Source organism: Chelonia mydas, chromosome 1, assembly GCF_015237465.2.
Source record: "Chelonia mydas isolate rCheMyd1 chromosome 1, rCheMyd1.pri.v2, whole genome shotgun sequence".
NCBI lineage: Eukaryota > Metazoa > Chordata > Testudines > Cheloniidae > Chelonia > Chelonia mydas.
In genome coordinates this window covers 320774417-320878276 of record NC_057849.1, presented here as the reverse complement: position 1 = coordinate 320878276, position 103860 = coordinate 320774417, and the positions used below count along the sequence as shown (strand labels likewise).

Sequence of the window (103860 nt, the reverse complement as noted above, 5' to 3'; positions counted from 1 at the left end):
TTGACAGAGTGGTAGCAGCTGGATAGGGTTAAAATAAATTGTAGAGCAGAGATTCCTACACATTTCTTTTTTTTCTAGGCAGTATATGTGCCACTTAGCAAACAGAACACCTGGCAGCAGCAGTTATGAAAACCAACCAAACTCAAGTGGCTGCTGCCATTTGAGGATCAATGAGCTGAATGTAGGATTAATTTGCCATGACCTCTGACATCCTCTCCTCCTCCCCTGTGACTGACATTGAAGTTTCCCACCCGCTTTCCTCCAGTCCACAACACTGTTGATAAAGTCACCTTTCTCGCTGCCTTGAATGCTTTCACTGGCTTGCCCTCTTCCACAACATGAAGTTCAATGATCTTGCCCTTATTTTCAAGCCAGTACTGCATAACTCTGCCGCCTTCCTAGTGTTCCCTCTTAATTTTTCCCACCTATGTGTGGAAGAAATTTTGTTATGTGCACCAATATGGAGGTGATGTGTGGTGGGGCCAAAGGTTTTGGAGTGTGGAGGGGGCTCAGGGCTGGGGGTGCAGGTTCTGGGGTGGGGCAAGGGGTGAGGGGTTTGGGGTACAGGAGGATACTCAGGGGCTACAGCGGGGAGAGAGGACTCCCCCCAGCTCTCTCCCCACAGCAGCACCTGGGCTGGGAGGGAGAGGCACCCCTCCCCCAGCCCAAGCGGATCCAAGCCAGAGGAGGACTGCGCATGGGACCGGCCCAGGCCGCACTGCAGTTGGGACCGGGGTTGGGGCACCCGCGGCTGCAGCAGGTTGGGGGCCGGCTAAGTGAGGACCAGGGAGGGGCGTCCTGGCCACGGCAGGTCCCTGGGCGGGTTCCCTGAGCGCCTGCGTGGCACTAAATAGGCTGCTGCGCGGCCGTGCAGCTTACAGGGAACCTAGCTTCCTACTTATCTGTCCTTGTTGTGCCTCCCCCACCCACCCACTCTGCTCCTCCAACAATGCCAGTCTCCAAATACCATTTGCCTACTTTTCCAGTGAACTTTTCTGCACCTTCTGCCACATCACCCCCAAGCATGGAATGGCTTTCCTGATCTGGTCTGGACTGTAACCTCAAACCCCTTCTGAAGATCTACTTCTACTGTGATGCATTCAGTAACTATAACAGTATAGTTGTAGGGTAAATTGGGATCATTTTTACTTGATATATCATCATTTTAAAGTAGTATGTCCTTCAAACTTTGTATTATCAGGATGGGGCCCAATCACTGCCTGGCTTGTTTGCAGTTCTTCTTTCCCCTGTCCTGCTCCTCTATTTTCTTTTAGCATGCCAGCTCTTTGCGGCAGGGTCTGTATCTGTTTTTGTGTTTGGAAAATGCACATTGTAGTGCAGGCATTATCAGAAACAAGAGTTACTAATAGTTAAATGACTGAATGACGAAAAATCCTTTGCCTGAAACCAGAGTTGCAGAAAATTTGCAAACTAGCTATTTAATTAGTGAAGACGGGGGAGCAGAAATCCTTCAGTGTCCAGTTTTTTAAAAAGTCATGACATTTCTCTGTATAAGGCTCTGCTGATGTATTTTCAAGCTTTCAGTAGTATGATTAATGCTGATTTGTTCACACAGGATCTTTAATCCTCAGCATTTTTCCCCCTCTTAGCTCTTCAGTCGTATCTGACAACATGTCAGAGCTTGAATAATGGCTTAATTTAGTTTAGGTGAAAGAATCAAACTGTATCAGTAATGAAATATTGGAATGTTAGCATACTGTGGAGCGTTAATAGAAAATGGGACCAGGGTAAATGAAATTATGCTAAATTACAGTTTGCTGGGGAAAAGGACAAAAGGCAAAGATTAAACAGTGGCAAAGATTAAATACTAGTCACTGGTGCAGCAGTAACTGGAGGGAGCATGTTTACAAGGGGGAAGAGGGGTGAATCCAGGAACACAGAACTCTACTCAGGTATAGAAATGCACTCAGATAGTCTATTATTACCGGTCATAGCCTCCATTGTGGGTATAAGTAGACTTCAGTCTACACTACAAACTGGAATCAGGATTGTAACTTGGTTAGGGGACAACTGTGATGTAATCAAGTTGCATCTGTAGCACAGACAGGGCCTTAATCTCTGTCTAAAGTAGGCAGGGAACCAAGTTAAGGTTTATTTATTTATAGTCAGTTTAAACATGATTGCAGATAAATTATTTCTAACATTATTTGGCATGGTCAGGGCTGGTCAGTGATCATCTTTTAGCATTTTACTCATGCAAGTAAGAGATTTTAAAATCTGTTCATTATAGGTATCTTTAACTCTCTCTCTCTGACAGTAATGAATGGATTCAAATTAGGCTAGGAACCACCTTGCTTTCCAGGGACTTCTGCTAACAAGTGATTTTCTATTTAGCAGAAGTGTCCTATCAGCATTTTGCATGTAGAATTTAACAATTTACTGTAGAAAGTGAATCCCACAAAAATATTTTCAGTCTAGTGCCTTGTGAGCTGTCCAGGGACAGTCAAACTAAGATAGACAATGAAACCATCTCTCCACTATACAGTTCACTAATCCAGATATATCAGAGCTCCAAACTTACTTTACATAGTCACAGGAATGACATTGCAGGAGCACAGGAAACTGAGTGAAATTTCAGCACAGACCATGCAGAATTTAAGTTTCATCTGGAAAGTTTCACATTGTTCTGGTTGTACGTCTGTCTACGGACAAACAGATACAACTGTCAGCCTGAAACAATCACTCAGATGTGTCCTGCCCTATTCATCTCTGTGTTGACTCTGAAGCCTATTGTTAAGTCAATATTAATGCTGATCATCAAGTGTATGCGAGTTCAATTATCCCCATCCCAGTGGGTGCTGTGGGGTCTGTTTTACTAGTGGGCCAGCACCTAAACCTCCAGTTGAGGCCTCCTGGCTGTTTCTTCCCCTCTTGAGGTCCCAAGTGAAACAATAAGACAGCTCACAGTCAGTAAACAAGGTTATAAAAAGGCCTAAAGGAAAAGAAAAAGCTGTAGGCAGCTCCCTCCAACATATAGGCCCCTCTTACTTCAGAGGACCAGGCGTTCACTGGGTCTCTAGTGCAAGTCTCAGTCTTTTCCCCCTTTTTAGCCCAGGGGATCCACACCCTCCTTCTATGATGGCAGAGACTTCTCTGGATGTCAGCCCCCTCTTTGTGCTGGAGAAGCTCAAACAGCCTGTTCCCTTTCCAGGGTTTCCCCCTTCTGAGTGGAGTTCTCTCCTTTAATGACCTCCAGTCTTTGCATGATTTGCAGGTGTGGAGGCGCAGAGCCTCTCCAACCCAAAGCAGCTCCCTGACCTCTTCCATGCTAGTGCAGGGTTTATAGAGCCCATTACATGGTATCCTCCTAAGTACTGTCCATACTACACCCGTATGTGACACCAAAGGGGGATGTGCAGATTCGCATTAGATTATGTCAGACTCCATAATACGATTATCCCTCTATTTTGTGTGCTTTGATCAGCAGTGAAATAGTTAGTGATGCTATAATTTAAATGATCATTATTAGACCTCAGAGTCAATACCTTGTGGAAATAAATAGGAACCATACATCCCTGGTATGAGCTGTCTGCAGACCCAAGCAGATATTGTTACATTGGTATACAATATTTCAGGCAGAAGTTTACCTTTGGAACCACAAAGGGTAGAGACAATTATTCTATTTATGTAAAGAAAACTTATATTTTTGAGCACAAGATGGCAGCCACTAAGAAAAAGTGCCATTCCAAATTAACCTCTGTATACTCCATAGGACAGGGCCCACAACTGCTCAAGGTTTCCTGTACTCCCCAAATTCCAAAACTCGCCTGCCCTGCACCATCCTACAGCACCTGTTCTAGCCCCATTTCAATGCTGCAGTGGCCTTCCTTGTGGTAGGACAGCTAGATGAGTCTCTGGAGCTCATCAATTCTGCTGCAGGGAATGTAAGGACTATGGGGTGTACTTATTATTTTAGGACCTCAGTATTACCTAAATGTACATTTTGGTGAACTTGAGAACTAGGGGCCCAGATTCTCAACGGTACTTAAAGGGTGCTCTGCTCAGTATTGCAAAACCTTTCCTCAAGGCAGCCTGCTGCCAAGGCTCTCTATACAATGCATGGGAAGAATTAGGTGCTGGAGGAAGGGATCCATGGAAGTCAGCAAGTTGGGTCGGGAGAGGCCTAAGCTAGCCAGGCATGAAATGCTGAAAGGGGAAGTGGGGAGGAGAGGGGCTTTGGCTCCTAAGTGGCTGACTTGCTGTGCCTGGCTAATGGGCCATCTCCCTTGGCTTGGGATCCTCAGCCACAAACCCTCTCCTAGAGTTAAGTGACTGACCTGGCTTAGGTGCTTAGGTAGCCCAACCCTAGCAGTTGAAAACACCTCACTCTCCTGCTCATGCTCCATTCCTCCCTCAAGCTCACCCCACATTTCTCTGTGCCCTTGTTATCTTTTGTGCAGAGGCTGTGCTGTCTCCACCCCAATATCAGTGGTCTGCATCCAGTTCTTCTGCTGTAGGGTCTGACCGGTCTCAAGAGTGCTCAGAGCATGCCTACAGGATCAGGCCCCGCTGGCAAGATTGGCATCCCCCTGCCTAATTTGAGAATCCTGCTTTGGAGCCCCTGGGACTTTGGCTTGAGCTAGGGCTCTGATCTGCTCATTAGCTGAGAGATGGCAAATAGGAACTAGGCAGCTTTGTGAATGCCAACCTGCAGAAACATAGGCAATTCAGAGGACCTATAGGGTTAGCTGGCCGCATAGTGGTGGTTTTGAAAATGTCAGTGGTGCCTCAATGGTGGCTTTAAGTGCCTAAAGAGACAGATAAATGCCTTTGGGAATTTGGGTCTACATTCTCATCAACTAAGGTACCTCCTCAGTCAGACTTCCTGCTGAACAGCATCCCAAACACTTGCATGAACTCAGTGAGAAGGAGGAGATCATCTTACATGGAAATGAACAAGAAATCCCTGACATGTCATTTTAAGTCATCTTCAATGAACAAAGGAGTGTTGTTTTTTTAATTGAACAGTGTGCTCTCTCGTGTAGTTCCTCTAAAAGTAATGTGTAGATGGCTGTTTAAACCATAACTCAAAAAGTTGTTTAAAAGTGATGTTATGTCAGTTGTAAAAAGAAACTGAATACACTATATAATGAAGATGAAACATCAAGGCCTAGTTCATACAATAGCCAGGGAAAGGCCAAGCCCAGTACAAGATTTTATTTCTAAAAGACTAGATACCAGATACTAATGGTATTGTTAAAATATATGCAGTTAATAATTTAGATATTTCAGTTGTTTATATTTTACCAACATATAGTATCATGTTTGGTTGTCCACTGAGCCTTCTGCTCTATACATCATTCAGTATTACTTTCAATATCCCTGGCTATCTATTTATGTTGTGTATGTAGGATCCAAACCAGCAGGAATCAGATTTCATTACTGCTAGCCCACGGATATTCAGCAGGGCTCCAGAGCTCTAGAACCTGAGCCATCATCAGAACTCACTTTGACTGTCTACCTCCTAGGGACAGTGTCTGAAAGCCAGCCTCTGTCTTTAGATGTAAATGTATATATTCATGCCAGACTGTGGATTTGTTAATCTTCTGGACACACTACAAAACTGTCCTTTCTTCACTGGCTTTTTAGAACAGAACAGGAGGAGGGTGGAAATGGGGGGTTGGTTGGTGAATTTCGATATAATGGCTTTCCACCACACTACATCAACATATATTCCCTAATATGTGTCTTGCGTACAAAGTGCGTAACCCTGTTTGGGGCATCTAGATTGTACCATAATACAATAATTAATAATAATGAGGTAGAAGATGTGATCATCTGCAGCCAATATGAGCCTTTGTTTGCCTCACCTGCACTTTGCCCCCAAACCATCTCCCATCAGCAATTAAAATTCCCAAGTTTATAAACAGCTTCACACAGCTGGCATTTTCTCTTTGAAATAAAGCAGAAACATTTGTCTCTTTCCTTGCCTCAAATGAACCCCTTCACCCCCCAAAATTAAAAATACACCAGCCTGAGGCTCAGCATAGGCAACATATAGTAGGACTCATGGTAAGTCAGAGGTACTTTCCAGTGAAAGCTAGGTTATTTGTCATTTTCTCTTCCATGAAACTCCTCCAAAGCAAACATAAATTTCACTAGCAGGCTGGGGACTGCTAGACAATCATCAGATTTCTGACGGAAACTTTGTTTTAACATCCTGGTAATATGGAAGGCGTTCATTATTTTGTGATGGATCAGACCTATAACATCCACCAATGTTACCCAGGAAAAGGTTTTAAAGGAAAAATAAAACACTACGTCAGCATATTGAAAAAACAGTACATGGCCCTGACTCTCAGCATTTTGCTTGTACCTGCCAATTTTCTGAGTTGCAGTCTCATAGTTTATGAAATCAGCAGAGCCCCTCAGATGAACCGCAGCCTTGAACTGTATTTACTCTGCAGCTATGGTAGCCGAAAGTGCTGGAGCATGTTATGTCCTGCAAGGTCCTGAGTCTCTCCACATACATGCTCAGCAGCCGGAGCTACTATTGACTTCAGGACGCTTAGTACGTTGCAGGATTGTACCTCATAAAGGCAAAGTCTGAACTATTTCATCTGTTTTTCTCAGGAACAGTACTGAGGTGAAGTAATTAGAACAGATTGTATTCGGGTTAGCTGTTATTGGGCTGTAAATTTCTCTCCATGTAAGTTTAAAGAAATGTCTGATTTTCAATTGTGCCAGATTTAAAAGTGAGCCAAGAGGTGTATCAGACAATGCTCACATTGAAGATTATGAAATTTTTTCCACTACCTTCACAGGAAGCAGGATAAGACTTTACATGGGGTTGCCAACCCTCCAGGACTGTTCCGGAGTCTCTAGGAATAAAGATTATGTCGTGATGAAACCTCCATGAATATGTCCAACCAAAACTGGCAACCTTAGCTTTATGTGTAGTGCTGCATCATGCCCATTGCCATGTAGTAACATCATAACCTGCAAAGCCAAACTCCTTCAGTCACTTAGCAAGCAGCCTTTGTAACAGTGTGACAAGAGCTACAATCCTTCACAGGGATTCAGGGTGGTACTGCAGAGTCATCCTGTTTTCAGTTGCTAGAACTCTGATTAGGGACTCAGAAACGGGTGGGTTATGTTAAACCCCCACCGGATATGAGAGGATTCGTAGGCCCTCTCTAGAGGGGTGGAAAATAGGGCCCAGCAGGGAGAGGAGACTAGCAACACAGCAAACTCAGGAGGCGATTCAGGCCAAGGTTATGTTTTGTTGTTATCGACATTCATAATAAAGGTAAAGACGATGCGTTTTGGATGCTAACGTAGGCCCTGATCCAGCAAACATTTACTCATATGCTTAAACTTAACCATGGGAGGAGTCCTGTTAACTTCAGGGGGGCTACTAACATGATTAAAGTTAAGCATACATGTAAATTATTGCAGAATGGGGACCTAGCATGTGTATGCTCTTTTGGAAAGTGGGATGGCTAGGCCAAACTTGAGCAGTGCAGAGCTGCATGAATATGGGGCAGTGTAACAGATCGAGCACTCACTGCCATGGTGCCTCCTGCTGGTCTTCTGGGAATTAGCTCTTTCCAGCCTCAGAGCACCCTTTGCTGGCCAGTTTCTCACCTGCCTTAGGCCCCCATGTCCCTCCTGGACCTGGTGCCCCTTTCCTCAGGGTTCTTCCCCCAGCAGTACCCCACACTCTGGGTCTCCCCTCCCAAGAGAACCCCAAACCCTCTACACCCACCTTGCCTCAGTGGCTAGTGCCAGTCATCATCTAGCCTCCTCTCACTGGGGCAAACTGCAGTCGGTAATGGCCACTCATCATCGGCAAGGGGATTGGACCAGTCACCTCTGCCTAACCCCGGCCTGCACCTCCCAGCCCCAGTACCTGCATAGGCCTTTATCAAGGCCTCAGCCTGGGGAGTTGCCAGGCTGGAGCTCCCCCACTCTTCTTGCCTTTCCCCAACCCTACTCTGCTTCAAGTACCCTATTCCCAGGCAGCTAAGTCTTTCTCTCTCCAAGGCTGGAGAGAGACTGTGACCCAGCTTAGGCCTTCTTATACTCCCAGTCCGGTGCTGATTGGCTCCCCGGGGCTGCCCTTTCCCAGGACTGTTTTTTACCCCTTCCACACCAGAGCGGGGTGACTGCCCCACTACAGGCAGGCAAGGGTTACAAATGGAGCTAGGTATCCAGGATTGGGATGAGTTGCGCTACTCCAGGATAGGAGCAGAGTGCTAGGCTGGGGGTGTGTGAGTGGACAGGAAGGTTTCAGGGGCAATGGGTGAGGGACTGTGGATGAGCTGTTGGGGGTTTATGGGGTGAGCGTGAGAGGTTGGTTTGGGGGTTAGGATATGTCAGGGCTGCTGGTATGTGTGTGTAGGCTACCAGGATAAGTAGGGGCTGGTGGAAGGTTGTTGGGGTATATGTGGGGTGGAAGAGGCATTTAGGGGTCATTGTGTGGGGTGCAGAAAGGAACATTCTGGGATCTGTGTGGGATGGGGTAATTATGGGGCAGGGCTGCTTTAAAGTGAAGGTCCCTATTTCCATAGTGCATAGGGCTCCAAAATTCTTTAATCTTGGTCTGTGTTATCAACTTCTCATGCTTTCCAAGGCTTCATTTTCATACCACCACACACCACTTTCTCTCACATGATTGATGGCTCTGCCTCCATACTCTCCTTTCTGTCTTCCTGTATTGTGAGGGCACTTATGAGGCATACAGATTCCTGTGTCAATCTCTCCCAGGGTGTTGATATCATCACCTTCAGGGAGGACTCTGCCATCGTGATATTATGTTCAATCATGAGGGAAACTTCTGGTAAGAAGTCTGACTACTGTGTTATACCTTTTGTATTATTACACTCCTTGTGATTCTCAAGTTCTGTTCATACTTCTGGAAAAAACCCTGACTCACGTTAACTTTTCAGATTAAAAAGATGCCCTCTATAGCCAGCACAGTTTATTTTGAATGGATGCTGACTCAGGGCTTGATTATTTAACATAACAAATGAGTTTTCACATTTAAGAATGGGAAATTTGACATTAACAGTAACTCTTGTGGCAAGATTTCTGAAATAGTCCGAGTTTGATCAATTAATCCAATGACAGCGAGACAGTCATGGGAATGTAGGGTTGGCAGGGATCTTGAGAGGTAATCTGGTGCAGCTGCCTGTGCACCTCCCTAAGAGATGCTTGTCTAAACTGTCCTGAAAACCCTCCAGTGACAGGGATTCTACAGCCTCCCTTGGAAGCCTATTCCAGTTCTAAACTATGAAGATAGTTAAGCAAGTTCCCCCACCCCAACATCAAACCTAAATCTCCCTTGCTTGTAGCCAATAACTTCTTGTATTACCTTCAGTGGACATGGAGAACAATTGATCTGTCCTCTTTATAACAAACCAGAGGGCTAGTGTTACTCTGAAAAATGGATTTTGGGACATTACTATAATAGTCTGCCTACTCCGCCCTAGTCTATTCTTCCCGAGGTATAAGTTTCCAGGGTTGTTAAAGAAACATTAAAGGACACAGCTATAACCTTCCAATAAAGTAACTGGAACAGGCAGTATTATTTTCCAAAACAAAGTATCTTATGACTGTAACTAATAATCCTTACTAATCCTAAAATCCTAAACAAAACACAACATTCCTGTCAAAAATCCCCATTGCAAGCTAAAGAGCATTCAAACTACTATGGCATATATTTTAAATGATTCTAAGCGAAATGATTTGTTACAAATGGCCAGTTTGCAATAAATCACTGACAGCAGATCTTAAATTTTCATTTAAGTTTTACATAAGTAAGATACAATTAAAACACACATGCACACTTCAAGCATATATAGAATACTTAAGCTAAACTATACTGTGACGGGTTGGACCACAGAAACCCCCTGGGGGCTGCCAACTGATGTGCCAAGACTACTTCTGCCCCTGGTTTCCCTGCTAGTTTGGGACTCCAGAGCCCCACCTGGCTGTGCCAGACACGCTTGCTCACCACAAACACAGACCCAGGTCTGAACCACATCCCACAAACTGCAAGCTTAATTGAAAGCAGCTTAAGAAGTGTTCCTGTCTTTAACACTCAGATGCCTAACTCCCAATGGGGTCCAAACCCCAAATAAATCCGTTTTACCCTGTATAAAGCTTATACAGGGTAAATTCATAAATTGTTCACCCTCTATAACACTGATAGAGAGATGTACACAGCTGTTCCCCCCTCCCCCCCCCCCGTATTAATACATACTCCTGGTTAATTAATAAGTAAAAAGTGATTTTATTAAATACAGAAAATAGGATTTAAGTGGTTCCAAGGAGTAACAGACAGAACAAAGTAAATTACCAAACTAAATAAAATAAAACACGCAGGTCTATGCCTAATACAGTAAGAAAACTGAATACAAATAAAACCTCACCCTCAGAGGTGTTCCAGTAAGCTTCCTTTTACAAACTAGTCTCCTTCTAGTCTGGGTCCAGCAATCACTCACACCCCCTGTGGTTACTGTCCTTTGTTCCAGTTTCTTTCAGGTATCCTTTGGGGTGGAGAGGCTGTCTCTTGAACCAGCTGAAGACAAAATGGAGGGGTCTCCCACATGCTTAAATATACTTTCTCTTGTGGGTGGAGACCCCCTCCTCTCTCCTATGCAAAGTCCAGCTCCAAGATGGAGTTTTGGAGTCACACGGGCAAATCACATGTCCATGCATGACTCAGTTTTTACAGGCAGCAGCCATCGCCCACATGCTATCTTGATTGTCTCCAGGAAGACTTCTTCTGTGGACTGGAGCCTTGCAAGATCCATTGTTTGTTAAAAGAAAAAGGAGGACTTGTGGCACCTTAGAGACTAACAAATTTATTTGAGCATAAGCTTTGGTGAGCTACAGCTCACTTTATCGGATGCATCTGATGAAGTGAGCTGTAGCTCACAAAAGCTTATGCTCAAATAAATTTGTTAGTTGCTAAGGTGCCACAAGTCCTCCTTTTCTTTTTGCGGATACAGACTAACACGGCTGCTACTCTGAAACCATTGTTTGTTAAGTTTTTCTTGATTGGACACTTAATTTGCACATTCCTTTCTCAAGAAGCTGACCAAATGCTTTACTAAGGCTACTTAAAAATCAAGCAAGTACACAGCCAATATTCATAACTTCAAATACAAAAATGATACATGCATACAAATAGGATGAATAGATTCAGTAGATCATAACCTTTACAGACATCTGTTACATGGCATATGTAGCATAAAACATATTCCAGTTATGTCATATATATATATATATATATATATATATATATATATATATATATATATTCATAAGTATATTTCCATAAAGCTTTATGAGGTGCACCTTTATATTAAAAACTGGCAGGCTTACCAACGAATTTATAAAGTATCTCTTTAAAATCACTGTTGCTGTTTAGCTCCTGGTCAGTCACCTTTGCTCTGCTCCAGTTTTTTTCTCTCTCTCTGCAGCAGCTTTTCTGATTTCTTTCCAGCAGCTTTTCTTTGGCTTTCAGTTCCTCCGTCTGTTCCCGATTGACTCTTACAGGTGTGCTGGGCTGAGGCTGATTGTGCCTCGAACACCCTCCTGCATCCCAAACCCCCGCCCCAGCCTGGAGGCCCCTCCTGCACTCCAAACCCCTCATCCCTGGCCCCACCCCAGAACCCACACCCCCAGGTGGACCCCTCACCCCCCAACACACACCCCAGAGCCCTCCCCAGCCCGGAACCCTCTCCCGCACCCTGAATCCCTCTTTTCTGGTTCCACCCGGAGCCCACACCACCAGCCCAGAGCTCATACCTCCCCCTGCACTCCAACCCACTGCCCCGGCCTGGTGAAAGTGAGTGAGGGTGGGTGAGAGCGAGCAATGGGGGAGGGATGGAGTGAGCGGAGGATCAGGCCTTGGAGAAGGGGTGGGGCAGGGGCAGGGCCTCATGTAAGGGGAGGGACAAGGGTGTTCGGTTTTGTGAGATTAGAAAGCTGGCAACCCTCGTATGATTGCCAGTGAGTGTCAGGTGACCTAAGACAAACTTGAATAGTAGTAGATTAAAGTACAGTAGAACCCCTATTTTATGAATTAACTGGGAATTAAGGAGTTCATAACACTGAACATTTCAAAATTACAGTAGATATGGTGCATAAGTGAATTTATTAATCATTCGATGATAGTGTACAGAACTAATGGTAACTCATATTTCCTGTGTGCCTGATTTTCCTTTGTTTGAGAGGACTTTGTCACCAAATCTGTGTCTTTTCAAACCTGGACAGATCCTTGAATGCTGGCTGAAGGACTGAAGTCACTTTTGGAAGCAGAAAGATGACTTCAGCAGCAGAAAAATCATGCATATAACTGGTGGTTCACAAGACTGATGTTCATAAAATTGGGGATCTACTGTACTTCACACTAATGGCATCCGCACTAACTTCTAAGTACTACTCAGCAAATGTTAGCTGAAGCCCAGGTTTACCACAAACAATTATATCCAAGTCTTAGAAAATCTGTTGAGTAGTTCATTGTGGTTTTCCAGTAGCTTGTTTGTATATAATCATCACTTTTCTGAAAGATAAAATGGGAAAATATGATGTGGTCTCTTGTTCACTAATAGTTGTTCACAACAACATCAAGATACTTAAAAAGATCTAGGATCCCAGTTCTCAATTTATAGACTTTCAACTATCTATCTAAAGTACTTACATGAGCCCCATTACCATAGTACCTAAGCAACCCCGAACTTTGATAACTAGTATAAACTATTGACTTTCAAAATTAAATGGCATTAGCATAGTCATTTAACATAACCATGGATTTGACTTTTATGTTAGAGTACTTTATCATGTACTTTTATTGATTTTGGAACAGATCCATTTTTTCGAAAACATTTTTCATAATGAGGTATTAGTCACTTTGGTAAATATCAGTTCATGGACACTAGAATGCAAAAGACTGAAAGGGAGGCTTGGGAAAGGCATCTGTCTGCACTGGGATATTCTGGAATATATTTTATATATTTGACTAGAAAATTAATGGGGGGAATGTGTAAATGTTTTTGCTTTTGACAGTATTTTAAATATTTATTTTGCTTTTGTCTCTACACTGAGGAGATGCTGTTTGCAGAGAACAAAGGACAACACTCCCTTTGCTTCTGCTACCAAGGAACAGAGAGAAGCTGCCCCTAAGGGCAAGAGAACACCAGCCTGTGGACTGGAATCCTGGGGTGAAGTCCTGGACCCACTGAAGTCAATGGCAAAACTCTCATTGATTTCTACAGTGTCAAGATTTCCCTACTGGAGTCTCTGTGGGATTCATCTGATCAGCTGATGGTGGTTTTTTTTATTTTAGTGTGTTCTGTGTCACTGAAAGGCCTACAATGGGGACTTGTGATGTGGGGCAGTGTTGGGGGATCAGAGTCCTCGGGGCCAAGTTCCTGGTCTGAAAGAAAGAGGGGGAATGGGACAAGAATAAAACTAAAAAAGAAGACACATGGAAGAGGCTGATTTAACTTAGAAAAATTAACAGGGGCTAAGGATAGTTGCCACTTTAACCTGGCACTATGTCATTGTATAGGGTAATTACTGACCTTACCAAATACACTAGAAACTATTTACCAGGAGGCTCATGAAATCTGGATTATTGCTTGCTACCTGAACTCGGGGCAGGGGCAGCACACAGAGCCTCCCTGGCCGCCCATGCGCCTAGGGGCCACAGGAACCTGGCGGCCATTTCCAGGAGTCGTGCAGAGCCTGGGCAGGCAGGGAGCCTGCCTTAGCCTCAGGCCTCTGCTGCGCTACCGACCAGACTTTTAATGGGCCGGTCGGCAGTGCCGTTTGGAGCCACCAGGGTCCCCTTTTGACCAGGCGTTCCAGTCAAAAAACAGACGCCTGGCAACCCTAAATCATACAAGCTCAGGCTTTTCAATTTATGACGGCCCTTCTGAAGCATAAACTCTTACTCCTCTCAGGGCCGGCTCCAGGTTTTTTGCCACCCCAAGCAAAAAATTGCCGCCCCAAGCTCCGAGAGCGCAACTGCCCAAGCAAAAAAAAAAAAAAAAAGTGTGGCCAGAATGCCACCCCTGGAACTGTGCCGCTACAAGCACGTGCTTGCTTTGCTGGTGCCTAGAGCCGGTCCTGACTCCTCTCATCCATAATTACACGTATTTTTGTTGAGTGAACTAGTGGGAGTTAAGAAAAGTCCAGTAAAACTCACTGGGCTTTATTCCAGTCTCAATTACACTAATGCAGTAGTGCCAACTCTTGCAGTTTTATAGTGACTTGAGTGATTTTGGGGTGGAGTTTTTTTGCCTGTCCCATGAAAACATTATGAAAGGTGTCAATTCATGAATTTTCCCATATTCAAAATGGCCACCATCTCCTATTACTGTCAATGGGGCTGAAGCCAGCAAGATGGTCACCATTTCCCTACAGTTTAACTACATGTGGAAATGAGGTTGCCCTTAATAAAGTTGGCTGCCACTTCCCATTGTTTTCAATTAGATTGAAGCCATGCCCACAGGCAAAATGGCTTCCTCTGCATGGTTCAGGGAGCTGGAGGAGCAGCAGAGACACTCAAAAGTTGATGGGGAGTGAGGGAGAGTAGGGGGCAGATTTAGGAGTTCCAGAGGGATGGGGGGCAAGAGGGAGACAGAGGAGGATGAAGAGGATAGGAGATGGAAGGGATAGGGTAGCAGCTCCCACAGCCTAAGTGTAGTGGTGTGGAAGGGGAGTGACCTCTGAGCATCCAGGGGAACGCTAACAAATTGCTCCTGAGTCACAGGATTTTGGCAGCTGCAGGAGGAGCTATTGCGATTATGCCAGAAGCTCCTCTGATCATGTGATCAACTTCACACAGGAGGTGGTTAAATCACAATCTGCTGTCGCAAAGATCAATACAGAACCGTACCATTATCACAGCACTAGTATTAATTTTTTTGTTTATACATTTGATGATAAAAATTGTCTTCTGTTAAATGTGAGCAATTAATTAAGCTGCAGTACATTATGTCAATGTGTAACCTCTAATGTTGCATTATAATTGTTTGAGTATAACTATGTTCTTGTAACAAGCCCAACTTGGGATGGGACCTTCAGTATTAAAAGCATGAGTCTTGACTGCTTGAACTCAGGAGTAACTCCTTTAGAATGCAGCTGTTGTAGACTTTTATCCTCTTCTGTGGGCTTGTCACTATAGGGGCACAAACATGCATTCTCTTATTAGAGTAGACTATATTTTTATTTTACATAACAGACTGCCAATCACTGGCATTATTTATGTCATTATAAACAGGGCTCCAATGTAGAATACAATCAAGTGTTTTTATTACCAAATAGGACGGTGTAATAACATTTCACCAAATTGTAATTCCATGTAAATTTTAGTGATTCTGCCTCTGTTACGTTACTCCTCAGCTCAAGCAGTCAAGACTCATGCTTTTAATATTGAAGGTCTCAGCCCAAGTGGGACTTGTTACAAGAACACAGTTATAATTAAACTTTCTTAAAGCCTGAGAACCTGGTGTCATGTGAACACACCAGCATGCCAGCTTTCTTTTATTTTTTTAAGTAGGTTTCTAGCCCTGATGGTTTCCAAGAAAAGCTTGAGAACATGGACCCTAAAGGTTTCAAAGCCCAAAGACACATTTGAAAAAAACACTGCAAATGTACTATTTTAAAATCTCAAGGATTTTTAAGCCATTCTCATGATATTTTGGAGCCTGACACAATTTTGGGGTTGGCAGTATTGTATCATTGGATAAACATTGGAATGGATAAACATTTGACTACTGTTGTTTACCACTTGTATTATGGTAGGGCTCAGAAACCCTGATTGGCAGTAAGTCCCCACTATGCTAGGCGCTATACAGACAAACAGATACAGTCCATGTTTTGGTATATAACAGCATGACCCCTTCTTCTGAAAGTGACTGATTTTTCTCAGTGTGTATCCTCTGAAACCACTTGCTACACATTTTATGTAGTTTGACCTGAGTTTTTAAATTCTCTTATGTTACAGGTTCTAATCAAGATTAAAGGGGAAATGCTTGAGATTTATGTTGGTGTTTGCACAGTGGCATCATATGCACCATTGCAAACAGTCTTTTCTATTTACTTAATTTGATCTAGTTGCAGGCACAAAATCAGAAAGCAAAAAGGTAGAAATAGTTGGAAGGTTTTAATGTTAAAGAACACTATCAGCACATTTAGGACTTGAAAATATACCGTCCTTTAATAGAAAGCAGATCACATGCCTAGTCTCTGAAGAATGCCTTTTTTAATATATTCAACATAGATTTTTTTAAAAATAGTTTGTGTCCTCAGTGACCCACATGTACCTAACTGTTTGTATCTCTATCGCTGTTGCTGCCTCAAAGTCAGAGAGAGAGTTTAGATAAGACAAAGCTAGGGTACTTATTATCTGTGTTCAACAAAGATACCATGGAATTTTTACAGGAGTAGGAGTTGCATAGAATATCAGGGTTGGAAGGGACCTCAGGAGGTCATCTAGTCCAACCCCCTGCTCAAAGCAGGACCAATCCCCAATTTTTGCCCCAGATCTCTAAATGCCCCCCTCAAGGATTGAACTCACAACCCTGGGTTTAGCAGGCCAATGCTCAAACCACTGAGCATTCAGTCACAGTGTTCTGGACAAATGCCCAAGATATTTACCTTCTGCCAACCTAATTTTCCTCCTCCAATGTCAAATGGATGACTTTTTCTTCACTTGTGCTAAACTGTTGTGTAATGTTTCAGAGGGACTGTAATTCACTTGGGGACAAAGTATTCTGTACGTACATGGGACTTAGTATTAATTATCATCTTCTTGTTTAATATATTTTTGCACTTCTCTAGTACCGCCCCTCAGATCTCAAGGCACTTTACCAACATCAATACACTAAACCTGTAAAATCAGTGAATGAGGTAGGTAAGTTAGTCTCATTTAACAGCTGAGAAACTAAGGCACAGAGAATTTAAGGTCAAAAGTTTACAAAATTGTCCTTTGATTTTGAGAACCCAACTTGAGACCCTGTGAGCCCGATTTTCATTATTCCTAAATAGTCTCGACACAACATCCTATGTTTCTCAACAGGATGACAGTGCAGGGTCAACATTTAGAGATAATTTCCACCAAAGACCTTGTGTTGTATACCATGCCTGAAGTCTTAATGCCATTGAAGTCAATGAAAATACTCCCACTGATTTCACGCCATGTCCTCGATCCAGATATTTACAGCATTTAACTTTGCTTACTCCTAACTCCATTCCAGATGGACAGCTGGAAGAATAACTCAGAGAGAGACAGCTGTATTTGGAATAGTATTTGTTCTCCACAACTTGGAGATATCTGAAAATGTCTAAGAGGCCTGCTTTGAACTACATCTCTCTGTGATGGTTAAATTATGCAGTCAGCAAAAATTTAACTAGATGACATGATGCAAATATCTGTCTAATAGGTCTATGACCAATCTGTATACTGTAGTTTATATCCATCAGGTACCAAATACTGACCATCAGTATCTGAATGATCCTGGATATGGCTAGATATGGATTCCTGTGAAACTGACAGGAATTCTGTAAAATTTGCAATGAAGTAGAGAGATGGAAGCCAGACTGCACTGTGTTACATACTGCAGCATGACAAGACACCTGCTTAGATAGCCTTAATAGAATGCTCAACTTTTATTTAAAACCTAGAAGATCCCAAGTAGCTGGAGGTCAATAATAGAACATTGTAACTAGGTAAGAAGCCAACACTCTCCACTTTCTTGCAGTTTCTCAGCACAACTGTCTCCAGACTAATCCAAACTCAGAATAATTAAATAGACAGCTGCAGCCTTGCACAAGTTGCAAGTGTGTCACCTTTTGGTATCCCCAGGCACTTCTTATCAACAGGTACACAGTAGCTCACATGGACTTCCGTGTTGTCCATGTGCATGCATTTAAACTAGTTAACCCGTTAGTTTCTGGATTAAGTCTGTAACACTGTGCAGAGAACATGTGATAGGGACTATCTAAAGTCAAAGGCAAAATAAAGGAGGAAGACATCAACACAGTGTTGGGGAGGTGCGAGAAAGCCAGACCATATTTAAAATGACCTCATACTATTTTAAGTATCAGTACTTGTATAGAGTTTCTGAATCAAATTTGTTCAAAGTCAAATCCAAATTCAGAACAGTTGCTGGATTTGTTCCTAGTGCCTAGTAGTGCTAGCATTTCCCATGACCTCTACAAAATCCTGCAGCTAGGGATCTGTGCTCAGAGAGTACCTTAATGTATCCTCAGGGAAAATCCACCCTCTTGAACCTGTGATGGCAGATACAGCAATAGGTTGAAGTACTGCTGAATATTGCTTTTGTTTAGTATCTGAGAAGAATAGTTACTGGGAAAGCTTCTTAGAGGAAATGTAAAAAGCATAAACCCTTCAGCTGGCAGAATATTTCCTAATGCATCATACCCAATGGATAAAAGGCACACTCGGGGCAACAGAAATTACCCTGATAAGGGGATACAATATCTGTTTCAATGGTTTGTGGTTCAGTGTGAGAAACCTTTAGGGAGAGATTATAACTGCAGAAGCCTGTGATTGTCCCTAGCTAGTAAGATCTATATATGAAACTGTATTTGTCCACCTGCCAAACTGCCAGTACTGAAACAGTTTAGATGTAGACCCAGGGATTCAACAGAGTTCTAATTGCCATAATAGTCAACAGATGCACAATGCGGTAGCATGGATTGACCTTTAAGTGGTATTTCTTCCTGGCAGAGGTTATCTTCTTGCAGATGAATTATCACATTCACATTCTGTAACATCTAAAGTTATCATATATGTATTTAACACTCAAATCCTCTTCCATGCCACCCAGTAACTGCCAAAAGGTACATTTTATGTGATGGGTATGCCAATATTTGTGTGCATATTTGTGTTTTGTATTCTTGTCCTTGAGCATGTTGCTGAGACATTGTGTGTCTATGATTAAAGGGACCGTTAGCCACATCTGCTGAAAACAGAATTAACTGTCTTCACAATTATGTACTAGTGTAACTTTATTTCTAGTGTAACCCTTCTGCCCGTCAGAGTTGGCAGCAACAAGGGCCGGGTTCAATATCTAGGGGATCCATTCCAATAACACAATGCAAACCGGCTCGAGCCCCCACCCAGTGACCTGGGACAAATATATTCCACCCCCGCTGGGCGCCTCCAAGAGGCAATACTTCCCCTCTCGCAAGCACATAGTCTGAGTGTAGCAAAAAGCCTTTTAATAACAGAGAGAAACAATGTGGCATTATGTTGGGGAAACACCACCAACAGGATTCATAACACAACCCATGAGCAAAAAAAAACCCACCCCAAGCAAATTGGGGCATGCCCTTTCCCTTTGGTTCTTGAGTCCAGCAACCCCAAATCACCCAAAGTCCCAAAAGTCCAATGACCCAAAAGTCTCAGTTCCTGGTCAGGGCAGCCCCAGAGTTCAAAAGTTTATCTACAGAGCTTTACCTCCCAACCTGGGTGGAGATGGGGGAGGAGGTAAGAGGCACCTTACATGATCTGAAGCTGACCACCCCACAGCTCCATAGGCCTTCGCTCCGCTCTGCTCCACCAGCCGCCCCACGAACTGCTTCGCTCAGCTCCGCTCTGTGGCCACACGCAGCTCCCACCGTCCCACAAACTGCTCCACCAGCCGATCCACGAACTGCTCCGCGTCCCACCAGCAGCTCCCGCCGTCCTATGAACTGCTCCACCAGCCTGTCCACAAGGCACTCCAGCCATCCCGCAAACTGCTCCACAATATATCTTCAGGCTCCCCCGCTACTTAACACAACGCTCAGTGATTTCAGCTCTTAGTCAGTTCAGCTCTTTGGTGAATTCAGCTTGTAGTAGGGGAGCCTCAGTGCTGGTGCACTATTAGCTCAAAGTGAGCTCAGCAGCCTGTAACTAGACTTCTAATGAAATCAAAATTAGCTCTGATATTGCACAGTGGAGAGAGGAGGAAGTGCAACTAGCATGTAAGGCCCTCACCAAGGGGCCCATGCCACGAAGTATTAATACTTGTTCCCAACCTCTCTCCCTTCACAGAGTTTTGGAACCCATGACCCTTGCCTAGCGAGTGCTACTTAGTTGATGGCGAGTCCCTCCATCATAACAAAAGGCCAAGTACAGTTCCAAGCACAGTTCCCATAATCAGGGTAATAACAATTTATTCTTCCTGCCGCAATAACAGAGACACTGGGGATCCCACAGCAGCCAAAGTGACCATTTGGGCAGCTATGGCCTCATTCTAGGTGGGGTGGGTGTGCCTATGCAAATGAGATTGGCCCCTGAAGTTCTTTTCCACAACTTGCCACACCTCACCACCAGATGTCAGGGTGAAGCTCATCCTGACACTGCTTACATCAGTTTTGATTTACTGTAAGTAGGATTAGGGGATGATCATTAAAAATTAAGTCCCTACTCCCTCCGAACAGCATTCTGTGAGAGGCTGCCACAGATCTCTCCTTGTAAAAGCAGCTTCTGAATCAAGCCCATACTTTACACAATGAGCTAGCTAAGGATAATAGCTATATACTGTAACAACTCGGTATATTTTGTGGCTTTTAAGCAGTGTAAGGTTTGACATTGTTCCTTATATATTTAGGTAAGTACAAATGCAGCTGTGTCATGGGGGCTCGGTCTGTCCAGCAGGGGTCAACCCCATTGGCCCAGTGCGGGGTTGATACACCCAGTCACACAGTCATCAAGATTCCCTGCAGAGTCAAGTTATCACAATCAGAAACTCTGGACCCCTGGGTAGAGCAGAGCAAACGATCAATCTATAGCCCCTCAGCCTCCTGGCGGGGGCAAGCAATAGCCATTTGGGGGGCTCTAACCCTCTGGGTAGGGCAGAGCAAACAAGCTGTCTATAGTCACTGGGCCTCCTGGCTGGGGCAAACAATAGCAGTCTGGGGGCTCTGACCCCCTTGGGTGGGGCGGAGTAAACCACCAGTCTATAGCAAGAGTCCCTGACAGCCAGGCCTAGGGGCAAGTGCTGGGCTGGGGTAGGCTCACCCTACTCCACCAGGTTCCAACTCAGGGCCCTGTGAAGCCAGTAAACTTCCTATTAAGGGTTCAAGCATTAGCTCCTAACACATTCCCTAGTGATTCTCAACCAGGGTCCCCTGGGGGGCCGCAAGCAGGTTTCAGGGGGGCCGCCAAGCAGGGCCAGCATTAGACTCGCTGGGGCCCAGGGCAGAAAGCTGAAGCTCCACTGCATGGGGCTGAAGCCCAGGGCCCTGAGCCCTGCCACCCATAGCTGAAGCCAAAGCCTGAGCAATGTAGCTTCATGAGGGCCCCAGGCAATTTCCCGTCTTGCCCCCCCTAACGTCGGCCCTGACTTTTATATGCAGAAAGCCAGTTGTTGTGGCACAGGTGGGCCGTGGAGTTTTTATAGCATGTTGAGGGGGGCTCTGAAAAAAAGGTAGAGAACCCCTGCACTAGCTCACTTCCTACCATAAAGCCCATCTTGGGCATCTCGCTGGCAGTGGCTCAGTGTCCCTGTCAGGGCTGGTCTACATTAACGCTGTACATTGATCTAAGTTACACTAGGTCAGTTACGTAAGTTATGTAACTGAAGTCAACGTAACTTAGGTTGACTTAGAGCAGGGTCTACACTGCGCTATATCAATGGGAGATGCTCTCCCATTGACATAACTTCTGCCTCTTGGGGAAGCGGAGTGCACACATCAATGAGAGAGCACTTGCCCATCAACTTAGCGTTTCTTTACCAGACCTGCTAAATCGATATCCACAGTGATTGGTCAGCCCCCGCTGGCCCAATGTGGGGTTGATACACCCCATCATAGGCTGTCGTTTTGTGGGTGGTAGACTGAGGTCTTTAGGGCATAACTGTTCAACAGTCTGCACAACTCGGAATGAAAAGTTGGTTCCCCATTCCATTAGTATCTCCTTCGGTATCCCAACTTGTGCAAATATTTTCAGGAGTTCCATTGTTATGGCAGGTGCGGTAGTCAAATGCAGCAGAACGACTTCGGGATAGAGGATCACATAGTCTACCCCTACCAGTATGTGACGGAACCTGACCTGCTTTTCTCTAAGGGACCCACCAGGTCCATACTGATCCTCTCAAAAGGCATTCCCACCACTGGGAGGGAGATCGCGGAGCCTTGGATATTCCTTTAGGGCTGGCATGTTGACATTCTGGACATGGGGTACAAAAATCACTCGCTTCCTTGTGAATGCTGGGCCATAAGAATCTAAGTGCCACTAAGTCTTCTCTCATCCCAGGTATCCACCTCAGGGCACTGAGTGAGCTAGATAGAGCAGATCCCGTCAGATCCCCCATGGCACCAGCAGTTGTTGAAGTACCTCTTGGGTTTGCGGATCCATGGTTACCCAGTATAAATGGGCAAAGCAGGTCCCCTAAGGTACCCATTGGTTGGCGCCCCCCTCCTCCTCAGTGTTGGTCACTTATTCCAGTGACTGACTCAATCCTGGGTCTTCTCTCTGCTCTCTCGTGAAATCTCCATTGACTGTTAGCCACTCGTGCCTGGCTTTGGCTGGTGTCTCTATCTCTACAGAGTGTGATTCAGGGCCTTCTGAGTGGTCAGGAGCTTTTTCCTCTGGCCCTTCATCCTCCTTTTGACTTAGGAGCTGACTCAAACATGGTCTCAGATTTGTTTCCATTGGCAGTTGGTCTCCCCACTCATGCATGACCTCCCCAAACCATTGCCAGTCAAGTCCCAGGATCATGGAGTATACTAGTGTCTTGGCCAAACTGACTCAGCACGTTTCCTTGTGATAGCCTACCTCCAGCTTTACTGTGGCAACTGGGTATGGCTGTACATCGCCATGGATGCACTGGACATATATAGGTGCCTCTGTCCCATTTGGTGACTTCATAAGGGTGACGTGGACAAGTGTCTGGCTGCACCCCAAGTCAACCAGACTAGTCACTTGGATGCCATTTGTAACAATCTTGGGGTTCATTAAATAACAAACCAGTGAATAAGAAAGGAATAAAACTTTAATAAAACAAACTGGAGCGCTTCTGTAGTGAGTTGCTGCACACAGCCATGCAGTGTTCCCAACCCTCACCTCCAGGGTACATCTCCAAATTCCCACACAATACGGTCCCTTATGAGGGAGCATCACCAAATCACAATCTTTCATAAACATATCTGTATACTGTTGACCTGTAAAGTGATCAGAAGTTTTGGCAGGCTCCTCTTCCAAGCCTGTAGGCCTGCCACCCACACTTGGCTATAGTTACAATCCATAAAAGGGCAATATCATCTGAAGTACCCCTCTTGGCCACACTCATAATATCTGCCTCATGGAGTCTATGTTGCAGGGCCGCTGGGTGGGGTTTCCCCCTCCCAGGATCTCATGCTGGAGTTCCAGCAGCTTTCGGCACTGGGGCTACTATACATGGTATGGATCTAATCTGGGGTCCCCCTTCTTTGAATTTGTACTGTCTCCTGGGTGAGTCCTGCCTCTCGCTACTGGGACTCCCAGGTTTAGGTGTCTGTAGTTTGGGACCCTCTGTGGCTAAGTAATCTTCCATCAGAGATACCTCCTCCATGAGAGTCATTGGATGGTGTTGATGCACCCACTTCTTCCTCTCTGGGGAAATGATTTGCATAAACTGCTCTAATATAACAGCCTCCGCCACTTGTATTCCCGTCAGCTTCTCAGGGTCCAATTACGGCAAGCAGTAGTCCTGGAGTCGCTGAGCCACTGTTCAGGGTTGGACTCCATGGGTCTCTCTCTCATTGAAATCACTGATGGAATATCTAAGGATTAAAAGATGGCTGCCTTCACTTTGGCATAATCTAGTGTCCCAGTGGGGTCTAGGTTCCAGTAGGTGGTCTGTGCAGGCACGGTCAAGTATGGGGCCACAATGCTGCCATCTGCTGAACCAGGCGCTCTTGTTGGACTTGATGTTGTGCTGCTAACTCCCTGATCAGCTGCTGTTGCTGTTCTTGGTGCTGGCACATCTGTTGCTATTGTTGCATGGGCATTTGCTGCAGCAACTGGTCCTGTTGATGTTGTTGAGCTGCCCGCTGCTGCTGGCTTTCCAGCATCCATTTTAGTACCTTTTCGGTATCCTGCCAATCGTAAAACTTTATCGTCTGTACCTCCCCCTTTTGGCTCTCTTATCAGGATCTGACTGTTGCCCGCATTCTCCACATGTCACAGGGGCTCGGTCAGTCCAGCAGGGGTCGCCTCCATTGGCCCAGTGCAGCGTTGATAGATTCCCCGCTCGGCCTCCTAGCTGGAGCAAGCAATAGCTGTTGGGTGGGGGGGTCTAGCCCTCTGGGTGAGGCAGAGCAAACAAGCGGTCTATAGCCCCTGAGCCTCCTGGTTGGGGCAAACAATAGCAGTTTGGGGGGCTCTGACCCCCTTGGGTGGGATGGAGTAAACCACCAGTCAATAGTAAGAGGCACACTTCCTGGACACAGGTTCTCTATCTGTTATCCCTTCACAGAAATTAGACCTTGTGGCCCAGCTCCCCTAAGCCCCAGGACCAGTGCTGACCCTCTCCTCCTCCTCCAGTCTCCACACTAGTTTAAGCAACACCCTTTCCCAGAAATCCAACCTTCTGGGCACTCTAGGTTTACAGTTTACCTCTTCAGAGACATAGGACAGTGAAAACAAACAGATGCACAGGCTATGCAAGGGTTCCAAAATCCAGCCACCACTCTTTAGCTAGCACAAGAAAGACAGATCTAGACAAAACAATAAAAGCACCTGTGTACCTCTCCCTGCCTCAGTGTCCTCACCACCCTGGAGCGTTCTTTGGGCTTAGGTCATAATCCACTAAGGAGACCAGGATCTCCACATCACTGCACATGGCTGCTCCAAATCAGGAAGTGTGTCTCTCTTTCTGTGCACAGGGTTACCATATGTCCAGTTTTTCTGGGCACAGCTTCTTTTTTGAGCCTCTTTTCTCTGTCCAGGTGAAGTTTTCAAATAACAGCAAATGTCCCGGGTTTTTGCAGAGCAGACGTTGCAGCTCAGAAAGAGCCCTGATTGGTCCACTTCCTTATTGGTTCCTCCCACACATTTGCAGCTCATTGGTCAATTCCCCTGCAAGCCACAGGATCCTACCCACCCAGACCCTGGCTCTCAGCCTTGGGAAAGGTGTCCCGCAGGTAGGCACAGACTGACAGCTGTCACTGTGACAGGGAGCAACACTGCCCTGCACCACCAGTGAGTACTCCTGCTGCAGGTACCCTCTCCAGCACCCCCAAATGTCCCCCCTCCAGCTCTCCCTCCCCACTCCAGATCCCCCGTCCAGTAGAGTCCTCTTTTGGGGAACCTGAAATATGGTAACGCTACCTGGCAGCCAATTTCCTTCTTCTTTGGCTGGTCCAGAAGCTAAACAGGATTAACCTCCTGCTATGAAAGCATGCTCCTCTCTTCCGCTCTCTGAGTCCTGCGGCGCCCAAGCTTTCTGTGTATCTTTGAGTCTCCCGGGCTCTGTGGATTTTAAGACCCATTGTGAACACCAGATCTCTTTGTTCTGCTTCTGGGAAATTCCACTGCTCTAAACCCAATCCTGCAGACAAACTGGATCAACTGGTTTCCCTAGACCTCAGCCATCCGACTGTCTTAAATTGGTGCCACTTGAATGGGAGCCATCAAAGTTTAACAACCCCACATTGTTCCTGGTCTGAGAGATATTGATATAATCTGGGGAGCATGAGATTGACTCCACATGCCATGAGGCATTCCGTGATACAGCTGTTTCATACAATCAACCATTCATAAATTGTACATAGACCAATTTCCCAAACTGTCACACTTACAATTACATTTATGTTAATTAGCCAAACCTATGATTTACTCAGATATAATCCTTACTGGCATAGTTATGCCACTAATCTCTAACTGCAGCATTTCAGAGTAGCAGCCGTGTTAGTCTGTATTCGCAAAAAGAAAAGGAGTACTTGTGGCACCTTAGAGACTAACCAATTTATTTGAGCATAAGCTTTCGTGAGCTACAGCTCACTTCATCGGATGCATTCAGTGGAAAATACAGTAAGGAAATTTATATACACACAGAACATGAAAAAATGGGTGTTTATCATGCACGCTGTAAGGAGAGTTATCACTTAAGATGAGCTATAACCAGCAGGAGAGTGGGGTGGGGGGAAGAAAACCTTTTGTAGTGATAATCATTTCCAGCAATTAACAAGAATGTCTGAGGAACAGTGGGGAGGGGAAATAAGGGGAAACAAGGGGAAATAGTTTTACTTTGTGTAATGACTCAACCACTCCCAGTCTCTATTCAAGCCTAAGTTAATTGTATCCAATTTGATAATTAATTCCAATTCAGAATGCATCCGATGAAGTGAGCTGTAGCTCACGAAAGCTTATGCTCAGATAAATTGGTTAGTCTCTAACTGCAGCATGTATCACAGTGTTGGTGACACTGGGCACTACTCTAGGTAACTCGGGAAGGTGGAAGACAACGAGTGTCGATGAAGCCCTCTTGCTCTAGCCCAGACAAACTGAAGCCCCTCTGCTCCTTGAACTTTCTGTGACCCTGCACAACTATGAGGAAGCTAGCACACAAACAGACAGGTTTGCACAGGGCTCGCCAGCGAAGGCCAGCTTCGGCCTGGGAAACGTATAAATAAGGCAGAAATGTTTAGCAAAAACCAGTAACAAATAGACCCAAATAAGGCAAGGCTCGGGCAATGCTACTGAGGAAAAACACAACCGGCTGCTTTAGCTGATTGGCTACGGTATTGTACGGGGCAACAGGTAATTGGTTGCATAAGCTTGTGTAGTGAAGTAGGCAAAGGTATAAAATGTATACTGGAATCTGCATGCGGGGCTGCAGGATTTGAGACAGCTCAGTCTCCCTGCACCCTATCTGAAGCTTCAAATAAATCTCTTTGCTTCTCCACCGTGTTGTGGTCATTGGCACGACGCATACCGGGCAACGAACCCAATTGTTGCTTGCCTCGGGCACTCTGTGCCGGCAACAACAGGACCAATTTATAATCAAGTGTTTGTCTTTAAGTTATTCTGACATTACTAACGTTAGCTTTAGGCGTCTTTTGATGTTGACAGTTGGCAGTCCAAATGAATCAATTTATTTAAATCAGGTATGTTGCTACTTTGTTGGATTGCAGCTGGTGTCTCCACTACACCAGTTAGTTACAGTAAACAGAGGAAGCATTTTTGACCTCACAAAACTCTTGATGAATCATGCAGGGCTTATTTCTTTTTCAGAAGTGAGGTAGGGTGAAATTTTGGCTCCCTCCTTGTCAGCTCGAGTTCCACAGGAAAGTGCAGGAGAGACTTCCTGAAGATCTTTTGAGCGCTGCAGGAGTGAGGCTCCCTTCCATCCCAGGACAGAGTCCCTGCCTGGTTTACAAGCACTGTAGCAGTTAAACCTCAGCTCCTGAGGTGTTTCTAAGCATCGCTCTACCACAGCATTTGCCATCCACTATTTTTAACTCACCAAATTCAAGCAGATGAGCAGATCTGTTGAGGATTGCCTCAGAGGAACACTTTTGTTAACAAATATTGCATTCTATAGTCCCTCCACAGTTCTGTATGGAGAGGGAAGCTATCTCAGAGCCAATTCATTCAGGAGAGCGCCCAAAGGCAGACGTGGGCAGAGGGTTTCTGCTGAGTATTGTTTTGAGTAGAGAGGTATGTGAGTGAGAGAGTGAAACCCCTCAAACAGATACAGAGAAGCATCAGAAAGCCAGACCCAGCCTGAAAAAGCACTGAGAAAAGCCTAGAGAGTGTTCTTTTGGGCTGAGTGCTGGGCAAAAGCGATTTGGAGCTGCAAGTGAAGAGACTGCCTCCCGTGTTTGGTTCCTGATCTGTTCAGAGGAACAGGACTTTGTACATTCTCTGTAAATAAACAGGATTACACCAAAGACACCTGATCCCATCATCAACTTCTCCTGCTATTGGGAACAACCCATTGGGCACTGAACTTTAGCTCATTGCTCAGGTCAAGAGAGGTAACGCTAACATATGACGATAATTACAAGCTGCAGTGTTATTTGCCTTTGTTCAACTTTGTTCAACTGTTTAGTAACATTGGGTCTGAGCTAAGAGCTTTCTTTATTTGCATAAAAACAGAGAGTCTGACCCAAAAGTTTCAGTAAATAACAGTAACTCTAAAAAAAATAGTGCTCCATCAGATTTCAATCTTTCTTTCCAGTAATGCCCCTAAGATCTGGTCCATTATTATACATAGAACTGGGGCTAGATCATTCTAAGTCCTGACAATCTCTCATCCATATTCTTTGGGTTCTGGCAGTAACAGAAAAAGAATTTTTTCCAACTATTAAATTATGTTCGTTCTTGTTAACCTCGTATAACGAATGGCTATCCCTGAACAGGTCATTTAGCATTGCTACCATTTTAGGCCATGTCTGTACTACTGTGCTGCTCTACCACTGTAGTGTAGACACTGCCATTACTGACGTAAGGGGGATTTCCACTGATGTAGGTAATCCACCTCTTTGAGAGGCAGTAGCTAGGTCAATTGAAGAATTTTTCTGACCTATTTGACCTATTTGTGTCCATAGTGGGGATTAGGTTGACCTAACTATATCGCACAAGACATGAAAATTTTCACAGTCCTGAGCAGTGTAATGAGGTCAACCTAATTTTTAGGTGTAGACCAGGCCTTAGAATCAAGATGAAATATAATATGTATAAGCCCTGCCAGGGGAAAAGCTACAGGTTTTGTACACAGAATGACTCCCTGAGCAAGTGGGGCTAGATGGAACAAGCTCTAAACATACTTCAGGAACATTCACTGGAGACAGTATATTGGGGGAACAATGTCAGATGGGGCTCAAAGAAAAGAAGCAGAGAGATGGGCAACTTCTATATACAGTGTAAGGCTATACCAGCTGAGGGAGACAGACTTTTGGTGAACCGGGCACTGCCCTTACATAACCAGGGGAGGGACTAGAGCCACTGGGTATGAGCGCTGCCCCTACAGCTACTGCTAGGCAAAGTTCTCCAGCTTCACTGCTCTGGACGCATGCACACTTGTGGAATACATGTCTGAAACCACACACAGAATAACTTTTCTTCACGTCCCCACTAGCAAAGGAACAGGGAATGTGTGAGTGACAATTTACTTTTTAGTGCTTTTCAGACACCGCAGGCTATGCTGAGATGGGAAGATATCAGCATAAACTGCTAAAAATAGAGGGTTTTTTCTATCTAGGTTTCAGTATTATTCTTTTTCCAGTATCCACACATAATCAGATAGCTTTAAGAGGGAGTGAAGATTTGTCTGCAGGTGGTGTATGAGAGAAAGATACTTAAATACTTATCTCCTTTAACTTAGTGTAATCCCATCTCCTTGTCATGGTTCCCTTCCATATGGTTTAGCCTTAGCTGGTTTTACACTATCTGGAGCACTCCTCTGCCCCGCCCTGCCCCCGGCTGAGAAATCCCTATCAGCAAAAATATTGCTGGATCTCGTTTCATGTCTTGATGGGATGCCCTTTCAAAATCCACAAATGTTTGCTGAACTTTTGATTCAGCATTTTACTGTCTTAGAGGCTAAAATTAGACTTCCTCTTCCTGGCATGCACAGAATCACAGTTTGATCCTTGGGATGTCATCCAAGCCTGAAGGGTAGCAGAGACTGAGGTGGCAGCAGCAGCAGTTTCTGATGAACTAGCTTCAGGAAGGGAAGGAACCATTTGTCGATTAGAGGGAGATGCTGAGTTCTTGTCCATGGGCCCTCTCAGAGGGTCGTTTCCCCAAAGTGCTAAATCACTGGCTATGAAATGTGAGTGTAATTATTATCCAAGTGCTGGGCACGTGTTCAGCCCAACCTACCTCAGTCCCTGCCTCAAGGTACTTAAAAATTATTACAAATAATTTAGAGTCACCCCAGATATACTACACTTTACAAACCAGTTATAACACCTTTCTTGTCCGCAAAGAGCTTGCAGTCTAAAAAAACGTCACAAGACAAGACACAGGGCAACAATTGACAGGTGGGGCAGGAAGGGGAGATTACTGGGAAGGAGAAGGAAGGATGGATTGCTAGCAGCTGGGGTTTCAGAATGAGGGGAAGGGCTTAGCAGATGGAAGTGGAGATTGTTCCAAGTACTAAGGTCAGCATGACAAAGTGTGTAGCAGAGAGTGTGAAAAAAAAACAATGGGACTGTAGCGAGGCGGTGTGGTGTCCCACCACCTCGCAGAGGGAAGAACCTCCCCAGACACCAAAGTGGGCAGAGCCAGTGGATCCTGCGCCCGCCCCCCAGAGGTCAAGGCGCAGGACAGGAAGTATAAAAGCCCGACCCCAGAGCTCACTTGGGCCGCAGCCGCCAGAGAGGCCAGGCGCCTCCGGTCTAGCTCCGGCTTGGGAGACCCCGGCAATCTGCAGCCGACCCGAGGACTGGCTGGACCGGCCAATGCCTAATGCCGACCGGTGCATGGAGGAACAGCCAAGTTTATGCGTTGCCAGCTACCCAGAGGAGCTGCCAAGCCTACGCGTCACCAGCTACCCAGAGGAGCTGCCAAGCCTACCCCTTGCCAGCTACCCGGAGGAACCCATGGTGCTGGAACTCTCCGAGGACACCACCCTGACCCAGGTACCCTACGAGGGGGAGTCCAGAAGTAGCCCGGGAGCAGCTGACCCTAGTCTGGCTGAGCACTGCCAGAGTCAATGTCAGTGTGTTGCGGCCAGGATCCTCACTGACACAGTAGTGGGTCTTCTGCCGCTGCTTGCTGCCCACCCTGACCCAGGGCCTGGGCTTATATTGGCAGCAACATTTTGGGATACCTTTTAAACCAGCCCCAGGACAAGTAGAAACAGGGCACCTTGGGTTCCATGAGCTCTGTCACAGCCCCACATCACCCCCTGCACTCTATGCTATGCACACTCACCACTGTACTATGTGAGCATGTTCCACGAGTGCATTAAGTGATATGACTAATGTCTGTCGTGTTTGTCTGCTCATCTTCACCACAGGGAGAAGCATGGGCAGTGGACTTGTATTGTTTGGGTTGTTTTTTTCAATCCCACCCCCATGCCTCCAGAGGGCCCATCCTCTCACTTTGTCATTGCCCCTCCCTTTTTCCTCCTTCCACTTCAGACCTGTTTTCTTCCTCTCCCCCATCCCTTCCCAGTGCTTTGCCTCCAACCCTTTACCAGGTGTGTCAGGAAGACTAAGAAGCTGCTTAGAGTCCCTCAAGCTGAGTCCAGGTGCATGTGTGGCATGGGGATGATATTATGCTGCACCTCCACCAGCACCCACCCACCACTGCCTCCCCTCAGCAGCAGCAGCTAGGAGCATCCACCAGACCTGCTGCATTGAGATACTTCACTGTGCTTTTTGCACATGTGCAGAGACCTGTCAACAGCACTGTCCCCCCTACCGCAGCTCAACATTTCATAGATAAGAAAGTTTTCAATTTTGTAGTATGTATGCAGTGCCCAGAAGCCCACTAAGCACTGGAAGAGGTCAGAGGTTGAGAGGAAGATAGATTGTAGTGGAGAGGGATGGATTAATTGCCAATATGTTGATTTTGGTGCTAAAACTTTGCAAGATTTTTTAACCAAACTAATCACAGCACACAAACTCCACAATGCTTTTTATACATAGATTCATGGTAGAAAGCATTTCCCCTTGGCCATATGGGATTTTGTGTCTCAGAGTGGAGCTGGCTAATCCTGACCATTGTGCCATCTGTTGGATTCATCCCATTGTCCCGTTATAGCTGCATAATACGTATTCCCTTTTTCATCCACAACAAATGGCAGAGCACCTGTACATTTATCATCTTAGATAGCATTGTCAAGTAGTTTTGGCCCAAAATGTAAGATTTGTTTCAGAAAATTTTAGCAGTTCTCAGTTCTTGTAATGTAGATACAGGCTTAAAATTATTATTATTTTGGGACTCCATGTGTGTCATGCTCAAATTTATTTGAGCATAAGCTTTCATGAGCTATAGCTGTAGCTACAGCTGTAGCTCACGAAAGCTTATTCTCAAATACCTTCAGTGAGCTCTAGCTAGGAAAAAAAAATCACTATTTGCTAACATCAAACATTTAGCACAATTATTTACTATTCTAAGTATTGTGAGTAATGGTGGTAACTCTTGGCAAATGATGAATGTTTAAAGGTGACCATGCTACGGATGGTATATGCTTTCTGGAGTCATTCTTTTCCACTTCAATATCTCAAATGTAGTTTGAGCAAGTCTAAGGGGAAAAACACAGAGAGCTGGCAGTTTTTCAAAGAGACATTATTAAGTGCATAAAATTAAACTATCCCACTGTGTAGGAAAGATAGGAAGTATGGCAAGGGACCATCCTGGCTTAACCAGGAGATCTTCAGTGATATGAAACTCAAAAAAGAGTCCTACCAAAAAGTGGAAACTAGGTCAAATTACAAAGGGCAAATATAAAACAACATAAGCATGTAGGGACAAAATTAGAAAGGCCCAGGCACAAAACAAGATTACACTAGCTAAAGACATAAAGGGTAACAAGAAAACATTCCACAAATATATTAGAAGTAAGAGGAAGACCAAGGACAGGGTAGGCCCATTACTTAATGAGTGGAGAAAGACAATAACAGAAAATGTGGAAATGGCAGAAGTGCTAAATGATTTTTTTGTTTCAGTTTTCACCAGAAAGGTTAGTAGCGATTGGAGTGAACGCCAGTGAAAATGAGGCAGAGTCTGAAGCTAAAATAGGGAAAAAACAAGGTAAAAATTGCTTAGCCAAGTTTGATGTCTTCAAATTGGCTGAGCCTGATGAAATACATCCTAAAATTGAATCACAGACTCATAGGAGCTGACTGAAGAGATATCTGAGCCATTAGCAATTATCTCTGAAAAGTCATGGAACATGGGAGACATTCTAGGGGAGTGGAAGAAGGCAAATATAGTGCCAATCTATAAAAAGGGGAATAAGGACAACCCAGAGAATTACAGACCAGTCATCTTAACTTTGGTATCTGGAAAGATAATGGAGCAGATAATCAAGCAATCAATTTGCAAAAACCTAAAGATAATAAAGTTATAAGTAGCAGTCAACATAGATCCCTCAAGAACAAATTGTGTCAAATCAACTAATAGCTTTCTTTGACAGGGTAACAAGCCTTGTGGATGAGGGGAAGCGATAGATATGGTATACCTTTACTTTAGTAAGGCTTTTGATACTCTTTCACATGACCGTCTCATAAACAAACTAGGGAAATACAACCTAGATGGAGCTACAATAAGGTGGGTGCACAGTTGATTGGAAAACCATTCCCAGAGAGTAGTTATCAGTGATTCACAGTCAAGCTGAAAGGGCATATCAAGTGGGGTCCTGCAGGGATTGGTCCTGGGTCCGGTTCTGTTTAATATCTTCATAAATTATTTAGATAATGCCATAGCGAGTACACTTAAGGAGTTTGTAGATGATACTAAGCTGGGAGAGGTTGCAAGAGCTTTGGAGGATAGGATTAAAATTCAAAATGATCTGGACAAACTGGAGAAATGGTTTGAAGTAAATAGAATGAAATTCAATAAGGACAAATGCGAAGTACTCCATTTAGGAAGGAACAATCAGTCGCATACATACAAAATGGGAAATGACTGCCTAAGAAGGAGTACTGCAGAAAGGGATCTGGGAGTCATAGTAGATCACAAGCTAAATATGAGTCACCAGTGTAAAACTGTTGCAAAAAAGTGCAACAGTTTTATCAGCAGAATGTTGTAAGCAAAACATGAAAAGTAATTCTTCCAGTCTGTTCTGCGCTGATAAGGCCTCAGCTGGAGTATTGTGTTCAGTTCTTGGTGCCAAATTTCAGAAGAGATGTGAATAAATTAGAAAAAGTCCAGAGAAGAACAACAAGAATGATTAATGGTCTAGAAAACATGTCCTATGAGGAAAGATTGAAAAAATTGGGTTTGTTTAGTCTGGAGAAGAGAGGACTGAGAGGGGACATAACAGTTTACAAATACATAAAAGGTTGTTACAAGGAGGAGAGCGAACAATTGTTCTTGCTAACCTCTTAGGATAGGACCGGAAGCAATGGGCCTAAATTGCAGTAAGGGAGGTTTAGGTTGGACATTTTCGTGAGGAAAATCTTCCTATCAAGGTGGTTAAGCATTGGAACAAATTGCCTAAGAAGGTTGTGGAATCTCTATTATTGGAGGTTTTTAGGAACAGGTTAGACAAACACCTGTCAGGGATGGTCTAGTTACTATGTAGTTCTGCCTTCAGTGCAGGGAACTGGACTAGATGACCTACTGAGGTCCCTTCCAGTCCTACACATCTATGATTTTGGGGTGGGGGAAGATTGGGGAGCATTGTGATTGTCTCCAGGTATAGAAAATGTTCTAAATTACAATTTTAGATACTGTTTTTGTTTAAAAAGAATAAGTGTAGCTGTGTATATGATGATACTCTCAAGTAAGTGGGTGTCTTAACTGGAAGGACTTCTCAATGTAGGGGACGTAGCCACGGTTCCTTTGCGCTCTGCTTATTCCCAGCTGATGGATCAATCCCTTTGCACCAAAGACAGCTGGTCATAAACTACAGCAGTCTTCAAGTTACTCTGATTTACTCTAGGGACCAGACTGATCTCTGACTGGCCCCAGAGTCTGAGGACTGTGAAGATGCCAAAAGTCATATTTGCTCCTCCCCTTCTCACAAGCTGTGCTGAGCATAACTCAGAATCTCAGAATCCTATTATCATTTGTTCTACAGTAGTGCCTAGAGAGCTCAACAAATATCAGGGCCCCATCATGGTAGACACTGAACGTGCACATAGTAAGAGACAGTTCTTACCGTGAACAGCTTATTATTATTCCCATTTTTTAGATGAGGAATTTAGTCACAGAGACATTAAGTGACTTGCACCGGGGTATGCAGAAAATCTTGCAGAGCCAGAAACTGTATCCAGATCTTCTGATTCCCAGTCCAGTGCCTTAAATGCAAGAGCAAACTACTGCAGCTTTAGATGAGCACAAGACCATAGCTTCATATTCAGCTTCTTCAGCTGCAAATTGTTTCTTCAGTAATACCAATTCTTGCCTTTTGTCCTGTATTACTTGACAAACATCTAGAAAAAATAAAATTCTTTGTAAGATACCTTGTGTTTTTTAAAAAAGAAAAGGAGTACTTGTGGCACCTTAGAGACTAAACAATTTATTTGAGCATGAGCTTTCGTGAGCTACAGCTCACTTCATCGGATGCATACTGTGGAAAATACAGAAGATGTTTTTATACACACAAATCATGAAAAAATGGGTGTTTATCACTACAAAAAGTTTTCTCTCCCCCCACCCCACTCTCCTGCTGGTAATAGCTTATGTAAAGTGATCACTCTCCTTACAATGTGTATGATAATCAAGGTGGGCCATTTCCAGCACAAATCAAGGTTTTCTCCGCCCCCGCAAAAACAAACCCACTCTCCTGTTGGTAATAGCTTATCTAAAGTGATCACTCTCCTTACAATGTGTATGATAATCAAGGTGGGCCATTTCCAGCACAAATCCAGGGTTTAACAAGAAAGTCTGAGGAAGGGGGGGGGGGGGGTGGTTAGGAAAACAAGGGGAAATAGGTTACCTTGCATAATGACTTAGCCACTCCCAGTCTCTATTCAAGCCTAAGTTAATTGTATCCAATTTGCAAATGAATTCCAATTCAGCAGTCTCTCGCTGGAGTCTGGATTTGAAGTTTTTCTGTTGTAATATTGCAACTTTCATGTCTGTAATCGCGTGACCAGAGAGATTGAAGTGTTCTCCGACTGGTTTATGAATGTTATAATTCTTGACATCTGATTTGTGTCCATTTATTCTTTTACGTAGAGACTGTCCAGTTTGACCAATGTACATGGCAGAGGGGCATTGCTGGCACATGATGGCATATATCACATTGGTAGATGTGCAGGTGAACGAGCCTCTGATAGTGTGGCTGATGTTATTAGGCCCTGTGATGGTGTCCCCTGAATAGATATGTGGGCACAGTTGGCAACGGGCTTTGTTGCAAGGATAGGTTCCTGGGTTAGTGGTTCTGTTGTGTGGTATGTGGTTCCTGGTGAGTATTCGCTTCAGGTTGTTTTTCCACAGTATGCATCCGATGAAGTGAGCTGTAGCTCACGAAAGCTTATGCTCAGATAAATTGGTTAGTCTCTAAGGTGCCACAAGTACTCCTTTTCTTTTTGCGAATACAGACTAACACGGCTGTTACTCTGAAACCTGTCATTATGCAAGGCACTGCATTTAGCCGTATGGAGTGGAAATCTATCAACTGCATGAAAAAACTTGTACAGATACAGACAGACATCATCTTCCTTTCCAAATGCAAACAGATGGACATCGTACCAAAAGGACTGAAGGTAAAAAATCCATTACCATCTACATACCACACAGACTATGCTGACAGCTTGTGCCACACGCTCTCAAAGAAACTGCGGAACCACCTGATCAACATCCTCTACAGCAAACAGGGAAAGATAAAGAATGAGCTCTCAAAATTGGATACTCTCATAAAAAACCAACCTTCCACGCAAACTTTCTCGTGGCTGGACTTTACTAAAACTAGACAAGCCATTTACAACACACACTTTGCTTCTCTACAAAAGAAAAAGGACACTAAACTTTCTAAACTACTACATGCCACAAGGGGCCACAGCAATGGTTCCCTCAACCCACCCAGCAATATTGTTAACCTATCCAACTATACTCTTAGCCCAGCAGAAGCAGCTGTCCCATCTCAGGGCCTCTCCTTCTGCCCCTCCACCCCCACGAACATGGTACAGTTCTGTGGTGACGTAGAATCCTATTTTCGACATCTCCGACTCAAGGAATATTTCCAACACACCTCTGAACAACATACTAATCCACAGAGACCTCCCTACCAACACTACAAAAAGAAGGATTCTAGGTGGACTCCTCCTGAAGGTCGAGACAGCAGACTGGACTTCTACATAGAGTGCTTCCGCCGACGTGCACGGGCTGAAATTGTGGAAAAGCAGCATCACTTGCCCCATAACCTCAGCCGTGCAGAACACAATGCCATCCACAGCCTCAGAAACAACTCTGACATCATAATCAAAAAGGCTGACAAAGGAGGTGCTGCTGTCATCATGAATAGGTCAGAATATGAACAAGAGGCTGCTCGGCAGCTCTCCAACACCACTTTCTACAAGCCATTACCCTCTGATCCCACTGAGAGTTAGCAAAAGAAACTACAGCATTTGCTCAAGAAACTCCCTGAAAAAGCACAAGATCAAATCTGCACAAACACACCCCTGGAACCCCGACCTGGGATATTCTATCTGCAACCCAAGATCCATAAACCTGGAAATCCTGGGTGCCCCATCATCTCAGGCATTGGCACCCTGACAGCAGGATTGTCTGCCTATGTAGACTCCCTCCTCACGCCCTACGCTACCAGCACTCCCAGCTACCTTCGAGACACCACTGACTTCCTGAGGAAACTACAATCCATCGGTGATCTTCCTGATAACACCATCCTGGCCACTATGGATGTAGAAGCCCTCTACACCAACATTCCACACAAAGATGGACTACAAGCCGTCAAGAACACTATCCCCGATAATGTCACGGCTAACCTGGTGGCTGAACTTTGTGACTTTGTCCTTACCCATAACTATTTTACATTTGGGGACAATGTATACCTTCAAATCAGCGGCACTGCTATGGGTACCCACATGGCCCCACAGTATGCCAACATTTTTATGGCTGACTTAGAACAACGCTTCCTCAGCTCTCGTCCCCTAACGCCCCTACTCTACTTGCGCTATATTGATGACATCTTCATCATCTGGATCCATGGAAAAGAAGCTCTTAAGGAATTCCACCATGATTTCAATAATTTCCATCCCACCATCAACCTCAGCCTGGTCCAGTCCACACAAGAGATCCACTTCCTGGACACTACAGTGCTAATAAACGATGGTCACATAAACACCACCCTATACTGGAAACCTACTGACCGCTATTCCTACCTACATGCCTCCAGCTTTCACCCTGACCACAACACATGATCCATTGTTTACAGCCAAGCTCTGCGATACAACCGCATTTGCTCCAACCCCTCAGACAGAGACAAACACCTACAAGGTCTCTATCAAGCATTCTTACAACTACAATACCCACCTTCAGAAGTGAAGAAACAGATTGATAGAGCCATAAGAGTTCCCAGAAGTTACCTACTACAGGACAGGCCTAACAAAGAAAATAACAGCACGCCACTAGCCGTCACCTTCAGCCCCCAACTAAAACCTCTCCAACGCATTTTCAAGGATCTACAACCTATCCTGAAGGATGACCCAACACTCTCACAAATCTTGGGAGACAGGCCAGTCCTTGTCTACAGACAGCCCCCCAACCGGAAGCGAATACTCACCAGCAACCACATACCACACAACAGAACCACTAACCCAGGAACCTATCCTTGCAACAAAGCCCGTTGCCAACTGTGCCCACATATCTATTCAGGGGACACCATCACAGGGCCTAATCACATCAGCCACACTATCAGAGGCTCGTTCACCTGCACATCTACCAATATGATATATGCCATCATGTGCCAGCAATGCCCCTCTGCCATGTACATTGGTCAAACTGGACAGTCTCTACGTAAAAGAATAAATGGACACAAATCAGATGTCAAGAATTATAACATTCATAAACCAGTCGGAGAACACTTCAATCTCTCTGGTCACGCGATTACAGACATGAAAGTTGCAATATTACAACAGAAAAACTTCAAATCCAGACTCCAGCGAGAGACTGCTGAATTGGAATTCATTTGCAAATTGGATACAATTAACTTAGGCTTGAATAGAGACTGGGAGTGGCTAAGTCATTATGCAAGGTAACCTATTTCCCCTTGTTTTCCTAACACACCTCCCCCCCCCCTTCCTCAGACTTTCTTGTTAAACCCTGGATTTGTGCTGGAAATGGCCCACCTTGATTATCATACACATTGTAAGGAGAGTGATCACTTTACATAAGCTATTACCAGCAGGAGAGTGGGGTGAGGGGAGAGAAAACCTTTTGTAGTGATAAACACCCATTTTTTCATGATTTGTGTGTATAAAAACATCTTCTGTATTTTCCACAGTATGCATCCGATGAAGTGAGCTGTAGCTCATGAAAGCTTATGCTCAAATAAATTGGTTAGTCTCTAAGGTGCCACAAGTACTCCTTTTCTTTTTGCGAATACAGACTAACACGGCTGTTACTCTGAAACTTGTGTTTTTAAGTGGCTCTCAGCCATAGGTGCCGACTCCATGGGTGCTCCGGGGCTTCAGCACCCACGGGTGGGGAGGGAGGGAGGGAATAGCGGGTGCTCAGCACCCAGGAGTCAGAGCTTGAGTGTGGAATGTGATGAGTTCTGTGCTGCTAACACCTTCTACCCTTGGGGCAGGGAGTTTGTTTATGAACAGAGGCAGGGTGATTAAGATAACAAAAGGCTTCTCATTAAATTAAATTAAATTAAGGATTGTTAGATGATCCTGAAAGCATTCCCAGGCACTCCAGTTAAGAGAGGAAACAAAGAGTAGGAATAAATGGCCCATTTTCAGAATGGAGAGAAGTAAATAGAGGTGTCCCCCGAGGGGCTTGTAGTGGTCTGGGATCAGTGCAGTTCAACATATTCATAAATGATCTGCAAAATGGGGTAAACGGTGAGGTGGCAAATTCTGCAGATGATACAAAATTATTCAAGATAGTTAAGTCCAGAACAGACTGCAAAGAGTTACAAAGGGATCTCACAAAACTGGGTGACTTGGCAACCAAATGGGAGATGAAATTCAATGTTAAATGCAAAGTAATGCACATGGCAAAATATAATCCCAATTATGCATACAAAATGATGGTGCCTAAATCAAGAAAGAGATCTTGGAGTCATTTGCAGTACTCTGGAAGCACTATGTTTCCACAGCACTGCAAATTCATAAGATTCCTTCTCTCTGTGCTTGTATCATCCTGAACTGTGGTATGCTCATTCTCCTGCTTCAGAAGACTTAAAACTTATCTCCAATCATCAATGGGACAGACACAACTGAATAATGTAGCTGTCCTTAACCTGCATCAAAACAATACCAGGGAACATAGATGTAAACAAGATTATTGACAGTTTCATCCAGAGAGCTACAGTCAGACATAATGTCTTTAAACTGCAAAAAGAAAAGGAGGACTTGTGGCACCTTAGAGACTAACCAATTTATTTGAGCATAAGATTTCGTGGGCTACAGCTCACTTCATCGGATGCATTCAGTGGAAAATACAGTGGGGAGATTTATACACACAGAGAACATGAAACAATGGGTGTTACCATACACACTGTAAGGAGAGGTTTCAGAGTAGCAGCCGTGTTACTCTGTATTCGCAAAAAGAAAAGGAGGACTTGTGGCACCTTAGAGACTAACAAATTTATTTGAGCATAAGCTTTCATCAGCTACAGCATCCGATGAAGTGAGCTGTAGCTCATGAAAGCTTATGCTCAGATAAATTGGTTAGTCTCTAAGGTGCCACAAGTACTCCTTTTCTTACCGTAAAATCAAGGTGGGCCATTTCCAGCAGTTGACAAGAACGTCTGAGGAACCGTGGGGGGAGAGGGGGAGGGGAAGGAATAAACATGGGGAAATAGTTTTACTTTGTGTAATGACCCATCCACTTCCAGTCTTTACTCAAGCCTAAGTTAATTGTACCCAGTTTGCAAATTTTTTCCATGGGTCCAGATGATGAAGATGTCGTCAATGTAGCGCAAGTAGAGTAGGGGCATTAGGGGACGAGAGCTGGGGAAGCGTTGTTCTAAGTCAGCCATAAAAATGTTGGCATACTATGGGGCCATGCGGTACCCATAGCAGTGCCGCTGATTTGAAGGTATACATTGTCCCCAAATGTAAAATAGTTATGGGTAAGGACAAAGTCACAAAGTTCAGCCACCAGGTTTGCCGTGACATTATCGGGGATGCTGTTCCTGACGGCTTGTAGTCCATCTTTGTGTGGAATGTTGGTGTAGAGGGCTTCTACATCCATAGTGGCCAGGATGGTGTTATCAGGAAGATCACCGATGGATTGTAGTTTCCTCAGGAAGTCAGTGGTGTCTCAAAGATAGCTGGGAGTGCTAGTAGTGTACATAGCCAGACAATCCTGCTGTCAGGGTGCCAGTGCCTGAAATGATGAGGTGTCCAGGATTTCCAGGTTTATGGATTTTGGGTAGCAGATAGAATACCCCTCGTTGGGGTTCCAGGGTTGTGTCTGTGCGGATTTGTTCTTGTGCTTTTTCAGGGAGTTTCTTGAGCAAATGCTGTAGTTCCTTTTGGTAACCCTCAGTGGAATCAGAGGGTAATGGCTTGTAGAAAGTGGTGTTGGAGAGCTGCCTAGCAGACTCTTGTTCATATTCTGACCTATTCATGATGATGACAGCACCTCCTTTGTCAGCCTTTTTGATTATGATGTCAGAGTTGTTCCATAAACCTGGAAATCCTGGACGCCCCATCATCTCAGGCATTGGCACCCTTACAGGAGGATTGTCTGGCTATGTAGACTGCCTCCTCAGGCCCTATGCTACCAGCACTCCCAGCTATCTTCGAGACACCACTGACTTCCTGAGGAAACTACAGTCCATCGGTGATCTTCCTGAAAACACCATCCTGGCCACTATGGATGTAGAATCCCTCTACACCAACATTCCACACAAAGATGGACTACAAACCGTCAGGAACAGTATCCCCGATAATGTCACGGCAAACCTGGTGGCTGAACTTTGTGACTTTGTCCACACCCACAACTGTTTCACGTTTGGGGACAATGTATACCTTCAAATCAGCGGCACTGCTATGGGTACCCGCATGGCCCCATAGTATGCCAACATTTTTATGGCTGACTTAGAACAACGCTTGCTCAGCTCTCGTCCCCTAATGCCCCTACTCTACTTGCGCTACATTGACGACATCTTCATCATCTGGACCCATGGAAAAGAAGCCCTTGAGGAATTCCACCATGATTTCAACAATTTCTATCCCACCATCAACCTCAGCCTGGACCAGTCCACATAAGTGATCCACTTCCTGGACACTATGGTGCTAATAAGCGATGGTCACATAAACACCATCCTATACTGGAAACCTACTGACCGCTATGCCTACCTACATGCCTCCAGCTTTCATCCAGACCACATGACACGATCCGTTGTCTACAGCCAAGCTCTACGATACAACCGCATTTGCTCCAACCCCTCAGACAGAGACAAACACCTACAAGGTCTCTATCAAGCATTCTTACAACTACAGTACCCACCTGCTGAAGTGAAGAAACAGATTGATAGAGCCAGAAGAGTACCCAGAAGTCACCTACTACAGGATAGGCCCAACAAAGAAAATAACAGAAGACCACTAGCCATCACCTTCAGCCCCCAATTAAAATCTCTCCAACGCATCATCAAAGATCTACAACCTATCCTGAAGGACGACCCATCACTCTCACAGATCTTGGGAGACAGGCCAGTCCTTGCTTACAGATAGCCCCCCAACCTGAAGCAAATACTCACCAGCAACCACACACCACACAACAGAATCACTAACCCAGGAACCTATCCTTGCAACAAAGCCCATTGACAACTATGGCCACATATCTGTTCAGGGGACACCATCGTAGGGCCTAATCACATCAGCCACACTATCAGACGCTTGTTCACCTGCACATCTACCAATGTGATATATGCCATCATGTGCCAGCAATGCCCCTCTGCCATGTACAGTGGCCAAACTGGACAATCTCTACGTAAAAGAATAAATGGACACAAATCAGACGTCAAGAATTATAACATTCAAAAATCAGTCGGAGAACACTTCAATCTCTTTGGTCACTCGATTACAGACCTAAAAGTGGCAATTCTTCAACAAAAAAACTTCAGAAACAGACTCCAACGAGAGACTGCTGAATTGGAATTAATTTGCAAACTAGATACAATTAACTTAGGCTTGAATAAAGACTGGGAGTGGATGGGTCATTACACAAAGTAAAACTATTTCCCCATGTTTATTCCTCCCCTCCTGCCCTCCCCCCCCCCCGGCGCGCTTCCTCAGAGGTTCTTGTCAACTGCTGGAAATGGCCCACCTTGATTATCACTACAAAAGGTTTTGGTTTTTTTTCCTCTCTCTCCTGCTGGTAATAGCTCACCTTACCTGATCACTCTCCTTACAGTGTGTATGGTAACACCCATTGTTTCATGTTCTCCATGTATATAAATCTCCCCACTGTATTTTCCACTGCATGCATGCGATGAAGTGAGCTGTAGCTCACGAAAGCTTATGCTCAAATAAATTGGTTAGTCTCTAAGGTGCCACAAGTACTCCTTTTCTTTTTGCGGATACAGACTAACACAGCTGCTACTCTGAAACCTGTCTTTAAACTGGTACGTTAGTGAAGATAGCCTGTAGGTGATTGCAGTGATCTTCATATACTGTATTTCATGATAATGTAATTATGTAGTTCATAACAATTGAATCATTATTAAAATAGTAAAGATACCAATTATAGTCACATTCAATAACTAGAATATGAAAGAAATGTATAAATATGCTGAAAATAGCCTCCCCCCAAAAGTGGCAGAGTGCCTCCCCTCCAAACACACATACTTCTTGGCAAAACCAAAAGTCAGGGCTTAAGCTCTCAGCACTCTCTTTATTGCTTTTATACGCAGGCATGGCAGCAGGTATGGAGGCACCGCCAATTAAGGATGCCCGACACTTTCCATTATAACGGGTTTCAGAGTAGCAGCCATGTTACTCTGTATTCGCAAAAAGAAAATGAGTACCTGTGGCACCTTAGAGACTAACCAATTTATTTGAGCATAAGCTTTCGTGAGCTACAGCTCACTTCATCGGATGCATGCAGTGGAAAATACACAAGGTGCCACAAGTACTCCTTTCCATTATAAGACATTGTTTACAGTCATTTGTAACTTCACCAAACTTTAACTATTTGGGATGATGTTTTCCATTCTGGGTGTCTGCCTCTGGCTGAGGTTTGTGAGGTTTTTTTATTTCAGCCAAAATAGTCCAGCAATTTCAAAAAAACAAGGTTTGGGGAAAATATTTTGTATTGCCCTCATTAAAGGTCAGGTGACCTTTCTTTGAGATGCTCTTATGCTCCCATGGTTTGGAGCTTGGACTTGAAATCTGGCAAGGGGGTAACCTTTATATCAGGGATGTGCCTTTTGCTATCCCTGTGAAAATCTGCCAAAATATGGCCAGGTTATAAGCCTTTGGAAAAAATTGCAATCGGCACATGCTCAGAAGAGAGTTGCTGGAACTTTGCAGGCTTCAGCTAAATTCCCCAATGATTCCGTCTGCACTGGGCATGTGCCAGCCCAGAGCTGAGCAGGACTTTCCCTACAATTGCAATTCAGGGCTGCTACTGGCAGTTCCAGACTAGGGTGGTGCATGCAAATTGAGAGCAAGGAGCCTGTCTCTCCTGTACTCTGTGTCCTCCTTGGTTGGCCCAGACAAGTGCAAAGAGGACAAAAGCCAGACCTGGGAGCAGTAGACTGGGTGAATGAGCTCCCTGGATTGGGGTGAAACTGGGGACTGGCAGTTTGGGGAATGAAAGAAGAAAACTGGGAGTGAGAGTTGTGGTGGGCACAGTGACTGGACTGGGAGCCAGGGGTGGAGACAGAGATGGAGACTGGCTGGGCAATGATACTGAGACCAGGAACCACTAGGACTGAGAGCTGGAGCAGGGGGACAACTGTGACTGGCTGGGAAAGAAGATTGACAAGAATCTGTGGGGCAGGGGGAAGGGGAGACAGCTCTGATGAGGAGCTGAAGTGCAGGAGAGGAACTGGGACTACCTGTGCAAGGAGACTGTGACTGGGATGAAAAATCTGAGGACTGGAGACTGGGACTGGCTCAATGAGGAGAACAGGACTGGGACAACGGGCATGGGGTGGAGAAGAGACAGGACTGGGAAAGGGACAGGTTCCAGGGGTGGGGCATAATAGGTCATATTTAGGGGTGGGAAATGGGCAGAAGAGTCTGTGCCTACTTGAACACACTGCTCTCCAGAGCCTTGAATGGAGCCCAAGATTTCTGATTCTCAACATTCCTATGCTCAGTGGGCTGTCAACAAATATCTGTGAAACCCACTGGCAAAATGTTCCATCCTCCTCTATTGCTGATCCTTCATAGAGGATAACAACTACTACTGCTATCAGTTGCTCCCTTTTCTCAAGTGGCAGAGGTTTGTGCAGAGTGTCTAAAGCTTCCAATCCTGTTGATGAACCACGTGGGTGTCAATCATAGAATATCAGGATTGGAAGGCACCTCAGGAGGTCATCTAGTCCAACCCCCTACTCAAAGCAGGACCAATCCCCAATTTTTGCTCCAGATCCCTAAATGGCCCCCTCAAGGATCGAACTCACAACCCTTGGATTGACAGGCCAATGTTCAAACCACTGAGCTATGATGTAGCATGATGGAATTTCTGTTTTTTCATTTTAAAAAAACCCTATGAAATTACACACAAAACTACATTAAAACAATGTTATTAAGTCAAGCACTCAAGAGTTAGGAAATAGCAGAATTAAGGTTGTCTGTGCAACCTTAATGTGGCCCTCTTGTGCACATGCAAATCTTTATTTGGCCCCTTTGATCATATGCATTATGATACAGTCTTTAATTACATGACCACCCGCTATTTAAATAATTATATTATCAATGGGTGCCCAGGGCAAAGACGAGTTAATTTCGCTAATCAACATTGGTCTCTACGGTATAACAAGCCATAGTTATTTCTTCAAAAATGACCACCATGTAGAAATTCTGCAGGAACCTTGGCTTATGAGTGGATCAATGCATTTTCTCCTATCAGCATTTCTGGCCCTCTTCCTAATTCTCTAAGATTGTACCTCCGTTTTGGACAAAATCTGAATAGCTGTTGACAGTTTGGTAGATGGTTTTCATATGCCTGGCTGCCACACATACTTCTGTTTCCTTGAAATTCCACCTCTTCCACATATTTATTGGAATTCACCCTGCAGGGCATGAAACCCTTACAAAACAGGTGGAATTTTATGGCTGAAGGATTGTTTGCCAGCTGCTCCTGCCAGTTATTTGGCTCCCTCCACTTTTTCTCCACATTGCTCTCTCACTTTTGGTGTGTCTTAGAGGCTTCACAAAAGAAATAAGGCCAACAACATAACTGGACTGATTATACACATGTGTGGTATTCATACCACAAAACTAAAACACGTCTAGTAGTTACGCTTTTGAGAAGTCAGAGGACTTAGATTGCTGCTGCTTGTGCAGGTACAACACACAATGATAATGTAATCCCAAATACTTGCGGCTTACTTATTAAACTATGCTTCCAATCCTGAGTGTTAGGCTGGAAGTAATGGTGAGCTGGAGCCAGTTCGCACTGGTTCGCTGGAACCAGTTGTTAAATTTACAAAAAGAAAAGGAGTACTTGTGGCACCTTAGAGACTAACCAATTTATTTGAGCATAAGCTTTCGTGAGCTACAGCTCACTTCATCGGATGCATACTGTGGAAAGGGTAGAAGATCTTTTTATAAACACAAAGCATGAAAAAATACCTCCCCCCACCCCACTCTCCTGCTGGTAATAGCTTCTCTAAAGTGATCACACTCCTTACAATGTGTATGATAATCAAGTTGGGCCATTTCCAGCACAAATCCAGGATTTCTCACCCCCCCTCCCCCCACACACACAAACCCACTCTCCTGCTGGTAATAGCTTATCTAAAGTGACCACTCTCCTTACAATGTGTATGATAATCAAGGTGGGACATTTCCAGCACAAATCCAGGTTTTCTCCCCCCCCCTCCCCCCCCCCACACAAACCCACTCTCCTGCTGGTAATAGCTTATCTAAAGTGACACTCTCCTTACAATGTGTATGATACTCAAGGTGGGCCATTTCCAGCACAAATCCAGGGTTTAACAAGAACGTCTGGGGGGGGGGGGGGGGAAGGTAGGAAAAAACAAGGGGATATAGGTTACCTTGCATAATGACTTAGCCACTCCCAGTCTCTATTCAAGCCTAAGTTAATTGTATCCAATTTGCAAATGAATTCCAATTCAACAGTTTCTCGCTGGAGTCTGGATTTGAAGTTTTTTTGTTGTAATATTGCAACTTTCATGTCTGTAATCGCGTGACCAGAGAGATTGAAGTGTTCTCCGACTGGTTTATGAATGTTATAATTCTTGACATCTGATTTGTGTCCATTTATTCTTTTACGTAGAGACTGTCCAGTTTGACCAATGTACATGGCAGAGGGGCATTGCTGGCACATGATGGCATATATCACATTGGTAGATGTGCAGGTGAACGAGCCTCTGATAGTGTGGCTGATGTGATTAGGCCCTGTGATGGTGTCCCCGAATAGATATGTGGGCACAGTTGGCAACGGGCTTTGTTGCAAGGATAGGTTCCTGGGTTAGTGGTTCTGTTGTGTGGTATGTGGTTGCTGGTGAGTATTTGCTTCAGGTTGGGGGGCTGTCTGTAGGCAAGGACTGGCCTGTCTCCCAAGATTTGTGAGAGTGTTGGGTCATCCTTCAGGATAGGTTGTTGATCCTTAATAATGCGTTGGAGGGGTTTTAGTTGGGGGCTGAAGGTGACGGCTAGTTGCGTTCTGTTATTTTCTTTGTTAGGCCTGTCCTGTAGTAGGTGACTTCTGGGAACTCTTCTGACTCTATCAATCTGTTTCTTCACTTCTGCAGGTGGGTATTGTAGTTGTAAGAATGCTTGATAGAGATCTTATAAGTGTTTGTCTCTGTCTGAGGGGTTGGAGCAAATGCGGTTGTATCGCAGAGCTTGGCTGTAAACAATGGATCGTGTGGTGTGGTCAGGGTGAAAGCTGGAGGCATGTAGGTAGGAATAGCGGTCAGTAGGTTTCCGGTATAGGGTGGTGTTTATGTGACCATCGTTTATTAGCACTGTAGTGTCCAGGAAGTGGATCTCTTGTGTGGACTGGCTGAGGTTGATGGAAATTGTTGCAATCATGGTGGAATTCCTCAAGGGCTTCTTTTCCATGGGTCCAGATGATGAAGATGTCATCAATATAGCGCAAGTAGAGTAGGGGTGTTAGGGGACGAGAGCTGAGGAAGCGTTGTTCTAAGTCAGCCATAAAAATGTTGGCATACTGTGGGGCCATGTGGGTACCCATAGCAGTGCCGCTGATCTGAAGGTATACATTGTCCCCAAATGTAAAATAGTTATGGGTAAGGACAAAGTCACAAAGTTCAGCCACCAGTTTAGCCGTGACATTATCGGGGATAGTGTTCTTGACGGCTTGTAGTCCATCTTTGTGTGGAATGTTGGTGTAGAGGGCTTCTACATCCATAGTGGCCAGGATCGTGTTATCAGGAAGATCACCAGCAGGAGAGTGGGGTGGGGGGAGGTATTTTTTCATGCTTTGTGTGTATAAAAAGATCTTCTACACTTTCCACAGTATGCATCCGATGAAGTGAGCTGTAGCTCACGAAAGCTTATGTTCAAATAAATTGGTTAGTCTCTAAGGTGCCACAAGAACCTGCGAGGGACAACCGGTTCTAAAAGGGCTTCTAAATTTAACAACCGGCCAAAAGTGGCACCTTAGGCGCTGACTCCATGGATGCTCCGGGGCTGGAGCACCGAAGGGGAAAATTTGTTGGGTGAAGAGCACCTACTGGCAGCTCCCCACCCTGCCCTGCGCCCGGCCCCAGCTCACCTCCGCTTCGCCTCCTCCCCTGAACGCGCCTCCCTGCTCTGCTTCTCCGCCCCACCCCCCGGCTTCCCGCGAATCAGCTGTTCGCGCGGGAAGCTGGAGGGGGGCAGGGGGGCTGAGAAGCAAGCGGCGGCTTCGCGCTCAGGCCCAGGGAGGTGGAGGTGAGCTAGGTTGGGGGGGGGGGCGCGAGGAGGGCCGCGCTCGCCGCAGCAGGTAACCCGGGGGGTGCGCAGGGGAACCGCTCCCCACCCCAGCTCACCGCCGCCTCCCTGGGCCTGAGCGTGAAGCCGCCGCTTGCTTCCTGCGCGAACAGCTGATTTGCGGGAAACCTGGGGCGGGGGCGGAGAAGCAGAGCGGGGCGGCATGTTCAGGGGAGGAGACGGAGGCTAAGCGGAGGTGAGCTGGGGTGGGGAGCTGCCTGTGCACCAACCAAATTTTCCCTGTGGCCTAAGGCGCTACTTTTGATGTGATCAGTGGGGGGAGCGGCTGCTATGCTACCCCACCCGTAGGAGCCAGAGGGACCTGCCGGATGCTTCCTGGGAGCTGCCCCAGGTAAGCACCGCCGGGACTCCCCACCTCGCCCCCCGGCAGGTCCCTCTGGCTCTTAGGGGCGGGGTGGGTACCCATTATGGTGGCCCACAAGACCCTCCTGCCCGGTTCTGGGGGCAGTCAGGGGACAGGGGAGGGCATCAAGGAACGCGGGGGGTTGGATGGGGCAGGAGTCCCGGGGGGTGGGGGTGGGCAACGGCCCCCTCGTGGGGTGAGGAGGGAACCAGTTGTTAAGATTTTGGCAGCTCATCACTGGCTGGAAGTGTATTTTCAAGTAATGGCTGGATGTGTGACATTATGATTGTTAACTTACCAAAGGGAAATTGAATCAAAAGTAGTTTCGTCTTAAGAATACTGCTGGGCTGACTGCTGATGCTGCTTTCTGAGTGCCTCTTAGTTCTTCCAAAGCCAAAGTCCAAATTCACAGACTGCTGAAGAGCTTCACAATCCTAGTTATGCTTGCTAAATCCCTCTGATGTTTCCAGCACATGCTTAGATTTTATCATTAATGTAAGAAAAATTCACATCTCCTCTGGACTCAGTCCATCTTATCTTAACAGTAGGCGGTAATTGTAAGAGCCTAGCTGACAGGTAAAAAGAACCTTACTCCTTTCATTAGTACTGAGTCACTTTCCCTGTAAAAAGAAAAGGAGGACTTGTGGCACCTTAGAGACTAACCAATTTATTTGAGCATAAGCTTTCGTGAGCTACAGCTCACTTCATTGGATGCATTCAGTGGAAGGTCTTCTCTGTGAGAGTATTTTCCACTGAATGCATTCGATGAAGTGAGCTGTAGCTCACGAAAGCTTATGCTCAAATAAATTTGTTAGTCTCTAAGATGCCACAAGTCCTCCTGTTCTTTTTGCGAATACAGACTTTCCCTGTGTCAATCCAAATCAGAGAGAAATATAATGAAGCTCTTTTAGATGAATAGCAAATTGATAAATGTAAAAACGACTCCTCTATTTTTCCAAAAAACGTGAAATATAACGAAGTGACAACCAACCAAATGTTAAAGATTTTCTTCACACGACTTGAATTGAAGGAGGCTGTTGTGTGGGACATAATTCTCCTTAAGACACTGTCTCCAGTTGAGCACTTCGGTCTGAATGCAACACCCTGCAACAACATATACTAGTTGGAAGTTCCTGAGTAACCTTAACTCTTCCCCTTTGTGTGTATTCACTACAACTGTTTTTCCATTACATGATCATGTACTGTTATTACTGCAGAACTATTTGCTCATTACATCCATACCTTGGACAGAGAATGCAGCAGAGTTGTACAGTGAATCAGTGTGAGGTCCAAAGCATTCACTGCTGAAGTTTTGTGGTGTGTAGTAAATGAGGCAGGACTCTGCTGGAAGAGAAAAACTGCTCTTTTGCTTCAGGCACTAGAATGGCATTTCTGAGACCTGGATTATTTCATTGGCCCCTGTCTAAGACTTCCTGTGTGATTCTGGGCAAGTCGCTTATCTTATTCTCTCTGTGCCAAACTGGTAAAATGAAGATAATAATACTTCCTGACCTCACAGCGATGTTGCAAGGAAAAAAACTATTGGTTACATGTTTGTGAAGTGCTCATATACCAGAGTGATGAACACCAGAGCAAAATTTATAAAGAAAATAACTTTATTGTGCGGTGTGCAGTTAATAAAGCTTGGGACCACATAAAGTAGATGGAGAAATGAAGAAATATTGAAAAGCTGGCTTTGTAAGTGCCTGAAGCAGAGTCAGAGCAGCACAGCCATATTGCAATATGTGGAGAGTGATAAATGGAAGTGCGATTCCTGCTGTAAAATAATTCCTGAAACTTCAAAGCTCATTTAAGTCAAAGTATTAAAGTCTGTATCATGATGCAGACTCCACAGGCCCTAAGGGGAAAGAGTTAAGGTTCCGTAGGCTGCCTTAACATTTTCTGACTTCCAAATTCTTGATCACTATGACATTTTGGGGTCCATCCTGGCTAGTAAGGAATGCTGGCACTGCCTGCCCTGTAACCTTTGGGTGCCTTGGTGCTGTGTGACTTTAGTTCAGATCCCTGACACCAGTAGCCAGCCCACAAGTGTCAAGTTTCATGCTGGCTCTCACTAGCCTGATTCTTTTTGGGAGGGTGACATCAACAGCCCTTTCAGTCCAGAGTCTCCCCAATACATCCTCCCCTGTTCCCCTCTGGTTCCTCACTCCCGAAGACATGAAACCAGCCCCCCCAGACACCAGCTTAGTTTAGCTTATACACTCCACATGGTTTGCACACCAGAGACCTGCTTAGAATGAAAATAAACAAGCAGTTTATTTAATAGAAAATCCACAGATTCAAAGATGAAATAGTAAGGGGAAGCAAACATACAAGTTACACTGAAAATAAATAAAGATGCAACCTCAGGCTTTATACTTCCATATTAGATAAAATCCCTTTCATAATAACTAAGGTAAGATTTACCTATTGCCTTAAACAGTTTCTCAGTGTAAACCCTAGCTACAGGAGGGATATAGCATTCCTGGACAGCCTCCTGCCTTGAGACTGTCCCCCAAATCACAGACACCAACTCCCTGGGTGCTCTTGGGCTGGAGCCCCCATAGGGAATAAATGGTGGGTGCTGAGCACCCACCGGCAGCCCCCCATCAGCTCCCCTCCAGTGCTTCCTGCCCGCCGACAGGCCCTACGGATCAGTGCTTCCCCCACCCTCCGCGCGCCTCCCACCCTCTGTGAACAGCTGTTTCACAGCATGCAGGCAGCTGGGAGGGAGTGGGAGGGGCGAGGACATGGCATGCCCGGGGGAGGGTCGGAACTGGGCAGGAAGTGGTGGGGTGGGGCATGGCGGAGCATGGGTGGGAAAAGACGTGGCAAGGTCTTGGTGGAAAGGGTGTAGTGGGGGCAAGGCCTGAGACAGAGCCAGGGGTCAAGCACCCCCCCCGGCACTTTGCAAAGTTGGTGCCTGTGCCCCAAATTTTGGTCCCAATCCTGCTTTTAAAGGACTTTTTCCTCTTCCTCCTCCCCTCCCTAGTCCAGGGTGACTCATGGTTATTCAACATGGGGAAACTCCCTTCTTGTTTGGTATCTGGGATGTTCTTTTCAATTTTGAGTTGTCACAGCGTCTTACGTTTAACTCTAATGGGCCACCACTGTCCTTTCCTGGGCGGCACTAGAGCTAGTTCCTTGAAGCCAGTTTTGTGTGAACAACTGGGTTGGGAGAAGCCCCTACCTGCCTGCTTGCTCACTGCCCTGAAGTTGCACCACTGTTTAAGAGCACAGTTTTCTCTCTCTCTATATATATATATAAATACATAGGTTCATAACAGTCTGTATACATATTTCATAATGACCATCAATTCAGAACATTACAAGCTGTCATAAAAGGCCTCACTAGATATATTTTAATAGTACAACAACATAGTATGCAATCAGTTGATTTAGCTGCTTTATTCTGGGGGCTTAAACCGTCTGTTCTCCCCTTCCCTGGATCCTGATTGTTACAACTGTTTTTTAATGGAGTTTCGTTTTTGTAGCATTATTATAGTGCAGTAGCAGCTCCACTATAGTTAGTGTTTCGGTTTAAAGTTTGACTCTAAAAAGGTTACTTGGATTGCCTTGAAAGTTTGTATGCCTCACGTGGACACAGGGTTTGGTCAGTGAGCCATATTTAGGGTTATGCGAACAAGAGGTTCACAAAGTATAACCCCTCCTCTCCCCCCCCAAAAAAGCTTTTGTTAAAGTTCACATGTTCTGGCAACGAACTTTTGCTCACAGATAGAGCTCAAACCAGGGCTAAGCCTATCACACCAGGGTGTCAAAGGCTTGAGAGTTACCCCAACAGAGTGTATGCCACCAACTAGCACTTTGGAGGAAATCAGATTATGACTTATTAGCCAAATACTTTAATTCGCCTGTTAGGAGCCTCACCTTTTAAGAACATAAGCAGGCCATACTGGCTTCACCTCTTCCCACTCCCACTCCGCCTCTTCCTGAGGTCCCACCCTCACTCAGCCTCTTCCTGCCCTTCCTCAACTTCTTACCCCCAAAGCCCCCACGCCTACTCCACCTCTTCCCCCCGAGACCCTGCCCGCCACTTGCTCCTCTCCAACGCCTCCCCCCATTACTCACCCTCAAGGCAGGGAAAATGTGATGGGGCCATGGAAGCCAGTCCTCCCACCCCTTTTCTGGTGCCCCTGGTCCCAGCTTCTGGCAATTGGAGGTTCAGGGGCACCAGGAGCATGGGGTTACATCCCTGACCATCTTGGCTAACAGCCATTGATGGAGCTATCAGCCATGAATGTATCTAATTCTTTTTTGCACCTAATTACACAACATGGCCTTCACAACATCTCCTGGCAATGAGTTCCAGAGGTTGACCGCGCATTGTGTGAAGAAGTACTTCCTTCTGTTTGCTTTAAGCCTAGCTTCTATTAATTTCATTGGGGGACTCCTAGTTCTTGTGTTATGTGAAGGGATAAATAACACTTCCCTACTCTCTTTCTCCGTACTGTTCATGATTTTGTAGACCTCCATCATATCTCCCCTCAGTCATCTGCTTTCTAAGCTGAACAGTCCCAGTCTTTTTAATCTTTCCCTGTACGGAAACTGTTCCATACCCATAATCATCTTCATTGCCCTTCGCTGCACCTTTTCCAATTCTAATATATATATTTTTAGATGGAGCGACCAGAACTGCATACAATATTCAAGGTGTGGGAGTACAATGGAATTATATATTGGCATTATGATATTTTCTGTTTTATCATCTATCCATTTCCTAAGGGTTACTAACATTGTTAGCTTTTTTTGACTGCCGCTGCACAATGAGCAGATTTTTCAGAGAACCATCCATGACAGCTCCATGATCTCTTTCTTGAGGGGTAACAGCTAATTTAGACTCCATCATTTTATCTGTATAAAGGGGATTCTTTTTCCAATGTGCATTACTTTGCATTTATCAACACTTAATTTCATCTGCTATTTTATTGCGCAGTCACTCAATTTAGTGAGATCCCTTTGTAACTTTTCCACAGTCAGCTTTGGACTTAACTATCTTGAATTATTTTTATCATCTGCAAATTTTGCCACCTTACTCTTTACCCTTGTTTCCAGATCATTTATTGATATCTTGAATACCACAGGTCACAATACAGATTCTTGGGGAACCCAGCTATTTACCTCTTTCCATTGTGAAAACTAACCGTTTATTCCTACCCTTTGTTTCCTATCTTTTAACCAGTTACTGATCCAGGAGAAGTCCTTCCCTCTTATTCCCTGATTACTTAATTTGGTTAAGAGCCTTTGGTGAGAGACCTCGTCAAAGGCTTTCTGGAAGTCCAAGTACACAACATGCACTGACTTATTCTTGTTCACATACTTGTTGACTCCCTAAAAGAATTTTAATACATTGGTGATCCATGATTTCCATTTACAAAAGCCATGTTGATTCTTACCCAACACATTGTATTTATCTATGCGTCTGATAATTTTGTTCTTTACTAGTTTGAACCGGTTTTGAAGTTAGGTTTACTGGCTTATAACTGCCAGGATCACCTCTGGATCCTTTTGAAAAGTTCGTGTGACATGTGTGGGGCCTATGGAGCTTGAAAGGTGTGTTGTAGGGAGTATTGGTCATCATGGTGGTAGAGATGTGTCTGCAGGTTTTGCATCTGGTGTTATGGCAGTGGCTGGTTCCACTTTGAGTTGATGTGTCCTGCTCTGTGGGGAGGTTGCTTGTGATGATGAGCTTGGGGGGTTGTTTGCAGGCCAGAAGAGGGGCTTCATTTTCAAGATGTGATTGTTTAATGATTGAGTATTGTAACTGTTTAATGGTATCCTGGATGGGTTCCAATGTGGGGTGTTAGGTGTCAAGCAGGGGTATTCTGTCAGAGGGTTTTACCACCCCTGTATTGAAGCAGGTTCTTTTGAGCTATTTAAGTGGCCCGTTCCATGATGTGATCTATTTCTCTAGTGGAGTGTCCCTCTTTGGTGAAGTCAGTTTTAAGTGTGTTAATGTACATACCCTGGACTTTCTCCTTGGAGCATATTCTGTAGTATCTAAGTGCCTAGCTGTAGACAACAGATTTCTTGGTGTGTCTGGGTTGTTTACAGGATCTGTGAACGTAAGTGAGGTGATCCGTGGGTTTCTTGTATATAGCTGTCTGCAGGGCTCCATTGTTGACACTAATCTTGGTGTCCAGGAAGTTGATGTTGGCACCGTAGTGTTAATTTCCATTTAACTAGCTTCCTCATTTTTGTGTAGTTCCCCTTTTGGAAGTTAAATGCTACTGTCATGAGTTTCTTTGGCATTTGTCCTCCTACAAGGAGGTTAAATTTAATTACATTATGGTCACTATTACCGAGTGGTTCAGCCATATTCACCTCTTGGACCGGATCCTGTACTCCACTTAGTACTAAATCAAGAATTGCCTCTCCCTTTGTGGGTTCCAGGACAAGCTGCACCAAGAAGCAATCATTTCTGGTGTCTAGAAATTTTATCTCTGCATCCTGTCCTGAGAGGATATATTCAGTCAACATGAGGATAGTTGAAATCTCCCATTATTATTGGGTTTTCTGTTTGTGTAGTCTCTCTAATCTCCCTGAGCATTTAATAATCACTGTCATCATCCTGGTCAGCTGGTCGGTAGTATATTCCCACTGCTATATGCTTATTGTTCAAGCACTGGATTTCTATCCATAGAGATTCTATAGTACCATTTGATTCATTTAAGATTTTTACTTTATTTGACTCCATGTTTTTTTCACATATGGTGCCACTCCCCTACCAGCGAGATCTATATATTTTGTACTCTGGTATTACTGTGTCCCATTGGTTAACCTCATTTCACCCTTTGAAATGCATGGCAGTGTGCCAAATGGATTATGCCAAGCATGTACAGAGAGAGAGAGATTAACTATCTGGAAAACTACCTCTCTACCACAGGATGTGTTTGGCTTAAGGTGGAATGTTCTGGTAATTGAATTTGAGTCACGTTCAGGCACTAAGAGCTTGAATCCAACCCAGAGATCTGAAATGTAAAAAGGGGGGAGGGGCATCAAGCGCCAATATGCTTCGGTCAAAGGTATTTTTTTAAGTTTGCAGCAATGTAATCTGAGTACAGCAGCATACTCAGACATGTCTGAAACTATTTTTGAAAAGAAAATAAATTACACATGCACATGCCCAGTGAGAGGGGAAGGTAATTGGGGTGGAGAGTAGGTGGGAATGGGGGGAAAGGTGCTTGGGGTGCAGGGAGGTGATTATGGGGAGAGAGATAAATGGGATGGTTGGGTGAGTGGGAGAGAGGTTAGAGGGTCAGGTGACAGGGAGGTGAGGGGTGGGACACTGGGAAGGGGGACATGGAGGTAAGTGACTGGTGGGGGAGAATTGAGGCAGGGGCACCTGTCAGCCAGACTGTGCCACACACAGGGGAGGGGAATGTAAAAATATCACACAAAATTCACACTTAGTCACACCTGTAGCCTAGTGGAAAGAGCGCTGCCTGGCACTACTCCTAGCTCTCCCACTGGACTGCTGGGTGACCTTAGGCAAATCACTTTACCAACTGGTGAAAATAATCTTGTAGGGGAAGCAGGTCTGAGCCTGCCCTGCACGCACCCCACAGTGTTCTTGGCTCTCACTGCTCACAGAGTCAGAGACCATCACAGCGTCACTTGCAGGGCTATCCTTAGGCATACGCAGCTGTGTGGGACACCCAAAAATTTGGGGCACCACCATCGCTGGCTGCGGCATGGACTCCTCTCCTCTCTGCCCAGCCCTTCTCCCGCGCTGGGTTGACAGGCTTCTCCCCAGCCCCCTGGCTCCTCCCCTCCACCCACTCACTCCTCATTCACCCTGCTGAGGGCTCCAGATCCAGTGGGGCCTCACAGGGCCAGGAGTAAAAGTTTGCATGTGAGTGAGCAGAGGTAGCCAGGCCAGGCCAGGCCAAGTCAGGCAGGGGGTGGGGAGGGGAGGGGGGAAGTCAAGGCTGGGAACAGAGCGAAGTGGAGCGGGGCGGGGGGAGGAAATACCCAGAGGCTGGGAAGAGTGGGGAGCGAAGCTCAGGGGGTAGACTGGGCACAGGTGACTTCGGGGAGTGGGGGAGGAGGAGGAACCGGGCTGGGGATGGCTGGGGGAGCCAGGCTGGGAAGGGAAAAGAGTGTGTGTATGTGTGTGGGGGGGTGTTCTTTGTCTGGTTCAGTGAGCAAGCAGTGAACACGCTAGGGCCTTCTGGGGAGCAGGCTGGTGGCCCCAAGGGAGAGCAGCTGTTCCAAGCACCCTCACACTGTACCTGCACCTCGCCCCTCTTCTGCCCATGTGCCCTGCCCCGCGGGCAACTCCCTGCAATCTCTCTCCTAGTCTCCTTTTCACTTCGCCTCCCTCTTCTCTGAAGTTTAAGCCCAGATGCTAGGATCCCCTTTGGACCCTCACCTTTTCCTCTCCTCCCTTCCCCAGCAGGGGTCCGCAGCAGACCTGAGCTGGGAGGAGGGAAAGTTAAAGGAAAATAAAAGAAGGTGGCGTTTACTTTTCCTGCCCCTTCACAATAGTCCAGTGTCAACAGGAGGAAAAAGAAAAGGAGGACTTGTGGCACCTTAGAGACTAACAAATTTATTTGAGCATAAGCTTTCATGAGCTACAGCTCACTTCATCGCATGCATGCAGTGGAAAATACAGTAGGGGGATTTTATTTACACAGAGAACGTGAAACAATGGGTGTTACCATACGCGCTGTAACAAGAGTGATCAGGTAAGGTGAGCTATTACCAGCAGGAGAGAGAGGGGAAAAAAAACACCTTTTGTAGTGATAATCAAGGCGGGCCATTTCCAGTAGTTGACAAGAACCTGTGAGGAACACGTTCTCAACTGCTGGAAATGGCTCACCTTGATTATCACTACAAAAGGTGTTTTTTGTTTGTTTGTTTTTTTCCCCCCCTCTCCTGCTGGTAATAGCTCACCTTACCTGATCACTCTCCTTACAGTGTGTACGGTAACACCCATTGTTTCATGTTCTCTGTGTATATAAATCTCCCCACTGTATTTTCCACTGAATGCATCCGATGAAGAGAGCTGTAGCTCATGAAAACTTATGCTCAGATAAATTTGTTAGTCTCTAAGGTGCCACAAGTCCTCCTTTTCTTTTTGCGGATACAGACTAACATGGCTGCTACTCTGAAATAGGAGGAAACTAACACTAAAACAAAAGGAGGAGGGGGATGTACCCGGAGCAGAAAAGCAGCAACCAGGGCTGCAGAATGCAAGGGAGGGAGCGACCTCTTAGCTGGGAAGGAAGATGGACTTGCACTTGACAAGGCTGGAGTAGCTGAAAACTTTTATTTAGGGAAAAGGGACATGATTTTTTTTCTTGTGCATCCAAGTAGCTCCAGGGCTGTCTCTCAAGCTGGTAGCATTTTGAATGGGGGAGAGTTCTAAACAGTGCAGGGTTGAGTGGGATTTTAAAGGTCCCTTCAAGAATGCAGCACATTCTTCCTCACTCATGGGAAAGACCCTTAAAAACTGCCTTAAATAATCCAAAACAAGAGCAATTGTTCAAATGAGACTTGCCTGGTTATGGCTCCAACCCCATTGTTGAAACATTGTTGAAACTGCGTGCTGAGTTATACCCAGTACAATCCCACTGAGCCATGTGTGGCAACCAGGTGTGTAAATCAGAGCAGAAAAAAAGACTGGTGCCTGAATAGAATTCCTTTTCTTATTGAACTGCACATCCCAAGCACCTCTTTACTTTTCAGGATTAGAGAGAAATGCTCTATTTTAGGAGAATGAAAGGCCATTTGGGAGTTGATGGGCCAGAGCAGTGGCAGGCAAGGGCCTGGATGAGGCTGGACTCAGCAATTGGTATCAGCTATTTCTTTTTTGTCATTCAAATGGATTTTGGGTCATGGCTGACATCCCAGCCATCATATAAAACGCTTCCCAGTAGCCTTCTGACATGCACACAGAGGTATCTCACTGCCAAGTCCCTATCCTAGGAGGGGAGGAGGAAGGCTGCAGGGTGATCTCCCACCTCCATGCAGCCAGTGGCCTATGCTTGCCACTGCCATGCTGGAGCCTCCACATTTATTTATTGACAAAATTTGCAGAATTTTAAAATATTGTGCACAGAATTTAATTTTTTGGTGCTGAATTCCCTCAGGAATACGGGGTGCTGGGCAGTTGGGGGGGGCCTGAGGGTGAGAGATCGCTGGGCATAGGGATCTGTGATGGAGCTCTCTGGGTGAGGGGTCACTGGGCATGGGGGTTGCTGGGCATAAGGGGGTGGGGGGCTCTTGGCGGGGGGGCGGTGTGGCAGGGCACGCTGGCAGCACAGGGCTGGGGTTGGGGGGCAGGTGGGAGGGAAGTGCAGGAGTTAGGGATGAAGGCAGCACTGTGCAGAGGTCAGGGGTGAAGGCGGCACAATTAAACTCTTTTTAATAAAGTGCATGTGGCAAGCTTTCCAATACTGTAAGCTTATGTTTTTGTTGCTAAGAGCAAATCGGCCATAAGGGCACCAGTTTAATAATACTGCGTAGGCCCCATAAATTCTAAGGATGGCCCTGGTCACTTGATGCGCATGTCTGCATGCAGCCGGACCCCTCCCCCCATGAAGCCCCACTCCAGCCCTTTCCTCGTCCTGGCACTAACGGCTGTGGGGTTTCACCTGTCAAGCTGGCATGTGCACACGTGGTGGGGTAGCTCAGAAAATGGCAAGGCAGAGAGAGATTTGGGGGAGAGCGGCCTGAGTCTCGAGCAGTAGCTGCCCACCACCTATGGACATTACCTCTTTGTGCCTCAGTTTTCCATCTGTAAGATGGAGATAATGATGTACGGTTATTTGAGATCTACTGATGAAAAAAAACTATATAAAAGCTAGGTCTTTTGAAATACTCCTGTGGCTAGGTAATATTACAGAGTTATGGGTAAATGGCGACGTAACCTTAACTCTGCCAACTGAGCAATGCCCCAAAACACCGAAAACACACAGATTCACTCACTGCCTTTTCACTGTAATGGGCAGATGATACCTGCACCTGCCCTACGCTCACACACTGAGGTTACTTGCCCAACAGACTATCACATGTAAAGTGTAACAATCCCTTCACACTTGCACACAGGGGTACCACCTAAGCTTATGCTTTTCCCATCCATTGTTAAATCCGCAGACTGCTCTCACATCCCATCTCACCACTGGCAATACCCACGGTGAGAAGACCCCAGTGCTCGGCCACTGACACAACCTGCCCAATTCTGTATTAAAATGATGCAGACCGGAACCTCAGGGAACACATGCACCTCTTTCCTTTGATAATACACCTGGGGCCGGGGGACTCAGACCCAGGGATCTGGGGGACTCAGAGCCAGGGCTCCTCATATCATAATCACAGCTCTGTGACACTCCTCAAACTAATTCCCACATCTCCCCATATCACAAACACACCTCTACCAATCTGCCCCACTTCCACCATTCAGTACAGCTACACTTAAAACCACTGAAAGCTACTGAAATGCATGCAAATAATTCCCAGTGGCTCTTGCCAGCTCTAGGAGGGGGCAGAGTTAAGGTTCCTGGCTGGCTTGTTTACCATACAGAAGTTTGCATTTTTGTGAACTTGACATTCTGGAAGGGCACGAGCTATCACCGGGGAAATGTAATTCTGCATTAACCAAGTTTTTTGCCGTTGAATATACATCCCCTGTATGGAGTGTGAGATATACCCAACTATCTGGAAAAAGGACAAAGAATGGGCGCTCCTGTTGCTAAACCTTTACCATTTGAGCACTGCTCAATTTAATACCTACTAAAAGGAACAGCTCTGAACAAAAGTAATCCATTTTGGTGCATGATGTGGTTCTACACTGAACAGATGGCCAAAACACTAGTTTACTGAGACAGAACGTACAATTTTCATTAACAGCTGCCTGAGGCATTGCTCTGTTATATGTTAGAATAGCGATAGTGAGAGCAGTGTTTTGAAATCTATGAAAAATAAGTCTTTTGGAAGATGCTTCTCAACTAAGCAACAATGTGAGCTGTCAGCAATAAAACCATCTCTTCTGAAAAGTGAGTGCCACTGGTAAGGCTTCAGGATATTATCAGCGTGCAACCAGTTTCACAAAACGATGGTGGCAAACTCAGCATTTTGGTTTGGTCTCTTCATGTTTAAAGAGTTAAATGACAGGAAACACCACATGCCCCTTTAGATTTTCCAGCTGTAGCAGCTTATAGTGCGCTGCTCTGATGAGCTTATGGGGCTGTACTATAGCTACCACTGTGATAACCAACAATCATCACTCTTCCATGTAGACCTTTATGGTGCAGCCTCCTGGCACTGCTCCTAAAAAAACACAATAAAACTGAGTAATAATTTCTTTATTTGTGACTGGTTATTTTTATTGAATATAAAGAGACTATATCCTTCATTTATAGTGGTTTCTATGCCACTGTAATAGTTCTTAAAAGGCTTCACTAATCTATCTTCTTTGCTGTTTGCTCCACTTATTGTATTGAAACAGCACTTCTGCTTTGAGAGGGGTGAAAAGGAGGCACAATCGCTTTAAGAGAAATACGTGTCACTAGACAGAGGCTGGTAGTAAATATGCCTTAGATCAACATTTAAAAAATCTGCATGTCCCTCACCAAAGGTTCTTAAGCAACGTAAGCTGTCATGGGATAAGAGGGAAACTCTTGGATCAGTAACTGGAAACAAAGGGTAGGAATAAATGGTCAGTTTTCAGAATGGAGAGAGGTAACTATGGTGTCCCCCAGGGATCTGTACTCGGACCAGTGCTGTTCAACATATTCATAAATGATCTGGAAAAAGGGGTAAACAGTCAGGTGGCAAAATTTGCAGATGATACAAAAGTACTCAAGACAGTTAAGACCCAGGCAGACTGTGAAGAGTTACAAAGGGATCTCATAAAACTGGGCGACTGGGAAACAAAATGGCAGATAATATTCAATGTGGATAACTGCAAAGTAATGCACATTGGAAAACATAATTCCAACTATACATATAAAATGATGGGATCTAAATTAGCTGTTACCACTCAAGAAAGAGATCTTGGAGTCATTGTGGATAGTTCTCTGAAAACTTCCACTCAATGTGCAGCGGCAGTCAAAAAAGCTAACAGAATGGTGGGAATCATGAGGAAAGGAATAGATAATAAGACAGAAAATGTCATATTGCCTCTATATAAATCCATGGTACACCACATCTTGAATACTGCATGCACATGTGGTCACCCCAACTCAAAAAAGATATGTTGGAATTGGAAAAGGTTCAGAAAAGGGCAACAAAAATGATTAGGGGTATGGAACAGCTTCCATATGAAGAGAGATTAATAAGACTGGGACTTTTCAGCTGGACTGGAAAAGAGATGACTAAAGGGAGAGATATGATAGATGTCCATAAAATCTTGACTGGTGCGGAGAAAGTAAATAAGGAATTGTTATTTACTCCTTCTCCTAATACAAGAAATAGGGATCACCACATGAAATCAATAGGCAGCAGGTTTAAAACAAACAAAAGGAAGTATTTCTTCACACAACGCACAGTCAACCTGTGGAACTCATTGCCAGAGGATGTTGTGAAGGCGAAGACTATAACAGGGTTCAAAAAAGAACTAAATAAGGTCATGTAGGATAGGTCCATCAATGGCTATTAGCCAGGATGGGCAGGGATGGTATCCCTAGCCTCTGTTTGCCAGAACCTGGGAATGGGTGTTAGGGGGCTTATTCCTTCATCCACTTACTTCCCTGGTCCTTCTCGCATGAACAGAGAGCAACAATACCCGAAGTCCAAAGGTGCAAACAATTCAATGTTTATTGGGGTGAACTTCCAGCAAGCATGATTCCAGTTTCCTTCCTTAGTATCCTCCTTGCCAGCTCTGACACCACAGAGCCTTACACCTGTGTCCCTGTTCCCATTCCTGCCCTTAGCCAAACATGATTCCAATTTCCTTACTCCCATTCCCTGTTCCCATTTCCCCCTTTAGCAAAACATGACTCCAATTTCTTTACTCCCATTCCCTGTTCCCATTTCTCCCTTTAGCAAAACATGATTCCAATTTCCCCACTCCAATTCCCTGTTCCCATCTCCCCCACCCACACACACACCCCACTTCCTGATTGACTGCAGACTATGTAGTAAAACTTGAGTTCTGCTTAGCTATACTTTAACCAATCATTTTCCTGAAATTTAACTAACCAATCCTAACATGATTATGTAACCAATTATATCCCACCACCTTAATTAGTTTACACCCAGCAAAATTAATTATACAGCAGACAGGAACAATCACAGAACCAGACAGAGATTATACAGAGAAACAATAGCAAAGTGGGAACTATAATGACAAAACAATACAGAAGCGAGGATTTCACATCCCAGCTATTGATAAGTGAGTTCTTGCCAGACAGGATGCTATCAAACTAAGTTTCCTTTTACATTTTCTAGGCACTTCCCTTTCTCTGGAGGTGATAGGCATTATCAGGACAGGATTGTATTCCTAACAGCCCAATAGCACCTTATTTCAATGTGACTAGTTTGGAATGTGAGGATGTGACCGTTCACTTCCCAGCTTATGGCTGCCTCTGCTGCTTAGCCAAAGGCCTTAGCCTAAGAACAGGGCCTCAGACTGTCACAGTAAGAGAAGGCCCTTACACCGGCAGACAGTGATTTTGATTCTTTCTTTTATACCTCTATAACTAGCCAAGTGATAAGAATACACCTAAATTCTTAAAGTACAGGCTTTTGCAGACAGGCCTGAATATCTATATCCTAACAATGGGCAACAGGGGATGGATCACTTGATGATTACCTGTTCTGTTCATTTCCTCTGAAGCACCTGGCATTGGTCATCATTGGAAGACAGACTACTGGGCTAGATCGACCATTGATTTGACCCAGTAATGCTATTCTTATGTTCTTACCATTGTTAAGAGGGATAAAAGAGACTGTGCGAAAACCAGAGAATGTTGTGTTCACTAGATCAATGGACTTTATTCATTGTGGGTTTTAGTTTTGAGAAGGACCCAGCAATGTAGCCTCTATAGTTTTAAACAGAAAAATCTCATTTCTTTCCTCAGAAAATATGTCCATATCTCCTAAGGCAGAGAGACCATCAGAGAAAAGGACAACAAACACAGTAAGTGCACTTGGGTGTAAGTAAACGCTGCCACCAATAAATAAAGTAAGAATCCCACCCCACCACTCCCACAAAGTACTGCAAGTTTGGCACGAGAACTATTTCCTCCAGGAAATAAAATATAAAACACCTTGGCATACATGGCACGTGAGTAACCATGAAAATGAATCTAGCACCTGCTGAATGTATGCCTTGTTTACGATACAAATAAAAAGGCAATGGTGGGAGGGAGGAAGATTGTTCCGGGAAATGCATCCGATGAAGTGAGCTGTAGCTCACGAAAGCATATGCTCAAATAAATCTGTTAGTCTGTAAGGTGCCACAAGTACGCCTTTTCTTTTTGCGGATACAGACTAACACGGCTGTTACTCTGAAACCTTTCCCAAACCTGTTTTCAAATCCATGTTCAGTGAATGTCACATTTCCCCAATGTGTACAGAGCATAATTTGGTTTAATGAAGAAAAAAAAAAACATTTAAGATATTGGTGCTGGAAGTAGGGAAGCTGCCACACCCCCTGGTGTGAAGTAGTAACAACAACCCAAATACATGGTTCCTGCCTTCCACACTGTAGTGGGGGGGGGGGGGGGGAGGAACAGCCTAAAAGAACAGCACTGGGGAAAAAAGAGGGTGAGAGAGAAATAAGCCTGAGCCCTGAATGTTCTCAGCAAAAAGCTGCAGGGAGATTTCTTGAGTGTCGCTTAGGACTAATACTTGTTGTATTATTAAATTAGGATTAGTTCTAATTCCAAGATCTCCTTCAGAAACAATATCACAAGACATTACTTATCCCAAAGGAGTGACACAGCAGTATTTAAATCCTATTCTGACAGGAGCTGTGCAAACAAGGTACTTATATAATGTAACTTACTATGGCTCCAATTCAGCAAACCACTTAAGCATGTGCATAAATGATTTGCTGAATTGTGGTCTCTCTGTTAGCACTAATGCTGCATTTAATTGTTTTTAATGTGCAGTGCTTATGTGCACACATTGTCTTGAGCCAAGTGTGTAATGTAACAGGATATTAAGCTATATATACACACACACTGAATTTGCACTCCCCTCCTTTTCTTGTGTTGTTTGAATACCCCTCAGATCTAAACCTGCTGTAGGAAAATCTTTTAGATTTAAATTGATCACGCTTACACCTGAGCGATAACAGGCCTAATTCTCATTGAAGAACCCTTTAAACTGCTCTGGCAATGCAAATGGTCCTTAAAGTGGGAATAAATTGCATTGACACCCACCTTAAGGCCCCTTTACAATCTGAGAGCAGCATAAGGAGGCCTTAGTGTAAATGAGAATGTAGGTCCACTGTTATTTATTTATTTTAACAAGAAAAACAGTCAAAGATTTTGCTGTTTAAGTCACAATTTGTTTGAAAGTCTCTGATATACTGTAATCTAGTAGAAAAAAAACAATGATTCAAATATTTAAAATGTTTTTAATGTCAGAACTAACTGCTATCATGCTACATGTTAGATAGTCTCTATTTGAAGGGGGAAATTTAGGCCTTCAATTTTACACATTTTTGAAAGGATACTTGTTCCCGAGAAAGTGAATTTTCTTAATGATTGTTACCAGCTGGGTTTGCGGAAGTTTTGCCTACTTAACAACAGCAAGATCAGGCTTGTACACCCCAGTCCTACTAATACTTAAATATGTGCCTAACTTTGCTCACATGAATAATTCCATTGATGTCAATGAAACTATTCACATGGGTAAAGTTATGAACATGCTTACGTGTTTGCAGGGTCCACCCAAGCATGATTTCAGTAAGGGCACCAGGGTCAACTGCATGAGTCTAATTGCGGAACTGGGGCCTACGCCTGAAAACATGTATGCACTTGCTGAACTCTATGCACCTGAATATGCCAATTGAAGTCCATAGAACTACTCACATTCTTAAAATTAAGTATGTACATACATTTTTGCATGTCTGGGGCCTAAGTGTGTAAGATCTGAGCATCAGATTATTCATCTGATTATACACTTATATTCAGTTTGATTATGATAAATCATACAAAACGACACATAACACTGAATTATAAGTCAGGCTATGATTATGTCATGGAGGTCATGGAATCCATGACTTCCATTGACCTCTGTGACATTTTTGCCCTGCTGCTCCCAGCCCCCGCCCTGGTGGGGGAAACTCACGGCCAGCCGCGGCGGGCAGCAGGGACTCCCCGCAGCTGTCAAGCCAGACTGGGGGGGGGACTCCATGAAGCTGCTCAGCCGTGGCAGGGGGACCCGCTGTAGCCGCCCAGCCTCAGCAGGTTGTGGGGGGACCTCAACATCTGCCCAGCCCCAGCCAGCAGCTGGGGGACCCTGCAGCTATAAGCTGCCTAGGGGCGAGAGGAGGCACTGTAGCAGTGGGGGACCCAGAACCCCGAGCAGCAGTGGGTGCTGAACCCGCATACCCCTTTTGCCAGGGATATTTTTAGTGAAAGTCAGGGAGAGGTCACGGTCTTCTGTGAATTTTTGTTTATTGCCCATGACCTGTCCCTGACTTTTACTAAAAATACCCATGACAAAAACTTAGCCTTAATTATAAGCAGCGAGAAAAGGCAACTATAGGTTTCAGAGTAACAGCCATGTTAGTCTCTATTCGCAAAAAGAAAAGGAGTACTTGTGGCACTTTAGAGACTAACCAATTTATTTGAGCTTAAGCTTTCGTGAGGTGTACTGGATGTGGATTATTTTAGCAGATTTTGTGCAAGTTGTTCTTATGACAGGATTTTGACAAAACAGACATCTTACTCCCAACACATCAAAAGTAGGAGTCAGGAAGCAGGGTTCTTAGGGAAACCAGTCTGGATAAAATAAAAACCCATTCAAAAATCAAACCTTTGGCGATTCAAAAACAGTTGGGGCTACCTTTTTTTAATGCTATGAAAAAATGATAAGCCTATATTCATATGATCCCCTGCCCAATTCTGCAGATTCCAAAGGTCCCGATCTGTCTCTTGCTTACATAATTTTTACACTGGGGTAATTCCATTTACTTCAGTGGAACTATTCCTGATTTATACCGGTTTGAGAGGATACTCTGATATGCATCCACACCTTTTCATTTCTCACTTCAAGCTACACTGGAAGACTCTGATTCCCTTTAAGTGACCTTGGAAATAAGCAAGTCTCCAGGCTTCGATGAGGTAAATTTTACAAACCAGTTTATTAAATTAAATTAAGTTTTCTGTTTGATGTTAGCTGATAACTTTCAATTTTTCAGATTTCCTGAGCTGCTAACGGGTCTGTGAGCAGACATAGTCCCAGTTTGCATTGTCCTACTGGCTACATGTTAAAATAGTGTCTTTCTGTCCACTTTTGAATTAAGGCCTAGAGTTTCCATTTAGGTGTGCAGAGAGTCTCTCTATGTAGCGGATACTTTCTGAAAAGACTTACTTTGTATCAATACATTTAAAAACAATTCATATTCTCCCTGCTTGATTTGCATTCTTATGTGACATATGCCATTCTACCCACAGATAGTAATGGAAGAACTGTAGTATCAGTTGCTGAAGTAGCACCTGCAATTCTACAGGGGAGATAGCATTTGATTACTGACTACTGGAGAGATTATTTAGAGTGTAACCTCTCCAAGGCAATGACTATTTCTAGATTTGTGTTTGTACACCACCCACCACAATGGGATCCCAATCCTGATTGGGACTTTTGGGCACCACCATCACAGAAATGATTAAAAATACTATTTAAATCAAACATTGCCATTTTGCTATTATCTCGCTCCCAAATAATTGAGTCCAAAGCAACACAACTGTGGCCATAAGCACATCCCTATTATCAGTGAGTGCACAAATGGTACAATAAAGACAGGAAAAGATTCAGAATGTAAAGTAGGGAGATAAAACAAGTGAAAAAAAGAAGGCAGAAGGGCTTAGATAGACAACACACACATTTTAGCCATTCAATAGCTTTGGGGGCAGCAGTGGGGAGTCTGGAAAGTCCTTCTGGAAAAAACTAAGGCATTCTGGGGTTTGAAGTTGCCACCAGTCTCCCTGGGCAGTACAGCAGAAAGCAAGGCCTGCTGCCTGGAAAGCGGGTGAAAGGATCCTTTTCCCAGTGAGGAGACAGCAGTAGCCATCTGGTGGGGCACTCCATGGCCTGCGGGCTGCCTAACACCTGAGATAGCACTCCCAGCTGAGGAGGAGCCTGAGAGGGGCTGTGAAGAGAAGCCTGTGGAAGAACTGGAGAGAGGCCCAGACAGGCAGTTGTAGGAAGTGACCTAGGGGAAAGGGAAGGGAAGCAGAGGTACTCTTGAGTTGGAGGCAGCAGACAGCTGCTTCACTGCTTAGGGCTGGGTCCCAAGATCGAGGGAGGACACGGGCTCCACTACAGTGTTGAGGCACAACATAGGGGTGATGTGGTGATACCACTGACAGCAAGAGGGTTGAACCCCTGGTACAAAAAAGGGGAAGGCTGAAGTTGAACAGACCCTAGAGACAGGTTTCAGAGTAGCAGCCGTGTTAGTCTGTATCCGCAAAAAGAAAAGGAGGACTTGTGGCACCTTAGAGACTAACAAATTTATTTGAGCATAAACTTTCGTGATGAAGTGAGGGATGGGAGAAGGCTTGGATTCTGAACAGCACAAGTCTGATTATAGAAAATTTGTCCGAGATAAATGAACAGTTTGCATAATAATACTACAATACATTCAACAAAGCAAGTCGCTTTACTGCAGCAATTCACATTTAAAAGCTTCTTTCCGAAGCTAGCAGGGCTAGGAACTTTAAAAATTTAAACCTTGGTGTAGTAGGTCAATCTGAAAGCCTACTGGCATAATGCTCAAGCCGTGGCTCCAGAGGTCTTTTGTCTCTCTGTTCTGGAGGGGGCCCTGCCGGGTCAAATACAGCAGGCCTCAGCCCCCTTTGTGCATCTCTTGTTCTCCCCTCAGGGTTTTTGTCATGATAGAGGGGAGGGGGAGTAAGGTAGGTCACTCCACCAGATCCTGCCCTGGGGCCCCAAAGGGGTGTTGTGGGATGTTGCAAAATCCAGACCATTCATTGGCCCACCCCAAGTGAAGTTATGCGCCCTCCTGGGTCTCTTCCATCCAAGCTGGAGCCCTAAAAAGTAGCAGTTTCGTCTGCCAGGGGCACACCGTTGTGCTCCTCAGCCCTCTCATGGGTTCCCAACTCCGAGAGGGGGAAGAAGAGCTCTGAAATGCCACCTCCGGAGTGGCCTTAACCAGAGCCATAGTCACTCTTCCCACAACTCCAGGTGTCCACTTCACTTCCTGGTGCAGCCTGTAGCTCCTTTTCGCCTCTCCACCCCGGTGCTACCAGTGCCCTCCACCTGCAGCATGCCCTAAAGCTGCTGAGGGGCGGGGCCTACCCAGCTCCGTACTTGTCAGGGTTCCCTCCCCACTCTGAACTCTAGGGTACAGATGTGGGGACCCGCATGAAAGCCCCCTAAGCTTATTTCTACCAGCTTAGGTTAAAAACTGCCCCAAGGCACAAATCCTTTGTCCTTGGACGGTACGCTGCCACCACCAAGTGATTTAGACAAGAATCAGGGAAAGGACCACTTGGAATTCCTATTCTCCCAAAATATCCCCCCAAGCCCTACACACCCTTCCTGGGAAGGCTTGAGAATAACATACCAACCAAAAAGGTAAACCAGATTCTTAAAAAACAGAATTTTATTATAAAGAAAACAAGTATGTAGGGGCAAGGTTGCAGAAGATTGGCAAGGAGCTAAGTGGTGGACTGAGTACATGACTGGATGTAAGCGGAGGATGCAGGCAGTTTCAATGAACTTTGCCCGACAGACCCTGCCAAAAGATATTGTAGCATAGCTCAGCATATTTTTGCCTGTAAACAAGTTAGTTTATGTAATAAGTATAAATCATACATATAAGAATGGAACCAGCTGTTGACCCCATGTAACCCCGAGATAAGCATGGAGAATATAGCGCCACAGAGGACTCCTCCCCGCCCCCCCGGCGGAGTCCTGCCTGGTCAGCTGTCCCGAACGGCCAGAGTCCCCTGCAGCCCCTCCATGCATCCTAGGGGCTCCCCGCGCAGATTGGAGCTTAAGTTCTTCCTTCCTTCCTTCAATAAAGCGTAGTGCATTATTCTTAGGCCTGAGTGTCCTCCTTTCACTGGTATCTCCCCCCCGCCTTCACCCTCATGGGCACAAAGTACCTCTGTAAAATCAGGATGGAAGGTAACTTTACAGGGTAATCAGATTCAAAACACAGATGATTCCCCTCTAGGCAAAACTTAAAGTTACAAAAAACAGGAATAAACCTCCCCCTTAGCACAGGGAAAATTCACAGGTGGAAAACAAAAGGTAATCTAATGCGCCCTGCCTTATTCACTTACTCTTTTTGCAATATTGAGACTCACTTTAGGATGGTTTATAGGAGAAGGAGTTTTCTGACCTGGTGCTTCTCTGCTTCCCAAGAGAACACACACACAAAGAGCACAAACAAAGCCTTCTCTCTCCCCCACGATTTGAAATCATCTTCTTTCCCCATTGGTCCTTTTGGTCAGGTGCCAACCAGGTTATTTGAGCTTTTTAACCCCTTACAGGTAAGGAGGAATTCTAGGCTACCCTTAGCTGTATGGTTATGACAGTACTGCTCCATGGCTTGCACTGGTTTAGCGTGGGGTCTGTCAACCCCTCACACTTGGATTCTGTAGAAAATGTCATCACTCCCAGCAAACAAGTTTTGTGTCTCGCCAAGAATCTAATCCAAATACAGAAATGCGATGAGTGCAGATACTTACAATGCATTACTGGCCTGAGTTATGGAGGAAGGAGGTGATCTGCTGAATCCCAATATGAAGGCCTAATGAAATAGTATGGAAAACAGCAGTCTAACAGATACATCTATGACCTTTGGATCATGAAACAGAGTTTCAAGTGACAATATTGATGGCATTTGGTTCGTCATTCTGGTCTATAATAGCACAAGACAACGCTAGTATTCTAGGGCCTGATGGCTTTTGTACGCTTAAAAAAGTTAGAATGAATAAGTAAATTGGATTGATTTAAGCCTGACATTGTTCAATCTGTGTTACCATTTTTGAAGATTTTGATCAGACATCTCATACCCAGAGTTCCTCACACTGGAGTCATCTTATGCAGAATAACCAAAGAAGAAAAAATGGTTTGTGTTAGTGACTTTGTCCAGCCACAGAGAAATGAGAATTTGGTTTTCCAAGGATTCTTTCTAGCCATCTGTCCCTTTGCTCACTTTAATGTTCCCTTTAAGTTAACTGCTCAGAGACAAGGCTTTCATCTTGGTTCAAATCTAGCCCAGGTTGGAAGTGAAAAGTAACCTCTGAAGAGTGTAATACACCAAGAGCCGGTCAATCCAGGCCAGAGCTGATGTGTCTCAGAGGCAGTGCTAGGAAGCTCACACTGCTGCTGCCAGTCACACTGTCTTGTTAGTAACTAGAAGCCTCCACTCTCTAGGGCTGTCAGTTTAGTGCCTTTGACAAGCACTGGATTCACAGGGTTCAAAGCATTCAGAAAAACCAAACCAACAGGTAAACAAAAAAGTGCAGTTCTAGTAATATGGTGAACATGCTGGAGCACATGGGCAATACAGAGACTAAATGACCTGCACCAAGTCAAGGATGTGTTTGACTGTACAGAGGCATAAACTAAACTCGGAGAGTTGCAGTCCTGAGAGGATAACAGGAAAGCTGTCACAAGCAGGATGCAAGGGCCAACAGAAACTGCATCTGACTGGGCATGCGGGGTCTTATCTGGTGAAGACCAAGAAAAACTGCTTTAAAGCCAGTCCTAACCCCTGGAAAAAACGTTGTAAACACTAAGATTTCTACATCCATCCTGCACTAATGTAATACACAGTCACCTTCTCCTCCCACTAGCATCAGATGAGAACATCATCCCCTATCTCTGTAGGTTGGATCAAGGAAAGTAAAAGTAGTGGGCATTGACTGATTGCCAGAATTAATATCTGTATGGGGTAGTCAGTGAGACTCGCTGGAGCAATAAGTTTATTAACTGACAACTGGAATTGTAAACCATCCCTAGACACTCACATTGTCTGCCAAATCTGTGGTGCCATGTCTAGCTCTTAATCAGAAAATTGCATTGTCAGGAATGTTCCTTCTCAGTTAATTAAGATGCAGTTAATAGCAGATTAGAGAGCTAGGGATCATGACTGCAAAAAAGTTAGGATTTTAATACAGTGCCTTCCCTAGCCACAGCTTCTCAAAGCTCTGTACAGAGCAACAAGTTAGGTGTTGATAATACAGGTGACTCTACCTGCAAACATGTTAGCCAATGTGTGCTCAGCAATAGCTCACGCACAGCTGTAGATATTGGAGCATGTTTTTAAAAGAGGAATGAGGGTCAAAATTCCAGCGTTTACCTATGATGCTTTTCAAAGGGTGACAGGATTTTATTCTTTTTATAGGGCACATACCAGAGTTCAGTAGAATTAGCACTTGCTTCATCCAGCAGACACCACCAGCACTGACTCCACCTCGTTCTTTAGCAGAATGAGCTGTGCTAATTAGAATCAGGATTAGCTCCTTTTTTCATATGTGCTGATCCGTCACACATTTACCAGCAGTGTGTGAAAGATTTTGCACTCAGCATTAGATTTTCAGAGTTCCATAGGGATTAGCTGTCTTGTCTGATCTCCTGATCTTAGAAAGGTAGGCTGGGGAGGGACCTCAAGAGATCATCTAATCCAGCCCCCGGTGCTGTGGCAGGACCAAGCATACTTAGGTCATCCCTGACCAATGTTTGTCTAACCTGTTTTTTAAAAACTCCAGTGATGTGACAGGTATTTCACAACCTCCCTTGGAAGCCTATTTCAGTACTTAACTATCTTTACAGTTAGACAGTTTTCCCTAATATATAACCTTAATTTCCCTTGCTGCAGATTAAGTCAATTATTTCTTGTCCTACCATCAGTGGACATGGAGAACAACTGATCACCCTGTTCTTTATAACGGTCCGTGACATATTTGAAGACTTTTATCAGGTCCCCCCTCAGCCTTCTTTTCTCAAAACAGTGTGTGTTTCAGGATTTTGGCTCTAGTGGGGGGACAAAGGCTCTCAGTGGAATCTAGTGAGTCAGCTCTTTTATTGCACTCCGCTGCCTCAGCAGGGAGCCACATGGGGGAGGGATCAAATAACAAATAGGACCCTCAAGCAGAGTCCTCACCACTGGGTGGAATGTCCCATTCTTCTTTCCTCTCCTACCTCAACTGTCAGCGCTCTACCCAGTGATGGGAGAGTAAGGTACTGGTTAGGATGACCCCTTCAGTACAGTTCTGCTGCCCTTTAGTCACACAATAAGGATAACAACATTTCATTATCCCTACATCCAAGACTTAGAATCATAGTATTGTAGGATTGGAAGGTACCTCGAGAGGTCATCTAGTCCAGACCCCTGCACGCAAGGCAGGACTAAGTATTATCTAGACCAGGGATCTGCAACCTTTGGCACGTGGCCCACCAGGGAAATCTGCTCACGGGCTGGGACAGTTTGTTTACCTGCAGCGTCCGCAGGCTCTGCTGATTGCAGCTCCCACTGGTGGTGGTTCGCCGCTCCAGGTCAATGGGGGCTGGGGGAAGCGGCGGCCAGCAGATCCCTTGGCCCACACCACTTCCCGCAGCCCCCATTGGCCTTGAATGACAAACCGTGGCCCGTGGGAGCTGCAATCCACCAAACCTGCAGATGCTGCAGGTAAACAAACCGTCCCGGCCCGCCAGCATATTTCCCTGATGGGCCGCATGCCAAAGGTTGCCGATCCCTGATCTAGACCATCCCTGACAGGTGTTTTTCTAACCTGCTATTAAAAATCTCCAGTGATGGAGATTCCACAACCTCCCTGGGCAATTTATTCCAGTGCTTAACCACCCTGACAGTTAGGAAATTTTTCCTAATGTCCAATCCTAACTGCCCTTGCTGCAATTTAAGCCCATTGCTTCTTGTCCTATCTTCAGAAGTTAATGAGAACAATTTTTAATAAATGTTAACCAAAAATGTCCAAAAATGATCACATTGGCACTGTATAATAAATAATATTCATTATTATTATTAGCAAATGTAAATCATAGAATCATAGAATATCAGGGTTGGAAGGGACCCCAGAAGGTCATCTAGTCCAACCCCCTGCTCGAAGCAGGACCAATTCCCAGTTAAATCATCCCAGCCAGGGCTTTGTCAAGCCTGACCTTAAAAACCTCTAAGGAAGGAGATTCTACCACCTCCCTAGGTAACGCATTCCAGTGTTTCACCACCCTCTTAGTGAAAAAGTTTTTCCTAATATCCAATCTAAATCTCCCCCATTGCAACTTGAGACCATTACTCCTCGTTCTGTCATCTGCTACCATTGAGAACAGTCTAGAGCCATCCTCTTTGGAACCCCCTTTCAGGTAGTTGAAAGCAGCTATCAAATCCCCCCTCATTCTTCTCTTCCGCAGACTAAACAATCCCAGCTCCCTCAGTCTCTCCTCATAAGTCATGTGCTCTAGACCCCTAATCATTTTTGTTGCCCTTCGCTGGACTCTCTCCAATTTATCCACATCCTTCTTGTAGTGTGGGGCCCAAAACTGGACACAGTACTCCAGATGAGGCCTCACCAGTGTCGAATAGAGGGGAACGATCACGTCCCTCGATCTGCTCGCTATGCCCCTACTTATACATCCCAAAATGCCATTGGCCTTCTTGGCAACAAGGGCACACTGCTGACTCATATCCAGCTTCTCGTCCACTGTCACCCCTAGGTCCTTTTCCGCAGAACTGCTGCCTAGCCATTTGGTCCCTAGTCTGTAGCGGTGCATTGGATTCTTCCATCCTAAGTGTAGGACCCTGCACTTATCCTTATTGAACCTCATCAGATTTCTTTTGGCCCAAACCTCCAATTTGTCTAGGTCCTTCTGTATCCTATCCCTCCCCTCCAGCGTATCTACCACTCCTCCCAGTTTAGTATCATCCGCAAATTTGCTGAGAGTGCAATCCACACCATCCTCCAGATCATTTATGAAGATATTGAACAAAACCGGCCCCAAGACCGACCCCTGGGGCACTCCACTTGACACCGGCTGCCAACTAGACATGGAGCCATTGATCACTACCCGTTGAGCCCGACAATCTAGCCAGCTTTCTACCCACCTTATAGTGCAATGAAGTCTGCTCACTGGGTTTCTTCCTCTGGTTCACCAATAGATGGCGAAGAGTACTCCTTCCTACTAGAGTCCTGTTCACAATCATTTCTCTGACCCTTCCCCCTCAAAGGAAGATCTAGCATTATACATGTGTTTAATCAAGCTAAAAAGTTTGGTATGAACGCAGGAAATTCCATGATCAGGCAATGATGGACCTAGGATTTCTTGACTTAGCAGGAGAGCCTGATCCTACAATGTGCCACGTGCCCTGCTCAGCACGTTGCAGGATCAGGCACCTACTAGCTAAGAACTAAAGAGTCACACTGGAAAGGAAGAGGGGGGAAAAGTGTTGCCCCAGTGCTGTCAATGGGAGTTTTGCCACAGACTGCAATTGGGCCAACATCTCACCATCGGTTTCTAGCAGGGCTTGTTCTAGTACGTTATCTGGTTTAATGCATTCTTATGCTAAACCTGTGTCACTGATACTTGCTCACTGGACACCTCAGGTAAGTTCCAGTTACTTGTTTGCATGAGGATCATCCTGCCCTTACTTCAGACTAGTATACGCTACCCACAGGTTTTAAAGAAAATCTTTATAGACTAAGAAATGCATCATATAAACAATGGAACTATCTTGTCACAATCCAGAGAGGGAATTTGTAAGGGGAGGATTTTTTAAAGAAACGATCCCCTTTTGATCCACTGTATCTTGGAATTTAATTAAGGAACCTGAATGAATGTTGTTACTATCTGTGGCTCTGCCTGGCTGATTGGAAGTATGATTTACAAACAGTCCCCTATTCAATGGACTGTTCAATTGGTGTGATTAAAAAGGGGATTTTCTATTATTAGTTCATCAGCAACAGTGTGCTCAGTGCAGGGCAAGGGGGAAGAAAGCACAATCCTTGCTCCCAAAAAGCTTAATCAATCATTTAGGGGGAGATCCTCAGCTGCTGTAAGACATTGGGGCTAAGACAGTGTATATCAGCTGAGAATCTGCTACAGCCTCCTCTACCACAGGAAGAATTAAAAAAATTACTGAACCAGATGTATTTCGTCTGAACCATATGTAATTACTGAACCAGATGTATTCTGTCAAATGGTGTTCTACTCTAACTCCTTTAAGTGTTTGTGTTATAAAGTTTGGATCAAATTGTACTTTTTAATGTATGTATTTCCTTTCTTATCCTGACCTCTTTGAAGATACATACTTTAGATTCATTTTTGACATAAAAAGAAAAGGAGGACTTGTGGCACCTTAGAGACTAAGGTTAGAGACTGAACTAAGGTTAGTCTCTAAGGTGCCACAAGTCCTCCTTTTCTTTTTGCGAATACAGACTAACACGGCTGCTACTCTGAAACCTGTCATTTTTGACATACTAATTGAACCACCAAAGAACTAGGTCAACCTAGTAACCATGCATTACATTTCATAGCTGGAAGTGTATCTATCTTCAAACTTCAGTTTTTAATAAAGCATACAGATAAATAAATGAGCATCCATGATACTCATCACAGCATGAAGAGCACCTGCAAGCATTAAAAATAAATCACTTAAAGAATGAGACAGCTACAGTTTTAGACACCTTCCCAATGATTTCTTGCTAGGGTAAATGACATGGTTCCATTTTTGTATGCAGTGTTGTTGCAGCTGTGTTGGTCCCAGGATATTAGAGAGACAAGGTGCGTGAGGTGATATATTTTATTGGACCAAATTCTGCTGGTGAGAGAGACAAGCTTTTGAGTTTACACAGAGCTCTTCTTCAGATCTGCCTCAAGAGATCTGTGTAAGCTTTAAAGCTTGTCTCAGCAGCAGAATTTGGTCCAATAAACAATATTACCTCACCCACCTTGTCTCTCTATGGTTCCATTTGACTTATTAAAGAGGAAAGGAGGGGCTGCACAGTGATGATGGTGAATACATTTTACCTCTCTTTCACTCACAGGTACACTCACTCACTCACTCCAGAAAGAATGAGGAGTACTTGTGACACCTTAGAGACTAACAAATTTATTTGGGCATGCCCCGGGGGTCGCATAACTAGTTAATTTATTAGTCTCTAAGGTTCCACAAGTCCTCCTCATTCTTTTTGCTGATACAGACTAACACAGCTAGCACTCTGAAACCTGTCACTCACCACAGGTACAACAGAGGTTCAGATTTCAATAGGAATTGGTGAAGGCAACTAGTAGTGTGAAAGAATGTAATTTGAAACTGTGATCATTTAAGTGAAGAAACATAGTGTAAGCATGAAAGGGGGGCAGCAATATATGAATTTGCCATGGTGCCAGTTAGATTTTAAAGCTGAAATCTAATAAACTAGGTTTGCCAACATATTAGAATCCAACAGGATAATCCCTTTTATTGACAGGTTTCAGAGTAACAGCCGTGTTAGTCTGTATTCGCAAAAAAAGAAAAGGAGTACTTGTGGCACCTTAGAGACTAACCAATTTATTTGAGCATAAGCTTTCGTGAGTTACAGCTCACTTCATTGGATGCATACTGTGGAAAGTGTAGAAGATCTTTTTATACACACAAAGCATGAAAAAATACCTTCCCCCACCCCACTCTCCTGCTGGTAATAGCTTATCTAAAGCGATCACTCTCCTTACAATGTGTATGATAATCAAGTTGGGCCATTTCCAGCACAAATCCAGGTTTTCTCACACACACACACACACCCCCCCCCACACACAAACCCACTCTCCTGCTGAGAAAACCTGGATTTGTGCTGGAAATGGCCCAACTTGATTATCATACACATTGTAAGGAGAGTGATCGCTTTAGATAAGCTATTACCAGCAGGAGAGTGGGGTGCGGGGAGGTATTTTTTCATGCTTTGTGTGTATAAAAAGATCTTCTACACTTTCCATAGTATGCATCCGATGAAGTGAGCTGTAGCTCACGAAAGCTTATGCTCAAATAAATTGGTTACCCTTTTATTGAGTCCAGGAAGTGTTAGCTGACTACTTTAATGCTAGGTTCTTTTCAAGTCAACTTTTAACTTAAACAGTATTTCTCACATCAGGATACTTGCTTATTGTTAACCAATCAATAATTTATTAATCCACCCAGAACCATAATATTTAATCAACAGTTCACCACTGAAATGTAGACACAACCAATTGGGTGTACTACACACAGTACAGTCCTGCAAGCACTTATCATAAACCAGAGTTGAGGCCCAGTTGTTATATCAAAGAAAAATGCAGATTACCAAAATGTCTTATTACATTCACTTATGAGTAACAATTCTCGATTCTTTAGTCTCTAATATATTTCTCACACTTCCAAGGGTGCACTTATCTTTAAGGTACTTTGAAGAGTATGGTTACTTCTCTTTGACTAGGCTTGTCCGAAAGAGACAAGTTTAGAATATTAAAAGCAGTTGCTTAAAACAATTCTTTTCAGTCTCTCTTAGGCCAATATGCTTGGATTTATAAAGAAGTTAAAATCTATAATATGGTTACTTGAGGTCTCACTAAGAGAGCAGACTCAGCAAGTGCTTGGCTGATCTATAGGTCCTTACACAAAGTGTCTCACATGATGTGAACCATTTTCTTATTTTCTTCATAGGTGGATCCTCAATGGGATAAACAAAGGTGGGCTAGCTTTTCTGATTTTTGAGTGCCAGAAGGACTCAGTAGTCATTAATCATTCAAGACATATCAGTCCCATATATCCCTTACAGTAGTCTCAAATACAGCAAAATGTATTTCCAAAGGAATAGAAGAGAAAGGAAGCAAGGTCTGCAGAAATATGAATGTGTTAACATGCAAAGGAGAAAATATATAACTTAGCCCCCCTGGAAGATAGAAACTTTAGAAACGATAATAGCAACACATTAAATACAGGTAAACACAAAGTGCCAAGAGAAAAATATTGTACAATAGCCAATTTTCCAATTAAAGCAGGAAGACTCAATTTTACTCACTATTTCAGTGCAGTACTATAAATAGAAACAATATTTTCCCCTTAGAGGAAATATTTTAGAGGTTCTTTTTCTTGAAAGCAGTTAACTGAATGCAATGTGACAGGTAGAAATGTGCGTCACGTCGAGAATTCTGACTTCAACGATTTCAAAGCAGCAACAATTCAAACCCACAACAAAGGAAAATTCACCTTCTCAAGATACTAGGGAATAACTGGATTCATATCTAAACACTAATTAATCTGTGAAACCAAGAAAACTCCTTAGCCATCATAAGCCATTATACATACAAACACACACAAGGACGGAACATGAAAACATGGAAGAAACCTGTAGTACTAGCTAATATAGTCAAGTGTCCAAGGACTGTGAATCATTGCTTTCTACTGTGTATTCCAATACTCCTGTCCAATGCAGTGTTAAAGTTACTTGAGTGATGGGGCCTGCTCTATCCAATAAGGAAAACTCATTGCTACATAATTCAATGGGATCATCTTCAGATCCTCTGTGCTCCTGAAAAAATGTTAATGGCACAAAGGGCAAGTTAGTTGGGTTCCTCAACCTCCACAACTATTTCCATATATGGAAAGTTGGCAGGGAAGATAATTCCACCAAAGCAAAGGGTCTTTTCTACATTTGTGACTTTCTTTATTTTTTAAAAGTACTGTACTCTTGCTGCCAACACGCATTGCCAGTAAAGCCAAATCATCTCCAAGGACCAAAGCAGCATGCTATTCTTTATGTAGTAGCACTTGCCAGCATGGTGCTTTACAGAAACATCAGAACAACATGGAAGGATCCTTTACGGACTCCAAAATGACCGCTCTGGAAGATGGGGATCTAGTGCCCAACAGGACTCTCAGGGTGTGGTTTGTGAGGTACAGCTTAAGTTCTCTTAGCACAATTTCACTGATCCTTGCCATGTTGCTGGAGCAGGACAGCACTTGCCATGGCTGTCTATCAAATGCTGTGGAGCACAATACAAGGATGAGTGACTCGTGTCCATGGCCGAGAGGAGATCCATCCAGCAGTGCCTCTAGTGATATCTCAGTTCCCAGCCTGAAGTCCACCTGGGAAAGGTCAGGAGTCAGGCAGGATCTAGATGGAGTTGGGGATATCCCAGAATGCAACATTCTGTAACATAATGTATAGGGCCCTACCAATTCATGGTCCATTTTGGTCAATTTCACAGTCACAGGATTTTTAAAAATAGAAAATTTTATGATTTCAGCTACAGTATTTAAATCTGAAATTTCATGGTGTTGTAACTGTTGGGGTCCTGACCCAAAAATGGATTGGTGGGGAGGGGAAATCGCAAGGTTATTGTAGGGGGGGGTCATGGTATTGCCACCCTTACTTCTGCGCTGCTGCTGGTGACAGTGCTGCCTTCAGAGCTGGGTGGCCAGAAAGCAGCAGCTGCTGGCTGGGAGCCCAGCTCTGAAAGCAGCACCACCGCCAGCAACAGCATAGAAGTAAGGATGACATGGTGTGTTATTGCCACCCTTACTTCTGCACTACTGCCTCAGAGCTGGGTGCCTGGCCAGCAGCCACCACTCTCCAGCTGCCCAGCTCTGAAGGCAGCACAGAAGTAAGGGAAGCAATACTGCAACCCTCCTTACAATAACTTTGCCACCCCTCTGCAACTCCCTTTTGGGTCAGGACCCCCAATTTGAGAAACACTGATCTCCCCCATGAAATTTGTATAGTATAGGGTAAAAGCACACAGAAGACCAGATTCCATGGCGGAGACCAGATTTCATGGTCCGTGATGCATTTTTCACAGCCATGAATTTGGAATGGCCTTAATAATATATCATGCTTTGACATGAGGTTTGATCCAGTGGTCACAGATCTAGGAAACAGGAGTCCTGAGTCCTATTGTCAGCTCAACCAATGACTTGCTGCATAATCTTGAGCAACTCACTTAACCTCTCTGCCCCTCAGTTTCTCTACCTGCAAACTGAGGAAAATAATAATTTCTCACCTCAATAAAGCTCCTGGAGATTTACAATGAAAAGAGCAAAGCAAAGTGCCAAGAATTATTTATGGCATTCACGATGTCTTACTGTGGGATATCTTTAGTACACCAGGAAGCAACAAGCGGCTCTCACAGAAGGAACAATATTGTTTTTTTCTGTTACTTATTTCTATGCAGAAAGCCCATTTAATGGAGGAATCCAGCAAAGAAGTCTGCGTTTAACTCACTTTGCATTTTTACTTTTCAGTTCCCCTTAAAATGTTAAAACAGAGCTGCCATGAGCAGCACAGAGAAGCCTCACAGTGTTGTTCCTAAGTGCCAGAAGCCCAGTAGCATTCCTGCAAGTGTTTCATTAATAAATGCCAGGATATAGCTGTGATGGGTTCCCCAGGGTGCAGCCTGGGACCATGGGACCGCTGTGCCCCCTGAACTCTCTCCAGCCTGGGCTGTCTCTCACAATGCCTTGCTAGTGACCAGCAGCAAGCCCCTCCAGGTGCTGTTATCACTCAGCACAACCGTATGTGGAGACACAACACCCAGCTAGATTTGCATGAATGCTTCCAGAGCCACTCATGAATCAAATAGAGAAAGACACCAGAGCCACCAGTTCCCAGCACTGTACCTCAGGAATATACCATCTTGCACTGCTCAAGATGAGCAATGCAGATTTATTAATTGGTTCACCACTTCGTCAGTGGAAAATGGATATACACCAGCCTTTGCAAAACTTGAGCAGATTTGCCACACACTTCATACAAACTCACTGGTAAAACAAATTTATTGACTACAAAAGATAGATTTTAAGTGATATTAAGGGTTAGGCAAAAAGTCAGTTAGTTACCAAAAGAAAAGAAAATATAACCACACAGTCTAAACTCTCAACCTTATTAGACTGGGCAACATCTAGATTAAGCAGTTTTTCTCACCCCACTGGATATTGCAGTCCACAGTATACAGATTTCACCCTTGAAATCTGGGCCAGTCCCCTCAGTTGGAGTCTTCAGAGTGTTCTTGTTGGTTACTTTCCTTGCTGTTGCCTCTGGGGAGCTAATATCTGGCTGATCCCCAACTTACAATATGTTTTAGTGACAACCATGCAACATAATTATCATAACTTCATATGGGTTAATGATGTACATATATGGATAGAGAAATGACTTTCAGCAGATCACAACCTTTCCCCTGATACCTTACAAGGCATAATTTATATGAAAGATCATAACCTTATATAAATGAGAAATATAGGGGTTACAGAGTGCTCCCCCAAGGTACAGAATGTCACAATAGCAACACTGCCAGCTTCATGTGGCTTATCCTCCCCATTTTCCCAACCCACAAATAAAAATAGTCTCTCTTCTTGTACTAGTAAAACATTTCCCTCCACCAGAGCCACTGCCAGCTACAGTAGGTCTCCTTCCATCCCACACTCAGTACCCTGAGTGAAAACAAAAGGCCTTTTTCAGAATACATGTCATGCAAACATTTAGCAACCTAGAAAGAGCTAAATACAGAAGAATAATAAAAATAAAGCCTTATAGAAGCCTCAGTAACTCCACATGACTTTGCATTTTCCTTTAGGTTTATAACAGAAGTGGCTAAAGCTTAAATGACTGTGCTCTTAAATGACACAAGAAGAAGAATGATGGCTTTTTATGGATATGCGAAAAATAGAAAACTTTTCCAAATGTTATCCAGCTAGGAATTTTTACCAGACAGTTAACAATAAACTCTCTAGGGTCCCCATCCATCCAAAATGTCTACAACTTTATGGGATGTACAAAGCCCCAGAAGGTTAGGGATCCGAACATCAACAGACTACTCAGTTCAGCACAGTGTTTTGTGTATTTTAAATAAAGCCCTTACAACGCTGTAGAAAGAAGATCCTGATCACTATAGATTTTGGGAATCTCTGGGTCATGGACAGTCCCTTTGCTACATTTCCCTTCCCACTGATATTCTGAGAGAGAAAAGTATAGAAATACCTCAGCCAGTGAAGTGTCCAATAGCTAAATGCTAGCAAACATTTGACCAACTAGATCCTAGAAGAACCTCCTGTTCTATTAGAATACCTGAGGTCTCTGATAGCAACCATCTTTCTTGCCCACTGCTCTGATCATCACCAGACCCACTGCAAATCCCTTCATTGCCTTCTCCTCACCCACCAAATTAAAATTCAGCTCTTTGTCTTCACTGAAAATCCTGACACAACCTGGTTCCCATTTACAACAGCTCCATTCTGGTCTCCTATGGCTCCAATTGAGCTATCCAACTCTACATCCCATCTGTGGTGTTCTCTCCCACACTTTCTTCTCTGATGTCCCCTTCTCCTGAAACTTCCTCCCTGACCCATTGCACAATGCCACCACCTTCTCCTCCGTCAGATTCTTCCTCAAGCTGTGCCTTTCCCAGCTAGCCTACAATTCCTAACACCTTTCAGGACAGTGCTCACCATCCCTGCCCTTTTCAGATAGCTACAGAGAAAAAACCACCATGGACCTGAAAGACCATGTGCCCAATTCCATTCCTCATTCACATGGCTTTACTGCCCCCTTGCTTTGGTAGGTTGTCTACCCAGACTCTAAACTGGTGTGTGTATGTAAAAAGCACGTAGCACATTGTGGGTCCTATACATATAATAGTTAGACCAGGCAGAGTCAGAGACTCTGACCACAGGGCTGAGATAGCTCTGAAAACCTAATTGCAGGCATTTTGTAGCTGCTGCATAGGAAATACAATTAGCCTTTATGTCTATAGTCCAGAAGGAACCGTGAAACACATATGGGCCAATAGCGAGTTTAGGATAAGAACAGAAGAACTGCTATATTGGGTCAGACCAATGGTCCATCTAACCCAGTACCCTGTCTTCCAATGGTGGCCAATGCCAGATGCTTCAGAGGGAATGAACAGAACAGGTAATCATCAAGTGATCCATCCCCTGTCACCCATTCCCAGTTTCTGGCAAACAGAATATATGGATGGATCAGTCCTTCAGCAGATTGGGTGTTAAAATAAATTCCATAAAAGTTAAGGAATGCACTGTATGAACTAAATACATTTTGAGAGAGTCCAAGCTGTGGGACAGGCTAATTCAGGCAAATTACAATAAGATCTGCTTTAATCAGAGCAAGGAATGTAAAAAATTAATTTAGTATCTAAAGTTTTCAGCCAGCTGTGTGGGTGGTACAGCACGAATGTGTTTAATACAAATAGCATCTTTATCAGATATTGACCATTTTTGTGTATTCTCATCAGATGGCTCTTTAGATTGCTCTAAACTTTCTTGCCTTCATGTTACCAAGGGTCTTTTTGCAGCTTTGCACTGAGATCAGTGCATAGGACTTATCTTTATTGATTTTCTAAGACCTTTTATCTTATAAATATTGTTGACTACTGTAGATTAGTTTAAGCTGCATGTTACTCTAGTTGCTGGACAAGATTCCAAGTATTAATCATAACCTAATTAGTACTTTGAGTTTTGCTCTGCAGGACTCAGAATGCAGATTGCACCTTGTATGTACGTGATTCATGCAAGCTAAGCCAGCAGAAACTGTGAAAGACCAAGATAGTTGTGTAACACAGTCCTGCTATTATACAAGTGCAAAATTCTCAGAAGAAATCAAATATGAAAAGTGGAAGTCAGTAACCACCACTAATAATGAAAAACTATTCACACATCTACTGGTTTCTTTTGCTTAATACTCTACTAACAAAGAATTAGGAAACCAGCCCTTCCCCCACCCCCTCACTCTCAGGATGTGTTTGAGTCATATTCAAGAGTTTCTAGCATTTTTAACTTAGTTTTGTTTTCACAGACATCTCTAGGGCCACTTCTTTTGGCAAAGGCAAGAGAATACTTCAGAAAGCAGTACAGCCTCCTCAGGGTAGGTTTTGACTGCTCTAGCTTCAATCGGATATAATATGATCTTTTCCTACTGTGGCAAACTGCCTCTGAGCACACCATCAGAGCAGATTTGTCCAAGCATTGTGACAGGTCACTTTTTCTGCACACTTTTGGATATCATCAGTTTCTACTAGCACCAAGTTATGTGGCAGTATCCATCCTTTTCTCTGGGATGTTACCCTGGATAAGATTTAGGGCCTGTGCACAAGATGGCAGCCCTATTCACTGTTGCCTCTCTGCCCTGCACACTACAAGCTAGGCTGCCAACCCGCCAGGATTGTCCTGGAATCTTCAGGAATTATAGATGAATCTTTAATTAAAGATTATGTCATGTGATGAAACCTCCAGGAACTCATCCAACCAAAATTGGCAACCCTACTACAAGCCATGGCAGGGGAACCTCCAGAAAGCATGGACAGAGCCACAGTAGAGGTGTAGGGCCTATGCATAGACAGTGATGGCCTATCACAGATCCCAGAGGGGTTTGCCATGTTTTGGGGCAACAAACTCCACCCCTTCCTTTCCCCTCCCTCCCCCCCCCCCCCCCCCAAAGTGGGATAATGCAGTGGAATCTCCAGGAGGAAATCCTGACTGAGATTTCCTCACAAAACAAGTCCTCTCCCCATGGCTTTTAACACAGGAGGTGACAAACTAGGTCTTGAGGTTTGTCTAGAGCAGTGGTTCTCGACCTATTTATTACTGTGGGCCCAGGTTAGCAGGGCCACAGGTTGAGACCACAGTGCCCCCCACAAACCCCTATCCTCAGTGCCCCCCACCCAGAGACCCCTCCACAGAGTGGGGCCAGGAACGGAGAGCTGGGTATGGGGTGGGGAGCAGGGACCTTGACCCCAGACCCTACTGCATGGGGTCCCCCAACCCCTGCCATGCAGGGCCAAGGGACACTCAGGACCCCAACCCTGAACCCCACCACGCAGGGCCGGATGGCAACTGGCTGCCTGGACACTGGACCGCACTGCTCAGGGCTGGGGGGCAGCCAGGACCCTGACCCCGGAGTCTACTGGGACCCTGGAGCCCACCGTGTGGGGCCAGGCAGCAACCAGCTGCCCAGACCCTGCCACAGGGAGCCAGGGGGCAGCCAGGACCCTGACCCCGACCCCGGATCCTGCTATGTGGGGCCAGGTGGCAGATGGCTTCCTGGACCCTGCAGGGACTTTATGGCTGCTTTGAGGACCCTTTATGCCATAAGGCAGTGATGAATACACTCGAGCCATAGGTCAAATTCAGACAGGTGCAATAGAGCTGCACCTGCTTGTACCCAGTCAGAATCTGGCACACACTCCATCTGGTACCAGTAACAGAAATCTGCACCTACTTTCTTCAGTGGCCTACGCGTCATCCATCTTACTCCTATCATTTAACCTCCTGCACTTATGCCTTCAGCCTTTCCTCACATGGACTAGAGCTGATCGGGAATTTTCTGACGAAACAGAATTCAGCTGGAAAATGTCAATTTGTCAAACCTGAAATGTTTTGTACCCTTGGGTTCAGTTAAATTTTACTGAATCCCAGCAACTTTCATTGAATCCAATTTCCATCGGAAACCAGGCTGGTTTCCTGGTGGGCTGCCAAAGAACCAGGCTTCCAGGGTTTGCAGATCCAGTGCAACCTTTCCACTGTTGTGGAGCTGGGAGCCTGCAAACCCCGGGGGCTTCTGGGAGCCTTCTCTTCTGCAAAGCTGTGTTGCACAACTCCTGAGTGGGCAGCCCAAGGAGCCAGCTTGCTAGGGAGTCTGGAAACCCTGGGTTTCCTGGCCTTGTGGAGGTCCACATAGCGAGGCTTCCTTGGAATCCCTGGCTGCTCTTGTCCGGAATTGACATGGTTCTCATCAGTTTCACAGCTGCTGAATCATGTCAATTTCAGTCAGCAAACTAGTCCCAAAGAGCATATTTTGTGTCTGGAACACCATAAGGTATTTCCAAAACAGATTTCTTTTTTCCTAGATTTTCCAGTTCATAGGAAATTTCAAAACATTTGTTTTTGTTGCAGATCAGACCAAAACCAGATTTCAGAATCCTGAAATTTTGCATAAATCAGAAATCTCAAGTTTTGGCCAACTCTACTCAACTGTAACAGAGTGTGGGAGGGCAATGGAGTGAGAGAGCTGCTCTGCAGGAGGCTGCAAGCCCGGAGCATAGGCCAACCAGAGAGATAGACCTAGCCCAAGCAGTGCTTAATTTGTGCCAATTAATCTGTCAGTTAATTGGTTGAGCCACCGCACCTCTTGCATTACAAATTAAGCACTGTGCTCAAGGAAGGAACCTTAAGCAGTTGATTCCTTAAAAGAGAGCTGAAGCAGTTCTGCAAGGGAAGCAGCTTGGACAGGACAGCTGCAAGCTGATAAGAGATTCTGAAGAAACCCTTTTTGCTCACCAGGCTCTGAGGAAAGAACCATGCTCTGGGCCAGATTTCTGAGACAGAGTGCTTGGGGAATTTCCCTTTTGAAGTTTGTCTGGGGACTCCTCCCCTGCAGAAAGTAGCCCAGATGGACTGTGTGTTCATGAGACAAACTTTCCTTAAAGCTTCTGGGACTCATTAAAGTAAACCACCTCCCAGGGAGGGATGATGGTGGGGTCAGGAAGGGAGCAGATAGGTCACCCCCTCCCTTGCCCTCCTGCACAGTTTCACAGCTTTCTATTGCTTTAGTCTCTTTCCCGCCTTCCTGTACTGGGCCAAATCCTGCTCTCAGTTACATCGCTCAGGATCTGGAGTAAATGCTGAAGTTCAGGCTCAGTGTTATCAAGTGCAGCTCCATTGGCTTCCATGGTGTTTGCATTTGCTTACCCTGGAACTGACTGGGGCCTGTCTCCAGCCTAACACACTTTATTTCTCCAGGACTGGAGAAAGTGACTTATGTTTGCAGTGTGGGCTGTGTTATTTCCTCACAGAGCCTGTACTTTAGCCACTGCTCAGCTTGGCTTTCATTGCAAAGAAATGCTAAGAACCTGATATATGGACTTTGAAGTCTCTGTGTGTATCTGAAGTGCTTGACCATTTAACAACTCTTTTCTTGTTCTTTCTTTTTTCTTTATAAGAAAACTTTAGTTTTAGACACTAAAGGACAGGCCGGCAACGTGGTATTTTGGGTAAGATCCAAACCTATACTGACCTGGTAACGTGGCTGACCCTTTGGGGTCAGAAGAACATTTTGGTATAGTGAGCAGCGTTTCAAATAACTTCTCACTGGACTGGACCTAGGAGCTGATTGGGAGCTAGAGAACTGGAATGCTGTGTGATTTCTTTTTTAGCTTCTTGATAACCAGTGGGGGGCGGGGGGGGGGGGGGGAATTAGGAGCATAGTTTGTGACTGGTTGATAAGTCTAACTTCAGTGTTAACCACCAGTTTTTGGGAGTATCTGCTCTCCTTTTTGCAGCCTGCCCTGACCTTGGTATTTTCAACGAGGGCTACCCTAGGCACACCAGGTCACAGTTAATTCACCAGAAAACCTCTGAATAGTCAATGGTGTGTCCTACCACACTGACAGTGTGAACGGATGCACTGCCATGAGGAACAGACTTTAATGGAATGATAGTGCAGCAGGAAGACACACAAATCAATCCTAGAATTCTGGATCAGTCCTAGACGGACCACTTTGCAGAGCTGCTATAGTGCCTCACGGAAGGATACGAGAGCTGTTTGGCACACGCTTCCCTACCCTTCCCACCAGAGCTGGGCAACTGAGCTGCACATTTCAATTTCAAATGTAGACTGATGCTGTAGATGAAAAGAGGAAAGGTAAAATGAGGTGCTGCCAAAAGAAAGCAGAGTGACAAGCCTTTTCATCCGTAATGCAGCCCTCTGTGGTCCACGTTCCCTGTACCTGGATGAAGGCCAGTGTACTTTTGGATCGATCCATGCCATGTTAAATCATCTGCCATGCTCCGTGTTTAGGTGTTTTATTATTCCACTCTGCTTGCCATGATATAAACATACAGGACAAAACTAAAAAGCCCTGTAAGGCTGATAAATAATGGATGGCAACTGTAGTTGTCACTACTGATCACCCTTCGGCGTACAGCAGGAAGCCAATAAAGCACTCACTGGAATTTTTTGTCTGCCCTTAATTTGCAGTCCATGAAAATTTTACACTCAAGCAGCTTAATTCAAAAATCAAACCCACTACTGGGCTAATTATGCTTTACGATTGCTGCTCTTGCCGGCTGCAATTCCTAAAGTGCAGGGAGTCCAAAAAAGGCAACTTTTTTCTGGCAGAACTAATTATTATATTTAAAATGCAAGAATGATATGCAAAAAAGGAGCTAGTATTCTGCAGCTCATACTTGCTGTTTGTTAATCAAGCCTTAAATATGGCATATTAGGCACAGTGTGTGCGGTTTTATATTTAAACAGGTTATTCCTGTTTCACTGTGGAGATGATATAACACCTTCCTAAAAAGGAGCACTTCCAAGTGGGGAAATGTTGTACCTACTATCATCACCTGTAAGTTGTGTCAGCTGAGAGTACAGTAACTGAACAATCAGAGGGAAAAACTATTTCTATTTTTCACCTTCTTTACTTTGTACAAATACTTTGTGTCTAGTCAAAAAGAAAAGGAGGACTTGTGGCACCTTAGAGACGAACCAATTTATTTGCGCATAAGCTTTCGTGAGCTACAGCTCACTTCATCGGATGCATCCGATGAAGTGAGCTGTAGCTCACGAATGCTTATGCTCAAATAAATTTGTTCGTCTCTAAGGTGCTACAAGTCCTCCTTTTCTTTTTGCGGATACAGACTAACACGGCTGCTACTCTGAAACCTGTCTTTGTGTCTAGTGTGTTTCCACTGTTTTCCCCATATAGTTAGTCAGCCAATTGCCCGTTGTTCGTGTGGATCTTTGGCCCAATGACAGGAGATACTTTAAAACAGAACTAGGACAATGCAATTGCAAACTCTCAGACATTAGCAGGGGGACTTGGGACAGGCTTAGGATCTGGAACTCCTTTAAATTTTTTATTTTTAATGAACAAGGTTCTAAGCTGATGGTGATTTGAGACCCTTATAATAGTATCATGATATTTGCACTGTGAACCAATATATTTAATGTGGGTTAATGTGGGTTGAGGAAAGCAGAAAAATCTTTAAAGGTTTGGTACAGTTTGCGCCAGATGAGAATTTTCACAATTAGCTTACAGTAGGGGCCAAAGAACAGGCCTTCTAGGAGGTTAAGCATTTGGTTATTGATTAGAGGTAGTGAGTGTGCTAGCGTGGTTAAGTGCAGGGGACCAGCAGTCAGGTCTCTCAGATTCTGTTTCCAGTTTGTCCACTCATTTGAATGACTTTGGGCAAGTCCTTGAACCTCGGTGCCTCAGTTTCCCCATCTGTACAGTAGGCATGAAACAACTACAGCACATTGAGTTTGTAAAACACTTTTATCCAAGGTAGATAAAAGGTGCTACGTATGTGAGTGTTATCGTCTGTTACTTCAGAAGATGTTTGTGCTTTTTGATGCAAATTACTGTAATATGGGTCACAGATGAAAGAGAGGAGAGCTATTTTACTGTAATAACAGCACTAGATTCTAAAAGAGAGCACTGCAGGCAAAATGTTTCTAGCCAGATTTCAAAGGAAATTGCACATCCATGCACTAGTACAGATTGTATTTAAAGCATTGAATTAAAGGGAATTATCCTCAAGAAAGATGGTATACGAGGTAGAGGCACTGATTTTATATTAGCTACTAACATTGCAGTTAGAGATGACTGAAATTTTTCTGATGGAATGTTTTGCCATCAGTAAATGACATTTCATAAAAGCCAAAACGTCCTGAGGGGACATCTCAATTTCAATGACATTTTGTTTTTAAAAAAATTGAAAATAAATAAATAAATAAATAAATATTAAAAAAGCATTTCCATAAGGTTGAATTGTTTCATTTCAACATTCTTCAAATGGTAAATTTGGGTTTTTCACTTCACAATTACCATCCATTTCAAAATTTATTTAAAATGTCTAAATCAAAACAAAACTTTTTGAGTTTATCTAAATGTTTTTCATTGACCACAAACAATAATTGTAATAATTCACGGGAAATTTTGGAAAAAAAATTCTATTCAGAACAAAAATAAATGTTGAAATCATGGAATTTCCCACGAAATAGAAATGCCAGTTCCCGCACAGCTCTAATCACAGCATGTTACTTACTTCCTCATGCGTGTCTTGCAGTTGGTACACAGTTTCGTATTTCCACAGCAAAAGGTTGAGAATAAAACAAGCAAACTAAATCAGGAAATTACCAACTGAGATGTCTGCCCAAATCCTGGTCCTGCCCACGTACCCCTGCCCCTCCTGCTGCATGCTAAGGAAGGAGTCTTCTCCAATCCTAGAGATTGAAATCTGCTCTGAGTTTAGTCAAAGAGTCTGAAGTTCAGCTCTGGGTTTTGATTCAGCCCCTTTTTAAGGCAGAGGCATTCATAGCCAAATTGGTAACCAGCCTGGGATCTATGCAACTAGGAAACTGTGATGCCTTGGTTTTATATTAACTTCACCTTTATATTATTTTTCAACTCTGCCAATGGCCAGACAGCAGACAGTAAAACCAAAGACACCTCTACAAGCTGCTACAACCCATTATTAAAACACAAAAATAGAGCGCTCAAAGATGGAGATCAAGATAGACAACCTAAGACCCCAATCCTGCAAACAAGCACACAAGTAACTTTATGCATGTGAATAGTCCCACTGAATTTACAGGGACTACTCACATAGATAAAGTTAACCACATGCTTTCCATGACTGAGCCCCATCTTTGCTCGAGGAAGAACTCTGCTAGCATGGGTCCCTGCCACAGATAAATGCGTGTGTCCTTTAACAGTTTCTTTTGTTGTTTTGTCCTACTGAAACAAGCAATAAAAATAAATGGTATCAAGTATGGATAACGCCAACGGTAGCAGATCGTTGTAGAAGAAAGAGAGCCTGAGACATGAGGCCTTGTATTAGAGGCCCAGTAAGAGGCCTGAACTAAAGTAGTGGTCAAGCCCTTCTAATATAAAGCAAAGTTAGCAAGAGGCAGGCTATGAGCAGTAGTCCAGCTCTGCCTGCATGCAGGCTCACAGAATCTGGCAAAAACAGGGCTGATATTGCAAAAACACGCACATTCCTCAGTGTGCCGGGCACAGGACACTCATGCAAACACATTCCAGAAGGGGGGGTACCAGAACACCTGATACCAAGTATGGTACGAACACGCTCCCCGAAGATGATACAAGGACACACTGACCCCCTCTTAGAGATAAAGTCAGGATGACAGTGTGATGGATAGAGGTGTTTTGATTGAACCAACATGTACAAGGTAAAGGGTGGTAACAAACCACATCAGAGGGGCAGTAACCAGCTACATCAGAGGGGCAATACATAACTTGTTTGTACCTGTGTATGAAAAGGAGCTTCGGAGGGAGTGTCTTTGTCCAGCCTACGGGGGAATGGAGAGTCCTGCCATTCACTGAGCTGCATCCATTGTCATGGGCATACATGTGCTAGAGTAACTGTAGACATTGATCTGGGAAGCTAGGCCCGTGCTTCATCAGCAATAAAGCTGGCTGGGTGCCTTTGCTACTAAACCAAGTCTTGTGGTCTTATTGGGCAGTTCGATCGGAGCCTGTTGTATGGGCTAACTGGCCCGAGCCAGTGCAGCACGCGGAGAGAACACACACGCAGCCAAAATCTCAACAATGGTCACACAGGCACATTGTTCTAGTAGCATGGGCTAGTACAGTCGTTTTCAAGCTTTATTCATTTGCAAACCCCTAAAAAATTTCAAATAGAGGTGTAGACCCCTTTGGAAATCTTAGACAGTCTGTGGACCCTCAGGGGTCCGCAGATCACAGGCTGAAAACCACTGAACTAGTACTAAGGGAGAAGCATAGCAAAAATTGTTAAATAGTTTTGTTTTTTAAAGCAACTTAAAGCAGAGTTAGGATTTTTAGTCTTTTTGCTCTTTTCTGCAGACTCTTCTGAATTGCAGAACTTCATTGCGAATGTGACTGCCTGCACACACCAGAGGGAAGGAAACCACAGGAAAGGAAGTTTTGACATATAACTGTGAAATTAAGAACAGCAGCCATTTCTGTTCATTTATAGAAAAGAATTGTAAGCGTTGCTACTGCAAAGGAAGCATGCAAAATGGAACCAACCAAACCCTCTCCAAAACTGCTAACTCACTGCTGCTTTTATAAATCTATGCAGGACCACCGCTCATGGAATATCAGCTCGCTTTGATTATGCTGTGCACAAAATATCAAGTCACCAGATCTGTACAGATCACAAGTTGCAGCCATTCAAATAACATATCCCACCTAGAGGGCAGGAAAGAAAGGCAAGAGCACCTCCCAGTGGTCTCTGGGTACTAGCAATGTTCCATCACACCCAATAACCACCTTTGGGTCTAGATTCCCTATTGTGATCAGTTGATCACTGGGGTGTGAATTATAGACTCCCCCTGCCATCTCCTCTATGTATTAATTAGGAGGGAAATTTTCAAATGTACAAATGGGAGTTTGGTGCCCAGTTCTCACCAACTTTCTAGTCAATAAGAGTTAGGTGCATAATTACCATCTGGGCCTTTGAAAATCTCCCTTTACAACTTTTGGGTCATTAAAAGGTCTGAGGGTGTATAACCCAGGGAAGAATTTGGCTCTGAACACTAAGCACTTATATGTTGTTGGGTCTGCCTACACAGCAGCTGGGAGTTGTAATTCCCAGCATGGGGAGACATACATGCACTAGTTCTGATCAAGCTAGCACCTAAAATAGCAGTATGGCCACGGCAGCACAGGCCACCCAAGTACATACCCAGAGGAAGGGAGGGGGGATTGTACTCACAGTTCACCCGTGCTACTGCAGCCACACCGTTATACTAGCTTGAGCAGAGCTAGTACACCTCCCTCTACCTGAGCTGGGAATTATACCTCCTGACTGCCTTTGATGCAGTATTCCTTGCACTTTGTGTGCACCAGACATATTAGCCCATCAGCTGATTTACAAATAGAAATAAATATTTATTTTGTGTTTTAAATGTCAGTGACAATATACCTTATCAGCTGAACTGCCAAAAGAAGCACGCATCTGGTGCAATAAACAAGGGGAAAGATTAAAAGTGAAGGGTGTGTTTCTGAGATTGGTTATACTGATTCTACACTGGGGCAACTCAAGTGACTTAGGGCATGGCTACACTTGCGAGTTACAGCGCAATAAAGGAGCCCTGGGCGCACTAGCTGACTTCCCGTCCACACTGGCAAGGCATGTAGAGCGCTCTGACTCCGCGGCTAGAGAGCTGCTGGTACTCCACCTCGGCGAGTGGAATAACGTGTGATGCGCTCCCGCTGGAGCACCACGGCGCCAGTGCGGATGCCCTGGTCTGTCAATGCACACTGATCGGCCTCCAGAAGTGTCCCACAATGCCTGTTCTAGCCACTCTGCTCATCACTTTGAACTCTACTGCCCTGCCCTCAGATGACCAACCCTCAGACCTGTGCTTTAAATTCTCTGGGAATTTTGAAAATCCCCTTCTTGTTTGCTCAGCCAGGCATGGAGTACTCAGCAAATCTTTCCAGGTGACCATGCCTCCACGGGCCAGGCAAAGCCCCAGTATGGAGCAATGGCAAGGTGCTGGACCTCATCAGTGTTTGCGGGGAGGAAGCTATCCAGTCCCAGCTGCGCTCCAGCCGTAGGAATTACGATACCTTTGGGCGGCTATCAAGGGACATGATGGAAAGGGGCCATGACCGGGATGCAGTGCAGTGCAGGGTTAAAGTGAAGGAGCAGCCGGATGCCTACCGCAAAACCCGCGAGGCAAACAGCCGCTCCGGTGCTGCCCCCATGACCTGCCGTTTTTACAAAAAGCTGGACGCAATACTTGGGGGTGACCCCACCTCCACTCCGAGTACCACCATGGACACTTCAGAGCCCAGTTCAACAAGGCAGGAGGAGGAGGAGGAGGAGCAAAGTGGGAGTGAGGGTGCTGAGGCGAAGGAAGACACCCCGGCGTCCTAGATGCATGCAGCCAGGAGCTGTTCTCAAGCCAGGAGAAAGGTAGCCAGTCGCGGCGGCCAGTGCTTGGGGAAGGACAAACACCAGATGAGGTTCCCAGTAAGCGGCTTTTATTTTGGGAAGGAAGTTATTCCGTGCGAGCTCTTGGGGCGAGGAGGGTTAGGGCTGCATACATGCCTGGATGCGGAATAGGGCGTTGATGTGCTCTCTCACATCGCGGTAATCGACATCAGTGATCTCCTCAAAGGTCTCATCCAGAAGTTGGGCAATGCACTTGTGCAGGTTTTGTGGGAGAGCCCCTGTGGTCCTTGTCCCAGTAAGGCTAACATGTCCGCGCCACTGTGCCGTGAGGGTTGGGGGGACCATTGCTGCACACAGGCTAGCTGCATATAGGCCAGAGCGGAAGCCGCATTGTAATAGAAAACTCTCCCTTGCTTCCCAGGTCACCCTCAGCAGTGAGATATCTTCCAAGACGAACTCCTCTGGAAAATGTGGGGACAGTGTTCAGTATAGGGGTCCCCTGCAGCTGTTGGCTCTCCCCAAGGCACGGAAACCCAAAGGACAGTACGGCCGTGAAACAATCAGTCACGCTTGACCCTGTGCTTACTCACCATTTTGGGGCTCCCATGGGTTATGTGCGCTCGCTTTGGGATGGGCAAATTATGCTATTGTGTAGACTGTCCCTGCCCTTAAGTACGGGGGAATCATTGCTCTGTCTGGTGTGAACAATGCTGCCTCTGTTAAGTGTTCCATTTTGCCTTTACAGATGCAACCTTGAGATCTCAGCTGTCCATGTTATCAGCAGCTGAAAGACTCCAAAGAATCAGAAAGAGGCCATGTAGAAGCAAGGAAGACATGTTGCATGAAGTATTGCAGCATTCAAGTAATGAAAATCAAAAAGTGCAGGAGTGGCGGGACAGCGAAAGGAGGATCCGCCAGCAGAATGAGGAGCCCTGGCACAAAAGCGCAGAGCTCTGGCAGCAAAGCACGGATCGGCTGATAAGCATAATAAAGCACCAAGCGGACTCTATCTAGGCACTTGTAGCCATGCAGGCAGAGCACTACCATTCCCACCCCACCCCCCTGCAGCCCTTGTCCCAAAATTCTTTCCCTTGTGTCCCCATGTCACCTCCAACCCACTTTCCCCAACATCCAGGTTCTTATCACCACCAGCTGCCTCCAACACCTCTAGCTTCACCACCCAGCCCTGAAAACTACGACCCTTACCCACTGCACTCCGCCCCCATCACCATGCAGTGTAGCCATCCTGAAGTGCAGCATTCATTGCACAGCACTCCAGACAGGAAGGCTGAGTATGATAACAGGACATACGCATACCTGTGATTGTACTGTTCCCCACTCCACCCCCTTGCCCTTTCGGTTTCCCAAGCAGTTGTGTTTCTTTTCAATACATGAATTTTCTTTACAATAAATGGATTTTTTGGCTTTGAAAACATTCTTTATTATTGCATAACATAAAAGATACCTTAGCCCAGGAAAGCAACAGGCACTGCAAGTCAGTGTATCATACGTAGCAAACACAGATTCTTACTAACATTGGAACCACTGCACTTCACTCCCATGCAGGGCACCAGACATTACTGGTGGCTTTCAGCCTCAGATTGCTCCCTCAAGGCATCCCTAATCCTTGAAGCCCCGCGCTGGGCCCCCTAATAGCCCTGCTCTCTGGCTGTTCAAATTCAGCCTCCAGGTGTTGAACCTCCGAGTTCCATGCCTGAGTGAATCGTTCACCCTTCCCTTCACAAAGGTTATGGAGGGTACAGCACGCGGATATAACCGCGGGGATGCTGTCATCAGCCAGGTCCAGCTTCCCATACAGAGAGGGCCAGCGGCCCTTTAAATGGCCAAAAGCACACTCCACAGTCATTCTGCACCAGTTCAGAATGTTGTTGAACAGCTCCTTGCTGCTGTCAAGGCTCACTGGGTAGGGTTTCAAGAGCCATGGCATTAAAGGGTGAGCGGGGTCTCCAAGGATCACAATGGGCATTTCGACTTCCCCTACGATGATCTTCTGGTCTGGGAGAAAAGTCCCAGCTTGCAGCTTCCTGAACAGGCCAGTGTTCCAAAAGATGTGTGCGTCATGCACCTTTCCGGGCCAGCCTGCGTTAATGTCAATGAAATGCCCACGGTGATCCACAAGCGCCTGGAGAACCATAGAGAAATACCCCTTCTGATTAATGTACTCAGAGGCTAGGTGGGCTGGTGCCAGAACTGGAAATGCGTGTGCCATCTATCGCCCCTCCACAGTTAGGGAAACTCATTTGTGCAAAGCCAGCCACGTCATGCACCTTACCCATAGTCACGGTTCTTCTGAGCAGGATGAGATTAATGGCCCTGCAAACTTGCATCAACATGATTCCAATGGTTGACGTTCCCACTCCAAACTGGTTAGCGACCGATCGGTAGCTGTCTGGAGTTGCCAGCTTCCAGATTGCAATAGCCACCTGCTTCTCCACCATCAGGGCAGCTCTCAGTCTCGTGTTCTTGCACCACAGGGTGGGAGCTAGCTCCTCACACAGTCCCACGAAAGTGGCTTTTCTCATCCGAAAGTTCTGCAGCCACACAAAGAAGACTTGCACGACGATGTGATCCCACCACTCAGTGCTTGTTTCCCGAGCCCAAAAGTGCCATTCCACGGTGGTGAGCATGTCCGTGAATGCCCCAAGCAATCTCGTGTCGTATTCGTTACTCGCGTTGATATCATCGTCAGAGTCCTCACTGTCACTTTGGATCATGAAGGAATAACTTGACTGCCAAACGTGATGTGCTGGTGAGACTTGTCAGCATGCTCTTCCGCAGTTCGGGCTCCATTCCCACAGACCGAAAGGGAAGACAGAGCGTGAAGTACAAAAAATGTTGAAAGATGGTGCCAAATGTGGACAGAAGCACAGGGATTGCTGGGATGTGAACCGATGCATCATGGGGCGTTGGGACAGGATCCAGAATGCCCCACACACCCCGCCCCTTTCCCACAAGCCGCAGCGCCAGAATGGGAAGAGGTGATCTGTGGGATAGCTGCCCATAATGCACCGCTCCCAATGCCACTGCAAGTGCCGCAAATGTGGCCATACCAGTGTGCTTGCAGCTGTCAGTGTGGACAGACTGCAGCGCTTTCCCTACTGCGCTCTCCGAATGCGGGTTTAACTCAAAACACTCTACATCTGCAAGCGTAGCCATGCCCTTAAGTGGAGTTACTCCTGAATTACACTGGTGTAAGTGAAGTCGGACTCAGGATGCGGAATAGGCTAAATCTTTTTCAGGCTTCAATAACCAAAGCTTTAATGAATGAGTCATTAGTTCAGCAAATGGAAATAAAATTAGCTATTAATCAGTTGGGTGTGCCTGAAATCTTACAACTTGTTAAATCCAAACACAAAAGGTATGTAGGGAGGAGACTAATAGCTGTGAGGATGGCAATGAAGGCTTGAGCTTTTCACTTCTAGGTGACTACTGCAGTCCCAGTCAGCAGTGGCTGAATGCTGTTACTCTCTAGTCAGTGACTAAAATGAATGGGGGCCTGCGTCGTGTTTCTCGATGACAAGTGTGCACATGACAAATAATAGGAGCACAAATGGCATTGACTGCTAATCTCAGCAGTGGATATTGAACTAGTCGCCTCTAGAGGAGGTCCTGGGAGAAGAGAGCTGAGGCGTGATGGGAGGACAATGCAGGGAAACTTGCATGGCCAAAGAATTAGGCTGTGGATGCAGCACCTTTCAAAAGACCAGTTTTTCATTTTTCGTTTCAAAACCCCACACATCGTGTGATGCTCTAGAAAGTTCACCCAACAGTGACAAATCTAATGACTAACTAACATTAAGACACATGCCAACAGAATCACTGTAACATTTATTCCATATAGCAGCCACTGCAAACTTCTCTAATGCACTTATTCTAGCTAGAGCTGCCTCCATTGCTTTTCACTACAACTCATATGCCACCTAGTGGCCTCTCAGCAAATTGCTGTATGACTTGAGTGCCTTTTAGACACACTTCCTCCTGCCAGTGTTAGTTTCCCAATCCTGCCCTCCAAGAACAGCCATCATATGGTATCATCATGGCATAGTGCTGTTGCCACACCAGGCATCAGCTGACGGTGAAAGAAGTCCCCAGGCGAGGTTCCTTGTCTTGGATTCTTCACAGCTGCACCCACTTCCCTGCGGAATGCCTACGGAGGAACGTTCCATGTCTTTCAACTTCAAGGCTCCCCACAACCTCCCACATCCCCTACTACCCCTCTCTGCTCACACACACTTCCATTTTCCAGATCTCCCTTCATTTTCTCTTTCCACCTGGGACTCTGCGCTTTCGTCACACTGCCCCCATTCCTGAAACAGCCTCTCTCTTCCTATACACCACACACCCTACAACCTGGCTTTTAAATCCTCTCTCAAACCTGGTCAGAAAATGTAGGGGGTTCCACCGATTTTTTCAACTGTTCATTGAAAAACCCCAACCTGAAAAGTTTTAGCCAAAACCCAGACATTTTTTAGCTCTTTAGAAACCAGATAGCAGAAACAATCATAGCCAAATCACAGTCACAGGGCAAGACCTGAGTAGAAGCTGAATCATGTGATCCAAGGAGTTTCCCTGGATACTGATATAACAAATGCAGGGGCTGGAGCTGTGGGGGTGAAGGGGTGGAGAGAGACAAGGAGCAGAAACAGGCAGGACAAAGAGAAAGAGCACAGAAGACCCACTCACAGCCAGAGAAGCCTTGGTAGCTTGACCCTGAGAAAAAAGCTAAGACAACAGCTTTGGGACTGAGTAAACTTGGAGCTGTGAGCAAAGACGCTGTCCCGTGTTGTTTGATTCCTCCTGTGTTCAGAGAAACAGGACTTGGTACACTGCTTGTAAACGAACAGGATTGCATCAAAGACAAACACCTGACTCCATCGTCAATTCTCCTCCTAACAAAAACAGTCAACCAGATCCCCAAATATTAACTAATCCCTCAGGTCAAAAAGGAGTAACACGTTATATTCCTTTTTAATTAGCTACAGTAACTTTAATTGGACCAGAACAAGAAGGATAAAAATAAACTAACAGCAAAATGAACTGAGGTAGAGGTGTGAACGGGTCCTTTGTACAAGCAGCAGTCTTCCCACCCCATCCCTAGGTTCAGTCTCCCCCAGCTCCAGCTCTCCCTGCCACACCCTGACTAGTATTGTTAACTCCTCCTGCCCAGAAGTTCCAGATCTGAAAGGTGCAGTAGCCACATACAGCCACCAAACGCCTTAAGATTCCACATGCCGCAGACTAAAAACTTCCAGGGACCAGGGACCTTACCTTTTTATATGTTTGTAAAGTGCCAACTATAACACAAGTCCATTTTTCCCCACTAGAGGCTCACTAGGCTGGTAAGCCACACAGGGCCTTTCTGACATTCTCAAAACACTCAAAAAGAAAAGGAGGACTTGTGGCACCTTAGAGACTAACACATTTATTTGAGCATAAGCTTTCCACTGAATGCATCCGATGAAGTGAGCTGTAGCTCACAAAAGCTTATGCTCAAATAAATGTGTTAGTCTCTAAGGTGCCACAAGTACTCCTTTTCTTTTTGCGAATACAGACTAACACGGCTGCTACTCAGAAACCTGTCTATACACTCAGAGTATGGTACCATGTCTCCAGCACTGGGGTCCTCTTGCTCCTCTTTCCCTGTGTACTTTGTTTGGGTTCTCTTGGATTCAGACCTGTTCAGTATACAAGCTTTCGATGAGAGCGCACACCCTTGTGTAGGATACCGCCACTGCTCAAAAAGAGGAAAATTGTTACACAGTCTAGTTTCTGGGCAGCCACAGGGATGAGAGTGTAATCAGCTGGCTATGGTGAAAGCAGAACCGCAGTCCATTACCAAACGGAAACTGAACTGCTTGACTTTTGTGACACAGGGAGAACGTACTGCTATAGAGACTAACAGCTATGCCCAAGGGGAACACTTTTTATTCAAGGGTCAATATTCTGATTTTATTACAGCCTCTTCACTGAAATTGAAATCTGGCCACAACGGTAAAGCTAGAAGGAGAAACCCACTTCTGGGTGCAGATGTCAGAGCTGATTTCTTCCTGCCTCTTGGCCTTGTATTATGAAAGGAGACCACATACTCTGTTCTGATTGTTCTCTGGCTCCAGCAGAAGCCACTATTACTTGCAGGCAAATTCCATGCCCAGCTAAGTGAGGGGGGCTTGCAAGTGCTATTTATATCTGCACGCTGCACCCCCTGCAGCTAGGAATGCAGCACTACTACTGCAACCCATTCAGGAGCAGGAATTACCGCCCCACTGTTGGTCTACCTGTGTAAAGCTTTGTGTTTTCAATGGGCGGGAGCAGTAGGTGGTCCTTGGCTTGGGGCCGCTAAGGCAGCAAGTTGTTTTTAGTGGAAATACACACACGCCTTTCTGTTGATGCTTTCCGCCCATAGTTGCCCCTCATCCATGTGTGTAAGGGATAATAGATTACAACCAGGGGCCCACAAAGCTAGTCTCCAGCCTCTGGGCCAGTCAGGTTACATTAGAACTGTGTACCTGAGCTGTCCTAAGTCACCATAGTTTTCTTTTGACGGAGGTTTTAAATTTTAGCAATGCCCTACTTTGATATATAACAGACTCTTGATTTTTCCTGCTCCTCCTCTCCTGGCTGACTAGGTATGTCTACACTGCATCTGGGAGCAAGCCTCTCAGCCCGGGTCCACAGACTTGTGTTGGCACGGCTTGCCCTAGCACAGTGAAAGTAGCTGTGCTTTGACATTGCAGTTCAGGCTGGAGTTCAGGTGCTGAAGCCCACTCACCCGTCCCCCAAGCTTCAGAGCCCGAGCCACATGGCCTACACAGTGATTTCTACCATGCTAGCAAGAGTCTGTGGGCCCCAAGCTGGGATGCTCGCTCCCAGATGCAGTGTAGACATACTCTCAAGGAGCCTGACCCCTCCACGCCACAGGTTCTGGAGCAAGAGGAGCTGTGGCCTGTCTCCTCTGTGGCCAGGAGATTCTGAGGGGCTGTGGCACAGAGCATTGTGACAAGGGTACTGTGGATTTGTTACAATATGAAGAGTACTCCTTTGTGAAAGCCTTTTTCAAATACTTCCACTAGTCTTTCTACTGTAATGGTTACTAAGAAGGTGTATTTCGTTGCCAGTGAGTGACATTTCCCAAATGTGAGGTACTGTACATATGTCTAAGGGTAACACAAAGGCCAAGACGAAAAAGTCGCCCGGCTCCATTCTTCTGGAAGATGGCAGTACAGATGCACAGATTTGTGAGAATCAGCTGCTGCTCCTGAGCACTTCCACTGGGTCATCAACAGAAGTTGCAGGGAAAGAGGCAAGTCGGGAGTGCCTGGAGCACTTCTCAGGCAAGTAAAATGGCAAATGAACAGCCTTGACATTAAAAAGAAAAGGAGGACTTGTGGCACCTTAGAGACTAATAAATTTATTAGAGCATAAGCTTTCGTGAGCTACAACTCACTTCATCGGATGCATAGCTGTAGCTCATGAAAGCTTATCCTCTAATAAATTTGTTAGTCTCTCAGGTGCCACAAGTCCTCCTTTTCTTTTTACGGATACAGACTAACATGGCTGCTGCTCTGAAGCCTTGACATTGTGCATTCTCCAGGCCAGCATTTAGGTGGGTAGGTCGAGGTGAAGTACAGCATGCACCAAAGAGGTCTGATGCCTAGGAGGAGCACTGTGGGTATCTCACTAATAAAGGGCATACATAGGCAGAGTGGCACAAGCTTCCAACACCTTTATTTATGGAATCGAATGACAGTGTTACCAGAGGAGGTGGGGAAGGGAAGATGCAAGATTTGAATAGCTAAGCTGAAGACAGCAAAGGACAGCATATAGTTGAGGGAAATGACAATTTCCTTTCTTCGTGTTGTAGCCTTCCTCTCACTTTCTGATCAAAATCCCTCCTGTCCAGGACTTTGTCACACAGAACTTTCTGCAGTCTGTCCCTCCCCTGCCAGTCCAGTTTCCTAAATCACACTACGGTGGAAATCAGGAAAGGTCTTGGAGGTGCAGGATTAGATATGAGAATGGTCCATGTGCAACCAATGAAAATGGAATAAGGACTGAAAAATTATACCACACACACATAAAGACGTCGGCTATATACAATGGTATAAAAAAACCCCATTCCTTTCAGTGCACTCCCCATGGTGTATTTATAAATTGCAGTCATGCTGGCTGTAGTAAGGGTCTCTGATACTCAGTGTATACTCATCTCAGTAGAGAGAGGTTTGAAAGAAATTATGGATAATACAAAAGGGCAGGCCAGGGCTGCAAGTTCTGTAGATTCAATCTTTGGGAATCACTTAATCAGCCAGAGGGGACCCTGTTAAGATGCAGTGATAGAAGATTTAAAGTGTGAAGGTCTCAACACAGCAACCGTGAGGCTGGGAGGTTAGAGTGTCGGCTGAAACTCATAACTCTGTTAGAGATCTGGAGAAACCTCGGGGGAGATAATTTTCAGGAACTGGATGGTGGCATGACTGCATCCTGTCCCTTTCTACCATTCTTAGATTATATCCATAGA

The 103860-nt window shown here is 45.0% G+C and overlaps 1 long non-coding RNA gene across 1 annotated transcript; it reads right to left on the bottom strand.

Moving 5' to 3' along the window:
- Positions 1-11885: 11885 nt before the first annotated feature.
- LOC119565283 lies at positions 11886-91741 on the bottom strand. The gene is made up of 3 exons (XR_005223907.2): positions 91461-91741; positions 34767-35040; positions 11886-12538 (listed from the first exon to the last, which is right to left on the bottom strand). It is a non-coding gene; the product is annotated as an uncharacterized LOC119565283 (long non-coding RNA).
- Between the last annotated feature and the right edge of the window lie 12119 nt (positions 91742-103860).